This window comes from Syngnathus acus, chromosome 6, assembly GCF_901709675.1.
Source record: "Syngnathus acus chromosome 6, fSynAcu1.2, whole genome shotgun sequence".
In the NCBI taxonomy this organism is placed as follows: domain Eukaryota; kingdom Metazoa; phylum Chordata; class Actinopteri; order Syngnathiformes; family Syngnathidae; genus Syngnathus; species Syngnathus acus.
The window spans coordinates 16,596,095-16,740,273 of NC_051092.1; the positions used below are offsets into that span (position 1 = coordinate 16,596,095).

At 43.9% G+C, this 144,179-nt stretch overlaps 2 protein-coding genes and 1 long non-coding RNA gene across 11 annotated transcripts in view; 1 reads left to right on the forward strand and 2 right to left on the reverse strand.

The window, feature by feature from the left end:
- The window catches only part of cdk10 (cyclin-dependent kinase 10), a 79,267-nt gene extending 46,773 nt beyond the window's left edge, over positions 1 to 32,494 (reverse strand). Inside the window, exons 1-6 of one of the 8 annotated variants that reach the window (XM_037253684.1) lie at positions 32,368 to 32,494; positions 22,811 to 22,916; positions 22,030 to 22,102; positions 16,513 to 16,584; positions 16,255 to 16,357; positions 10,007 to 10,088 (exon numbers count right to left, since the gene is read on the reverse strand). In XM_037253684.1, coding sequence (XP_037109579.1) covers positions 10,007 to 10,088; positions 16,255 to 16,357; positions 16,513 to 16,584; positions 22,030 to 22,102; positions 22,811 to 22,897 — 417 coding nt within the window. In that variant the 5' untranslated portion in view covers positions 22,898 to 22,916; positions 32,368 to 32,494. Of the gene's footprint in view, positions 1 to 10,006; positions 10,089 to 16,254; positions 16,358 to 16,512; positions 16,585 to 22,029; positions 22,103 to 22,810; positions 22,920 to 32,367 lie in introns of all 8 variants that reach the window. The other 7 variants (XM_037253687.1, XM_037253685.1, XM_037253682.1 and 4 more) reach the window with 7 other exon arrangements.
- Positions 32,495 to 48,605: 16,111 nt separating this feature from the next.
- On the forward strand, positions 48,606 to 107,829 carry chmp1a (charged multivesicular body protein 1A). Of its 2 annotated transcripts, XM_037253765.1 has the most exons (9): positions 48,632 to 48,739; positions 49,807 to 49,843; positions 49,927 to 50,026; positions 50,828 to 50,847; positions 61,310 to 61,387; positions 78,618 to 78,764; positions 91,932 to 92,060; positions 92,220 to 92,413; positions 106,423 to 107,829. In XM_037253765.1, exons 2-9 carry the CDS (start codon positions 49,841 to 49,843, stop codon positions 106,442 to 106,444), a joined length of 693 nt encoding a protein of 230 aa, XP_037109660.1. In that variant the 5' UTR covers positions 48,632 to 48,739; positions 49,807 to 49,840; the 3' UTR covers positions 106,445 to 107,829. The 2 variants fall into 2 exon arrangements, with proteins under 2 accessions (XP_037109661.1, XP_037109660.1); XM_037253766.1 differs by lacking the exons at positions 49,807 to 49,843; positions 49,927 to 50,026 and having other exon boundaries at positions 48,606 to 48,739.
- LOC119124109 lies at positions 81,062 to 95,790 on the reverse strand. The gene is made up of 3 exons (XR_005098173.1): positions 95,777 to 95,790; positions 86,391 to 86,395; positions 81,062 to 81,203 (listed from the first exon to the last, which is right to left on the reverse strand). It is a non-coding gene; the product is annotated as an uncharacterized LOC119124109 (long non-coding RNA).
- Positions 107,830 to 144,179: the final 36,350 nt, after the last annotated feature.

Here is a 144,179-nt window from a genome sequence, read left to right on the forward strand (position 1 = left end):
AAATGAAGGCAAAACCAGAGCCGAAGAAGTACCGACAGTACATGGAAGACTGATGGGATTTACGTCCACAAGTTGTAACCCACCCAAAGCGCTGTGCTTTTTATGCGGGGAGAAATCAGCCAACACTAGCATGAAGCCGGCACATCTCCAGCGGCACCTCACCACAAAACACGGATGCCATGTTGGTAAGCCACCGGAGTTCTTCAGGAGGAAACTTTCTGACTTCAAGTCATCCCAAGACACAATGCAAAAAGCCTCCATCAGCCAAAGCCCTGAAGGCTTCTTATGCAGTTTCTTTGGTCGTAGCTAAAGCCAAAAAAATAGCTGAAGAGCTGCTGCTCCCCGCCGCTGTTGTATTGGCCGAAACTATGCTCGACAAAAAATCTGCGGATACATTAAAAACTGTGCCTTTGTCTAATGACACCGTTTGCCGCAGAATAGACAGAATGGGTGCAGACATTGTCGAACAAATTGTGGGAAAACTTGCCGACTCTTTTTCACTCCAGCTGGATGAAGCCACAGATGTCAGTGGAAATGCACAGCTTGTTGCTTTTGTGAGATACATTGAGACTGACCACATTTGTGAACACATACTTTTCTGCAAAAAGTCTGGAGGGGAGAACAACCGGAGAGGACATTTTTAATGTCGTTAACGCATTTTTCTCTGAAAATGGTATCAGCTGGAAATCCTGCAGCAGCGTCTGTACAGATGCAGCTGCATCAATGACGGGAAGTGCGAAAGGGCTCATTGTGCGGATTAAAAAGGAAAATCCCGACATTAAGTGGACTCACTGTGTGATTCACAGGGAAGCGTTAGCGTCCAAGAAAATGAGCCCCGTGTTGCATGATGTTTTGAACGACAGCATCAAAGTGATCAACTTCATCAAGTCAAGGCCACCTAATGCACGTTTGTTCCGCCGCCTCTGTGAAAACATGGGAGCTGAACACACGCAACTCCTCCTGCATACAGAAGTGCGCTGGCTCTCTCGAGGGAAGATACTCAACAGGCTGTTGGGGTTACGAGCTGAAGTGCACACCTTTCTGACAGAGCACGGATCTCCCCATGCCACCTTGTTTGAGAACAAGGACTGGCTTGCAAAGTTTTGCTATCTGGCAGATATATTCAGCAAACTGAAAGAACTGAATGTGTCTCTGCAAGGCAAGGACACCAGCATCCTGAACCTGTATGACAAGGTGGGTGGTTTCCTGAAGAAAACAGAGCTGTGGAAAAGGGCATGTGGTCAGGAGGACTTCACCTGCTTTCCTCAGGTGGATGTTTTTCTCTCCAATGAAGATGTGGAGAAAGCTCCAGTGAAGTTAGTCATAGTGGGACATTTGGTTAACTTGATAAAGGGCTTTCATTGCTACTTTGCTGACATAGAAGAGAAATCTGCACAGCTGGATTGGGTGAGAAACCCATTTCTCTTGTCTGAAGCAAAGAGAAGCAAGCTTCCTGTCACTCACCAAGAAAAACTGATGGAAGTGGCATCTGACCGTGGCCCGCAGATGAGGTTTGGCGCATCCACTCTCACACAGTTTTGGGTGTGTGTGAGGCAGTAGCACCCTGAGCTGGGACAAAAACCTTTGGAGCAGCTGCTGCCCTTTGCCTCCACATATTTATGTGAGACCTCCTTCTCTGCAATGACTGTGATCAAAACAAAGCAAAGAAACAGACTGAGCCTGGAGAAGAACTTGATCACAGCAGTTGCCTCCCTTCCACCTAGGATGACAAAGTGAGGTACAAGCCCATGTTTCTCACTAAAATGTAGTATGAGTGCAAAAGACTCGTTCAAGATTCAAGACTGTTCAATGCTTGTTCAATGCTTGTCAAATCAAAATCAAATGTTCAATGCAACAATTCAATTTTAAGAGAAAAAAAAGTTTCTTTTTTTGTATCCCAAAAGAGGTAAAGTTAATTACCGTAATTTTCGGACTATAAGTCACAGTTTTTTTCATAGTTTGGGTGGGGGGGGCGACTTATAATGAGGAGCGACTTATATGTGAATTGGGGTGGATGGGGCTCGGTCATGGCTTTTACGCACGCCCGGTCCTATTCTATGGATCTCTCTTCCACCTCCGTGGCTGGAGGTCCACGCCGCCACACGCCTGGAAGTTTGTTTTGTTAAATAAAGAGCCGTTTACCAAACCCACGTCTTTCCTTGTACTTTGTTAACGCTACAATATAGTTATATACTAGATCTGTGGAATAACGACGAGGCTGACGTCAGGGCGCACGCGCGGCGTTGTTGACAAAGGACGAGGAATTTGATCAATGGATTTAATGATTTAGAGTGCACAGATGGTTTGATAATATTATTGCTTGTATAATAGTTATTTGATATCTAATTTATATATCATTATATGGGCCTGTGGAATATTCTGAAGTGCAAGCGCTGTCAGCGGCGCGCACCCATTGTTGACAAAGGACGATCGATGGATTTAATGAATTGGAGTGACACAGATGGTTTTATAAACGTGTTATTTATGTAATAGTTTTTTTTTAATAACTCTGAATGTTACATCAGGCCCGTTCTCAGCTCTTCGTTTGTGTTTATGTCACGTTAGCATACCTATAATTTAGCCTGTTGTTGCTCGTTCATGTCTGTTCTTGGTGTTGGATTTTGTCGAATATATTTCCCCCCAAAATGCGATTTATACTCCAGAGCGATTTATATATGGTTTTTTTCACGTTATTGTGCTTTTTATGGCTATTCTATTATTCTCACTTTACATGCTGCCACTTGGTGACATCATCAGAAAGCACAATGTATATTTCCATAGTTATGTGGATGACACACAATTGTACATATCTGCAGAACCCAATGATGCTACACCTATAAGCTCCATCACCAACTGTCTTCTGGCTATAAATAAATAGATGAGCAACAATTTCTTAAAGATAAACGAGGATAAAACTGAAATCTTGCTAATCGGCCCCAAAACAAAAAAAGAAATGCTGTTTAATAATTTGAGGAAATTAACTCCCTGGATTAAATCCGAGGTTACAAGTCTTGGTGTTATCTTAGATTCAGATCTAAGCTTCAGGTCCCACATTAACAAGGTGACAAAAACATTTTTCCACCTTAGAAATATAGCAAAAGAGCGTTCATAAATCAAAATGATGCTGAGAAACTGATTCATGCCTTTATTTCAAGCCGGCTTGACTACTGCAATGCACTCTTTACTGGTCTCCCAAAAAAAAACACTGATAGACTTCAGCTCATCCAAAACTCTGCAGCTCGGCTATTAACCAGGACCAAGAAGAGAGAGCACATTAGACCAGTTCTAGCTGCTCGGCACTGGCTGTAACATTTAGAATTGATTTTAAAGTCCTTCTCCTTATATACAAAGCCCTCAACGGGCAGGGACCAAGCTACATTGCTAACTCTCTTGTTAGCTACATACCTCCAAGAACCCTGCGATCATCTGCTGCTGATTTATTGGAGGCTCCCAGCAACAGCAGAAAGAAGATCGGTGATGCATCCTTTGTTAATTACGCCCCCAAACTATGGAACACACTGCCCATAGATATCAGGGAAGCCAGCTCGCTAGATATTTTCAAAACAAAACTTAAAACTCATTTCTTTACCCGAGCATTTAATTAATTATGTTTTGTAAATTTCATTTTTGCTCCTCTTATTTATTATGTTATTTGTGTATTTATTATTTATTCATCACTCTTATTTATTCATTGTTTGTGCCTTCTTGTTTTTATTTTTTTTGTGTTGTTTACTTGTATGTATATTGTGTACTATGTCTTGTCACCGTGGGATAGTGGGAACGTAATTTCGATTTCGTTGTGTGTCTTGGCATGTGAAGAAATTGACAATAAAGAGAAGAGTGGTGTGTTGATCGCATGTCCGTCCGCCAGGCAAAAAGTGCCGTATAATTAACACAAAGAAGAGACAGAACGAAATCAAGACGGACATTACTGAAGAAAGGAAGCTTTTATACACAAACCATTATGGGGGACAAAAGAAACGCATATGACGCCGCTTTTAAGTTAAAGGCAGTCGATTTGGCTCTTAAAGGAACTAGAGCTGCTCATGCACTGTAGAGGTTTTCTCTGGTCACTAGAGGGCACTGGGCTATTGTTGATGACATGTTGCGTCACCCTCTTTTTTTTTTTATTTCCCAGTCACGTCTACACTGCAGCTATACGTGTAGCTCGTATCACATTGCCAACTTTACCCCTGTAAGTGGTCCCATTTTATTTATTATTAGTTGTGTGTTGGTAGTGTTCCCTGCACATTAAGTTTATTATGGTCGTCGCTGAGATTCATGTTTGTATGTTTGCAGAGCTCCTTCATCTCTGTCAATAATGGTTATGTTAATAAAAGGTATGAGTCCCCAAAGAACCATCTCTTTCCTGACAATATTATTTGTGTATATTCTCTTGAAAAAAAGGTTATTAAACATTAAAAAACCTACAGCTTATGGTCCGGTGCGGCTTATATATGAACAAAACTAGATTTTCCGCTAAATTTAGCTGAAGCGGCTTATAGTCCGGAAATTACGGTAGTTGTATCAGATCAATTACATCGAAGGTGCTGTATTATTCTTGGGGAACACAATAATATGTTAAATGCATAACTTGACTGCAGTGCTTGTATACAAGACGCGTTCATAAATATTGTGAGGGATTTTTTACGCGTTAGGTATGTTTGTATGGACAAGTCTTCTGCTGTTGACACCCTTTAATCAATCCATCACAAAACTGTGTGCCGCTAGTAAACTGTACCTCTGCTAACAAACTACAAATATGTCCGACCAGAAAGGGAGGTGCACATCTTACGGCCTGGGGGGAACAGTGTGTAAAGTATCTCATTTGCATTTAAAGAGACCGCACCGAAACGGCTTGCTCTGAGCCGCACCTCAGAACAACCTGTGACGCTATCAAAACGAGGAATTCAGACAAAAGCATCACTGTTCCACTTCATAGAGACCACAACTGAATGAGTAAAACATAAAACGGAAGAATTTATAAACGTGATGTGTACAAACCCGATTCGGTTGAAGTTGGGAAATTGTGTAAAATGTAAATAAAAACAAAATACAATGATTTGAAAATCTCTTTCAACCTATATTCAATTGAATTGGGGGGGGGAGAGAAAACAAACTCCAGCCGAATCGGCCACTACAGGTTAATTAAAGGCCATATCATAGAAATGTGTCTTTAAACGTGTCTTAAATGTTTCTACTGAGGTAGCAGTTCTAATATCCATTGGTAGGGCATTCCAAAGCTCTGGAGCCCGAATAATAAATGCTCTAGACCCTGCAGACATTTTCTTGGCCCTCGGTGTCGCTAAAAGACTAGCGTTTTGCGAACGAAGGTTACGAGACGGAACATAAGGAACAACTAGGTCCACGAGATATGAAGGCGCTAAGCCATGCAGTGATTTATAGGTTAATAGAAGAACCTTGAAGTCACATCGTAAATGGACCGGGAGCCAATGTAAGTTGGCTAATATTATGGTAATGTGATCAAATTTTCTTGTCCGTGAGAGCAGCCTTGCAGCAACATTTTGTACTAACTCTAGACTTTTGATGCGGGACTTAGGAAGACCAGAGAATAATACATTACAGTAGTCTAGGCGCGACGTGACGAACGCATGTATAATAGTTTCCGCATCACCGGTCGAGAGGATCGGACGAATCTTTGCAATATTACGAAGGTGAAAAAACGCAATTCTGGTTATATTCTTAATGTGCTTTTGAAAGGAGAGCGTTTGGTCAAATATTACCCCGAGATTAGTTACAGTATCGCTCTGAGTGATAGTACGGTTATCTATAGTTATAATGCAGGGGTCCCCAAACTTTTTCCTGTGAGGGCCACATAACTTTTCCCTTCTCTGATGGGGGGCCGGTGTCAGTTTGTAACAGAAAAAGTGTGACGATCGTAGGGGAGCTTAAAAAATGTATTGTTTTCCAGAAAGCCACACATAACCAAATAACGGTTATTTAATAACCCTTTCCAGGTTCTTTACAGAAAAAAAGTCAGGAAACAAATAATAACACTATTAATGAAATAAATAATAACTAAATAACCCTCTCTGAGTTCTTCACAGAAAAAACAGGAAATAAATAATAACTAAATAACTCTCTCTGGGTTCCTCATAGAAAAAAAAGCCATGGAACATTAACTTTCTGTTGTGCCATGCACAATCTTAACAGATAAAAGTTCAGCTCAGTTGTCAGAGCAGAATCTCTCTGACACATATGAGCAGTCTCTTAAAGTTCTTGTGTTCCTTCCTTATAATCCTTTTGTAGGTTCCAGTAGGCTTGTAGACACCGCTGTGTTTTTTGTTAAAGTTTGCTAGTGCGTCATAGTCTGGAGTAAAATTTGTTGTGGCAATTCTTAGGCGAGATCCGAGGTGTTGGTCCGTTTACCTCGATCTGTGACGGGTTGATGTTGACGTTCATGTGGCTGAACGTCACATCGCGTACGTCGAGCCAAATTGGCCACTCTCTTTTAAACGCTTGGCACTGTGTCCACCTTGCTTTTCCTTGGGCGACTCATTTTAATGGAAGGATTCCAGGGGAAGGTTTGTGGGTGGCTTTAGCGCAAAACTGCATCTGAAAGCTCAGCGCGCGAATTACAAGAATGCTGTCGTCACAGCCTACGCTCTAAATTTGGGACTGATACAAATAGAGCGCGAGTGCGCCATGTCCGTACTACTGAGTACGTACACGCACTTGTGAGTGTGCACCGAGCTTTCTGACACGGCTTCCGGTAGTAAATGTGCAGGCGAGCGCTTCCCCATCTACTGGGGAAACGCAGTCATTGCAGGCAAAATGACCACAAAAAAAAGTTTAATAATACAATTTGTTCAGGGTTGGCGGGCCGGATTAAACGGTCCCGTGGGCCGTATCCGGCCCGCGGGCCGTAGTTTGTTTACCACTGTTATAGTGGTTTCCTTAAATAAGAGTCGATAACGAGTTGGACCAATTATCAACATCTCAGTTTTATCTGGGTTAAGACGAAGGAAGTTGAGAGACATCCATTGCTTGATCTCCGCAAGGCACGCCTCAAGATTACAACAATCCCGCGGATCTGTCATCGATAACGGCATATATAATTGGGTGTCATCCGCGTAGCATTGAAAACTAATATTATATTTACGTATTATTGTACCAAGCGGAATCATATAAATATTAAATATTATTGGTCCGAGTACCGATCCCTGTGGGACACCACACGTAACATTATAGAGCTCAGAGGACGTATTGCCATGGACCACTCGGTGCGTCCTGTCTGATAGATAGGAATGGAACCAGCCTAGTGCTGACCCTGAAATACCAAAACAACTTTTAACACGCCCTAATAAAATATCGAAGTCTACAGTGTCGAAGGCAGCACTAAGATAGAGTAGTAACAATACAGATGAAGTGTTTGAATCCATAGCTATGAGGAGATCGTTAGTCACTTTAGCAAGTGCTGTCTCAGTGGAATGATTAGCTCTAAAACCAGACTGAAAAGAGTCATATCGATTATTGGCGACCATGTAATCAATAAGCTGCTGCGCTACTACTTTTTCAAGGTTTTGCTATGAATGGGAGGTTTGAAACTGGCCTATAATTACTGAGACAGTCCGGATCAAGATTTGGTCGCTTAAGTCACGGTTTAATGATAGCGGTTTTAAAGGCTGTTGGCACTATACTAGAGGAGACAGACAGATTGATTATATTTAAGACGGACGGTCCTAAAATTTGAAATAATTCTTTAAGTAGTTTGGCTGGAAGAGGGTCAAGTAAACATGTTGTTTGTTTAGCCGCACTAACCAATTGTGTAAGCCTTTCAAGGGACACGCTTTTAAAATTTGAGAGGGTTATTACATAATCATCAGCGCTGGTAAACGGCGGTCTCGACTGAGCGATTGGAATGGTGTTCTTGATCTCGTCCCTAATGGATTCAATCTTTTGAGCAAAAAATTTCATGAACTCGTCAGCTGAGTGGAAGGAACTATCGGGGGTCGGCTAGCGTAGTGTCAGCTTTGCCACTGTATCAAATAGGTGTTTTTATTGAGATTAATAACTTGCGAAAAATAACGAGGTTTTGCTAAAATAAACGCATCTTTATATTTCAGGAGGCTGTCCTGCCATGCCTGATGGAAAACCTCAAGTTTGGTTAAACGCCATCTGCGCTCATGCTTTGTACATAATTGCTTAAGCGTACGTGTTTCATCTGTGAACCACGGAGTAGGCAATCTACGGCGAGTTTTCAGACGTAGTGGCGCCACAGAGTCGATGGCATTTAACAATGTCGCATTGAATTCATTTGTAAGATTATCAATAGAGCCGATGTATGCGGCAAATATGGCGGTTGCCGGCGACAGTAACTCAGATAGCGCAGTTGCAGTCATGGAGTTAAAATTACGGCTCCTATAATTCTGATTGCTCTCTTGTCTTTGACAAGGAACTAAAATTTCAAATTTTATTAAGTAATGATCAGACAGAACAGTAGTGTATGGCAGTACTGCTATATTTGAGGTTGCAAGTCCTCGGGATAATACCAGATCTAAAGTATTTCCATTCTTATGCGTTGCTGCCTGTACGGCTTGCGTAAAACCAAACGTATCAGTTAAAGTCTGAAACGCCGAAGTAAGTGGCTCTGACGGTAAATTCATGTGGACTCATCAGACCACAAAACACTTTTCCATTGTGCATCAGTCCATTTTACATGAGCTCGGGCCCAGAGAACCCGGCGGCGTTTCTGGATGTTGTTCATAAACGGCTTTTGCTTTGCATGGTAGAGTTTTAACCCGCACTTACTGATGTAGTGACGAACTGTATTTACTGACAGTGGTTTTCTGAAGTTTTCCTGAGCCAATTTGGTGATATCCTTTACACACTCATGTCGGTTTTGAAGGCAGTGCCGTCTGAGGGATCGAAGGTCACAGTCATTCAGTTTTGGTTTCCGGCCGTGGCGCTTTCGTGCAGAGATTTCACCAGATTCTCTGAACCTAGCCTGATCACATGTGGGATGTTCCAAATAGGTGTTTGATGAGCTTTTCTCAGCTTTCTCTGTATTTTTTGCCACCTTTCCCAACTTCTACTGGACGTGTTGCAGTCATGAAATTCTAAGTTAATTATTATTTGGCAAAAAAAACACTTAAGTTGACCAGTTTGAACATAAAATATCTTGTTTTGTAGTGTATTCAATTGAATATGGGTTGAGAAGGATTTTCAAATCGTTGTGTTTTGTTTTTATTTACATTTTACACAATTTCCCAACTTCAACCAAATCCAGTTTGTAAGCTTTAAGACTTTTTAAATGGACAGCACATATAGAAATTTATCTACACCACATGGTGCCCAAAGCGCTATACAATGCCTCACATTTACCCATTCACACACTCCAACTCACATACACCAATAGGAGGCTGCTGCCATACAAGGAGCTGCCATGTCCACACTAGGAGCAAATTGGGGTTCAGTGTCTTGCTCAAGGACACTTCGCGACATGGTCACCAGGGTTGAAGATCGATCCTACAACCTTCGAGGCAAACACTACCACTGAGCCACACCGCCCACTTCTTAATACCTTAAATTTAGATTTTATTGGGGGGGGAGGATTAAAGACACAGCAGAAACTTGACTCATGTATTGTAAATGGTGTCATAGTAGTAGTGGTTGGATGGAAAAAAAAAAAAAAGAGAAGACAATTGCTTACGTACCTCAATTTTCACATGATGAAAAAAATATACTTTTCAAGCCCAGTAGTACATCAATTTGTCGCAGGGCTCAGTAAAGCTGTCTAAGATGAACCATGAGATGAGCCTGAGCCAAGCCATTAAAACCACTGTGAATTGCATCTTTTTTTTCCCATTCATCTTCCATACCGCTTACTCTCACAAGGGTTGCGGGCATGCTGGAGCCTATCCCGGCAGTCTTTGCGCAGTAGGCGGGGTACACCGAGAACTGGTCACCAGCCAATCGCAGGGCACGTCTAGACAAACAGCTGTTCTTGCTCACAACTTAAGTCTGAAATGAGGTTCTCCCTTACCTGGGCTTCAGAGAACGGAGTCTGAATGTTCTCCAGCAGACTGGCCAAGTCTTGCTCACAGTAGCTCATCACCAGAAACAGACTAAACATAAAAGCCCCAAAAAACAAGACAGAAAAAAAATTACTTGATATCATTTAACTAATGTGTTTTGATGTCATCTTTTTACCATTAAGAACAACAAATGTGTGCCTTTACCCAGTGCACAGATTTGAATGCATTCCAGCCACACTCATAGCTAAGGTTCATTTAATTTATTGCCTGTTATAATCAACATGTCAGTCAGTAATGGTGTTTCATTAACGTCAATACCTGTTTGATTTACGTGCACATTAGAATGCTGTGTAATGCTTATAAATGTATTTTATGACGATAAAATATTGTGGACAGAGGTCTCTAGAGGTCTCGTGCAGTGGTGGGCAAACTTTTTGACTTGGGTTCCAAATTTTGACCGGGGGGCTGAACCAGGAGGAGATGGATGTAGTGTTTGTGTGAAGTAATATAAACAACATCTAAAGGTCATTGCATAAAAGGTTTTGGGCTTTAGTAGGTAGTAAAGCATAGATATTCAAAAAAAGCTTTTTGAAAAAAAATGCATTTATGAACATCCGGCGTCTCAGGAGGGGGAAGCAGTGCAACGTCAACACTGTTTACAGTGGAGATGGCGTGCTGCTGACCTCGACTCGGGACGTCGCGTGTCGGTGGGGAGAATACTTCGAAGACCTCCTCAATTCTACCGACACGCCTTCCATTGTGGAAGCAGGGCCTGGGGACTCTGAGGCGGACTCTCCAATCTCTGGGGTTGAAGTCACTGAGGTAGTTAAAAAACTCCTCGGTGGCAAGGCCCCGGGGGTGGATGAGATCCGCCCGGATTTCTTAAGGGCTCTGGATGTTGTGGGGCTGTCATGGCTGACACGTCTCTACAGCATCGCGTGGACATCGGGGACAGTGCCTCTGGATTGGCAGACTGGGGTGGTGGTTCCCCTCTTTAAGAAGGGGGACCGGAGGGTGTGTTCCAATTACAGGGGAATTACACTCCTCAGCCTCCCTGGTAAGGTCTATTCAGGGGTGCTGGAGAGGAGGGTCCGTCGGGAGGTCGAACCTCGGATTCAGGAGGAACAGTGTGGCTTTCGTCCTGGCCGTGGAACAGTGGACCAGCTCTTCACCCTCAACAGGATCCTCGAGGGTGCATGGGAGTTCGCCCAACCAGTCCACATGTGTTTTGTGGACTTGGAGAAGGCGTTCGACCGTGTCCCTCGGGAGGTTCTGTGGGGGGTGCTTCGGGAGTACGGGGTACCGAGCCAACTGATAAGGGCGGTTCGGTCCCTGTATCACCGATGCCAGAGTTTGGTCCGCATTTCCGGCAGTAAGTCGGATTCGTTCCCAGTGAGGGTTGGACTCCGCCAAGGCTGCCCTTTGTCACCGATTCTGTTCATAATTTTTATGGACAGAATTTCTAGGTGCAGCCGAGGCGTTGAGGGTGTCCGGTTTGGGGACCTCAGCATCGCGTCTCTGCTTTTTGCAGACGACGTTGTGCTGTTGGCTTCTTCAGGCCGTGATCTCCAGCTCTCACTGGAGCGGTTCGCAGCCGAGTGTGAAGCGGTCGGGATGAGGGTCAGCACCTCCAAATCCGAGTCCATGGTCCTCGATCGGAAAAGGGTGGAATGCCCTCTCCGGATCGGGGATGAGATCCTGCCCCAAGTGGAGGAGTTTAAGTATCTTGGGGTCTTGTTCACGAGTGAGGGGAGGATGGAGCGCGAGATCGACAGGCGGATCGGTGCAGCGTCGGCAGTAATGCGGACTCTGTACCGGTCCGTCATGGTAAAGAGACAGCTGAGCCAAAAGGCAAAGCTCTCAATTTACCGGTCGATTTACGCTCCTACCCTCACCTATGGTCACGAGCTATGGGTCGTGACCGAAAGAACGAGATCCCGGATACAAGCGGCCGAAATGAGTTTTCTCCGCAGGATGTCCGGGCTCTCCCTTAGAGATAGGGTGAGAAGTTCGGTCATCCGGGAGAGACTCGGAGTAGAGTTGCTACTCCTCCACGTTGAGAGGAGCCAGATGAGGTGGCTCGGGCATCTCATCAGGATGCCTCCTGGACGCCTCCCTGGGGAGGTGTTCCGGGCATGTCCCACCGGTAGGAGACCCCGGGGACGACCCAGGACGCGCTGGAGAGACTATGTCTCTCGGCTGGCCTGGGAACGCCTTGGGATCCCCCGGGATGAGCTAGATGAAGTGGCTGGGGCGAGGGAAGTCTGGGAGTCCCTCCTGAAGCTGCTGCCCCCGCGACCCGACCCCGGATAAGCGGAAGAAGATGGATGGATGGATGGATGCATTTATGAACAGTATTAAAAAAAAAATTCACCAAAAAACTATTATCAGTGATTCTCATTAAATACGACACTGTTATTATGAACAACCGTTTCCATCACTTCAGCGCCTGCAGGTCAGATTTATGAAAGATGTTTATCTTATGAGGTAAAATCACATCAAAAGGCAAATATTTTGACCAAATACATCATCTTGAAAAATCGGTGAACGGATACATCCAAATAAAGTAATGAAAACGGCAAAATGGTGAGGGGTATCTGAAAATCAGAGCAGGGCTTTAACTCACAAACACCTGGTGATAGAGGTGAGGAAACGGGAAACACTTCCTTAAAGTCGGCCTTAAAAACTTTAAAAGTTAAGATTAGTTGCAAACAGGTGGTGCATCATTCTTGAGCATCCTGCATTGTTTGAAAATGAGAATGGTCGCTAGTTTCAATCCCTTATTATTTATTATTATTTTCAAAATGCTTTTTTTTTTTTTTTACAACAAACTAGAGAAACTCCCCTTCATTTTCAGTGCGAACAGTGTTGTTGATCACCCTTTTTTGCTAGTGCATCATAGTCTGGAGTAAAATTTGTTGTGGCAATTCTTAGGATAGAGCCGAGGTGTTGGCCCGTTAACCTAGATCTGTGACGGGCTTTGTTGATGATCATGTGGCTGAACGTCTGCTCACACACATAGGTCGAGCCAAATTGTCCACTCTTTTTTTTAAACACTCGGCACTCAGTGTCCACCTTTCTTTTCCTTGGGCCATTCATTTTAATGGAAGGTTTCCAGGGGAAGGTTTGTGGGTGGCTTTAGCGTAAAACTGTACCTGAAAGCTCAGCGTGCGAATTATGAGAATGCTGACGTCACAGCCTAGACTCGAAATGCAATCTCGGCAGCGATAGAAATAGAGCGGGTCCATACTACTGAGTACGTACACGCACTTGTGAGCGTGCACTGAGCTTTCTGACACGGCTTCCAGGAGTAAATCCGCGGGCAGGCGTTTCCCCAGTAGATGGTCATTGCAGGGAAAATGACCAAAACAAATGTTTAATAATATGATTTATTCAGGTTTGGCGGGCCGGATTAAATGACCCCGCGGGTCGGATGTGCCCCGTGGGCCGTAGTTTGTCCACGTCTGGTCTAGTCGATACCTGTTTGATTTACGTGCTTATAAATGCGTATGAAATTGAAGTCAGAGGTCTCTATTAAAGTTGTGAATAGAGTTTCACTGCCCCAATGCTCCAGCATTACTCTGCATATTTTGCTTTTTCTTGGGCACACAAAATTTAGCATTTAGTGAGATGATATTCAAGATGGAGTCTCACTGGAATGAAAGTAAGTGGACTCATTCAAAGTAGTGTGCCAAGTGGAACCCCAAACATGTATGTATATCCACACTTATTTGACAGTTACAGCTCGGACTTCTCGATTCTGGATAAAAATCAGAATCACGATTATTTTGATCATTATTGAAATCACAATTATTTACATTAGTGGTCCTTAACTTGGGTTCAAGCGAACCCTAGGGGTTCGGTGAGTCGGTCTCAGGGGTTCGGCAAAGCCTCCACTGCGGAGGTCCGAACACACCTGATTTATCGTGTAAATTTGTGATGACACACATCTGAACTGGTCTCGCAAAGGCAATAGCAGAAGTCAAACTGATTTGCAGGTATGTAATTTGTTGTGAGTTTATGCATTGTGTTGGTTTTGTTCTTTGAACAAGGTGACATTCATGCATGGCTCATTTTGTGCCACAGTAAAATACATCCATGTCTTGAATTTGATTTTTTTTTTCCCCCCACTAAAGAGGGGTTCGGTGAATGCGCATATGAAACTGGTGGGGTTCGGTACCTCCAACAAGATTAAGAACCACCGCTCTGGATGTTGTGGGGCTGTCCTGGTTGACACGTCTCTACAACATTGCATTTCATTTATTCATTTATTTGATTATTTAATTATTTTATTATTCATTTATTGAAATGTATTGCATACATACAAAAAGAAAGTTATGTTAAGCCAGTCCTCAAATAGTGGGGACCGCCCCGTTACCAAGGGGGGAGCGTGCGACACCAGGGAACATGCTTTTCTTTTGGTTGTACTAGATTATAGGGTAATTAGACATGCACTGTAGTAGGTGGGAGTGGCGGTATCACTGTAAGAGTGTGCGCAAGGACTATTCGCTCTACAGTGTAGAGCACAGGGATCATACGCACACACAGCACAGAGCAGGCGATAAAAAGTGCAGTGGGACACCATGGAAAAATATTTAACAGGGTTGAAAAGAACGGCGGAGAGAGACGGAGATAAGAGAATTCAGAGTCACACGAAAGCTAAGACAAAGAAATATGACGAAGCGTTCGTAGCGCTCGGCTTCAGTGCGACTACGATGGGAGACGAGGAAAGACCGGTGTGTTTACTGCGCCTTACAATGTTGGCAGCGGACAGTATGAAGCCAAATAAATGCGTGAATGCTACTTCAGTCAATCAGCAAGCACTGTAAGCATCGTATAAAGCAACGTACCAAATTGCTCAGTGCAAAAAGAAAACACACACCATTGCAGAAGAGCTGATACTACCTGCAGCCGTGGATATGGTCTCCGTCATGCTGCCTCATTTTGATTAAAAAAATAGCACAAATTGTTTTATTTATTTTTGTTTTGTAGGTTAAAATGTTTTACCTATTGTGATCCTGAGTTGCTGATTACTCTGAATTGAATATTATTTATTGCTGTAATTTAATTTAATATTATGTATGTTTATTAATATTTTATTGTATTTTTGTCAGCATAAAATGGCAGTTGGTCAAGAATGTTTATAGTTTAAATAATTATAATTTATTCTTTAATATCAGGCAAAGTGATGCACATTGAATCTGTTTTGTTACAGACTAAAAAACAATGTTATTAATAAAGTTATTCTTTATTGTAAGTTGAGATTTATTTTTTATTTATTTTTTGTTTTGCTTTAATGTTAATAAGGGTACAAGCATGGGGGGCGCGAAATGTTTTCTACTCCCTAGGGGGGGCATAACAGAAAATGATTGAAGCACTGTGTTAAGATAAGAGTTTCCATTGTAGCTCAGATTCTAATAACCGTATTTTCCGCACCATAAGGCGCACTTAAAAGCCTTTAATTTTCTCAGAAAATAAAGGTCCGCCGTGTTTCTTTTGTGTGGACCAAATTCCAAAATCCGTAAAGTTGTTTTGTGTGGCTTCCGTCACATGGAGACGTAATACACGGACGTAATATGTAGACCCGATGAACCAATCAGAGGACATTACGTTTTACGTAGATCGGGGCAGAAAACCAATCGGAGGATGTTACGCAACACGTAGAGTACGCATGTCCACCGCCATTGATAAATAAATACTATCGTTTGTGCAAAGCAAACAGCATTAGGACCCTCTAAAAATGGCATCGACAAAGAGACATGCTTACGAGGCACAACTAAAGCTTTCTGGAAAGCCGGGATCATTGCCAAAAAATAGTGACGACGACGAGACAATGACAAGAGGGATCTTGTCATGTTTAATGGCGAACTTGCCCAACTGTTTAATTTGGATAAAGAAGATGATTGCTAACAATAACAATAATGTGACTACAGTACAGTACATGATTAAATAGTAGAATAAAGTACAACTAAACTCACAGTCTTTCTCCCGTGACGTTTGTTGTTTTTTTTACCGTAAATCATGGCATGCCTGCAACCTATAATGCGGTGCATACTATGTGTGGATTAAGTACAGAAAAGCCCACGGAATTGATTGATTGATTGAATATTTATATATATATATATATATATATATATATTTATATATATAATATATCGAGTCTGCACCTTTAACCCGAAGAGCCTTATGGTGCGAAAAATACGGTATTCACTTGGTTTTGAGGCTCACATCAACCCATGCGTTTTACAATGCTGACCTTTCAAGGTGGCCGCCAACAACAACCTCCTTCAGCTCCACTATGTTGGGATGTCGGAGCCGCAGCAATAGGGTAATCTCTCTGAGGCTGCTGATTGGAATCCCTGACACGCACGCACACACAAATACAGCCACAAACACACACACACAGATCCTTTCAGTTGTAGCACGTACACAAGCGAACACACTGCTAATTAAAACTAATTTGAAAACAGTTTTGTGTTGAGAAATAAACTGACAAACAACGCTGAGGAATTACCATCTTTTTCTTTATCCATTCGAACTTTCTTCAGTGCGACAATTTCATCAGATTTGGTGTCACGAGCACGGTCTGGAGGAAAAATTTTAAATTATTTTACACATGAGCTTTGATTAGGAACTGCATATTATCTCCAAGATACAGCTAAGCCTCAATTTTAAGCGTACATAGGGGTCCTGAATTTGGGAATCGCATTAACCCCGAAAGTGCGTCATTTAGAAAGTCTTGGAAGGGGAAGAAAATTCAGAGCCATGCATACAAGTATATCAGGAACTTGCAGGAGGGAAATATGTAATAAGATACACGTGTTTGCATTTTTGGAGTAACATAGTTCTGGATGAAAATTAATACCATATCATTTTTAAAAATTACAAAAAGTCTTTATCCTGCCTCTGCTTACTTGTGGGTTTGTTCCGTTGTGCTAAAGTACAACCTTTACGTTATGACTGCAGTCCCTTTAAGAGAGATGGGTGTTTTGCAGCGCCATTTTACTGAGGAACGCAGAAGGAGAAAAAGAATAAACACGCCGTCACGGACTTAACAGTGGAAACTCCCTTTTGTTTTTTCACACTCCAATTTCTACAATATCGTCCATTTAAAATAATAAAAATTTAAGGTTCATGACCAAACCACATTAGACAGAAAGTCGCATGGAGTCGAAGCAGGTAAAATTGAGGCTTAGCTGTATATACCGTATTTTTCGGAGTATAATTCGCACCTTTTTTCATAGTTTGGGTGGGGGTGTGACTTATACCCAGGATGGGTGGGGGTGCGACTTATACCCAGGAGCGACTTATATGTGAAATTTTTAACTTCCATCCATCCATCTTCTTCCGCTTATCCGGGGTCGGGTCGCGGGGGCAGCAGCTTTAGGAGGGACTCCCAGACTTCCCTCTCCCCAGCCACTTCATCCAGCTCATCCCGGGGGATCCCAAGGCGTTCCCAGGCCAGCTGAGAGACATAGTCTCTCCAGCGCATCCTGGGTCATACAGGGACCGGGGTTTCCTACCGGCGAGACATGCCCGGAACACATCCCCAGGGACGCGTCCAGGAGGCATCCTGATGAGATGCCCGAGCCACCTCATCTGGCTCCTCTCAACGTGGAGGAGCAGCGGCTCTACTCCGAGTCTCTCCCGGATGACCGAGCTTCTCACCTTATCTCTAAGGGAGAACCCGGACACCCTGCGGAGGAAACTCATTTCGGCCGCTTGTATCCTGGATCTCGTTCTGTCAGTCACGACCCATGACCATAGGTGAGGGTAGGAGCATAGATCGACCGGTAAATCGAGAGCTTTGCATTTTGGCTTAGCTCTCTTTTCACCACGAAAGACCGGTACAGAGTCCGCATTACTGCCGACGATGCACCAATCCGCCTGTCGATCTCGCGCTCTAACCTCCCCTCACTCCTGAACAAGACCCCAAGATACTTGAACTCCTCCACTTGGGGCAGGATCTCATCCCCGATCCGGAGAGGGCATGCCACCCTTTTCCGACCGAGCACCATGGACTCGGATTTGGAGGTGCTGACCCTCATCCCGACCGCTTCACACTCAGCTGCGAACTGTTCCAGTGAAAGCTGGAGATCACGGCTTGAAGAAGCCAACAGCACCACTTCGTCTGCAAAAAGCAGAGACGCGATGCTGAGGTCCCCAAACCGGACACCCTCAACGCCTTGGGTGCGCCTAGAAATTCTATCCATAAAAATTATGAACAGAATCGGTGACAAAGGGCAGCCTTGGCCGAGTCCAACCCTCGCTGGGAACGAATCCGACTTACTGCCGGAAATGCGGACCAAACTCTGGCATCGGCGATACAGGGACCGAACCACCCTTATCAGTTGGCTCGGCACCCCGTACCCCCTCGAGGATCTTGCCGAGGGTGTAGAGCTGGTCCACTGTTCCACGGCCAGGACAAAAGCCACACTGCTCGTCCTGAATCCGAGGTTCGACCTCCCGACCTCTCCAGCACCCCTGAATAGACCTTACCAGGGAGGCTGAGGAGTGTGATTCCCCTGTAATTGGAACACACCCTCCGGTCCCCCTTCTTAAAGAGGGGAACCACCACCCCAGTTTGCCAATCCAGAGGCACCGTCCCCGATGTCCACGCAATGTTGTAGAGGCGTGTCAGCCATGATAGCCCCACAACATCCAGAGCCTTTAAGAACTCCGGGCGGATCTCATCCACCCCCGGGGCCTTGTTTTTTAACTACCTCAGTGACTTCGATCCCAGAGATTGGAGAGTCCGCCTCAGAGTCTCCAGGCCCTGCTTCCACAATGGAAGGCGTGTAGGTGGAATTGAGGAGGTTTTCGAAGTATTCTCCCCACCGACTCACGACGTCCCGAGTCGAGGTCAGCAGCGCGCCATCTCCACTGTAAACAGTGTTGACGGTGCACTGCTTCCTGCTTCTGAGACGCCGGATGGTGGACCAGAATTTCCTCAAAGCCGTCCGGAAGTCATTCCCCATGGCCTCACCAAACTCCTCCCACGCCCGGATTTTTGCCTCAGCAACCGCCAAGGCCGCGTTCCGCTTGGCCATCTGGTACCTGTCAGCTGCCTCCGGAGTCCCGCAGGCCAAAACGGCCTGATAGGACTCCTTCTTCAGCTTGACGTCATCCCTTACCGCCGGTGTCCACCAGTGGGTTAGAGGATTGCCACCACGACAGGCACCAATGACCTTACGGCCACTGCTCCGGTCGACCGCCTCAACAATGGAGGCGCGGAACATGGTCCACTCTGACTCAATGTCCCCCGCCTCCCCAGGGACATGGGAAAAGCTCTGCCGGAGGTGGGAGTTGAAGCTCTTCCTGACAGGGGATTCTGCCAAACGTTCCCAGCAGACCCTCACAGAACCTTTGGGCTTGCCAGGTCGGACCGGCATCTTCCCCAACCATCGGAGCCAACCCACCACCAGGTGATCAGATGACAGCTCTGCCCCTCTCTTCACCCGAGTGTCCAAAACATGCGGCTGCAAATCCGATGACATGACTACAAAGTTGGTCATCGAACTGCGGCCTAGGGTGTCCTGGTGCCAAGTGTACACATGGACAACCTTATGCTTGAACATGGTGTTCATTATAGAAAATCCGTGTCGAGCACAGAAGTCCAAAGATAGAACACCGCTCCGGTTCAGGTCGGGTGGGCCGTTCCTTCCAATCACGCCCTTCCAGGTCTCACTGTCATTGGCCACGTGAGCATTGAAGTCACCCAGTAGAACGATGGAGTCCCCAGAAGGAGCGCTCTCCAGCACTTCCTCCAGGGACTCCAAGAAGGGTGGGTACTCTGAGCTGCCGTTTGGTGCATAGACACAAACAACAGTCAAGACCCGTCCCCCCACCCAAAGGCGGAGGGAGGCTACCCTCTCGTTCACCTGGGTGAACCCCAATGTGCAGGCGCCCAGCCGGGGGGCAATAAGTATGCCCACACCTGCTCGACGCCTCTCACTGTGGGCAACTCCAGAGTGGAAGAGAGTCGAGCCCCTCTCGAGACGGTTTGTACCAGAGTGTGTGTGGAGGCAAGTCAGACTATGTGTAGTCTGAACTTTTCTGCCTCACACATCAGCTCGGGCTCCTTTCCAGCCAGAGAGGTGACATTCCATGTCCCAAGAGCCAGCTTCTGCAGCCGGGGATCGGACCGCCAAGGTCCCCGCATTTGGCCGCCACCCAGCTCACTTTGCACCTGACCCCTTTGGCCCCTCCCACAGGTGGTGTGCCCATGGGAAGGGGGACGGCCACCAGACGCTCGTCTTCGAGCCCCAATACCAGGCCTGGCTCCAGAGAGGGGCCCCGGTGACCCGCGTCCGGGCGAGCGAAAACTAGGTCCATATATTTTACTCGTCATAAGGGGTCTTCTAGGCCGTGCTTTGTCTGGCCCCTCACCAAGACCCTTTTGCCATGGGTGACCCTACCAGGGGCATAAAGCCCCAGACAACATGGCTCCTAGGATCATAGGGGCACGCAAACCCCTCCACCACAATAAGGTGACGACTCACGGAGGGGAATTTTTAAGATAAATTTTTTTTTGTCACTCACACACATTCACACCGTCATTACCGTCATTGTGAAGTAGATTCGCTTCACGTTATTTTCAGACTAAACCGGATGAGGGCGCTCTAGGCCTTCTTTGATAAATTCACCTTGGCTGTAACTCATATCAACTGAGAAAGGGCTTAACAAAAATGGCACCGAAAAGAAAATCATATTCTGCAGATTACAAACTGCAAGTAGTAAAATATGCAGCCGAAAACGGTAATCACGCAGCAGAAAGAAAGTTTGACAAACTTTTTATGTTAGTTATTAGTCATTTTATGTGGCCCGCGAAGACAAATTGTGCATCAAATTCGTGTGTCATTACTAGAATTGCAAATTGTCTTCACTTTTAATGTCTGTTTTTTTAAATATTTGACCAGTTTTTACTCGTCTGATTTGAAAACGAGTTGTCAGTTTGTTTTGTAGCTTTTACTGTATATAATATGAGGTGCTCATACATTTATTTGGGTTGACAGTCATAATGGCCCTCCGAAAGAAGCTATGACTACAATGCGGCCCGCGAAAAAAATTAGTTTGACACCCCTGATTTAATAATTTGGAGTGACACAGATGGTTTGATAAAGTTGTTATTTATGTTATGATGTTTGGATAACTGTTAATGTTACGTCAGGCCCGTTCTCAGCTCTTCGTTTGTGTTTATGTCACGTTAGCATACCGTATAATTTAGCCTGTTGTTGCTCGTTCATGTCTGTTCTTGGTGTTGGGTTTTGTCGAATAAATCTCCCCTAAAATGCGACTTATACTCCGGTGCGACTTATATATGTTTTTTTTTTCACTTTATTGTGCATTTTATGGCTGATGCGACGTATATTCCAGAGCGACTTTTAGTCCGAAAAATACGGTAGTTATATGGGCCTGTGGAATAAGTTGAACTGCAACTGACGCCAGCGGCGCACCGCACACACTTCCAGGGTTAGAAGCGCCGGTGTTTACACAAAGGACGAAGATTCCAATGGATTTAATGATTTGGAGTGACACGGATGGTTCGATAAAATTGTTTATATTATTGTTACTTGATATATATTTTATACCTAGTTATATGGGCCTGTGGAATAATTTAAACTGCAACTGACAACGAGTCCGATGTCAGCGGCGCGACGCGCCGCACACGTGGCGTTGTTTACACAAAGGACGAAGAATTCGATAGATTTAATGATTTGGAGTGTCACAGATGGTTTGACAAACGTGTTCTTTATGTTATAGTTATTTGAATCACTGTTAATGTTACGTCAGGCCTGTTCTCAGCTCCTCGTTTGTGTTTATGTCACGTTAGCATACCGTATCATTTAGCCTGTTGTTGTTGGTTCATGTCTGTTCTTGGTTTTGGATTTTGTCAAATAAATTTCCCCCAAAAGTGTGACTCATACTCCAGTGCGATTTATATAGTTTTTTTTCCCCTTTATTGTGCATATGGCTGGTGCGACTTATACTCCGGTGCGACTTAGTCCGAAAAATACGGTACTTGACTTACAAACGATGCCATAGGTTCCTTCCCCTATTCGGTTGAGCTTTTCAAAGCCCCGGACACTTCTGCACTTTCCAAACTGGGGGTGAGAAGAAAGTTTGTGTACTTAACATAAAACAGAATACAATGTCAATAACTGAAATAAAAACAAAAAAACATTTGAAGCAATGTAAGAGTACCATTGGATGAGTAATAACTAACTTAAAAACTACCCTTGCCAATGGTAAAACCAATATTTTTTTGAATGTTTAGAAAAAAACATGGCAGTGGTTATTTTGGCATAACCACAACTCCTGCTAGTGTTAATTTAAAGAGAACGGCAATGTAAATCAAAAGTACCATTGGATGATTAATAGCTGAAAAACTACCCTTGCCAACGGTAAAATCAATATTTTTTCGACTGTTAAGAATAAAAACGTGGCAGTGGTTGTGAAAGCACTAAAGATGTATCAAATTGTATCGTAAACATCTTTTTTTATATAAAAAACAATCTCTAACAAAACAGTACCAAGATGTATTTAATCCATTATTCGAACAAATAAAGTATCACCTCAGGGTGAATGGCTCTACCGACTACGCCACGAGTGAACCCACTTTACCAGGCACAGGATTTGTACTTGCAGTTTTTGCGTGATTCACGGCAAACCGCAAGGTGGCGTGTTGCTGGTCATGGCAAAATAATTAACCCAGCATGGAGTCACAAAGTTACAGATCAATACGATGTTAGATCTGTGAAATATTACTTTTATTAGAATACTCCTAATGTTTGTAATACCCTCATTCTTACTCTATCAATTTTGGGCACGATGAAAACTTTTTTCTTCATCGATTTGAGTCTTATCAGTTCCAGTTGTTCCTCTCCTGCGACGTCCATTGGTAAATAACAGATAGACCTAAAGAAAGAAAGCAAAAATACTTATATTTCAGCATTTTAACAGCGTCACCACCTTTGCAAGGGATGTGACAACAATGTCACTGGCAAGAGCTGGAATATAAGTACAAAACAGTGTCAGTATGTCAATATGTTAAAGGGATGGTAAAGTGAGGATGGTTCCTTTTTCAGTAACTATCCAAGTTTATGCATTTTTTTAATCAGGAAAATGAAGAAAAGTTAGCATTTTCTATTTTATCCATTCATTTTGAAGAACTAATGAAACAATGAATGCCTTTAAAAAAACACCCACATTTAATGAGGAAAAGGGACATGCACCCTTCTGATTGATTGATTGATTGATTGATTGATTGATTGATTGATTGATTGATTGATGTCTAGGTCGATGTCGGAAGAAAGCTCTCACAATTTCCCCATTGGAAATCATTGTATAGACAATTGCTTCAAATGTCCAAAAACAAGTATCAACTGGCACCAAAATTTACATGGGCATCTCTATTCGTCACGACTTTGACATATCACAAGGATTAGACTCTCCGTAGCTGATTTAAGAGTATTTGTCGCGACTTTGACATATCACAAGAATTAGACTCTCCGTAGCTGATTTAAGAGCAAGAAATGAGGAGCCTCTCTGCAGCTGAAGTGCCCGGTTACGTCGATTTCCTTTCACCAGGCCCCAACATACGCAAACATGACGCGTTCCAAGAGGCTTTACGTTAGCTGAATTATTGACACGTCGTTATATATTCAATTGAAATTGGTAAGGGTTCATTTGACTAACATTTACGCTGAAGTCACTGAACCTAGTTTATAAAGATCGAAACTAACAAACACAAACGTGTCAGCCAGTTCGCGGCTCAGCCAGGAGGCTCGGCCCGGACTGCGTCACAACGCCCCGAGATTGGCTTGTTAGAAAGATTGGGAGGACCGGACTTCCAGCGTTGAAACGTCCTCCTTTTCGGATAGGTTGCAGAGGAAGTACCCCATACATGGAACCCTTGCCAATTGGCTAAATAATGTATGAACAATTCACATAAGCCTCTCAGAACGCGTCATGTGTGTGTATGTTGGTGACTGGTAAAAGGCCTATCTATTCCACTTCGTGCCTTGTGGCACATAAGGCCGTCACAGAGCGCTTCCACTTGTCACGGTCAGCTGCTGCAGTCCTCGCTTCGGACCATGACTTCCATCCTGCTTCTTTCCTTTCTTTCTCGACAGTACGCCTCCAGGCGGTCTTCCTTTCCTTCTTTTTCCTTCTGGTGCCCAGGTCATGGCTGTATTGCAGTTGTTGTGGTCCTGCCGTAGTATGTGTCCAATCATTTTCCATCTACGCATCCTAACTTCTTCACTCAATGGCTCCATTTCAGCTCTTTCTAGTAGGTCTTTAGTGCTGATGTGGTCTTGCCAATGTATGTGGAGTATTCTTCGTAGGCATCGGTTGTGGAATACATCAATTGCCTTGCTGTCCCCTTTATTCATTTTCCACGGTTCACATCCATACATCAGTACTGGCACTACTAGCGTCTTATAAAGCTTTAGCTTGGTTCTTCTTGAGATGTCATTGGAGCTCCAGGTCTTTTTAAGTTTGATAAATACACCTATTGCTTTTGACAGCCTATTCTTCAGATCTTTCATACCGCCTCCCTCTTTACATACTATTGCTCCCAAGTAGGTGAACTGGTCTACATCTTCAATACCTTGCTCATTGATCTTGATTCGTTCTTGGTTTATTGCATTTATCCTCATTGTTTTTGTCTCTTGTGTATTGATCTTGAGTCCTACTCGCTTGGCTTCTGCATCCATTCGGGTTGTTTTATTCTGCATATGATCTTTTGTAGAGGAGAGTAACGCTATACAGGACTCTCAGAAAATTAGAATATTGTGATTACCGTTTTTCCCATGTATAATGCGCAAAATTTAACTAATTTATTGTCCTAAAATCTGGGGTGCGCATTATACATGGGTACAATTTTTTTAAAATTTTTTTTTAATTTCTTTTTTTTTTTTGAAAAAAATCATGGTACAACAATGTTTGAAGAAAATCTTGTCACGGATGGTTCTTTACAACGTCACTTTCCTCTCTTTTCATTTTAACCTAACTGATCGCGGTGGTGCCTTTCTGGGCAGTCGGAGAAATCAATGCCAACAAAAAAAATACATCCAGCCTAGTTAAGAAATCACCAGAAAGATCACCATGACAATTGTGAATAATAATAAATAATTATTATATATATTATATATATTATTATTATAATAATAAATAATTGTGATAAATAACTGGAACATCACTCAAATATTGGTGATCCCGTTGAGAGCAATGTTCCCTCTAAGCTGCGCGTGTGCGCAATCGCGCACTGCCCGCACATTCTCAGCGCACAAGAAAATCTATCCAGCGCATAAACAACATCCCCCCACCGAAGCGAAGCGAACACGCAGCGTTTGACGTCCCATTGAAACCACCCCCCCCCCGGAAGCGAAGCGAACACACAGCGTTTGACGTCCCATTACCCCCCCGAAGCGAAGCGAGCTGCATGAAACCCGGCAAAGAGCAAGCCGCGGGTTGGCCACCTGATGTTGCTCACAGTAGTCCTCAGTTTGCTCAGGGAGCTTGTGTGTATGCCCAGATACATGAAATATTAGAGGGAACATTGGTTGAGAGTCTCACATATTTCTTCGCTATCGAGTTTGCTACTGCATGCGCAGTGATACTGACCGGCAGAATAACATCCGGTTGTTCCCAAAGATGATCTTTTTTCTGAAATAATTTTACGTTTACGGACTTAAGTAACCCGGCCGGGTCATACCAAAGACTTTAAAAATGGGACCCATTGCCTCCCTGCTTGGCACTCAGCATTAAGGGTTGGAATTGGGGGGTTAGATCACCAAATGATTCCCGAGCGCGGCGCCGCTGCTGCTCACTGCTCCCCTCTCCCCCAGGGGATGGATCAAAATCACACGGGGATGGGTCAAATGCAGAGGACAAATTTCACCACACCCAGATGCATGTGTGACGATCATTGGGACTTTAAAAAAAAAAAAAAAAGAAAAATAGTCAAAATTTGGGTGCGTATTATACATGGGTACAGGCTTTTTTCCAGCATTGACATGCCATTTTTAGGGTGCGTATTATACATGGGGGCGCATTATACATGAATAAAAACGGTAAGTTCTTTATTTTCTGTAATGCAATTAAAAAAACAAAAATGTCATATTCTGGATTCATTACAAATCAACTGAAATATTGCAAGCCTTTTAATATTTTAATATTGCTGATTATGGCATACAGCTTAAGAAAACTCAAATAGCATATCTCAAAATATTAGAATATCATGAAAAAGTATACTAGTAGGGTATTCAACTAATCACTTGAATCGTCTAATTAACTCGAAACACCTGCAAGGGTTTCCTGAGCCTTGAAAAACACTCAGCTTGGTTCAGTAAACTAAATCACAAGCATGGGGAAGACTGCTGATCTGACTGCTGTCCAGAGGACCATCATTGACACCCTCCATCAGGAGGGTAAGACACAAAAAGAAATTTCTCAAAGAGCAAGCTGTTCACAGAGTGCAGTTTCAAAGCACATCCACAAAAAGTCTGTTGGAAGGGGGAAATGTGGCAGGAAACACTGCACAACCAAGAGAGATGAGCGCACCCTTAACAGCATTGTGAAGAAGAGTCGCTTCCAGAATTTGGGGGAGCTTCAAAGACAGTGGACTGAAGCTGGAGTCCAGGTATCAAAAGCCACTGTTCACAGATGTGTGCGGGAAATGGGCTACAATAGCCGTATTCCCATGGTCAAGCCACTTCTGAACTCCAGACAACGGAAGAAGCGTCTGACTTGGGCTATGGAAAAGAAGCACTTTTTTTTAGACGAAAGCAAGTTTTGTATTTCATTTGGAAGTCAAGGTGCCAGAGTCTGGAGAAAGGCTGGAGAGGAGCAAAATCCAAGTTGCTTGAAATCCAGTGTGAAGTTCCCACACTCAGCGATGGTTTGGGGAGCCATGTCAGCTGCTGGTGTTGGTCCACTGTGTTTCATCAAGTCCAGAGTAAATGCAGATTTTAGAGCACTACATGCTTCCGTCTGCTGAAGAGCTCTATGGAGATGATGATTTTCATTTTCCAGCATGATCTGGCACCTGCCCACAGTGCCAAAACCACCAGTAAATGGTGTACTGATCATGGCATTACTGTCCTCGATTGGCCTGCCCATTCTCCTGACCTGAACCACATAGAGAATTTGTGGGGTATTGTGAAGAAGAAGCTGAAAGACACCAGACCCAACAATGCAAATGAGCTAAAGGCTGCTATTGAAGCATCCTGGGCATCCATAACACCTCAGCAATGCCACAGGCTGATTAACTCCATGCCACGCCGCAATGATGCAGTAATCCGTACAAAAGGATTCCCAACCAAGCACTGAGTGCATTAATGGACATGTTCAAATGTTTGATTTTGTTTTGCTGTTATAAATCTTTTTTTTTACTTGGTCTGAGGAAATATTCTAATATTTTGGGATTGGATTTTTGAATTTTCTTAAGATTGTCAAACCTGCACTTCCCATTAAAGGGTTCGATAAGCCGGGGTGAAGAGACTCGTCCGTCTCTGACCACCTGAGTTAAATTAATTCTAAAAGAATCAATATAATCTCTTTATGACGCCATTCCCTCTGAAGTCAAACGACGCTCGTGCTGAGTAACTTAAATTTGAGACACGTCAGAATAACCGCGCCATAATGATGGCTCCCTTCGGTGATTTGAGGCTTTTGTTATGTTACGGATATTTTTTCGTTGATTTACTAGAGCGCACTCGCCCTAGCTGAGCTCAAGATAACTACTTCGAACCAGATCTGACAATTCCTGATGTTAAGGATTAAAGCTGTCTTCACTTTAAAAAGAATTGAACGGATTTAAAGAATGATTATGATAGGGAAATAAAGAGATTTTAAAGTTCTAATTGCTCCATATAAAACCATGCTAAACATAGTTAATACGAAAAAATCGATAACCAAATTAAGGATTAAGAAGAGATTTAATGAATAAGCAAGAAAAAGAATTACAAGTCGAAACAAACAACACTCACCCACTCAAAACAAAAGAGGAGACTAAAGGTCTAAAATCCTATTTGGTTGAACAAGTCGAGTGATCGGCTCTCCTTTGTTCCAAAATCCGAATTCTGTTTAAAAAAGAGGAAAGGTCTGGCCGTGAGGAGCTTAGCCAAAGCCGTAATTGGCGTCTTCCCCTTTCTGCCCGAAGCGGCTGTCTCCTCTGCCTTCCTCGAAGCTTAAAATTTGACAAAGTCCAATTCGAAGCTTAAAATTTGACAAAGTCCAATTCGAAGACTCTGGAAATTCATCTTAGTAGATTTTGGTTCAATATCAAAAAGAATGAAAAATCCATCTTCGTCTAAACGGCGTTCTTTACTCCGGGCAGCGTCACGGCCATCACCCTGATTAGGAAGAAGCGCCTCGCTCTGTGTCAGTACAACATATTTATAGGCTTCTGGCATTAGCTCATCGGAATATGTAGGTGAAAGGTCAGAATCCCTGCACCAGGTCAAAAGAATATCTCGATGAAAGGTCAGAATCCCAGCACCAGGTCATAGGAATATCTAGGTGAAAGGTCAGAATCCCTGCACCATGTCATAAAAATATCTAGGTGAATATTTGGTCGATTCCAATAGTATAACAAACAACACCTTTTGTCTCCACACAACTTAATACATTCATGTATCGATGGAACAACAATGTTAAATACAGGTTGGATAAAACATTGCAACATTAAAATCATATATCTTGTCTAGTAAAGATCAATCTTCACACATAATCCTACTTAGCCATAATAATGGGTTCTTCTAACTTTAACATTTATATTGATATTGCTCAAGCTGTTACATCTTAAAATTATGGCATAGCAAACTCATATTTCACAATTGTGCGTTGCTACGTGTTTGAACAGGTCGTGTCGTCCCAATTGCTAACAATTTATTAGATTTGTTAGTTTCCATCAGGTCACCCCTATGACAAGCTTTAACACCAACTCCTGGTGAAATTTTGGAACTACTACATGTTTTGGGATATCCAATGTGCCTGGGCCAAATTCGATACCCAATTTTACACCATCTTGTACCACCATGCCACTTGACAGCGGTAAAACATAATCAGCAATATTAAAATAATAAAAGGCTTGAAATATTTCAGTTGACTTGTAATGAATCCAGAATGTATGACATTTTTGTTTTTTTAATTGCATTACAGAAAATAAAGAACTTTATCACAATATTCTAATTTTCTGAGACAGTCCTGTATATATCATCTGCAAAGTCCAAATAATCAAGTTTTGATGTCAGCTTCCATCTAATTCCATTTCCTCCCTCTTGAACTGCTCTTCTTCTTTTGCCAAATAATAATTAACTTAGAATTTCATGGCTGCAACACGTCCAGTAGAAGTTGGGAAAGGTGGCAAAAAATACTAAGAAAGCTGAGAAAAGCTCATCAAACACCTATTTGGAACATCCCACATGTGATCAGGCTAATTGGGAACAGGTGGGTACCATGATTGGGTATAAAAGGAGCCTCCCCAAACATGCTCAGTCATTCACAAGCAAGGATGGGGCAAGGTTCACCACTTTGTCCAAACTGCGTTAGAAAATAGTTGAACAGTTTAAGAACATTTCTCAAAGCAAAATTGTAAGGAATTTAGGGATTTCAACATCTACGATCCATAATATCATCAAAAGGTTCCGAGAATCTGGTGAAATCACTGCACGTAAGCGCCACGGCCGGAAACCATACAACATACAACATACAGATGCTGTCATCCAAACAACGTCTTTTTCATGGACGCCGCTGCTTATTTCAGCAAGATAATGCCAAGCCAGATTCTGCACCTGTTACAACAGCGTGGCTTAGAAGTAAAAGAGTCCAGGTTCTCCCCTGGCCCGCTTGCAGTCCAGACCTGTCTCCCATTGAAAATATGTGGCGCATTATGAAGCGTAAAATACGACAGGGAAGACCCCGGACTGTTGAACAACTGAAGCGGTTCATCAAGCAAGAATGGGAAAGAATTCCTCATGAGAAGCTAAGAGAATTAGTCTCCTCTATTCCAAAACATTTATTGAGTGTTATTAAAAGGAAAGGTGATATAACGAAGTGGTAAACATGCCCTTTCCCAACTTCTACTGCAAGTGTGGCAGCCATGAAATTCTAAGTTAATTATTATTAGAAAATTAAATAAAGTTTATGAGTTTGAGCATTAAATATGTTGTCTTTGTAGTGTATTCAATTGAATATAGGCTGAAAAGGATTTTCAAATCATTGTATTTTGTTTTTATTTACATTTTACACAATTTCCCAACTTCAATCGAATCCAGTTTGTACTTCTCTTCACCTCTTTGTTCTTCTCTGCATACTTCTCTTTTAGCTACTTCTTGATTCTTTCGGAATGTGTTCCCAGGATCTTCTTATTTATTTCTTCTCTTTGCTCTACGAGGCTCCATGATTCCTCACTGATCCATGGCTTCTTCTTTTTCCGTGGTGTACCCAATACTGCCTCCGCTCCTTCTATGTATGCCCTCTCCATTACTTGGAAGTCACCCTCTACCTCTTCATCTCCTGCTCCTCCTCGCTCTTCCTCTTCCATACTTGGTACCTGTTTGTTAGACGGATAGTGAAGGTCTTTAACATGTTTTCGTTCTTCAGTTTTGCAATGTCATACTTGATTCTGGTGTTTTTCCTTTCTTTTAGTTGTCTCTTCAATCTTAGCTTGAATCGTTGTACATACAAGATAGTGGTCACTTCCAATGTCTGCAGACCTGTGTACTCTTGTATCATTCACTGAATTCCTAAATCGTTTATTGATGAGTGTGTGATCAATCTGATTCCTGGTCTTCCCATCTGAAAATGTTCAGTACTTGATTGTATCTTGTGTTTTGATTAATGCTAGACGCCAGCTTTGGATTACTACTGAACGTTCTGGACAGAGGGAAATGTTTTGCCTAACAATGAAACGATATGTGTCAAAAGATAGTGTCAAAAGAACAAACAAATGCATGGTAAGTGGTGAGTCAGAACTTTGCATAGTCAGGGAACATTAACAAATTGATGATGTCACAGCCAAAAGTTCACATAATTCCGTACAAATTGACAAAATTGAAAGAATGATGAATGGGCGGTGTGCAACAGTGGGCGAAGTGGACGTATGTGCAAGAATGGTTTACAGGAAGGACACTTGGAGATAAAACCGGTAGAGGTGCCAGAGGAAGAGCGGCAGGAAGAAAACAACCAAGAACCCGGCCAAAGGCGATCGCCAAGGCCGAAAGACGGGATGGAAAACAACAGCCCCCACACACACCAAATCGCCCATAATCAGCACCCACCCCCACGGAACCAGCTCTCACCGAACCAGCACCCACTCCCATGGAATCAAACTCTCCTGCGAACTTGCCACACCACCTGACTCATCACCCATTGAATTCGGCCCACACTGGCATGTGCAACTGAATATAAGCCGACCAAAGAACCTTGAACGTTGCCTTTTCTGAATGGAGACTTTCTGCTCTTGAGCATGGTCGCACGAAAGGCCCAGCGCTGTATTGTACTATCCTGAAAACAGAGCTTTCTTAACAAGAATTGTGATTGACCTCAACCAACCTAGTAAGTCTAAATTTTGTTTCGCTGTATTAGCCTTTTCCTAAAACTTAAGAAATAAAACGAGCACGCAGTGAGTAAATTGGATAACAGGTGATTGGCTATGGCTTTTGCCGTGAGGCGCGGATAGCGCGCTTCCCAAATTGTGGACCAAATCCAACAATATAGTGAAGTTAACTTATAATGTTCTTTTTTTTTTTTTTAAGCATGAATATTGTGACTGAGATTTGGCCCAATAAATAAAGAATGCCTGACTGCACAACATAAATAAAATACAAGGAGTTGGCGACTGAGTTAGGAGATAAAGGTGAACTATCGTGTCTTGACAGGCTCCACTGCGTCTATCCCAATTCAAGGTTTTGCGATCCACAGTGAACAAATGTTCTTCCGCAATAAACTAATTTTTTGAAACTTCCATGTCCCCAAATACCTCAAAATTATCAAGTGTGGTCGATAAACATGTTGCAACTAACTTTCAACACTTTTTGGCCAGTCAAGAATAGGTTATCCCGTCCTGCGTGCGATAAACAGTGAAATACTGCATAAGAAATATCAAATAAAAAACGAGGCGACAAAGGAGATTCCGCTGGATATCAAGTTTAAGGATATGGTGAGGGAGAACATGCAGGTGGTTGGTGTGGGAGAGGAAAATACAGAGAACAGAGTGAGGTGGAAACTATTGATCTACTGTGGCGACCTCTAACGGGAGCAGCCCAAAGAAGAAGGCGATCAGTTCTAAGAGATAGAGTCGCAAACAACATATTTAGCAAGCCAGAGGTAATAATTCTGAATGGAATGCAACCCAAACCTGCGCGATGTTACAGGGAATCACCTCACATTAATGGCAGAAACGAGTCCTTTATCAGGTCTTTGAAGACACGATCCGTGACCCACGCGCGATCTGAACGCGCATGTGCAGAAGGTCGGCCATTTTGGATCGCTAACTATGGCAAATACACTAAGTCAAATCACGTTCGCACACGTAACGTGCATAGGCGGTGTTCAGGCAAACACGCAAAATGATTGGTGGTGCCGCCACAATTCACAATTACTTCCTAATCCAAATGTTAAAATCTTCACTGTATTCTTTTTATGGAATTGGGTATTTTGTCTTAAATCCACCTCTAATACTTTCGTGTACTGTTCATTTTTTAAAAATGATTAAAATACATTTATTGAACAGTATTTATTGAACTTTTTTTTTTTTCAATATCTTCTGTTTAATATGGCCTGAATCTCCACTCTCCACAAACGCGGGCGTGTAGCGGTTGAGTTGAGCATGCGCGTCTCAGAACAGAAACACCAAAAGATAATTTTTCGTCGCTTATATGAATTTTGAGATCACCTGGAGCCAAAATCATAATCATGATTAAAATTTGATTAATTGAGCAGCCCTTGTGGTAAAATAAGGGTTGTGTATGGGCTAAGTGGGCATGGGTTACAACTGGGCAACACATCTTATTCCCAATCTGCAGCTATTGAAGGGCAGTTTCAGCTATGTGCTGGTGAAGAATGTTTGCATCGCTTATTTCCATGTGCCTTGTCGTTTTCAAGCTCAGTTCTTTCATGTACTAAATGATGACTGTAGTATGTTCCATGTGCTTATGGATATTGTTTTTTCTTCTTGCCACTGTAAGTCCACGTGACTCGTTTGAATGGTTTGTCTTGAGGTAACTCCTTACAGTAGGGCTGCTCAATTGTGGATAAAAATCATAATCACGATTATTTTGTTCAATCTTGAAGTCCCGATTTACACGTTTACGTTTTTGAAATTGGAACAGCATTTATTGAACATGTTTTGGATGCTATTTATTGAACATGTTTAAAAAACACTCTCCTGTTAACAGTGTTGGGAAAGGTAATTTTCTCCACAATTTAGTTCAAAGTTCAGTTCAAAAATTTTAAAATGAACTTGTTCAGTTTATAGTTCATAAATGATATTTTATGAACTAGGTTTATGGTTCCAAAAACGAAAAGTTTATAGTTTTTTTCTTCCCCAATCAAAAAAAGTTGCTTCGAGCTGTTACCCGCCGGCATTTTATCAGGTGCTATCACCGTACAATCTTAAATACAAGAGTAAATTGCTTGAATAGTCTTTTTCTTTAATTAATTGAAACAAAAATATAACTGTGGTCCAGAATGTGCAAACACAATCTGCTGTGGGTGCCAGACCAAGGTTGCAAATGAAACGTATACAAATGAAGTTTTCAATGTTCAAAACAAAAATTATATTTGCTTTAACTAACGTTTTTTTTTTTTTTTTTGTGAATGTAATATTTCTTGTTTGCCCAAAGAACTAGACAACGTTTAGAATTCGGGACATGAGAGTGTAAAGGTAGAGGTGCAAAGCCCAAATAAATTACTAAAACAGAAACAATCTCATTAAGAGTAATTTTTAGTTGAAATTCCTGAACACTCTCACAGGATGATCCTTATCGTTGCCGTTTGACACGAAAGGGCGAGTGGGGCTGCTCGTCGCGCAACATGAGTTTACATCAGGGGTCTCAAACTCCAGTCCTCGGGGGCCGCATTCCTACATGTTTTCCAAGTTTCCCTCGTTAAACACACCTTGAGATTCTTCATGCACCCTTGTTTAATAAAAGTATTTTCCAAATTGGATCAAGTCGTCTGTCTCCTGCATTGCCGTTGTCTTAACACATGTGACTACACCTAAGCCACAAAAATCACAAGATCCCCAGTTCAAGCCCAAATAGTCAAATACACGTGAGTGCATGGATGGTTCAGACATAAAATTGCCCATTTGGAACCCACATAAGACCCAGTCGGAAACCCATGTAAGCTCATGGGGGCTAAACACAGGTGTGCCCCTGGTGGAACCCAGGCACAAAACCAGACCTAGAAGCAAAATGCAACTGCTTTAAACAAATTCAGGGATGGTATTTTATTTCTCCATTTACATTTATGTATGTGAAATTTACCCATAATTATTACTATATTTCACAGTGTCCTCATTTGGATTGGTGTTTTATCCATATCATATAGAATTTGGTTCAAATTTAGTTGAGGTACTATATCCATTTTAATACGCGTCCAGATTATTTCATCCAGTGTTGAGAAAGTTAATTTTCTACACGTCCTAGTTCAAAGTTTAGTTCACAACTTGAGAAAGATTTTGGGGGATGTGAAAACATAAAGAATCAGATTTTTTGAAAAACAAAAAGAAAAAAAAGCATTCATCCAATTATTTCTATATACTCCAGTCATAGATTCAAAGTGTATAGTTTTTCATTTTGTCATGTGCAGAATGGAGCAGGGTACCATATGCAGCTTGGACCAGGGTCTATTGATGGGAAAATGGTGGTGGAGGACAGGATGAGGGGAACAAACAGGCAGAGGAACATAACAATGGACTGGTAGCAGAAACGGACAGGAACCAGACGTGGGGAAACCACAGACAAAGTGAGCAGGGTAAACAGGATGAACAGGACGATCCGACAGGCAGTGACACGCGAACAGGGCTTAAGCCAGCTCAGTGGCCGACCAGCTCAGTGGCCTAGTGGTAGAGTGTCCGCCCTGAGACTGGAAGGTTGTGGGTTCAAACCCCGGCCGGGTCATACCAAAGACTATAAAAATGGGACCCATTGCCTTCCTGCTTGGCACTCAGCATTAAGGGTTGGAATTGGGGGGTTAGATCACCAAATGATTCCCGAGCGCGGCACCGCTGCTGCTCACTGCTCCCCTCTCCCCCAGGGGATGGATCAAAATCACATGGGGATGGGTTAAATGCAGAGGACAAATTTCACCACACCCAGATGTGTGTGTGACGATCATTGGGACTTTAACTTAACTTTAACTTTAAATACAAGACAGGTAACAAGGGGCAGGTGATGGTGATTGCAATGATTACGGGTAGGACACAGGCGGGGAGTGCCGAGACGCGGGACAGAGACGCGAACGGACACCATGACAACGAAACACGCAATGTGTCAAACGGGGCTAGCAGGAGAAAGGCATGGAGAGGCTTGACTCCGCAGGGCAATCGGCGCAACCGAGAAGCGGAGGCGTGAAAAATGGTGATCAGCGCACCCAAGGAGCGGAGATGTGTTACATTTAGGGTTTTTTGAAGTGTAATTTGTCTTAAAGAGATGAAAAGATTACAGTTTCATCAACAAACTGACTAATTTTAAACACTTGGTTTAACACTTTAATGCCCTCTAAGACATTCTTTACTTTAAGATAGGCTAGTAATTGTGTCGCATAGAATGAATAGTTTCGGCAAAATTGAACACCCTTGTCTACCACAAGCAACATTAATTCTTGCAGTGACACCTTGGTGCAGTATAACATCAATCCATCCATTTTCTGTACTGCTTTGTCCCCACAGGGGTCGCGGGTGTGCTGGAGCCTATCCCAGCCGTCATCAGGCAGTTGGAAGGGGACACCCTGAACTGGTTGCCAGCCAATTGCACAGAGACGAACAACCATCCGCACTCGCACTCACACCAAGGGGCAATTTGGAGTGCTCAAACGGCCTACCAAGCATGTTTTTAGGATGTGGGAGGAAACCGGAGTACCCAGAGAACACCCACGCGGACACGGGGAGAACATGCTAACTCCACACAGGGAGGGCCGGAGGTGGAATCAAATCCACACCCTCCTAACTGTGAGGCCGACGTGCTAACCAGTGCACCACCGAGCCGCGCAGTATAACATAACTGTAAATTTCCGTGTTTGACTCTGTTGGAAAATTTTATCGTATGGAGGCGAGGGCACCTCAATTGCCTGTGTCTAACTTCTCCAACGCGTGTTTGTTTTCTCACTAGGTTACTTAAATTTCAGCCGATTATATTAAGTCTGCGTTCAGGTAAGAGCTTTACAAGTCAGCGCTGGGCTTTTCTATCCGACAGTGCCCCAATGCAATATCAGGATAAAAAGCAGTAAAGAAGTTCTTCAGAATGGTTACATTAGGTCGAGTTGAGTCGCCCATGAATTTGGGGGCCAGTTTGTCTTCCAAAACCGTTCTTTGGCGTCTTGTTTCGTCCTTGGCAGCCTTTGTGGTTGTACTTTCGCCTCGTTATTCTCCCCGCTCCTTGGTTTGTTTGGTCTCCAGATGACGCTGGTCCCTGCAGATTTTATTTCTGTGGCTCATTCCAGTGCCAGCAGGCCACATATTATTGATCTTATGACACAATGCTTCGGGCTGGTCTACATTTACACACGGACCGGATTTGACCCGCGACCCGGACTTTGGGCTTGTCTGCTTTGGCCAATTGGTGGCACAACCACAAAAATGAAAAATAAGTTTGTGGATGTCTTCAGGCCAAGACTCTCATCAAATGTATGAAAGTTTGACAAGCTGTGATTAAAGTAAATTCAAATGGTTGACTTTCTGTTAGGTTTAATATTGGGCTCCAAAAGACTTTTTTGTTACAAATACCACCAGATTTTCATAGCTCGAGGTGAAATGCTCAACCAGGGCTGCTTTGATGTAATTTTGTAGAGGGCACTACTGTTCAAGATAGGGTCATGTGGGTCAAGTTACAGCAGTTTTCCTTATCACCGTAAGGAATTATTGGCACCGCCCTTGGCTGAAAAATCACAAAATTTGACGGAGGATGATTATCTTGAGGCCGTTCTGAGAACTTTTCAGTTGGATTTGTTCAACAAGCTCGGTGCAGTTCATTAAAGTCAAAACAATGAGATATTATGTCACCAGTTGTCACTATAGGTAGCTTCTTCCCCCAGGCTGTCACTTTGATGAACTCTCACCCTCATAGAGACTCAGTCATCACTGTGCAATAACATCCTGTTCTAGTCACTTAAATGTTGTTAGTTACCTGAATGTTGTCAGTTACTTAAATGTTCTACAGAGGCTGAGATCAACCGGAGTCAAATTCCCTGTTTGGCATGCACAAAGTTGGTCAATAAAGCTGATTCTGATTCTATAGTTCTAAAGAATATTATCATAAAGAGGGCTTCAGGTCATGATTATTTAGCTACATGTGAAGTTTTAGAATTTTTGTGGCAAGTGCAGTAGGAAATTTGAAACGCAAAATTTGATGCCCCACCTCATCCATCCATCCATCCATCCATCCATCCATCCATCCATCCATCCATCCATCCATCCATCCATCCATCCATCCATCCATCCATCCATCCATTTTCTGCACAGAGCCAAACCCAGTTGACCTTGGGCAAGTGGTGAACTAACCTGTGGACTAATCTTCAGTCAATTACCTGGCACATAGAGACACAAGGAGTGAAATGGACCTACGCTTTTTAGACAGAAGTCAAGAGAATGGCTCCCAACACCATCGGTGACCCCAATGCTAGGTCTTTTGATCACTTTCGCTTCATGAATTTCTTGCCAACAATGGGTGCTGAAGAGGGCCTTCGTTCTTTGACAGCATCAACTATTGTGAAGTTAGATGAGGAGGCATAGATATCGTCGTGTGATGGAGCAGTGATGAGAATGGCAGGAGGCTGTGAGTCAGAATCTGAAGACTCAGTTTGGGTCTTCGATGAAGATAAAGGCATCTCTGAAAACCAAGAGACATAAAGTAAATACCCCTTCACACCAAAGTAAAATGTAGCATAATAAGGTTATTCATCTATAATTTTATTACTATTATGGCTGAGGCATTCACATGCTGCACCATTAACTTCCATAAACTTGCACTATCCATCCAGCCTCCCTCATCAGCACCACCGCCGCCGCGATCCATTTGTCCGTCTGTCCATTCATCCATCCATGCAACCATGAAGGCAATGAGTCCTCTCAGACTCAATGTCCCCCGCCTCCCCGGAACGTGGGCAATGCTCTGCTGAACATGGAATTAGAAACCCTTTCTGAGACGGAAACCTGCCAGACGTTTCCAGCAAACCCTTACAATACGTTTGGGTCTGCCAGGTCAGACCGGTATCTTTCCTGACCATCAGGGCCAGCACTCTACCAGGTGGTTATCAGTTGATAGCTCTGCCCCTCTCTTCACACAAGAGTTCAAAACATGCGGCCGCAGATCCAATGGCACGACTAAAAAGTCGAACTACGGCCTAGGGCGTCCCTGTACCAAGTGGACATATGGACCCTTATGATTGATCATGGTGTTCATTATGGACTATCCATGTCAAGCACATAAGTCCAAAAATAGAACACCACAATCACTGCCAGATCTCACTGGCATTGCCCATGTGAGCGCTGAAGTCACCCAGCAGAACAATGTCCCCAGACGGAGTACCGCATTCCTTCTCAGGACTCAAAAAAGGGTGGGTGCTCTGAACCAGTGGCGTGCGGTGAGGTTCATGACTGGGGAGGCACTGACGTCACCCATCCCACCCATTATTTAATTTGAACTATTTTAATTAAAATCTCATATCAGCAGTCTTCACACATAAAAACACTCAATAAAGCACATGGAATCAAAAACTTGTTTTCGATCGTGCGTACCAATCCGTTCCGAAGTCCCGTTGTCCGAATCAAACCTTTTAACTCCAGAGTTGCTCTTCTTTTACTGATGACCTCTGCTTCGATCGAAAATCCATAGTTGAAAATCGTTTGGATATGTAATCCTCCATTGTAAAACGAAATGTAAAAACGGGGGGAAAAAAACAAAAAAAATACGAATGTAAAACGAAATAAATGGACGACTGCTCCTCAGTTGTTCACTGTAAATTTGAACCGGAGATCTCTTATTCTACAGGTCGGCGCATGAAGCATCCCGAGATCACTAGCACCCCCTGCCATAAGGCTGGAGAACCTTTTTTCGTAGTCTCCGTAAGGTATCTTTTCAAAGCCGTTTTGTTCATCTAAAGCAGGGGTCTCAAGCTCCAGTCCTCGGGGGCCACATTCCTACATGTTTTCCAAGTTTCCCTCGTTAAACACACCTGATTCAAATGATCAGTTCATCCTCACGTTCTGCAGGAGCCTGATAATTGAATCAGGTGTGTTTACCGAGGGAAACTTGGAAAACATTTAGGAATGCGGCCCCCGAGGACTGGAGTTTGAGACCCCTGATCTAAAGAAACACGACGTTACAGACAGATGACAAAAAACACAAGATATTATATACGTCAGCTTAACAACGGAAATGAGTTAATATAGCCACAGTGTTTGAACACTTAAACAGGGACATAAAGACAGAGAGCAGTTCTGTCTAACCGCCTGTCAACATAGGCAGCCGTGTGATTATGCAATCCTCAGAGGAGGCTAGACAGGAAGTTGGCTCCTCCGAGCGAATCGTCTTCGGTTTTAAAATTACTATAAAATTCAGCGATTTTGGTTCAAAATGATACAAAACTACTGAAATTAAAAGAAAAATGACTTTATGATAAAAACAACTGAATTTGTTTTTCCCCTTTTCATGATGGCAGGGGAGGCGTATCCTCCCTTGCCTCCTCTGACCGCACGTCCCTGCTCTGAACTACTGTTTGGTACATAGGCACAAAAACCAGTCAACACCTGAAGGCGGAGGGAGGTTACCCTTTTGTTCACTGGGGTGAACCCCAATGTACGGGGGTTAGGAGGAGGGGTGGGGTGGTTGGGGCTTACGTATACACTCTCACTGTGGGCAACTCCAGAATGGAAGAGAGTCCAACCCCTCTTGAGAGGATTAGTACCAGAGGCTAAACTGTGTACGGAGGCAAGTCTATTTCTAGCCTGAACTTTTCTGCCTCGCACATCAACTCAGGCTCCTTTCCTGCTAGAGAGGTGACATTCCACACCCCTTTAGCCAGCTTTTGAAGCACGAGATCGGACCACCAAGGTCCCAGCCCAGCTCACCCGACCCCTTTGGCCCCTCCCACATGTTATATCATATTTCAATATTTTGGAAAAATAAGAAAAAAAATGTTTTTCCTTCTGCCTACTCATTCACTAATCTGGTTAAATTTTATGTCACAATATCAAAGTAGCAATGTGTGTTCTGATTTTTTTAATTTACTTGTTTTCTGAAATCATTGAAGTACGGCTTGGGCAATTATACTACGTGGCCAGTGATATGAACGTGAAAATGATCCTTGTCCTTGAGTGACTGCACAAAGTAGAGGAGAACTGACAGGGGGAGGGGGTGCCCGCCGGTTGGGGGTCCATACAATTTTCAACTAAACCTCCAGTCAAAAAGGTGATTACCTCAACATAAATTTGAGAAGGAGGGTGGGGCTTTCAGCTGAAGCACAACGTTCCAGGCATTGCAGTAATAATGCACTGCTTATAAGCCACCCTGTATTTCTTTTATGTGTAGATTGGCTACTCAAATATGCTAAATCAACTTTTAGGAATTTTTAGCCATGTTAATGTCAGGTGCCTGTGGCACCTGCCACTCAACCACACCCTCCTAATCAAGAAATCACCCACACCTGTCACTGGCTTGTTAGTCTCCCTATTTAAACCGCTATCCAGTCACTCACGCTCTTGTCAGTCTGTCCCGTGATGCCACTCAATCGCTCACTGCTGTCATTCTGTCTGACTCCCGTTACTGGCCCGGCCCGTGTACTGACCCGTCACGCCTTGCTTGCTGCCCGTCCTGACCACCTGCCCGTTACTAACCACGTCTTGCTTGCCGCCCGTCGTGACCACCTCCCCGTTACTGACCACATCTTGCTCGCCACCTGTCCTGACCGCCCGCTCGTCCCCGACCATGCTTCTCCGCTATGCTCTGCCCTGCTGCGCTCTTGCTCTGCTGCATTTCCCACCAGGTGGTGTCCAGCCCTCCGCCAGCCAGCTCCGGTGAAGGAAGTACTCGAACGCTACAGTAATCCCTTGTTTTTCGCGGATAATTGGTTCCAAGACCACCCGCGATAGGTGAAAATCTGTGATGTATAGAAAACATATTGTTACAATATCCATAAAATACTTTTATGAACCTTCATTGTATTTTATTGTATTTTTAAACACTGTATATTGTACTTTTAAATGCTTTTTGTATTTTTAAACACTTTAGTAAACATTTCAAAGTCAAACTGATTTTCATAAACATTATTTAAATTACCGTTTTTTTCCCATGTATAATGCGCAAAATTTAACTAATTTATTGTCCTAAAATCTGGGGTGCGCATTATACATGGGTACAATTTTTTTTAATTTTTTTATTTTTTTTTTTATTTTTTTTTTTTTTGTGAAGAAAATCATGGTACAACAATTTTTGAAGAAAATCTTGTCACGGATGGTTCTTTACAACGTCACTTTCCTCTCTTTTCATTTTAACCTAACTGATCGCGGTGGTGCCTTTCTGGGCAGTCGGAGAAATCAACGGCAACAAAAAAAATACATCCAGCCTAGTTAAGAAATCACCAGAAAGATCACCATGACAATTGTGAATAATAAATAAATAATTATATATATTATATATATTATTATTATAATAATAAATAATTGTGATAAATAACTGGAACATCACTCAAATATTGGTGATCCCGTTGAGAGTCTCACATATTTCTTCGCTATCGAGTTTGCTACTGCATGCGCAGTGATACTGACCAGCAGAATAACATCCGGTTGTTCCCAAAGATGATCTTTTTTCTGAAATAATTTTATGTTTACGGACTTAAGTAACCCGGCCGGGTCGTACCAAAGACTATAAAAATGGGACCCATTGCCTCCCTGCTTGGCACTCAGCATTAAGGGTTGGAATTGGGGGGTTAGATCACCAAATGATTCCCGAGCGCGGCGCCGCTGCTGCTCACTGCTCCCCTCTCCCCCAGGGGATGGATCAAAATCACACGGGGATGGGTCAAATGCACAGGACAAATTTCACCACACCCAGACGCGTGTGTGACGATCATTGGGACTTTAAAAACAAAACAAAAAAAACAAAAATTAAAAAAAAAAAAAAGTCAAACTTTGGGTGCGTATTATACATGGGTACAGGCTTTTTTCCAGCATCGACATGCCATTTTTAGGGTGCGTATTATACATGGGGGCGCATTATACATGGAAAAAAACGGTAATAGGAATTAGAGTAAAACTGCTGGGATAGGCTCCAGCACGCCCGCAACTCCGGTGGGGATAAGCGGTACAGAAGATGGATGGATGGAAATTAGAATAAATATATTGTTACAATATCCGCACAAGACTTTTATGAACCTTTATTGTAGTTTTATACACAAGTCAAACTGATTTTCATAAAAATTCTTTATTCAAATAGGAAAATAAAGAAAATAAATTAGAGTAAATATATTGTTACAATATCCGCACAAGACTTTTATGATCCTTTATTGCAGTTTTATATACTTTATTGTTTTTTTACACACTTTTTTTGTATTTTTAAACACTTTCGTGAAATGTTTCAAGTCAAAGTGACTTGCAGAAACATTCTTATTTATTTAAATAAATAAGTAAATAAATATGAGTAAATATATTGTTACAATATCCACACAAAACTTTTATGAACCTTTTTTGAAATGTTAACGTGTCTGGCTCCTCTCTGCTCTTGCGTGCTGGCCGACTGACGTGCCCCCGCTGCCCAGCGCGAGCGCATCCGCACAAGACTTATCATTTTAAACACTTTATTGTATTTTTAAACATTTAAATTCTTTTAAAGTGTAACTGTGTCACGGCTTGGCTCTGCTCTTGCGGTGCTGACCGGCTGACGCAACCCGGCAGCCCAGCGCGAGGGCAACTGCACATTGCTCAGAGCCACGCCCTGCGCTTTGTGCCCATTGCTCACCGCTGTGCTAAATCCTGGACGGCAGTGCTATTTTCCTACTTGCGCGGTTGCGCTCACTGCCCGTTGTCCAGAATGTTTCTGCACGGCGGTGCATTTTTGTCACGACTCGTCCCCGATCATGTCCATAGTTTCTGTCCGTGTGTCTGTGTGCTCGCCCTTCCCCTCCTGTGTGCCCATGATTAGTGTGATCATTTTCACCTGCCTCTTGTTACCTGTCTTGTATTTAAGACCTGTCTGTGTATCACTCCCGGTCGGATCATTGTTAATGTCATGATGTCTTTTTGATTCCTGTTGCTGTCATTGGTAATGTCACCCTGTCTTTTTGTTTCACGTCTTTTTCGGTCAGTCTTGTTGTTAGGTTTTGTTAGTGAGTTATGTCAGTTTACCGAGTCTGTATTTTGACCCTGGTCCAAGCTGCACTTGGTCGCCCTGCTCCATTTCCACTCCGATTCCTGACAATTTTTCCTTCGTGCGCAGCCCTCCGCGCTTGACCTCTGAGGCGCGCGTCGCCAATACAGAACTTCTAATCGTCAATCCTCACAGTTTTGTCTGTTTTGACATGCATGCCTGCCACCTGATTCTTGTTTGCCTGACCCACTGTGTTACGAGGTGCCCGCACGCAACGGCTCCGCTCTGCTCTTGCCGTGCTGACAGGCAGATGCGCCCCCGCTGCCCGAGGGAATCCGCACAAGACTTAATATAATATAATTTCGTTATAAACTTTATTATACCTTTAAACACTTTGTTGTATCTTTAAATACTTTTTAAATGGCTTTAAGAAGCTTACTATGCTCTTCTGCTTTGACGACGCACGACGCAAGGTCGCTGACCGGCTAGTCAGCTTGCCTCGTAGTCCTGCTCTGCTGGCATTCCAGACCTCCTTGTTTCCTTCAAAATTTCCCCAAATAAAGAGCCCATGTTGCATTTGGTTGTCCTGCCTCGTTTGTGACAACAAAATGAAGCGCAAATCAGAGATTCTACTGATTCTGCTGAAACAAACGAAGTGGAGGAGTGGATACGTTGCAGGAAATTGAGATAAAGCCTGATTAGAGCTGCTCTTACAGCACTAAGCCAATCATTGACAAGGATACAGATCAACATATTCCCATTGGTCCCCTACCAGCCAATAGTGTGCTGTAAAGTCATATAGGTAGACAAAACCCTGCGCTCCAAGTGACGCCGCAAAAAGAAGCGATGCACCGAATGTATCCGCAATATTTGTTTTCTGAAAAATCCGCGATGCACCGAGGCAGCAATAGGTGAACCGCGAGGTAGCGAGTATTACTGTACACTGCCAGTCATGTCCACCAGCCGCATCCCAGCGACACCAGCGCTCCAGCCCCATCACCACTCCAGCGCTCCATCTTCCCCTTTAAAAATAGTCTGTGTCGCTCTGCAATTGGTTGTACTGTCTGATCCGTCACAGTTAAAATGCTAATTTCTTACCAAAACACCCCTAAAGTGGTGCTTTCTGCCATTCACCCATCTTGTAGCAGTCCTGCCCATTCATACTCTCTAAGCAGCAGCCCCACCCCATCCAAGAAAATGACTGGGTCCTCACTTTTTGACATCATGAAATCATCTCTGCAACTTGTGTTGATATGCAGCTATTCTGTTTTTTGTGCGTTAAATAAATCAAAATGTTTTCCCGTATCCCCTGCGAAATGCACAAGTCATTGCTGTTTGGTGCATTGAAAGATTTTTTTCCCAATTATTTGAGGTCCGACTTTGTGAGTGGTCACTGAACGCACCCCAAAATTACAAAGCATCGTGTATACGGCGGAGGCGGGTTTTGGTGAATCAAGCGTCTTATTTCCAGGTAAGAAAAATACCCACTAAAATATTTGATAAGAAATTAGATCGCTATTTTGCCAAAAGCATATCGGCACATAGTTAACTGTGGATAGTTTAAAATATCATGATACAGCAGATCCTCTCACTATGGAGCATATTAGACTAGATTGACTGGCAGGTCAGATGACGTTCACTTACTAATAGTGCGTGTGCGTACGTGTGCGTGTACGTGTGTGCGTGTGTGTGTGCGTATGTGTGTGTCTGTGCACGCGCGCGCGTGTGTGTTTGTGTACGTGTGCGCGTGTGCAGCGTGTGTTGCTATTCATATCACATAAAGCGCGCAGCTACTTTCAAATAGGATTGTGCTAATTTCTTAAGCATGTTAGCTGTGCCACGTTACACAGTAATGTACAAATTTATTATACTGATTAAAACGAAGAAAGAAATTCACTTTATACTACGACTTATAACATCATACATTACATAGACCCGTCATCACACACACTTAGGCATGTAAAGAATGTGTCAGAATGAAAGAGGCAGTGCTGTAAAACTGCACAGTTCAGCTATACTTGTTTGTAAAATGTAGGTTGTGTAATAAATGAAATTTGATTTTTAATTTTGAGTATTACAGAATTTATTACTGCAAATATTGACACCGTGACAAAACTGTATTGCAAAGCCAATACATTCCCCAAGTACAAGGTCAAACTAAAACAAACGAAACACATTTATCTTTAACGTAACAGTAAATTAATCATAAATGAGAAATTATTTGTTCTTACCTGACTGTTGCTTCTGGCTTGATCCAGACCCCATTAGGCTTCAGTGGGCTAGTGCGTCGTCCATACATGTATGCAGGCTTCTGAGGAAGGCTACAGAAAGTGGCTGAAACATGTTAAGCAGGTAAACAAGCACGCCTTTGTCTTACTTAGAAAATCCTTAAATAATGTATGCACTCATTTCCATACCAACCTATAACCAAATCACATTTAGAGTTGAGTAAAAGCAGCATTAAAAAGCAAATTATTTCAATTTTTCATACTCTGCCTCGTCTTCATGTCAGTCACTGCTTGTCTTGCAAACACTAATCCCGTGTTCTGCAAATTAGTCAGAGTGACTAGACACATTGTAATAGCTGTTAAAACTGACCTATGAACGGCATTCATGATCAGGGGTGTGCTGAGACCTTTGGAGGGGCAAGTAATTAAAGTTGAAAAAGGGGGCCCATGTAAATTTTTCAATGTTTTATAGAAACAATATAATGTGCAGAGAATGCTTATTTGTGGCTATTCAATTAAAATGTATATCTCTATATAGAGCAATTGAGTAAGCAAAATGAGAGCTCGTTTTATAGAAAGGTATAGGCGCTAAAGATAATGAATGAGAATATCGTAGTCGGATTAAATTTTCTTTCAGGTTTAGAATAAGACACTAAGACATTCTCAAAAATCAAAGTCAAAGTCAAAGTCCGCTTTATTGTCAATTTCTTCACATGCCAAGACACAAAGAAATCGAAATTACGTTCCCACTATCCCACGGTGACAAGACATAGTACACAATATACATACAAGTAGACAACACAAAAAAAAATAAAAACAAGAAGGCACAAACAAAAACACAGTATATTGCAGGAAATTGATGACAGTCGAATGTCATTAAATTAACACAAAAGCGATGGTAGTCCATTTTTCATTACAGTTGTTATTGATTTGTTGTTGACAGATCTAACCCCCCAATTCCAACCCTAATATATATGTAACTATTGCTGCCACAATTTCCAAAGCACACAAAACATTGTATTTGAGTGCTTTATTTCTTCAGTTCTATATTTGTTGCCTACTGGCAGTTGTGTTTACGTGTTCTGAGTACCTAAATAAATATTTTAAAAAGTAATAATAAGAAACAAGTCCGTCTCCATAGAAACGATGGCCTGTTTCATTCGTGTGTCACGTGACGTGCTTTTGGGTCGCTCCGGAAACGACGTCATGTAGCCTAAAAGCTAGTGATGTGCATTCCAGTTCTTTCAGGTGAACTGAACCATTAGAATCAGTTCACTCAAAAGAGTCGTTCAAACGAACACACACACACACGGATCCAGCTTTTTATTTTTTTACAACATCCAGTGGAAACAACCCATACACATCAAACAATACAACTACACAACCCCCCCACCCAAATTATTATATATAATAATAATTGGCTCGGGTAATTAACACGTTTCTTTCTATAATACAATACCTACACACTGATCCGTTCGCAACAGTCTCTCACCCGGTCGTGAACGGGATTCGGGTCACTGACTCGTTCGTGAACGGAAAATTACGTCACTGACTCGTAAAGTCCCCTCCTCCATCTAACGCTCGCTGGCGCTGCTGATTGGTCGTTCGCGAAGATTCACGAGTGAGTGACAGACAGCATTGCCGCTATGCCATTGCCAGCCGACACACTTTATGCCGACATTGATGTTTTAATTTTGTATTTGTTGGCTTGTAGTTGATGGTGTTATTTTATCCAATGTGTTTGTGTTTGAATAAAATGTTGAAAAAAAACCCCCGTTATGCCGACATTTGTTAATTATGGGGACACCAACTCATATAACAACGTAAAACACATATACATATTGTCATATAAAGCAGTTAGCCAAATGTCTGATTTTTATGTTTTGATTGGCGAATATAAAAACAAGGAATAAAACACCAGACAAGTTATAACATAAATGTTTATTAAAATAATAATAATAATAGTACATCTCAAACCAGCAATCTAATGTGAAACTGCAGTCAATATATTGGATAACAATATTTAGGCATATATATGCATACATGTTATTTAAAACCTACTGTAAGTAAATCGTAAATCTACATTCTGGTTTACATAGTTCACGCCAGGAGACGCAACATATTCACTGACTGATCCGTTGATGCACAGGAAGGCAGTTCACTCATTGACTCGTTCGCGAACGGGAAAGCCAGGTGTTGGGTTATTTGTGCTCTCATAGTATTATTATATATGTCAATGTGCTATTTGTTCGGCGTCTTATGCCGTATTTTGTGTGGACTGCAGTGACGTGACGTTTTTCTCTTTTATGTACTGTGGACACTTTACGTTGGCTTTTACCTTGTTTTCGGTAACGGGAAGTAGGAAGTGAATAGAAGGAAACGCGCCAAGAAGCACAGGTGTTGAGATGAGAGTGAGCGAGGAACGATAAAGAAGTAAATACCAAACGCCACCATCGTGTCGTGTTGTGTCGGAGAGAAAATGGACTACGAAGCTGCAAACCCAACACCAGGATTCGTTCCCTCACTGATCCGTTCTCGCGGTGAACTGGAAATACGAATGACTCAGTGAGTGATTCACTCAGTGAGTGATTCACTCAGTGAGTGATTCGTTCACTCAAAGATTCGTTCGTTGGTGAACGGGAAATGCAATTCACGACTCGTTCGTGAACGGGAAGTTACGTCATTTTCTTCTTCGTTTTGTTTTACGGCGAGGTGGCACCAGCTTCAATGGACATTATCGACACCTACTGGTTGAAGTTATATGAACGGAAAAAAGAACGAATCACTTTAGGAAGTGATTCGTTCACTCTCGTTCACTGAAAGGAGTCGTTCATTATGAACGAAGCGTTCACTCACGAGCCAACACTCCTAAAAACGGGTAAAAAAAAACAAAAACGGCTTTCGGAGGACGCAGCCTGTGAATTTGGACTCAGTCTGTCAAGCAAAACAAAGGCGGAAATTGTACATCTCGACATGGACGGTACGTTATTTAACAGATGTCCTAACCTCACCAGCAACACAAATGTTTTGTTGCACATAATATATTACTTTCTTTAGCTTGCTAGCTCGGACAGACGGTTAGCAAATACGTCGTGTTAGCATTAATTTCCCGAGTGTCTTGTTTCCAATAATGACAGTGAGGCAAATGCTGCACCCAGGCTTTTTGACCCAAGATATGCTTTATAAGTAGCCAAGGTCCCGAGATCTACTCAGACAAGTGATTTCCAACCTGCGGTTACTAACCTCATAACACTTTATCTTGTTGTTAAATAAACCAGTAGATATTAGATCCCTCTCCTTTCTCGTCTCACATATGCACACACAATTGAATTGGTAATCTGCATGACGGTCAATAACTATAACTGACCTTAACTTGAACAACAACAGAAAAATAACTGTTGAAGAAAAGAGACAGTAGACAAATACCTCTCTGATTTTTTTTATTTTCAATAAATACATCATTCCCTACCTTAGTGCTCGACCTGACACTGGGAGGAGGCAGTTTGCTTCAGGTAATCTGGAGTGTAGGAGCTGCTTGCAAGGTGCAGGCAAGCAACAAGGTGGTCATTAGTTATTCTTGATTTGTACTTTGACTTAATGATTTTCATGTGTGAGAAAGCAAATTCGCACAGATAAGTTGATCCAAAAAGACTTCAAGTTCATGTCAGGTTCAAGGCACATCTGAGATTGGGATACTGTTCCACCAGCATTTTCCAGAACATCGCCTGCGCTCCAGGTTGAGCATATTGGGATTTGGCTTTTATCATTTTGCAAGGTCTGAGTCTCACACTCATTTGCACCAAATGTGAACCACAAATACCTGGTTACAGGCTCAGTGGATGCAAAGTCAGTAAAATATCTCTCAAACTCTTACAAGATGCTCTGAACAGGCTCCTGATAAACATGCACTGTCAAATTGTGTCACACCCTTAACTTGACACAGTAGTTCTGCTTTCATGTGAGGTAATTTTGCAGCTGCTGTAGTTTAATTTTAAACATGTTCACTGAACTCCCCATGTTTACTACATCTTTATCATTACCCTGCAGCTCTATATTCAAGTGGTTGAGCTCGCCCGTCAGAATGGTGAGGAAAGAAAATCTAAAAGGCATTGTTGGTCCTCTGATAATCTGAATGCTTTGAAAGGGTCAGCAACCCCATAATTTCAGGCAACAACTCTGAAAACCTGTCCAAAAATCTGCCTCTACTTAGCCGCCGAACATTTGTGTGGAGCAGCAGGTCTGTGTGCTCAGCATCCTTTTTCTCAAAGTAAGCATGGAAAAGTCTTCTGTGCAGGCTTTTTGCCCGAACTGAACACACGATCTTCATTGCAATACAGTAATCCCTCGTTTATCGCGGATAATTGGTTCCAAGACCACCCGCGATAGGTAGAAATCTACGATGTAAAAAAAAAAATATTGTTACAATATCCATAAAAGACTTTTATGAACCTTTATTGTATTTTTAAACACTGTATTGTACTTTTAAATGTTTTTTTTGTATTCAAACACTTTTGCAAACATTTTAAAGTCAAACTGATTTTCATAAAAATAAATTATTTAAACAAATAAGAAATTTAAAGTTAAAAAGTTAAAGTCCCAATGATCGTCACACACACATCTGGGTGTGGTGAAATTTGTCCTCTGCATTTAACCCATCCCTGTGTGATTTTGATCCATCCATCCCCTGGGGGAGAGGGGAGCAGTGAGCAGCAGCGGTGCCACGCTCGGGAATCATTTGGTGATCTAACCCCCAATTCCAACCCTTAATGCTGAGTGCCAAGCAGGGAGGCAATGGGTCTCATTTTTATAGTCTTTGGTATGACCCGGCCGGGGTTTGAACCCACAGCCTTCCAGTCTCAGGGTGGACACTCTACCACTAGGCCACTGAGCGGAAAATAACAAAAATAAATGAAATTTATTCTTACGATATCCGCACAAGACTTTTATGAACGATTATTAACGAGGGATCACTGAATGTTTCATGTATCAAATGAGTTAATGCCATACTGTCCTGTTTCTATGTCACGTATATTAATAATCCAATTGATTCCCATTTGTCTTTCTGCAGATACACTCTTCCAATTAAAGGTATGTATATAATATTTAGAATAAGTGTTAGTGTGTGTACATATATAGTATATTATATATTAGTGCTGTCAAGAGATTAAAGTATTTAAAAGTAATGAATCGCATTTTATATTGCATAGTTAGTCCACATTTTATTTACCGTATTGGCCTAAATATAAGACGACCCTGATTATAAGACGACCCCCTCTTTTTCAAAACTCAAGTTTGAAAAAATACTTTTTGAACACCGAATTTAATTTTTATACAGAAAATGATTACATCTGAAACAAATGATTATAACAATATATTTGAGAGAAAAAGCATGTTATTTTGCCTCATTCAAATCAAGCAAAAACTGTCCATCACATCTTAATATCTGAACATTTAAGTGCAATCACATTTGTAAATGAATGGCTTCTGGTTTTTGAAATGTAAATAAACCAATCTACTGTGATAAAACAACAAAATTGCAATAACTGCATTAACCATCAAAGTGAAGTCTAACTGTAGCTGTAGTCTTGAAACAAATTTGAATAAGGAAAAACATTGCAATAAAATAATGCAAACTGCTACCGCTATTGTTGGGGAGCCTGTATAGGGTGTTGGCTCGGATGGTTATGCTCTTTTCGCCCCGGGTGTCGGTCAGAACATAGGAGGTTCAGTTTTGGAGCGCGCCGGAGTTGTCAATTAAACGGCGCGCACACGAAGCAAACCGCGATCGGACAAACGGCACAACAGTGGACAGTAGTAACAATGAAATGTATATACCGTAATTTTCGGACTATAAGTCGCGGTTTTTTTCATAGTTTGGGTGGGGGGGCGACTTATACTCAGGAGCGACTTATATACATATATATGTTTTTTTTCACTTTTTTGGGCATTTTATGGCTGGTGCGACTTATACTCCGGTGCGACTTATAGTCCGAAAATTACGGTACTCACTTTGTGTCAAAGACGCACACGATCACAGCAACATACTCAGTCGATACCAGCAACCTTTAACTTACCGCTGCGCACAAGTGAATGGGTATAATGTCTAGACCCCGAATGTAAGACGACCCCCACTTTTTCAGTCTTATTTCAATGCAAAGAACATCGTCTTATATTCGGGCCAATACTGTGTGTGTGTGTGTGTGTGTGTGTGTGTGTGTGTGTGTGTGTGTGTGTGTGTGTGTGTGTGTGTGTGTGTGTGTGTGTGTGTGTGTGTGTGTGTGTGTGTGTGTGTGTGTGTGTGTGTGTGTGTGTGGTGTGTGTGTGTGTGCGTGTGTGCGTGTGTGCGTGTGTGCGTGTGTGCGTGTGTGCGTGTGTGCGTGTGTGCGTGTGTGCGTGTGTGCGCGTGTGCGTGTGTGCGCGTGTGCGCGTGTGCGCGTGTGCGCGTGTGCGCGTGTGCGCGTGTGCGCGTGTGCGCGTGTGCGCGTGTGCGCGTGTGCGCGCGTGCGCGCGTGCGCGCGTGCGCGCGTGCGCGCGTGCGCGCGTGCGCGCGTGTGCGAAAGTATTCGGCCCCCTTGAACCTTTCAACATTTCGCGACATTTCAGGCTTCAAACATAAAGATAAATAAGTTTAATTTTTTGTCAAGAATCAACAACAAGTGGGACACAATCGTGAAGTGGAACAACATTTATTGGATAATTTAAACTTTTTTAACAAATAAAAAACTGAAAAGTGGGGCGTGCAATATTATTCGGCCCCCTTGCGCTAATACTTTGTAGCGCCACCTTTTGCTGCAATTACAGCTGCAAGTCGCTTGGGGTATGTCTCTATCAGTTTTGCACATCGAGAGACTGGAATTCTTGCCCATTCTTCCTTGCAAAACAGCTCGAGCTCAGTGAGGTTGGATGGGAGAGCGTTTGTGAACAGCAGTCTTCAGCTCTTTCCACAGATTCTCGATTGGATTCAGGTCTGGACTTTGACTTGGCCATTCTAACACCTGGATACGTCTATTTGTGAACCATTCCATTGTAGATTTGGCTTTATGTTTTGGATCATTGTCCTGTTGGAAGATAAATCTCCGTCCCAGTCTCAGGTCTTTTGCAGACTCCAATAGGTTTTCTTCCAGAATGGTCCTGTATTTGGCTCCATCCATCTTCCCATCAATTTTAGCCATCTTCCCTGTCCCTGCTGAAGAAAAGCAGGCCCAAACCATGATGCTGCCACCAGAGCAGCAAAGATATACAGGATGTGGGCGCGTGCACACGCAGCGACCTCTCTCTGTCCCGCCCGTACGGTGTTTTGTTCGTTTAATGAGTGGCTGGCGGCCAACCCGGCTCGCCCGGCCGTGCCTTCCATTCTTCTGGCGAATGTTCGATCGCTGGACAACAAAATGGATTATATTCGCTTGCTGAGATCTACAAACCGGACGGTGCGTGACTGCTGTGTGCTCGTGTTCACTGAGACTTGGTTGACCGTCAACATTCCGGACTCGGCTGTACGTCTGGAGCGGCTAGCGTGCTATCGGGCGGATCGGACCATTGTACGTGGGGGGAAATCTCGTGGAGGTGGAATATGCGTCTACATCCGTGACGAGTGGTGCCGGGACTCTGTGGTGGTATGCAGGCACTGCTCGTCACTGGCGGAGTTTGTGATCATTAAGTGCCGTCCTTTTTACCTGCCGAGGGAATTTACCGCGATTCTGCTGGTCGCGGTTTACATCCCGCCTTCCAACATCGGAGGCGACAGGGTCGCGGCTCTTGGTGAACTGTACCAGGCTGTCAGTGACCAACAGACAGCGCACCCTGACGGTTTCACCATCTTCGCTGGGGATTTTAATCATGCTAATCTGAAGTCTGTTTTTCCGAGGCTTCACCAGCATGTTGATTTTCCTACGCGTGGCGACAGCTTCCTGGACCTGGTCTACTCTTCGCATAAAGGGGCTTTCAAAGCCGCCCCCCTCCCCATCTTGGACTTTCGGACCATATCACTGTTATGCTTTTGCCCGCATACAGACAAAAGGTGAGAACATCCAGACCAGTTCGCAAGCGGGTGCGGGTGTGGCCTGAGGGTGCCTCTGATGCGCTTCGTGACTGCTTTGGCTCTACCGACTGGGACGTGTTTAGGAGGGCGGCCACTTGCGACGGTCGGGCGGACATTGGGGAGTATACTGACTCTGTTTCCTCCTACATCGGGAAGTGCATTGATGATGTGACACACTCAATATCCGTCGTCACTCGGGCTAACCGGAAGCCATGGCTGACGGGGGCTGTCTTCAGGCTGCTGAGGGCCAGGGACAAAGCCTTCCGGGCGGGGGATGAGGCTGGCTTGAGGACTGCGAGGGCCGACCTGTCCCGGGGCATCAAAGAAGCGAAGAGGGCGTTCTCGGGCAAAATTACCGCCCACTTCAAGGACAGCAGGGACGCACGGCGCCTTTGGCAGGGCATTCAGACCATCACGGACTACAAGCCCGCGCCGCAGAGCTGTGATGGCGACGTCCGTCTGCTGAATGACCTCAACCGCTTCTTTGCTCGCTTCGACGCTCAGAACAGCACTTGCCCGCTGAAGGCCACTCCCCCTTCCCACGAGCTGCCCCTGTGCCTCTCCGCCGACAGCGTGAGGAGGACGCTTGCCGCTATCGACATCCGTAAGGCGGCGGGCCCGGACAACATCCCGGGTCGAGCGCTGAAGGACTTCGCTGGTGAGCTGACGGGTGTCTTCACGGACATCTTTAGCACTTCCCTGCAGCAGGCCATCGTCCCGTCGTGTTTCAAAGCTGCCACCATCGTACCTGTGCCGAAGAAGCCTGCTCCGTCCTGCTTCAATGACTACCGCCCCGTGGCACTTACGCCCATCATCATGAAGTGCTTTGAGCGGCTTGTCTTGGAGCACATCCGGTCGGTTCTCCCCCGCACCATTGACCCCTTCCAGTTTGCGTACCGGGCCAAACGGTCCTCTGAGGATGCCATCTGCTCTGCCCTCCACTCGGCCCTCACCCACCTGGAGGGGAAGGACTCGTATGTGAGGTTGCTGTTTGTGGACTTCAGTTCTGCCTTCAACACCATTGTGCCGCAGCGTCTCATCGGCAAACTTGACAAGCTGGGCCTCAGTACCCGCCTCTGCAACTGGCTACTGGACTTCCTCTGTCAGAGGCCACAGGTGGTACGTGTTGGCGACAAGATCTCCGCCAGCATCACGCTGAGCACAGGGGCCCCCCAAGGCTGCGTGCTCAGTCCGCTGCTCTTCACCCTCCTGACGCATGACTGCGCTGCCACCTGCAGCGGCAACCGCATAGTGAAGTTTGCGGACGACACGACTCTGGTGGGTCTCATCACCAAGGGAGACGAGTCTCAATACAGGCTGGAGGTTGACCTTCTGACCGCGTGGTGCAGGGACAACAACCTCCTGCTGAACGTCGACAAGACCAAGGAGATTGTTGTTGACTTCCGGAAGGGTCACGCCCAACACCTGCCGCTGACCATCGACGGTGCTGTGGTGGAGAGAGTGAGCAGCGCCAGGTTCCTGGGGGTGCACATCAGTGAGGATCTCTCCTGGTCCACCAACACCGCGTCGCTGGCGAAGAAGGCCCAGCGCCGCCTGTACTTCCTTCGGAAACTCAGGCGAGCGGGGGCGCCTCCGGCCGTCATGACTACTTTTTACCGCGGCACCATTGAGAGCGTCCTCTCCAGCTGTATTGCTGTCTGGGGTGGCAGCTGCACTGACCATGACTTGAAGGCCCTGCAGCGCATAGTGAAAACGGCTAGTAAGACTATTGGTGCTTCTCTCCCCTCCTTGAAGGACATTTACACCTCCCATCTCACCCGCAAGGCGACCAAGATTGTGAGTGATGTGAGTCACCCCGCTCACTCTTTGTTTGTACTTCTGCCCTCTGGGAGGCGGTACAGGAGCCTGCGCTCCCGCACCACCAGACTTTCCAACAGCTTCGTACTCCAGGCTGTTAGGATCCTGAACTCGCTCCCCCTTTCAGCGGAGCGTCCTGTTCTTGCTGTATGCGCACTGGCTCGGTTTTGCCCCTCTTATTTAATGGGTTATTGGTCTGTTATTTATTCATCGCTCGTTTTACTTTGTTTATTATTTATTATTTATGGTTTGTGCCTTCTTGTTTTTGTTTGTGTCGCCTACTTGTATGTCTCGTCACCGTGGGATGGAGAAAACGGAATTTCGGTTTCTTTGTGTGTCTTGACATATGAAGGGATTGACAATAAAGCTGACTTTGACTTTGACTTTTTTGTTTGTCCGAGAGTTTTGTGTGTTCGTCTCGTCGTACTGAGTCGTGCTACAAGTACAGCAGGCAGGTTCTGCTCGACATCGGCGAAAGCGAGTTTTGTGGCGTTCTGGACTTTGAAGCGGGGACATTAAAGGAGCTAGGACTGCTCCGTCCTGAAACGTCGCCGGACTCGCCTGCTATTCCTCCCCCGGTTAGGGAGCGTCGGAAGCGGTGTGCGAGGAGGCTGAAGAGGGGCAAGCGCGGAGGCGTCCGGGCCAGGCTGGCGGCCAACCCAGCTCGCCCGGCCGTGCCTTCCATTCTTCTGGCGAATGTTCGATCGCTGGACAACAAAACGGATTACGTTCGCCTGCTGAGATCTACGAACCGGCCATTCTACCCCCCACCATTTGTTCGATCTTCTGCCCTCTGGGAAGAGGTACAGGAGCCTGCGCTCCCGCACCACCAGACTCACCAACAGCTTCGTACTCCAGGCTGTTAGGATCCTGAACTCTCTCCCCCTTTCTGCGTAGCGTCCTGTACTTTTGCGCTATATTCCGCTGTCTGCTGTATGCACACTTGCTCCGTTTTGCTCCTCTTATTTATTTATTTATTGTGTTATTTGTTTATTTATTATTTATTCATCACTCTTATTATTCATTGTTTGTGCCTTCTTGGTTTTATTTTGTGTTGTTGGCTTGTATGTATGTCGTGTACTGTCTTGTCACCGTGGGATAGTGGAAACGTAATTTTGGTTTCTTTGTGTGTCTTGGCATGTGAAGAGGTTGACAATAAAGCGGACTTTGACTTTGACTTTTTGACCATGTTTGACAGTGGGGATGGTGTGTTCAGGGTGATGAGCTGTGTTGCTTTTACGCCAAACATATCGTTTTGCATTGTGGCCAAAAAGTTCGATTTTGGTTTCATCTGACCAGAGCACCTTCTTCCACATGTTTGGTGTGTCTCCCAGGTGGCTTGTGGCAAACTTTAAACGAGACTTTTTATGGATATCTTTGAGAAATGGCTTTCTTCTTGCCACTCTTCCATAAAGGCCAGATTTGTGCAGTGCACGACTGATTGTTGTCCTATGGACAGACTCTCCCACCTCAGCTGTAGTTATCTGCAGTTCATCCAGAGTGATCATGGGCCACTTGGCTGCATCTCTGATCAGTCTTCTCCTTGTTTGAGATGAAAGTTTGGAGGGACGGCCAGGTCTTGGTAGATTTGCAGTGGTCTGATACTCCTTCCATTTCAATATAATTGCCTGCACAGTGCTCCTTGAGATGTTTAAAGCTTGGGAAATCTTTTTGTATCCAAATCTGGCTTTAAACTTCTCCACAACAGTATCTCGGACCTGCCTGGTGTGTTCCTTTGTCTTCATGGTTCTCTCTGCGCTTTAAACAGAACCCTGAGACTATCAAAGAGCAGGTGCATTTATACGGAGACTTGATTACACACAGGTGCATTCTATTTATCATCATCAGTCATTTAGGACAACATTGGATCATTCAAAGATCCTCACTGAACTTCTGGAGTGAGTTTGCTGCACTGAAAGTAAAGGGGCCGAATAATATTGCACGCCCCACTTTTCAGTTTTTTATTTGTTAAAAAAGTTTAAATTATCTAATAAATTTCGTTCCACTTCACGATTGTGTCCCACTTGTTGATTCTTGACAAAAAATTAAAATTTTATATCTTTATGTTTGAAGCCTGAAATGTGGCGAAATGTTGAAAGGTTCAAGGGGGCCGAATACTTTCGCAAGGCACTGTCGGCCCCCTTGCGCTAATACTTTGTAGCGCCACCTTTTGCTGCAATTACAGCTGCAAGTCGCTTGGGGTATGTCTCTATCAGTTTTGCACATCGAGAGACTGGAATTCTTGCCCATTCTTCCTTGCAAAACAGCTCGAGCTCAGTGAGGTTGGATGGAGAGCGTTTGTGAACAGCAGTCTTCAGCTTTTTCCACAGATTCTCGATTGGATTCAGGTCTAGACTTTGACTTGGCCATTCTAACACCTGGATACGTCTATTTGTGAACCATTCCATTGTAGATTTGGCTTTATGTTTTGGATCATTGTCCTGTTGGAAGATAAATCTCCGTCCCAGTCTCAGGTCTTTTGCAGACTCCAACAGGTTTTCTTCCAGAATGGTCCTGTATTTCCTGTATCCAGGTGCATTTATACGGAGACTTGATTACACACAGGTGCATTGTATTTATCATCATCAGTCATTTAGGACAACATTGGATCATTCAAAGATCCTCACTGAACTTCTGGAGTGAGTTTGCTGCACTGAAAGTAAAGGGGCCGAATAATATTGCACGCCCCACTTTTCAGTTTTATATTTGTTAAAAAAGTTTAAATTATCCAATAAATTTCGTTCCACTTCACGATTGTGTCCCACTTGTTGTTGATTCTTGACAAAAAATTTAAATTTTATATCTTTGTTTGAAGCCTGAAATGTGGCGAAATGTTGAAAGGTTCAAGGGGGCCGAATACTTTCGCAAGGCACTCTATCTATCTATCTATCTATCTATCTATCTATCTATCTATCTATCTATCTATCTATCTATCTATCTATCTATCTGGGACGTGCGGTCAGAGGAGGCAAGGGAGGCCACGCCTCCCCTGCCATCATGAAAAGGGGAAAAACAAATTCAATTGTTTTTATTATAGTCATTTTCCTTTTAATTGAAATAGTTTTGTATCATTTTGAACCGAAATGTATATCCGTCCTGCTGATGGAATGAGGACCGTCTATGGCCCTGTCCAGCTCTCCTAGAGTAACTGCCTGTCTCCTGGAATCTCCTCCATGCTCTGGAGATTGTCCTGGGAGACACATCAAATCTTCTTGCAATAGCACGCATGGATGTGCCATCCTGGAGGCGTTGGACAATCTGCGCAACTTCAGGAGGGTTAAGAAATCGCCTCATGCTCCCAGTCGTGATAATGACTCTAGCTAAAGCCAACACTTGTGGAAAAACTGTTAAAAAAGATCAAGAGGAGGAACTTGAAATGGCCTCCACCTACAAAAGCAGTCCTGTTTTGGGGACCATCTCGTTGTTGTCCCTCTAGTGCACGCCTCCCCTGCCATCATGAAAAGGGGAAAAACAAATTCAATTGTTTTTATTATAAAGTCATTTTCGTTTTAATTTCAATAGTTTTGTATCATTTTGAACCAGAATCGCTGAATTTTTATAGTAATTTTAAAACCGAAGACGATTCACTCGGAGGAGCCAACTTCCTGTCTAGCCTCCTCTGAGGATTGCCTAATCACACCTATGTTGACAGGCTATGCAGTGAGACTGAACTGCTCTCTGTCTTTATGTCGCTGTTGAAGTGTTCAAACACTGTGGCTATGTTAACTAATTTCGGTATTTAAGCTGATGTATATAATATCTAGTGTTTTTTGTCATCTGTCTGTATCGTCATGTTTCTTTAGATCAGTGGTTCCCAAACTTTTGCAGGCTGGCGCCCCCTTTGGCTCCCCAGTGAATTCCTAGCGCCCCCCCCCCCCAGGCATTTATATAAATAAATAATACATTTATATAAATAAATAAATAATACATTTATAATATCATTACCAATACGTTGAATTAGTGGGAGCACTGAGTTTGTTTCTCAGAAACGAGCCGGTCCCATCTAGACGTAATCGGAGACAATGACACCCGAAGTGATTTAAGGTTTGTCTTTTATTGCAGGATGCTTGGTCTCCATGTGTTGAAGCAGTTTTGAATGCTTCACTGCCTGGTTAGTTAGCCTGTCGCCACATATTAGCTTTGCGGGCTCGACTGGGGAAACATGTCACGTGACCGGGACGAGTGTCTTGACCTGAATTAATTGATCGTCGATAAAAAAAATAATTCTGTGCGGCTTGGCGGCCCGGTACCAAGTGACCCACGGACCGGTACCGGTCCGCGGCCCGGTGGTTGGGGACCACTGCCCTAACCAGCTCAACACAACACGGCGCGTTCTGGCGAGTCCCCAATTTCATGTTGACTTGAACTCAAGATGATGTTGACCGCCAGAATGCGGTTTTTATTATAAGATAAAATTCTGAACATTACAAGCTTGAAATTACAAACCTGAGCTTTTGCTTTTGTAGTCTATGCTGTCGGATCTGACTGGGCCAGAGCGGCGTGTTGTGTACAAATCGACTGCCGCCCCCCTACCGCCCCCCTACCGCCCCTTTCTTCCTCACCGCCCCCCCAGATCTTTCCACCGCCCCCAGGGGGGCGGTACCGCCCACTTTGGGAACCACTGCTTTAGATGAACAAAATGGCTTTAAAAAGAGACCTTACGGAGGCAACGAAAAAAAGGTTCTCCAGCCTTATGGCAGGGGGTGCTAGTGATCCCGGGATGCTTCATGTGCCTACCTGTAGAATAAGAGATCTCCAGTTCAAATTTACAGTGAACAACTGAGGAGCTGTCATCCATTTATTTCGTTTTACATTCTTTTTTTTTTTCCCGTTTTTACATTTCGTTTTACAGTGGAGGAGTACATATCCAAACGATTTTCAACTATGGATTTTCGATAGAAGCAGGAGGTCATCAGTAAAGGAAGACCAACTCCGGAGTTAAAAGGTTTGATTCGGACAACGGGACTTCGGAGCATGTCTTTTCAAACGGAGTGGTACGCACGATCGAAAACAAGTTTTTGATTCCATGTGCTTTATTGAGTGTTTTTATGTGTGAAGACTGCTATGAGATTTTAATTAAAATAGTTAAAATTAAATAATGAATAAGCACTCTAGAGCAGCGTTCCCTAACCTTTTTTGTGACACGGTTAGGTGCCGGACAAATCTTACCGGGGGGGGTGGGGGTGTCAGTGCCTCCCCAGTCATGAGCCTCACCGCACGTCACTGATGTGTATGTATGTGTATATATAATGTTTATAAATATATATGACAAATGTTTGCAGCACAGTAAATTGATGAGTGATGATTGATCAATTTAAGGAGATGAAAAATGTGATTTCATATTCATGTTAAGGTGTACTTTATGGTGTGTTTGCAATGTGTTTGCAGCACAGTAAATTTATAATTGATGATTGATCAATTTAAGTGGACAAAAAATGCGATTTCATATTTATGTAAATAATGTGTACTTTATGGTGTCAGTGTGTTTCGGGTGGCCCAACACACACCAGGCCATTGTCGAACCTTGTATATAAATAGTTGTCCTAAGTTCATTTTGTTTTTCCTTTTTAATCACTTCACTGGTTCTTTTATCTCAAACAAATTATTTTAGGTGCATTACCTGACATGTTTCGGCTTGTACTTCCACCTTCATCAGAGTGTATATAAATTTCCTATGTTTTCTTTGGTTGCCAGTTCACCTCCAAACAGCTAGAGAGACTTGCCAAAAAGGCAGAAAAGGATTCCGAAAAGGAGCAGGCTAAGGTCAAAAAGGTGAGCAAAATCTCACATTGCTGTTTTAGAATCCCTAAATGTGTGATGTTTAAAACATATTTCTAGTGGACTGAGTAGATTTGATATCTATGCTATTAGTGGTTTGACAAGAAATGGACGATTCAGGCTGTTTGGTTTAATTCACACTGACTTCTTTGTACCAAGGGCTGCACTGTAAAAAAGATGTCGGGTTAAGCAACTATTGTACCACCGATGTGATATTGTCTTGCAAAGTGGGTAGAAAAATGTTGCATATGCATATGTTGTATTTGGTTAATTTTTATCACTTGTGATGTTGTGATAAACAACCTGTTCCAATCATCTATAATAATTAATAATAATTCATTAAATTTGTATAGCGCTTTTCAAAAACCCAAAGACGCTTACAGGGAACAAGGCAAAGACATACATGAGGGGAGGGGGACGGGGACGGGGAAGAAACAATCGGATAAAATTAAGAAGAGGAAACCAGTTCTGGGTAGGGGAGGCTCAGGGGCTTGAGAGAAGAGGTACCGTAATTTTCGGACTATAAGTCGCGTTTTTTTTCATAGTTTGGGTGGGGGGGCGACTTATACTCAGGAGCGACTTATATATGTTTTCTTTCACAACTTTTTACTTGATCATTAACACATCACTTACTTACAAATATAGTTGACCACTTCACATGTTATTTTTAGTATAGTTGATCACTTCACATGCTTTGATATCTTTATCTCAAGATATACATATTCAAAACATGAAAAATAGAGAGAAAAAATCAAATAAGTAATTAACACTTTAAAGCGCCATATCCAAGTCCACTGTATGCACACTTGCTCCATTTTTGCTCCTCTTATATTTATTATGTTATTTGTTTATTTATTATTTATTCATCACTCTTATTTATTCATTGTTTGTGCCTTCTTGTTTTTATTTTTTGTGTTGTTTACTTGTATGCATATTGTGTACTATGTCTTGTCACCGTGGGATAGTGGGAACGTAATTTTGATCTCTTTGTGTGTCTTGGCATATGAAGAAATTGACAATAAAACAGACTTTGATGAAACAACCAAATGAACAAAACAAAAAACTACAGCTAAAAAAAAAAAAAACGTATTTTCAGACGAAACTGGATGAGGGCGCTCTAAATTTCACCGTTGGCCGTGACTCATCAACTGGTAAGGGCTTAACAAAAATGGCACCAAAAAGAAACTCATATTCTGCAAGTTACAAACTTCAAGTTGTAAAATATGCAGCCGAAAACAGTAATCGAGCAGCAGAAAGAAAGTTTGGAGTTAGTGAGAAACTTGTAAGGGATTGGCGAAAAGCTGACGAGGAGTCTGACGTCAGCGACGGAGATGACGAAGGGCCCTGCGTACTACCGGCATCAGTCGCGGCTTTGTTTGAAAGTGACACGGAGGACGAAGAGTTTGAAGGATTTAATGAATAGGAGTGACGCAGAAGGTTTGGAAAATTTTTTTATTTTTGTTATAGTTATTTGATATATATTTTATTTCGTGTAGCAACTTCTATATGTTTTTATCATTACAGTTCATAGTTGTTGGCTCGTTGAACTCTTGTTTTGTTAAATAAAGGGCCGTTTACCAAACCCACATCTTCCCTTGTACTTTGTTAACGCTACAATATATTTATATACTACATCTGTGGAATAAAAGGAGTCGCAACTGACTCACGAGGCTGACGTCAGCTGCTCACGCGCGGCGTTGTTGACATAAAGGACGAGAAATTTGATCGATGGATTTAATGATTTGGAGTGACACAAATGGTTTGATAATATTGTTTTTTATGTGATAGTTATTTAAAATATAGTTTATGTATCGTTGTATGGGCCTGTGGAATAATTTGAACTTCGGCGCGGCACACGGCATTGACAAAGGACAATCGATAAAAGACGAGAAATTTGATCGATGGATTTAATGATTTGGAGTGACACAAATGGTTTAATAATATTGTTGTTTATGTGATAGTTGTTTAAAATATAGTTTATATATCGTTGTATGGGCCTGTGGAATAATTGAACTGCGGCGCGGCACACGGCATTGTTGACAAAGGAGATGATAAAAGACGAGAAATTGATCGATGGAATTTAATGATTTGGAGTGACACAAATGGTTTAATAATATTGTTGTTTAAGTGATAGTTGTTTAAAATATTTTTATATATCGTTGTATGGGCCTGGTGATAATTTGAACTGCGGCGCGGCACACGGCATTGTTGACAAAGGAGATGATAAAGACGAGAAATTGATCGATGGATTTAATGATTTGGAGTGACACAAATGGTTTGATAATATTGTTGTTTATGTGATAGTTATTTAAAATATAGTTTATATATCGTTGTATGGGCCTGTGGAATAATTTGAACTGCGGCGCGGCACACGGCATTGTTGACAAAGGAGATGATAAAAGACGAGAAATTTGATAGATGGATTTAATGATTTGGAGTGACACAAATGGTTTGATAATATTGTTGTTTATGTGATAGTTTATTTAAAATATAGTTTATATATCGTGTATGGGCCTGTGGAATAATTTGAACTACGGCGCGGCACACGGCATTGTTGACAAAGGACGATCAGATGGATTTAATGAATTGGAGTGACACAGATGGTTTTATAAACGTGTTATTTATGTAATAGTTTTTTTAAATAACTGAATGTTATGTCAGGCCCGTTCTCAGCTCTTCGTTTGTGTTTATGTCACGTTAGCATACCTATCGTTTAGCCTGTTGTTGCTCGTTCATGACTGTTCTTGGTGTTGGATTTTGTCGAATAAATTGCCCCCCCAAATGCGACTTATACTCCGGAGCGACTTATATATGTTTTTTTTCACATTTTTGGGCATTTTATGGCTGGTGCGACTTATACTCCGGTGCGACTTATAGTCCGAAAATTACGGTAAGTTTTTAGACGGGACTTAAATATGGGGAGTGTGGGTGAGTCACAGACAGACTGAGGGAGAGAGTTCCAGAGTCTGGGTGATGTGCAGGAGAAGGCTCTGTCACCGAAGGATTTGAGTTTAGACTTTGGGACTGTTAGACGTGACGTATTGGAGGATCGGAGTGGACGGTTGGGGCAGTAGGGGACAAGGAGGTCAGATAGGTAAGTGGGAGCCAGGTGGTGAAGGGCTTTGAAGGTGAGGAGGAGTATCTTGAAGATGATACGCTCCTTAATGGGGAGCCAGTGAAGGGAGTGGAGAACAGGAGTGATGTGTTCACGGGACCGGGTGTGGGTAAGGAGGCGGGCACCAGAGTTTTGGACTAGTTGAAGTCTATGGAGTGAGTGAGCAGTGATTCCAGTGAGAAGGGAGTTGCCGGGATGAGATGAAGGCGTGGATGAGGGATTCAGCGGCAGGGAGAGAGAGGCAGTGCCGGATTTTGGCGACGCGTCGGAGGTGGAAGTAGGAGGTCTTAACAACTGAGCTAACATGAGGGTGGAAGGACAGTGTGGGGTCAAAAATAACACCAAGGTTGCGTGCCAGAGGGGAGGGAGTAATGTTTGAGGAGTCAATGGTGAGTGTGATGGATCCAGTTTTATTAAGGGAGGATTTAGTGCCTATGAGGAGGAGCTCTGTTTTGTCCACTGTTGAGTTTGAGAAAGTTGCGGGTCAGCCATGTTTTTATTGTAGAGATGCAGGTTTCAAAGTGGGTGAGGGAAGGGTTACGGGTCGGTGTGGTACGTATATAGATCTGGGTGTCATCAGCGTAGCAGTGGAAGTCCAGATTGAGTTTGCGGATGACATTACCAAGGGGAAAGAGGTAACAGATGAATAGGAGGGGGCCAAGAACTGAGCCTTGGGGGACCCCTTGTGTAACTGGGGAGAGGATGGATGTGTGACCGGAGAGAGAGATGAACTGGTTTCTGTTGGCGAGATAGGAGGTGAGCCAGTCGAGTGCAGTGCCCTCAACACCTAGGTTGGCGCAGCCTTGGAGGACGATGGAATGGTTCACAGTGTCAAAGGCTGCGCTAAGGACAAGTAGTTGTAGGATGTTGAGGGCACCAGAGTCTGCAGAATGAGGAGATTGTTGGTGACTTTAACAAGAGCTGTTTCGGTGGTGTGAAGTGGGCGGAATCCGGACTGGAAGGGTTCATAGAGGTTGTTGGACTGGAGATGGGTGTGGAGTTGGGCGGAGACAATGCGTTCAAGTGTTTTGGAAAGGAATGAAAGGTTGGAGATGGGACAGTAGTTGGAGAGGTTGAGTGGGTCCAAGGTGATGGCTGCAAATTTATAGACAGTGGGAAAGTGGCCAAGGGATAGAGACTGATTAAAAAGGGTGGTGAGGTGAGGTGAGGGAGGAGGACAGGGAGGCAGGCCTTAGTTAAGGTCGTTGGAAGAGAGTCGAGAGAGCAGGTGGTTGTCTTGGATGCGGTGATGATGTCTAGGATGGTGGAGGAGTCGACAAGGGAGAAGGCAGTGAGAGAGGGGAAGGGCGGGAGGTCAGGAAGGGGGGACAGGCGAGCAGGGGAGGTGGGGGAGGAGGAGTTATTGATGGTATTGGTCAGAGAACTGTTGATTTGGGCGATTTTGTTGTTAAAGTTGACAAGGAAGGAGTTACAGAGGGCGGGTGAGGAGGGTGGCTTGGTGGCCGGTGGCTGGAGCAATTTGTTGACGGTGGAGAACAGTATGCGGGGGTTCCGGTTGGTGTTATTAATGAGAGATGAGAAGTAAGCAGATTTGGCAGCAAGAAGAGCATCACGATAGGAGGAGATGTGTTGTTTGAAGGTTTCGGCATGGACGGTGAGGCGGGTTCTTTTGTAGAGGCGTTCGAGTTGACGGCCAGTTTGTTTCATGGAGCGGAGTTCCGGGGTGTACCAAGGGGCTGAGTTAGTGAATGGAACAGAGGACGTTTTCCAGGGGGCTAGGGAATCAAGGGAGTCAGAAAGGATGTTGTTGAGCATGGTGGCAAGGTCATCAGGGGAGGAAGAAGTGGGGTCGGAGGGAAGGGCAGAGGATAAGAGCTGGCAGAGCGTGATTGGGTTTACAGTCTTGATGTTGCGGTAGGAGATGGTGCGTTTTGTGGAATTATGAGGCGAGGGTAGAGGGGCGGAGAAGAGGATGCAGCGATGATCTGACAGTGGAAAGGTGAGAGGACGGGGGTTGGATGTGAGTGGAAAGGAGGAGCATACTATATCCAGGGTGTGGCCTTTGGTGTGGGTGGGGAAGTTGATGTGCTCGGTGAGATGAAAGCAGTCCAGAAGGGAGATGAAGTCAGACGTCAGTGGAGCAGTTGGCTGGTCGATGTGGATGTTGAAGTCACCGATGAGTAGGAGGCGATAGGAGACTGAGGATACGATGGTGAGGAGTTCAGAGAGTTCAGAAAGAAAAGACGGATGTGACTTTGGGGGGCAGTAGATAAGAACAGCAGTAGTAGAGTTGGGGAGGGAAAAAGCGAGATATTCAAAGGATGAAATAGATGGGAGGTTGAGGTCCAATTCAGTGATGGGTAGGGACTGCTTATGGAGGACAGCAATACCACCTCCTCGCCCAGAGAGGCGGGTTTTGGCGATGTAGCTGTAGTTGGACGGAGTGGCTTGGTTGAGAGTAAAAAGGTCCAGGGCTGTTGCCATGTTTTACAGAGAAGGATCAGATCCAAGTTATTGTCCAATAGTAGTTCGAAAATAACTAGTGATTTGTTGGAGAGGGAGCGACAGTTCAGCAGCGCGAGGGAGATGGATGAAGGAGCGGGGGTGGGGGAGCGGAGATTGTTGAGGTGTACGGGAGGTGGGGGTGACGGGGGGGCGAGAGGTAGTCCAGAAAGAGGGGGATGGGTGAGCCATCAGGGAAATGTCGGTTAAAAGATAGTCCGGAGCTACGGTGGATGTAGCGGCGACGGTGGAGGATCCCAGCCTTGCTGGCAGCTGAGGCAGCAGCAGCAGGGAGACGTTGATTATTGTTGAGATGATGAAGATCAGCAGCAGTGTAGACAAATGGACGAGAAGTTGGTGGAATAGAAGCCCGGAGTAGCAGAAGTGATAATTCATGGAGGAGATGAGATGTGACAGCAGCTGGGAATAATCCAGATAAAATGGTAGAAGTGGCTAATAGCTGGTTAGCTAGAAGTTGGTAGGCAGTGAAATGCATGGAAGCAGCAGTGGATCGAGTCGTGGAGTGGGTGGTGGTGTTGGTCAATCCCGACTGTACCCGTGCAAACGGCGCGCCCCAGTGTGTCATGGCGGCACACCGCCGAGCCACGACCGGCGAGCTCGCGGCGAGCGGGTGCTCCCCCCGAGGACGCCGGCCAAGTGGCCAGAAAGTTGTGTTGAAGCCGTTTGCCGAGCCAAGAGCGAGCTCAGAGCCGGGAGGTAGGAGGGTCCGGTGGTGGGTTGGCTAGCTGGCTAGCGTAGCTCGTAGTCAGATGGAGCGGGAACAGAGAGGTGTGAGCAGAGCTCCAGAGATACGCGGTGGGCAGGTGAAAAGGCGAGAAAAAAAACAAAAAAAAAACGGGGACACTTAAAACGGGAAACACAAAACAGACAGGGGACAAACAAATAGCGAATACGGTTTGGGGTAGAAGCGGCAGTCAACAATCCAGACGCCAGCGTTGCTCTAACTCGGAAGACAAAAATCTATGCACAATTACTGCTGGTGTAAGTTCAACAACATCCAATGAAACAGCTGCAAGATGTAAACAGTAAACATTAATAATAGTAAAAATATTATTAATACTACTACTACTAATAAATTATATTTGTAATGCACTTTACATTCGGAGGAATCTCAAAGTGCTACATGGCAAGTAAAAACAAGAAAGCAAAGACAAGTATAAAACAACTGGACGACAACCAGGATGCGAAAAACAGAACTATTAATACTATTAATACTAATAGGAATCATAATTATAATGATGGGGGGGCGAATTTAGAGAATGAGATTTCAACCAGTGATATGCAGGATTGAAACACTTCTTTTGCGGCGACTAGTGGTCCACGGTACACGGCAAAATGTCTAACCGTTCGATTTCGCTACGCATAGGACAATAAGTCCTTATGAACTGCGGGATTTTGGTACTTCATTTTACAGAGATACACTCACACTCTTGTGCTATTGTAACTGTAGGTGGGTCCGTGCAACCATGGTTGCCAGGTCAGTGTATCATTGGTTACTTCGGGCTTCTGGTTTAAAAACAAAATGCTTGTAGATGTTGGCAGTCAAAGTTAAGGTTTTCATTTCCTTGTTCCAAACGTGCAGCAGCTATTTTGGACTTTTTCTTCTCAGGAACTCAAGAGAGCAGGAGCTTGCTCTTTTGTCTCTCACTTATTTTAATGTACACACCTGGCAACACAGAGTACCTCTCACATTTTCAGAATCGGGAGTAACAAAGTTAACACATCGAGAAGTCATTTCTGTTGTTGTTGTTTCTGAGCCCAACGACAGTCATGGTTTCATGAAATAAAATGCAAAACAATCGAAATCGGAGTGGAATTGGACAAACTAACATCCATCCAGTCCCTCCATTATCCGTACTGTTTGTCCCCGCGGGGGTCTTGGGCGTGCTGGAGCCTATCTCAGCAGCCATTGGGCAGCAAGCAGAAGACACCCTGAAGTGGTTGCCAGTCAATACCAGGGCAAACACGACAAACAACTTCAACATATCACAAGGATTAGCCTCTCTGTGGCTGATTTAAGATCAAGAAATGAGGAGCTTCGCTCCGACTCAAGTGTCATGTTACTTCTGTTTTCTTTCACCAGTCACCAACATGTCCCTCGAGCTAGCTTCGTAGCCGGGGATTGGCCACCACCCAGCCCTCTACGCACACGACCCCTTTGGCCCCTCCCACAGGTGGGAATGGGGATCCACGTTGCCTTTTCAGGCTGTGCCCGGCCGGGCCCCATGGGTGAAGGCCCAGTGGTAGTGGTCACAGATCATGGTGGCATCATGGATGATGTTTCTGGCTTGAGAGACACAGCGGTTCAATACAATCGTCTTAATTTGGGGGAAGAGAAGTCGCAATGACCTTCTCAGCCGTCCTCATCCTCCTTCTCGTACACTTCCAGTCAGCGGCGCGACAACCTCCACCCCACTTATAGCAGTCCATGATGTGCACCCCCAGGAACTTGCTGGTGCTGTTGACCTCTACAGACTTGTTGTTTATGAGGCTATAATAAGTGGCTGAGTTGGTTTAACTTGCATCTGGCGAGTTATTTGGGTTTGTCAACATTCAGGATCAGGTTGTTCTATCCACACCACACCACCAACTGCTCCAGCTCTTCTTTGTAGGATGCATCAGCATCATCCATGACGAAGCCCATCACTGTTGTCATTCACAAATTTCATGAGTTTTGTGGCAGCTCTAGGTTTGCCAGTCATGAGTCATCAAAGTGAATGGCTGGTGTCTGAGACCACATCCCTGAGGAGATGAGCGTGATGAGGAGGAGGAGTTACCTCCAACTTTTTCTGACTTGGGTCTGTCAATGAGTCCAGCAACAAGCTGCACAAGGGGGTGCTAAAACCTAGTGGTTCGAGTTTTCCATCAGCCAATAAGTAATGATTGTGTTGATTGCTGAACTAAAGTACAGAAACAGCATTTGCACATGAGGTTTTCTGATTCAGATGGGCGGGGCTCGGGTAAAGTGCAGAAGAGATGGAGTCCTCAGAACAGCGGTTGGGCCGGAAAGCAAACTGTGAAGGGTCGAGTGTGGATGGAGCACAGAGGTTATGCGATGTTTCACCAGTCTCTCGAAGCACTTCATGACAATGGGTGTGAGGAGCCGGAAGTAATTTAGGATGTAGGCAGTCTTGAAGCAGGCTGGGACTTTAGGCTTAGTTTAGTGAGATGTTAAAAATGTCCAATTGAAAACAAGCAAACTGGTCAATACACTCTTTGAGCACCCGATCCGGAATATTGTCTGGACCAAGGGCTTGAGTGGTGTTGATTTCCTTCAGCGACCTCGTCACATCAGCAATGCTAAGACAGAGTGCCTTGTCATCCTGACATAGAGCAACTTTCACAGCAGGAGTGTTGTTTAGTGCCTCGAACATCCTTAAAAAGTTGTTCAGATCGTTTAGAAAGTTGCCATCACTGCTGCACGCTTGAGGTGGTAATTGTCCAAACGCCTGCCACATGTTCATGTTACTGTTTTGAAGTACAGTAATCCCTCGCTACTTTGCGGTTCACCTATCGCGGCCTCGGTGCATTACAGATTTTTATGAGAACAAATATTGCAGATATACTCAGTGTATCGCGGCTTTTTGCGGCGTCACTTGGAGCGCGGGGCTTTGTCTGCCCATATGACTTTACAGCACAATATTGGCCGGTAGGAGACCAATGCGAGCATGTTGATCTGTATCCTTGCCGATGATTGCAGCTCTAAGCAGGCTTTATCGCAATCTCTTGCTACGTATTCACTCCACTTCGTTTGTGTGAGCAGAATCAGCATCATCTCTGATTCGGGCTTTGTTTTGTTGTCACAAACGAGGCAGGACAACCAAATGCAACACGGGCTCTTTATTAGGGGAAAGTTTAAAGAAAACAAAGAGGGCTGGAATGCCGGTAGATCAGGACTACGAGGCAAGCTGACGAGCCGGTCAGTGAGCTTGCGTCGTGCGTCATCAAAGCAGAAGAGCATAGCAAGCTTTTTAAAGCTATTCGAAAAGTATTTAAAGATACAATACAGTGTTTAAAAGTATAATAGTGTTTAAAAATATAATTACAAAAGTCTTGTGTGGATTCCCTCGCGCTGGGCTGTGGGGGCGCATCAGCCGTTCAGCACGGCAAGAGCAGAGCAGAGCCATGACACTTTTACACTTTAAAATGACTAGCTGGTCAACGAGCTCGCGTCATGCGGGCATCTCGTTACATAGCAGGTCAGTCAAATGAGAATCAGGTGGCGGGCGTGCGTGTCAAAGCAGACAAAATGGTGAGAACTGACGGTTAGCAGTTCCATATTGGTGCCTCAGTGGTCTAGCACGGAGGACGCGTGAGCCGTACAGCAGGGCAAAAGGGGAGATGTGACACAGCCGCGCATGAAGGAAAAATGCACTGCTGTGCAGAAACAGTAGGCACAACGGCAATGAGTGCTGATAGTGTGGGGCGCGCACTGAGATCAAGCGGCGGGCGCGCGACTGGCTCCCGCGCACCTAGGAAAAAAAGCACTGCCGTCCAGGATTTGGGCCAGTGGCCAGCAATGAGCACTAATAGGGCGGGGCGTGCCTCTGAGCAATGTGCGGATGCCCTCGCGCTGGGCTGCGGGGGCGCATCAGCCGGTCAGCACGGCAAGAGCGGAGCAGAGCCGTGACACGTTTACACTTTAAAATGTTTAAATGTTTAAAAATACAATAAATGTTTAAAAATAAAATTATAAATGTCTTGTGCGAATGCCCTCACGGGCTGCTGGGGCGCGTCAGCCGGTCAGCACGGCAAGAGCAGAGCAGAGCTGTGACACCTTTACACTTTGAAATGTTTAAAAAAAAAAAAGTGTTTGAAATACAATAACCTATTTAAAAGTACAATAGTATGTAAAACTGAAATTATAAAAGTCTTCTGCGGATGCCCTCACGCTGGGCACGCAAAAGGAGAGAGGAGCCTGACACGTTTACTCTTCAAAAAAGGTTAATAAAGTCAAAGTCTGCTTTATTGTCAATTTCTTCACGTCAAGACACACAGAGATCGAAATTACGTTCCCACTATCCCACGGTGACAAGACATAGTACACAATATACATACAAGTAAATAACACAAAAACTAAAAACAAGAAGGCACAAACAATGAATAAACAAGAGTGATGCATAAATAATAAATAAACAAATAACATAATAAACTAGAATGTGCAATTTCTGGAGAAATTGCGTGTGAAGGCGAAATGTATGAATAACTTCTTCGGGGAATGCTGCGGAATGACGTTGAAACGTGTTGAATTACTTGAGAAATGTAGAAATTTTGGAGAATTTGGTTGAATTTCAAATTTGGAATTTTTGGTAAGTGGGAAGTTGTGGAATAGGTAGGCAAAAGGTTGAAAGTTGGAATGGGTTGAATCGGTTGAAAAATGTAGAAATGAGAAGGGAAAAAGGAATTGGGTGTGAATTTCAAAATAAAAGATGTGAAGTTTTTGGGAAGTTGTGGAATAGGTAGAAAAATGATGAACAGTTGAAAGTTGGAATGGGTTGAATCGGTTGAAAAATGTAGAAATGAGAAGGGAAAAAGGAATTGGGTGTGAATTTCAAAATAAAAGATGTGAAGTTTTTGGTAAGTGGGAAGTTGTGGAATAGGTAGAAAAATGATGAACAGTTGAAAGTTGGAATGGGTTGAATCGGTAGAAAAATGTAGAAATGAGATGGGGAAAAGGAATTGGGTGTGAATTTCAAATAAAAGATGTGAAGTTTTGGGAAGTTGTGGAATAGGTAGAAAAATGATGAACAGTTGAAAGTTGGAATGGGTTGAATCGGTTGAAAAATGTAGAAATGAGAAGGGAAAAAGGAATTGGGTGTGAATTTCAAAATAAAAGATGTGAAGTTTTTGGGAAGTTGTGGAATAGGTAGAAAAATGATGAACAGTTGAAAGTTGGAATGGGTTGAATCGGTTGAAAAATGTAGAAATGAGAAGGGAAAAAGGAAATATTGGAGAATTGGGTGTGAATTTCAAAATAAAAGATGTGAAGTTTTTGGTAAGTTGTGGAATAGGTAGAAAATGATGAACAGTTGAAAGTTGGAATGGGTTGAATCGGTTGAAAAATGTAGAAATGAGAAAGGAAAAAGGAATTGGGTGTGAATTTCAAAATAAAAGATGTGAAGTTTTTGGTAAGTTGTGGAATAGGTAGAAAAATGATGAACAGTTGAAAGTTGGAATGGGTTGAATCGGTTGAAAAATGTAGAAATGAGAAGGGAAAAAGGAATTGGGTGTGAATTTCAAAATAAAAGATGTGAAGTTTTTGGTAAGTGGGAAGTTGTGGAATAGGTAGGCAAAAGATGAACAGTTGAAAGTTGGAATGGGTTGAATCGATTGAAAAATGTAGAAATTAGAGGTGAAAAACGAAATTTTGTGAATTTTTGTCGAAATTTTTAACGTGAAAACGTGAAATTTTTGAATTTGGGAATTTTGGGAATGTCGAGAATCTTTCCGAATGTGATTAGAATGTGCTGAATGATGTGAATTTCCAATTGGAATGACGTAAATGTGAAATGTCGAATGTGCCATTAAGAATGAATGGGGAAAAAGTTGTCGGAATTTTGCGAATTTTGCGAAAACGGAAAGTTTTCGGAACGAGAAAAATGGAAGCACCCATCTCGTGAATATTTGGAATACGTCAAAAGTGGAATGGAGTGAATCGGATGAATTTTGTGGAAGAAGAAGCGGGACAAAAAAGTGGCGGGAATAAAATATAATAATAAAGTGAATGGAGTAGAATAACATCGCCTTCACACAATAAGAGGAGCAAAAATGGAGCAAGTGTGCATACAGCAGACAGTCAGAACATAGCGCAAAAGCACAGGACGCTACGCAGAAGGGGGGAGAGAGTTCAGGATCCTAACAGCCTGGAGTATGAAGCTGTTGGTGAGTCTGGTGGTGCGGGAGCGCAGGCTCCTGTACCTCTTCCCAGAGGGCAGAAGATCAAACAAAGAGTGAGCGGGGTGACTCACATCACTCACAATCGTGGTCGCCTTGCGGGTGAGATGGGAGGTGTAAATGTCCTTCAAGGAGGGGAGTGAAGCACCAATAATCTTACCAGCCGTGTTCACTATGCGCTGCAGGGCCCTCATGTTGTAGTCAGTGCAGCTACCACCCCAAACAGCGATACAACTGGAGAGGACGCTCTCAATGATGCCACGGTAGAATGTAGTCATGATGGCCGGAGGAGCACTTGCTCGCCTGAGTTTCCCCAGGAAGTACAGGTGGCGCTGAGCTTTCTTCGCCAGTGATGCGGTGTTGGTGGACCAGGAGAGGTCCTCACTGATGTGCACCCCCAGGAATCTGGTGCTGCTCACTCTCTCCACCACAACACCGTCGATGGTCAGTGGCAGGTGTTGGGTGTGACACTTCCGGAAGTCAACAACAATCTCCTTGGTCTTGTTGACGTTCAGCAGGAGGTTGTTGTCCCTGCACCATGTGGCCAGAAGGTCGACCTCCGACCTGTATTGAGTCTCGTCGCCCCCGGTGATGAGACCCACCAGAGTCGTGTCGTCGGCATATTTCAGCACGCGGTTGCTACTGTAAGTTGCAGTGCAGTCATGCGTCAGCAGGGTGAAGAGCAGCGGACTGAGCACGCAGCCTTGGGGGGCCCCCGTGCTCACATTCAAGATTCAAGAGTTTTTTATTCGCCATGTTTGAGCGTGCCAAACAAGGAATTTGACTTCGGTAAATCACAGCCTCTGTTCAACATTTAGGTGACTAACAACATCCCCTGATCTTAAACTCCCAAGAGGGCAAGGAAGAACTCAAAACTCCAGCTAGGGGAACTGAGAAACCTTGAGAAGAGACCACAGGGAAGGTCCCTTATCCAGGATGACCAGGCTGCAATGGATGCAGAGAGGAAACAAAGTACAAACAGTGTAGACAAATTCAAAAAAGGTGTGGAGAGCAGGATGTTATTACACGGTAATGACTCTGAGACTCTAAGAGTGGTGTGAGTTCATCAGAGCAACAGCCTGGGGGAAGAAGCTGTCTCTGTGTCTGCTGGTTTTGGCGTACCGAGCTCTATAACGCCGTCCGGAGGGGAGTAGTTCAAACAGACTGCAACCTGGGTGAGAAGGGTCTGTAGAGATGTTCCTTGCACGTTTCCTGGTCCTGGAGAGGTACAAGTCTTGGATAGATGGGAGGTTGATTCCAATTATCTTTTCTGCAGTCCTGATTGTCCGTTGCAGTCCTGATTGTCTTGTTTGGAGGCCGATCCAAACCAGACAGTGATGGCGGTGCAGAGGACAGACTGGATGATGGCAGTGTAGAAGGTCTTCAGCAGCTCCCGCGGCCGGTTGAACTTCCTGAGCTCTCTCAGGAAGTACAGCCTCTGCTGGGCCTTCTTCCGGACAGAGTCTATGTGGCCGGTCCATTTCAGGTCCCGAGAGATTGTGGTTCCCAGGAACTTGAAGGTGTCTGTGGAGAGAATAGTATTACTGCGGATAGTGAGGGGTAAAGGTGGTGAAGGGTCTCGCCTGAAGTCCACTGTCATCTCCACGGTCTTGAGCGGGTTCAGCTCCAGGTGGTTTTGGCTGCACCAGTGGACCAGCCGCTCCACCTCCTGTCTGTACGCAGTCTCATCACCGTCCTGGATCAGTCCGATGAGAGTGGTGTCGTCAGAATACTTCAGGAGCTTCACAGGAGAGTCACCTGAGGAGAAATCGTTGGTGTAGAGAGAGAAGAGCAGTGGGGAGAGAACGCACCCCTGAGGGGCTCCAGTATTGGTGGTCCGGGTGTCAGATGTGATGCCCCCCAGCCTCACACGCTGTCTCCTGTTGGTCAGGAAGCTGGTGAGCCACTGACAGGTGGAGGCAGGCACCGCAAGCTGGATGAGCTTCTGTTGGAGGATGTCAGGAGCGATGGTGTTGAACGCCGAGCTGAAGTCCACGAACAGGATCCTGGCGTACGTTCCTGGGGAGTCCAGGTGGTGCAGGATGTAGTGCAGTCCCATGTTGACCGCATCATCCACCGACCTGTTTGCCCGGTAGGGAAACTGGAGGGGGTCAAGCAGGGGGCCCGTGACATCCTTCAGGTGGTTCAGTACTAACCTCTCGAAAGATTTCATGACCACAGATGTCAGTGCGACAGGTCTATAGTCATTCAAACCTGTGATGGTGGGCTTCTTGGCCACTGGAACGATGGTGGAGCTCTTGAAGCACGAGGGCACCTCACACAGCTCCAGAGAACGGTTGAAGATCCGTGCAAAGGTGGGCGCCAGCTGCTCAGCGCAGACTTTCAAGCAGGAACGTGACACGCCGTCTGGGCCCGGTGCCTTCCTGGTCTTTTGTCTCCGGAACATCTGGCGCACTTCCTCCTCACGGATCTGGAGTGCGGGCGCGGCCTCTGCAAGAGAGAGAGTGGGTGACAACGTTGATAGAGGTGTGGACAGAGCAGTTGTGGGGAGCGTGATGCCTGCGGAGATTTTGTCGCCAACACGTACCACCTGAGGCCTCTGACAGAGGAAGTCCAGTAGCCAGTTGCAGAGGTAGGTACTGAGGCCCAGCTTGTCGAGTTTGCAGATGAGTCGTTGTGGTACAATGGTGTTGAATGCAGAACTGAAGTCCACAAACATCAATCTCACATAGGAGTCCCTTCTCTCCAGGTGGGTGAGGGCTGTGTGGATATTGTAACAATATATTTACTCTTATTTATTTTCTAATTTATTTAAATAAATAATAATGTTTCATAAATTCATAAAGGTCTTGTGCAGATATTGTAACAATATATTTATTCTTATTCATTTTCTTTATTATTTATTTAAATAATTTTAATGAAAATCCGTTTGACATGAATGTTTACAAAAGTGTTTAAAAATGCAAAAAAGCATTTAAAAGTACAATACAGTATTTAAAAATACAATAAAGGTTCATAAGTCTTTCATGGATACTGTAACAAAATATTTTCTCTACATCGCGGATTTTCACCTATCGAGGGTGGTCTTGGAACCAATTATCCGCGATAAACAAAGTTGTTGATTTTAGCAGTGATTGCGTCCCAAGGACAGAACGGTCTGACTGTCCGTCCGGAGGGATGGCAATTCTGTGGCCGGAGGACGGAGAACTTTTTTTTTTTTTTTTTAAAGATGGAAGCAAGGACAGAAGTGGGTTTTTGTCTGTCCCTGTAATCATCCCAACCGGGTCAACAGCCGATTGATAGAAACTTGCCCAGCCTGTCTTGCACAATGCTTGTCTTGTGCATGTTCATGGTATTAGTATGTAGAGCAGTGGTTCTTAACCTTTTTCCTTGTTCGCACCCCATTCAATTCACCAACCAGTTCTCGCACCCCTAACCCTAACCCGAAATAATAATTATAATAATAATTGGTTTACTTTACAGCTATAAGGCTTAATTAGCATGATCCCTAATGCCAATTAACACAATGACTTCTTGATTTCCAGAATTTTTCACTTTTTTCGGTTACCCGACCATTATCCCCGAAAAATTGTAAATTTCCCCCAGGGTATCCTCGCACCCCCTAGGAAGCATTCTCGCACCCCGGGGGTGCGAGAATCCCCGGTTAAGAACCACTGAGGGAACGACTTTCCTTTCCTTCAAGCTGACAAGCTAAATGCCACGGGAATAAAACAGGGTCTTCTTGCCCAAAAAAAATTCTCTTTCCATAAGTCTGCTTTTCTGATGCGTCTCTTGAGCGTTACCTCTGATTTGTATCTCCATTCTCCAATGAATTATTGTCCTAAAAGTTTTTAACTGTCTTGTGGTGTTTAATTATTATTTTGTAAACTTATTGGACTGCATCTGCTTAGTGCATACGTATGATGGGGAGTCTACCACCCAAGGTGTCCTGTGTCTGTGTGTGTTATGTGCGTGTGTGTGTATATATACGCACGCCTGCCGAGAGAGACAGAGAGAGACAGAGACAGAAAAGACTGTCCGAATTGCCCGCCTCATGATGGGGGTTTTGAAATATTATGGAAAATGTTGATTTTAGCAGTGTTAAGCTTTATTATTGTTTATTATGAGACCTGGGCGGCTCGGTGTAGCACTGGTTAGCAGGTCCGCCTCACTATTAGGAGGGTGCCGGGCACTACGATTCCACCTACGGCCACCCTGTGTGGAGTTTGCATGTTCTCCCCGTGCCCGCGTGGGTTTTCTCCGGTTTCCTCCCACATCCCAAAAACATGCTTGGTAGGCCGATTGAGCACTGCAAATTGCCCCTAGGTGTGAGTGCGAGTGCGGATGGTTGTTCATCTATGTGTGCCCTGCGATTGGCTGCAACCGGTCCAGGGTGTCCCCCGCCTACTGCCCGATGACTGCTGGGATAGGCTCCAGCACGCCCGCGACCCCCATGGGGACAAGCAGTATAGTGGATGGATGGATGGATGGATGGATGGATGGATGGATGGATGGATGGATGGATGGATGGATGGATTATGAAACCTCTGTTGGAATGACTTTATTTTTCCTTGGACTGACATGGACAGACTGGGTAAAAAGCCCTTTTCAAGGATGAGGACAGACGGGAACGAGGGATAATTACGTAATGAATAAGGATGACGAGACGAGGACGGAAGGGGCTGAATTTGTTAAAGTCCCCATTTCTGCATTTTAGTTTTAGTAGAACATTTATATTATTTAACTGTCTGTGTCATGTTCTTATCACAGGCTCTACAACAGAAAAATGTGGAATGCGCTAGAGTTTATGCTGAGAATGCCATCCGCAAAAAAAATGAAGGTCTGAACTGGCTGCGCATGGCATCTCGAGTCGACGCTGTGGCCTCTAAAGTCCAGACTGCTGTCACAATGAAATCAGTAAGTTAAAGAAAGTACATTGGTAATTTGGAATATATGTACAATGCTGCATACATTACCATATTCTACACTTAGCCAAATGATAAGCTAAAAATAAATTATAGCTGTTAGCACTGCGGAAACGTCTTGCATTCTTCAGAGCTTAACAGATGTGCCATTTGATATTTTTAACTTCAATGACAGAAATGAATAAAGAGCGTTCATTTTCAATATAAATGCATACCGTTTTTTTCCATGTATAATGCGCCCCCATGTATAATACGCACCCTAAAAAATGGCATGTCGATGCTGGAAAAAAGCCTGTACCCATGTATAATACGCACCCAAATTTTGACTTTTTTCTTTTTTTTTTTTTTTTTTTTTTTTTAAGCTCCCAATGATCATCACACACGCATCTGGGTGTGGTGAAATTTGTCCTCTGCATTTGACCCATCCCCGTGTGATTTTGATGCATCCCTTGGGGGAGAGGGGAGCAGTGAGCAGCAGCGGCGCCGCGCTCGGGAATCATTTGGTGATCTAACCCCCCAATTCCAACCCTTAATGCTGAGTGCCAAGCATTGGCAGGCAATGGGTCCCATTTTTATAGTCTTTGGTATGACCCGGCCGGATTACTTAAGTCCGTAAACGTAAAATTATTTCAGAAAAAAGATCATCTTTGGGAACAACCGGATGTTATTCTGCCGGTCAGTATCACTGCGCATGCAGTAGCAAACTCGATAGCGAAGAAATATGTGAGACTCTCAACGGGATCACCAATATTTGAGTGATGTTCTAGTTATTTATCACAATTAGTTTACCAAGTCTGTGTTTTGAGTTCCTCCAATAAACCCTGGTCCAAGCTGCACTTGGTCGCCCCGCTCCTTTCCACACTCCATCCGTGACAAGATTTTCTTCAAAAATTGTTGTATCATGATTTTCTTCAAAAAAAAAAAATTGTACCCATGTATAATGCGCACCCCAGATTTTAGGACAATAAATTAGTTAAGTTTTGCGCATTATACATGGAAAAAACGGTAGATTACACATTGATGACACACATGGCTTTGCTTCTCGACGCTCCTTCTAGAATGAATTAGCGTAGAGATCCGGGGTTGTTCTGTATTTATGCCAGTTTGTTCACAAAGAAGACAAGAGTTCTTGAGTACTGATGTTTACTGTGAGCTTAGCTTTCTTTTACATCACAGCCACACCGTAGAACTGGTGAGACAAACGAACATATAAACTTAGGTTTACAAAACATGCACATTAAATACAAAAGTAAAACATAAATACTACAAACCGGATTCGGTTGAAGTTGGGAAATTGTGTAAAATGTAAATAAAAACAAAATACAATGATTTGAAAATCCTTTTCAACCTATATTCAATTGAATTCACAACAAAGACAACATACTGTTTTTTTCCATGTATAATGTGCCCCCATGTATAATACGCACCCTAAAAATGGCATGTTGATGCTGGAAAAAAGCCTGTACCCATGTATAATACGCACCCAAATTTTGACTCCTACTTAAGTTTGTAAACGTAAAATTATTTCAGAAAAAAGATCATCTTTGGGAACAACCGGATGTTATTCTGCCGGTCAGTATCACTGCACATGCGCTAGCAAACTCAATAGCGAAGAAATGTTTCGGATTTGTGTAGGGTACATTGTGACAGCAAACGAGCAGGTGATCGAGCAAGCGTCTGATACGAGAGCATTGTGTTCGTATGGAGCGCGTTTGAAGTGAACAGCAGAGAAGAAAGTGCATCTGTAATGGCGGCCTCCGTATGATATCTGGATTAAAAAAAAAATAATAAAAAATAAAAATTGTACCCATGTATAATGCGCACCCCAGATTTTAGGACAATAAATTAGTTAAATTTTGCGCATTATACATGGAAAAAAACGGTATTTAATTCTCAAACTCATAAACTTTATTTTATTTTTCAAATAATTAACTTAGAATTTCATGGCTGCAACACGTGCAGTAGAAGTTGGGAAAGGGCATGTTTACCACGTCGTTACATCACCTTTCCTTTTAATAGCACTCAATAAACGTTTTGGAAGAGAGGAGACTAATTCTCTTAGCTTCTCATGTGGAACTCTTTCCCATTCTTGCTTGATGAACCGCTTCAAGCGGGCCAGGGGAGAACCTGGACTCCTTTACTTCGAAGCCACGCTGTTGTAACACGTGCAGAATGTGGCTTGGCATTATCTTGCTGAAATAAGCAGCGCCGTCCATGAAAAACACGTCGCTTGGACGGCAGCATATGTTGCTCCAAAATCTGTATGTACTTTTCAGCATTTATGTTGCCTTCACAGAAATGTAAGTCACCTATGCCATGGGAACTAATGCACCCCCATACCATCACAGATGCTGGCTTTTGAACTTTGCGTTGATAACAGTCCGGATGGTCCGCTTCCTCTTTGGTCCGGAGGACACGACGTCCAGTGTTTCTGGATGTGTTTCATAAACGGCTTTTGCTTTGCATGGTAGAGTTTTAACCCGCACTTACTGATGTAGTGACGAACTGTACTTACTGACAGTGGTTTTCTGAAGTTTTCCTGAGCCCATTTGGTGACATCTTTTACACCAGGGGTCACCAACTCCGGTCCTCAAGGGCGCCTATCCAGCCTGTTTTAGGTGCAGCCCTGCAACAACACACCTGATTCAAATGATCAGCTCATCAGGAAGCTCTATTAAGGCTGATAGCGATCCTGATTATTTGAATCGGGTGTGTTGCAGGGGGGATACATCTAAAACAGGCTGGATTGGCGCCCTTGAGGACCGGAGTTGGTGACCCCTGCTTTACACACTCATGTCGGTTTTGAAGGCAGTGCCGTCTGAGGGATCGAAGGTCAGGGTCATTCAGTCTTGGTTTCCGGCCGTGGCGCTTACATGCAGTGATTTCACCAGATGCTCTGAACCTTTTGATGATATTATGGACCGTAGATGTTGAAATCCCTAAATTCCTTGCAGTTTTGCTTTGAGAAATGTTCTTAAACTGTTCAACTATTTTCTCACGTAGTTGTGGACAAAGTGGTGAACCTCGCCCCATCCTTGCTTGTGAATGACTGAGCATGTTTGGGTAGGCTCTTTTTATACCCAATTATGGTACCCACCTGTTCCCAATTAGCCTGATCACATGTGGGATGTTCCAAATAGGTGTTTGAGCTTTTCTCAGCTTTCTCAGTATTTTTTGCCACTTTTCCCAACTTCTACTGGATGTGTTGCAGTTTTCTACGTTCTACGTAATTCTACGTTAATTATTTGGCAAAAAACAATTACCGTGTTTTTCGCACCAAAAGGCGCACTGGATTATAAGGTTCACCCTCATTAAATTTCTTATTTTAGAAATTATTTCATATATAGGGCGCACCGGATTAAAAGGCGCATAAAATAGAAGCTATACTGCAACAAACTGAGGTTGACTTGGGTTGCGGTATGCATCCACTAGCCAATAACCAATGAGCCCTCTGTAAACAATCGCGTTTCTCAAACTATTTCCTATAAATTGATCGGAACTGACTAAAGTTCGATCTAACACATTGGTACTGCTTACTTATGTTTCCCTTCCATATCGATCCGTAAATTTACTCGAAACATTAACGGAGCAGCCTATTTTGAGTTGAAATAGCCTCGTGCGTATAGCTGCTATCATTATAGCATTAGCCACCCGCAAACTCCCATGAGCCTCAGCTCGCAGACTCCCATGAGCCTCAGCAAAGTGTTGTGGCAGCCCCCTGTAAACAATCACGTTTCTCAAACTATCTCCTATAAAATGATCGGAACTGACTAAAGTTCGATCTAACACATTGGTACTGCTTACTTTTGTTTCCCTTCTATATCGATTCGTAAATTTACTCGAAACATTAACGGAGCAGCCTATTTTGAGATGAAATAGCCTCGTGCGTATAAAGTTAAAAAAGCAGCTATCATTATAGCATTAGCCACCCGCAAACTCCCATGAGCCTCAGCTCCGAACATAAACAACAATTTTATCGAACCATCTGTGTCACTCCAAATAATTAAATCGTTTGGAATCTTCGTCCTTTGTGTAAACACCGGCGCTTCTAATCCCGTAAGTGTGTGCGGTGTGCCGCTGATGTCAGTTGCAATTCAACTTGTTCCACAGGCCCATATAACTATATATAAACTATATATCAAACTATAATATAAACAACAATTTTATCGAACCATCCGTGTCACTCCAAATCATTAAATCCATCGAAATCTTCGTCCTGTCACTTAAAAAAAGAAAGAAAAAAAAAGCTGTTGACTCCGGAACTCCATGCGCCGCTGACGTCAGACTCGTCGTCAGTTGCAGCTCCATTTATTCCACAGATCTAAGTATATAACTATATTGTAGCATTACCAAAGTACCAGGCAAGACGTGGGTTTGGTAACCGGGTCTCTATTTCACAAAACAAGAGCTCAACATATGAGCCACACAGTGCTATAAGCAAGCGCCCTGGATCGCTCTTCCCGTCCCCATGCTTCCTTCACGGCCGTGCTAGACAATCGGAAACTACTGAAGTCTAACAACATAGACATTGCTACTCTAAATAAACTATATATCAACTAACTATAACATAAATAACAAGTTTATTGAACCATCTGTGTCACTCCAAATCATTACATCTCCTGACTCCGGAAGTCAGTGACTGGAACTCATTGTCAGCGAGGCTCCAATTATTCCACAGCCATAGTGCGCCCTCATGCGTTTTAAAGTGAAAATAAAATGTGAATTGATCAACTACACTTGAAGGTAATGTGTTAATGATCAAGTAAAAATTTGTGAATAATTACACATATAAGTCGCTCCTGAGTATAAGCCGCCCCCCCACCAAAACTATGAAAAAGAAACGCGACTTCTAGTCCGCAAAATACGGTATGTTTTGATAGATCTGATGCCACTGAACTCGTTGAGTGGTTGTAAGCTAAAAAATACTCACAAATGACTGAGTTATCACATCTCAAAAGCAGTGACATTTTTGGGACAAAATTAACGAAAGTCTATTAAAAAAAGAAGAAGAAAAAACAGGGTTAAAATCACCGGCTACAATGTGTACACCATTGGGGTGAGATTGTTGTAATGCATTTATGGTGTCAGACAATAGAGAGCTATGCTAGTGTTAGCATCGGGTGGAATGTAAGCAGCAGTGTTATCTCCCTGGGCAGGTACAATGGCCGTGATTTAACACAAATGTACTCTGTCCAATGACCAATGTGTGCGTGTGTAATTACTTATGTGTAACCGGTTCTTGTGCACGTACACACACAGACTGTTAGAGTGGTGCTCACTCTAACTTATTTTGCAAGAACCACATGGGAGACAATTAAGTCTTTTTGGGCACCTGCAGGCGGAGAGTCAATTCGTCGCTGTGCATACAGCGATGATCGAATGACGTCTGACTCTCTCCTCCTGCATGAGCATTTTTATTAAGAGAAACAGGGTGGGGGTGACAGTGGACTGGATAGGGAAGAGAAAACCCTTGACCTCTAGTCAAAGCATAGCAGGGGATGTTTTACGACATTGTGTAGGATGGGACAAGCTAGGTAATTTATTACTGGTTACACACCAACGTAAGCATAAAACTAATCTAGCTAGGTTATTTATTACTGGTTACATACATTCCAACATAATCATACGATCAAGATAGTTTGGAAAACCCTGACATATCCCTCCTGTTTTATCATATGATTATGTCAACCCGATCCACAAACATAAGCAAGAAAATATAAAGAAGAGCAGTAAAAATAATAAAAACACTAATAAAAAAGATCGACAAAAAAACAGAGATGACAGCGGACGGGTCGGGGATCGTGTATGGTGAAACATGACAAAAACAACAAACAATGATAGCAATAACTTCCAGTGAAGATGAGGTTTTTCCTCAATACTCCAGTTCAAACTTAGTGTGTGATCTAAAAACCTGCTGGCCGATGTTAAATCGCAGGAAAAGTCTCACACGGTCCCTCTGCCTTAGGCGACCAGAATGCTATCAATAAAAAACAAAAAAACAAAGCCACGATCCGTTCTGAATGAATTAGGTCCCGTCCAATGGTGCAGCCATGTTGGCAGGAGAGCCCTTACGCCTTGAACTGGCTCTCCCATCCTGGCACACAGCGGTGATGTCCAAAGCTCCCATCCAGTTTCCTCCTGGAGAGCAGTTGTCGTTGATGCATTCGTGGGTCTTGTTTTCTTGGATGAAACACGTGTAGTCCATTCCAGGTAGCCTTTTTGTTTAGGCCACTTGTGGCATCTGTCGTCCTCCAACAGTTACATTGGGATCAATCCAAAAGAGTTCAATCACAGATTCATTTCTGCGAGTCCAGGGCGGTAGGGGTAGCGTCGCTGACGGTGACAGCACGGTGTTGATAACTCCTCCCATGGATGCCATACATTTCGCTTCAGTGACATTCATTGCCTTGGCCTCCAAGTGAACTTGCGTGGAGGAAGGGGGGAGTTTTGAACACACATAACACCCCTCCTGTGTGTGGGCTCTCACAGTGAACTTGACGTACCGGTACCACGTGTTGGTTTCGTATGGGTTTCTGGGGACTCATGACCGGTCCTCAAAGTTCTCATCGTGTGACCATCGTTTTCCACGGTCAACATTATCACTTGGTCTGTTCAGATGAGTCCATAGACCATAGCATGCTCCAACCACAACGCAGCAGAGGATCCACCTGGCATCTGGAGCCCCGTTGCTACTAAGATGACAGGAACACCGAGACATACCCCCGCCTAGCGGAGTTGGGATCGTTGTTCGCAGACTTCGCCACCACCCCGAAATGAGGGGCCCAGCACTCCCTGTAGCTTGCAGTGGCTGAGGTGAATCCAGCTAGGTTGTTCAGCGATCTTCACTAAGGTGGGGGTAGTCAGCAAGACTTGGAATGGTCCCTCCCACCGTGGGCTGACCCAGTTCTTTCTTTTAATGACCTTGATGTAGACCCAGTCTCCTGGATTGATGGGGTTGTCGACCTGTGAGGAGGAAAGATCAGGCGGCAGTAAATTTGCATTGGACATATCTTTCAGTTTGAGGGTCCTGATCATATAAACTGCCATGGACTGTTCTTCATCTGCCCTTTGCAACTCTTGTAGTCAATTGTAATGCCCTTTTCAACGAGGCAGATAGGAGTGTTTGCGGGAAGAGTTTGAGCACTCCCTACTGATTCCTCCTAACCAAACACCGATCATGACAGGGGCTTTCCCATTTATTGCCTCCTGTCTTAAAGGAGATTCCCTTATCCATGCCGTCTTCTTCCTAACACATTCGCACCCACATAGGTTGTGCACATAAACGCACACACCCCGAGCGCGCACCCAAGGCTCAGACAAACGACTACAGCCTGACACAACTTTACAGAGATTACGCACGAACACAGAACACAGACAAAGGGATTCTATACATCTCTCATGTAGCTTCTTTTGATAGAACCTCCTATTGGTAACTGCGTAGCGGACTGTTTAGCATATAATCCCTTACTCAACTCCCTTGCTTCTACTTTTCCATGTCGGTGCAGTTGTAAGTGACCCCTATTGCAGTCAGACCCCTATTGTTAACTGCCGCCTTGTGCGACTCCTATGCATGATTGTGTGAAAGTCAAAAATTGAACGTATCCAACTTTCTGACCACCCAAACTCCACTGTGGGGCAACAAACTTACTATTTTATTGAGTAGGTACATTGAGGAACCTAGCTTCCTCTTGACTGAATTCACTTTAGTCCAAATGTCCTATTCTAAAATGTATATAACTCAACCTCTCCTTCTTGAGCCTGACGAGCCAAAATATCAGATGTTTCCTACCGTTTTAGCCTATTTGTTCTATCCAAATCTGTTCAGTCTCCGATTATAATGCTTTTCTCTGTAGCTCTACGCATTATTTAAATTTTTAACAAATCTCCTCAGTTCTGTCAAACCCAGTGCACAATGAAGCTCCCTTCCACTTTGAGCCAAGCTCCACCAAGTTTGGTAACGCCACAGCAAGGAGTGCGATTTGGTCGTCGGACACTTCAAGTCCATATCTTTTGCAGCACCTCACACTCTCAAGTTGGTGTTCTTTTGTTGTTGCTTCAGAGCCAACCCATCCATCACTCTCGAATGAGTCCATTGTTCAAATGAGTCCATTTTCATCATTGTGAGTTCCTCTGCTTCTCACTGTCTTTTCTCGTCCCCAAGGATGTCGTCTTTTCTCTGGAGTGTACTTGCCCCCCTCCAAGCACAACAACAGTCTTTCCTTGTCCTTGCCAAAGGTCAAAGATGCCTCAAAGCCAGGCACCGTTTTGTAGACGTCCACGGCTGCAGGCAGAGTCTCGGGATCGAGTTTCAGGGATCCTGGCACTGAGAGCGACAGACTGGGACATCAAACTTGTAACCAAATGTAGCTGCTGCTAGTAACGTTTGTTTACCAAACTTCAAATTCTCCTAGTAACAGTGATCTCGTCTTTATGTTGTAAGTCCTGCAACTCATCCTATTTTCGAGCTACGTTCTGTCTCTAGTTCCAATTTAATGGGACAGCACATTGTTTTTTCAGTATCATTATTCAAAATTAACGCATCGAGGTCTGCGTTCGACATCTAGCCCTGATCTATGTCTTGATCTCTCAAACGTTATTACTTGTGTCATGCTTGCTCAAAATGTGACTTAGAATATGGTGTTGTGAATTTCCAATCTCCCTGATCAAATTGGATCCCGCTTCTTAGCTCTTCTTTCTCATGCTCCTGTTAGCCTGCAATTGTCCAAATCAGTAATGTTGTTTTCTTTTAACGGTCTTTCTTTTGAACCTCTAAATCTCTCGTGTTGCTAACCTATCTACACCAGGAAGGGTCTTAAAGAAAGGACCAACAGATTACTCCCAATATCTCCTCATTATTTATGAGTTAGCCTCCCTTTCCTCACTCGGGTGCATATCTTGTCAGTTGTTAATGGAAACCAGATGTCTCGTGCCAATGAGATCATGGACCAAGGCCCAAACAATCCCGCACAAACCTGACCTGAAACATGACCCGGTCACACTTAGGCTTACTTGTGAGATATACATTGCATGATACCAGAATAGAAATTTACCACAGTATGACACTAAATGTATTAGAAAATCCATATGTCGTAAAGTGTTGTATTATTACTATCTTCCACTATCTGTCCTATTCACTCCCTCCTTCTGAGGCTTGGCAACGCCCATGCCTCACACCTTGACAAACATTCTGGGAGAATGTGTTCTTTACTACATATGATTCCATCATCAATTAATTTGATTTTCTTTCCAAAACGCTTCTCAATTTCCCAGTTCACACATCTTCTGGATGTGTTACTGGTTCTCCAGTTTTTTCTCTTGTTAATTATCAATCCAAAAGCTAAGTTTTTCTTTTTAGCATTTAACTTACTCAAAATCACTCTTTCATCAAAGTCGCTCTACTAATTTTCCATAGTAGTCGCCAACAACTTCAACCATTCAACCTGTATTTTCCTTTCATTCAGGGAATCATTCATCAATGCTCATTTGCATCTCACACACAGTCTCCAAAAAGGAGTCTTTGGTCTCAATTCATCCAAGCTCACCACACAACATTCATATACCATCTTCAACTCAAGGTTCCTGATAGAACAATCCATCAATCCAAAAAAACTCAACTCATAAAAACTACTGGCAAATTAATCTGAATTTTTTCTTTGTTTTTAAATTTAAAGAACTCAATCTCTCAGATTTAGCTTGCATATAGAAGTTTGTATAACTTTATAACATCATCAATCAATTATTCCTATTAAATGTAGCATTGCAATGTCGTAAATTCACAATTTTGCTTCTTCCAATTCCTGAAAGCATGTTCCGTCGTTTCTTTTTCAAATTTCTCATGAGGGCTCGACACTTAACATGCACTAGTGTGGATCAATTTCTGCTCGCAAACACATTTCTCTCTTTTCCTCTCATTTTTATCTTTCCAAATCGTTTCTGTTCTGCGGTGCAAATTGGATAGACCACAGTCTAGCAAATTTCTTTACACTAAATGTTTAGCCAATTTTCATCATTTTAACACACATGCACAGCTCTCGTGCGCGAAAGGTAGATCCCAGCACCAATGATTCGTCACAGGCTGGCCATTTCCTGTGGTCGATCATGAGCTGGTCCCTCCCACGCACACGAGGACAGCACATTCTAACTTTTTATTTATCTTCTAGAAGCAAGTTGCATTTATTTACCACTTGATTTGCAAATTTTAACTTTTCTGTACACACACAATTTGATCTCTGGTCATTGGGCATACAAACAGCATTGTCATACTTCTTGTATGGACAGGAGCTCTAATAATCCAAAAAATGTTCTAATAATCTGACAATGACATGTTTTGCTGTCATATGGGCATCTATTCTTTCTTTCTCTGTATTAGCATGAGGGGTCAAAGTAGAGGAAGCTTGTCATGCTGTAAATGTGACTTTTCCTCTGCCTCTTCCACCGCCCTTTGATTGGCACCGCTTTTTTTTTCTTTTTCTTTCTAAAACACTCTCTTGACCAGTGTCCACGTTTCCCACAGTTCCAACAGTTGTCAGAATCTGATGGGGGTTTTGAATTATACGGCGGCCTGCGGCCTTGTTGGTCTCTAACTCTTCCTCTGCCACTTTGGGAACTTTGGAAGAAGATTGTTGTATCTTCATCTAGATCATTACCATCATCATCTAGATGAAATACATCAGAACTTTTGCCTTTTTTTTAAGCAGCCTCATCACTTTTCACCTTTCTATTTATTTATTTTTTTCACATTTCAACTTTCCTTGTACTTAATACTTTTTCTTCCACTTCGGCATGTATTGCATACAATTAAGAAATCTACTCGCCATGAACTTCTCATCTCCTTCTAGAGCTAGAGATTTATCGTTCCTTTTTCCCATCTTAATTTTTAGTTTTTCCAGTTTTTCTTTCCAATCTTTTTTTCTTTTCTTTGAGGATCCTCAATGCAGGTTTAAATTGACCTTTCAACAAATTCTCTTTCTAGTCAATTTATCCTACCAGACACACTCTCAACCACACAAACACCAGCGCTTTGTATTTTTAGGCCTATCCAGGATGGGTGTAAAACCCTCCAACACCGCTTGGAGGAACGGACAGAAAAAAAGAATCTACGCCCTTCTTCAATTAGGAAAAAGAAACTCTGTTCTTTCTTAGCCCGCTCCTTCCACTGGGACTTGAACCCAAGCTGTTCTTTGGCCGGAGAAACGTACAAAGAAATATCTACACCCTTCTTTGATTAACAAAAAAGAAGCTCCGTGTTTCTTAGCACGTTCCTTCCACTGGGACTCTAACCCAAGCCAGATCCCTCAGCTTGGAAGAACAGACAAAGAAGAATCTACGCACTTCTTCGATGAACGAAAAAGAAGCTCTGCTTTTCTTAGTCTGTTACTTCCCCTGGGACTCGAACCCAAGCTATATTCCGTGCACCTCTACCTTTTACGCGTTTCACAACACAATCACACAACTTTAGGGCGTTAACTTACTTGTCCCCTGGTTCGTTGCACTGCCGGGTCCCGTCAATCCACCTCTGTCAGACGAAGGCAGACCTAAGATGCTGGCCCAGTGAAGAATTTCCTTCCCAGGTCTTTCTTTACCAGGTCCTCCTAATGGACGCTGGCCCGTCGACGGTGTGCAGCGTGTCGTCCTCCGTCAGCCAGATGGCGGGTATGAGAGGTCCCGGGTTTCGGCACCAAAATGTTAGAGTGGTGCTCACTCTAACTTATTTTGCAAGAACCACATGGGAGACAATTAAGTCTTTTTGGGCACCTGCAGGCGGAGAGTCAATTCGTCGCTGTGCATACAGCGATGATCGAATGACGTCTGACTCTCTCCTCCTGCATGAGCATTTTTATTAAGAGAAACAGGGTGGGGGTGACAGTGGACTGGATAGGGAAGAGAAAACCCTTGACCTCTAGTCAAAGCATAGCAGGGGATGTTTTACGACATTGTGTAGGATGGGACAAGCTAGGTAATTTATTACTGGTTACACACCAACGTAAGCATAAAACTAATCTAGCTAGGTTATTTATTACTGGTTACATACATTCCAACATAATCATACGATCAAGATAGTTTGGAAAACCCTGACACAGACCACCCCTTCTGCTCTTACCGGAGTCTCTGTTGCGTTCCCATCGATATAGTGAGCAGCCTGCTAGCTGTACAGTCTGGTCCGGGACCCGTGAGTTTAGCCACGTTTCCGATATGACAGACACACAACAGTCTCGGGCGTGGCGAGTTCCCTCCATGAGCAGATGCATCTCATCCATTTTGTTGATTAGGGACCGGGCATTTGTGACAAACATACTGGTTTATGTGGATTCCTCCTTAGCCCACCGGAGTGGCAGCCCCGCTTTTGTTGCCTTCTCTGCCTCCGGCATCTTCTAGCTCCAATAACAGTCCACAAAGGGCCCGGTGTTCTGGCTATCTCGTTCGGGATGTTGTACATGTGGTGGAAATCCTCAGAAAGGTTAGGGAACTTGGATGTTATCTGGTCCAAGACATTCAGTAAGTCCTGGCAATTGGAGTTGAGCGAGTTGACGTACACGAAACAAAAGATTAACAAAACAAACATGGAGCTGCGAGCCACTGCGTCTGTGCACACTGCCATCATAACATAAAGCCAGGGTGGTAGTAGAAAATGCCTTTGGCTGTCTTAAAGGAATATGGCAACAGTTGAAATGTAATGATTGTGACGCTTGCTAAATTAATGATTGACTTGCTGTGCCCTTCACAATGTTTGTTTGTCATCTTTTAATGAAGGTTACAGTCATCAGGTTGTTGAAGATTGTGGTTTGTAGGTACAATTTGCTCTGGTGCAAATTCTGAATTCAACACATAATTAGGGGTACGACGAATAGTGAAAATAAAAGGATGTCACTAAATGTCTTTAAGTCTGCATTAATTTTTCCAACACTATTTCTTCATTATTAACCCATCCACAGAATTACTTATATCAAGATGACATCCTATTGACTGGTTGATGTACTTGAGTAATGTGGGTTCCTACAGGTTTCTTCTTGTTATCCATAACAGTCCCAAGATATTAATAATTTTCCACTTTATAGCTGCTTACAGCGCTTTTTAGAGTCTCTTATTCCGCTGGTCCATCATCACTTCAGGGATGTTTTGTATGATAAGTAGAAATGTGATCTTATGCTTTCTCTCACAGGTGACTAGAAACATGAGCCAGGTGACCAAGGCGCTTGACAAAGCTCTGAACTCAATGGATCTTCAAAAGGTCTCTGCTGTCATGGATAAGTTTGAAAGCCAAGTTCAGAATCTTGATGTCCACACCTCAGTAAGTGACTGCAGCCTCTGTACATCCGCTTGCATCTTGTTCTGTGTCGTCAAGTATTTGGTGTGCTTTGAACTGTCTTTGTAGACATTCTACTGAAGGCATATGAGGACATAGTATAGTCATGTGTAGTTCAATTTGTGTTTGTTTTACCAACACAAGGTAATGGAGGATTCCATGAGCTCTGCAATGACACTGACAACACCACAAGAACAGGTGGATGACTTGATCCACCAAATAGCAGAGGAAAGTGGCCTGGAGGTGATGGACCAGCTCAGCAAATTGCCCGCAGGAGCCACCTCAGTGGGTGCAGAGACTTCACGCAGCCAAGAGAAGGAAGACCAGCTTTCTAGACGGTAAGGGCTACACACCATTAGGTAACTAAACGAAGCATGGTTGTATATTCATTACTTCTATCCAGGGCTGTGGACTCGGTTCGGACTCGGGGACTCTGACTCGGTCGGACTCGGTCATTTTTGCCGGACTCGGAATCGGACTCGGTGCTGATTTTGACCGAGTCCACCGAGTCCGACAATAAAAAAAAAGAGGCAAGACGCAGCCAGAGAGTGTCAGGTTACAGTCAGCGCGGTAGGAGTTGGAAGAAGCAGTAAAAACTCCACCAAACTCGTCGTAATGACCCGTGATATATGTTATATCCTTACTATTTTCCAGGTTCTTAGATAGCAAGAATAGGTCGGACAACGACGTGAATGATAACTGCTTTATTCCTTACTCACAGTGCGTTCACAGGGCGTACCAGAACAACACAGAATGCCCATCCCACTTCCGGGGTTTTTCTACTACGGAATTTGAGTTAGCCCAAAATACACAACATCTCTTCCCCTCTTACAATGAACGTGCTATATGCATGAACAACATAGTCTTATGCACCTATAACTTGACATCTTCAAGATCTATCAATAACTACCATTAAACAATTATCATATATGGTCCAGACAATTATGACAATAATATTCCCATGAAACCTTAACTTTTGGTGAGGGTGGACTACCTCGAATTATACCGAATTATAGCGAAAAACCGATGTCGTACGGCGTCAACACTATGTTGTTTTCAATAAAAACATGAAGAACTCACGTTTGCGTCAGTCAATTTTAATTTTTATAAAGGATTATTCTCATTTGATGTCTTTAAATTCATCCGCGTTCTGCCATTGAAGCGGGGTGCATTCAAAGACCAGTCGTACAGACGGAAACGTTTTGTGATCAAATCTTTCATAACGAGAATGATTTGAGTGAATTGATTTGAATGAAATTGAGAAGAAATTTCAGTTCTGAAGGCTCCTTTTGTCCCAAGCAAAGTGACAGATGGTGGGGAGGGGGGATAAAAATTGTAAAATCAATTCACTCAAATCATTCTCATTATGAAAGATTTGATCACAAAACGTGTGTGGCTTTTTCTTAAATGAACACGTTTGACATTGCTATCGTGTCAGCTTTTAATTATATTGCGCTGTCATGTTAAAGCAAATTAATAAATGCAACAATATTAATTTGCTTTGAAAATACCTGAGTAATAAAATAAAATGGATGGATGGATGAATGATGATCACAATTAAGTATAAAGTCTCCTTTGTAATATATACTCCTTGTAGCCTGTACGCAAAAAGAGGAGTTTCTTTGCATCGAGGTTTATGCAAAGAGCTCACGTAATTATATTGTTGCGTTTTGGTGAAGTGAATGAGTGTTCCGTCTGTACGACTGGTCTTTGAATGCACCCCGCTTCAATGGCAGAACGCGGATGAATTTAAAGACATCAAATGAGAATAATCCTTTATAAAAATTAAAATTGACTGACGCAAACGTGAGTTCTTCATGTTTTTATTGAAAACAACAGTGCTGACGCCGTACGACATGGGTTTTTTGCTTTCCAAATAAGGGGTCGTCACTAATTATTTGTGTTTAGATAAATGTCTGAGCTATAATGGTGTAATTAATGATTAAAACTTGAAAGTATCTGTTTATTGTATTCGTTTATATGTTTAATAAAGACAAAGCCATCACAAAACTGTTGTAATTATTTAGATTTTGATCTAAATTAGCCTTGAATAAAGACTAAGCAGTCACATGAATTAACTGAAAAAATGGACAGCCGGACTCGGACTCGGACTCATGGTCAAGAGGCCGGACTCAGACTCGGACTCGGTGCAAAAATCCGACCGCGTCCACAGCCCTACTTCTATCTGCCTGTCATGTTACACATGTATCAGTAGGTACATGTAACAATAGCCCTCTGTGTGACGTGACCTTACCATGATAGAGGGACTTGTGTCCCAATGATTCCGGGAGTTAAAGTGTCTGGGGCTTTATGCCCCTAGCAGCGTCACCCAAGGCAAACAGATCCTAGGTGAGGGACCAGACAAAGCACAGTTCAAATGACCCCTAAATGAACCTAGTTTTCCCATCCCGGGCGTGGGTCACTGGGGCCTCCACAGGCCTGGAGATGGGACTCGGTGGCGAGCGCTAAGGGCACAGCCCAAAAAAAGCAACGTGGGTCCCATGGACTCACCACCTAGGGGAGGGCCAAAAGGGTTGGGTGCCTTGTGACCTGGGCGCCAGCCAAAGGCGGGGACCTTGGTAGTCCAATACCTGGCTACGAAGCTACAGTGCTGGCCAAAGGTATTGGCACTGCCGCTATTCTGTCAGATAATGCTCAATTTCTTCCAGAAAATGATTGCAATTAAAAATGATTTGGTATTATTATCTTCATATGTTTTGCTTGCAATGAAAAGACACAAAAGAGAATGGGAATAGAGTCAAATCAATTCTCATTTTACACAAAATTCCAAAAATGGGCCAGACAAAAGTATTGGCACCCTTAGCCTAATACTTGGTAGCTCAACCTTTAGACAAAATAACTGAGAACAATCGCTTCCGGTAACCACCACTGAGTTTCTTACAATACTCTGCTGGAATTTTAGACCATTCTTCTTTGGCAATCTGCTCCAGGTCCCTGAGATTTGAAGGGTGCCTTCTCCAAACTGCCATTTTGAGATCTCTCCACATGTTCTATGGGATTCAGGTCTGGACTCATTGGTGGCCACTTTAGAAGGCTCCGGTGCGTTCTCTCAAACCATTTTCTAGTGCTTTTTGAATGTGTCTGGGGTCATTGTCTTGCTGAAAGACCCATGACCTCTTAGGGAGACCCAGTTTCTCACACTGGGTCCTACATTACGCTGCAAAATTTGCTGGTAGTTTTCAGACTTCATAATGCCATGCACACAGTCAAGCAGTAGCAAAGCCACCCCAAAACATCAGGGAACCTCCGCCATGTTTGACTTTTGGGACCAAGTTATTTTCTTTGAAGGCCTCGTTTTTCCTGTAAACTCTGTGTTGATACCTTTTCCCAAATAGCTCTATTTTTATCTCATCTGACCAGAGAACCTTCTTCCAAAACGTTTTTGCCTTTCTCAGGTAAGTTTTGGAAAATTCCAGCCTGGGTTTTTTATGTCTCTAGGTCAGAAGTGGGGTCTTCCTGGGTATCCTACGATTGACACTGTTTTCAACGCCGATGGATACTATGGTTCCAAACCCTCGGACTGCAGGACAGCTTGAACTTGTTTGGATGTTAGTCGAGGTTCTTTATCCACTATCCGCACAATCTTTCGATGAAATCTCGTCAATTTTTTCTTTTCTGTGTACAAACTGGATTCGGTTGAAGTTGGGAAATTGTGTAAAATGTAAATAAAATCAAAATACAACAATTTGAAAATCCTTGTCAACCCCTATTCAATTGAATACACTACAAAGAGACCATATTTAATGTTCAAACTGATAAACTTAATTGGTTTTTGCCAAATAATAATTAACTTCGAATTTCATGGCTGCAACACTTCCAGTAGAAGTTGGGAAAGGTGGCAAAAAATACTGAGAAAGCTGAGAAAAGCTAATCAAACACCTATTTGGAACATCCCACATGTGATCAGGCTAATTGGGTACCATGATTGGGTATAAAAGGAGCCTCCCCAAACATGCTCAGTCATTCACAAGCAAGGATGGGGCGAGGTTCACCCCTTTTGTCCACAACTGCGTGAGAAAATAGTTGAACAGTTTAAGAACAACATTTCTCAAAGCAAAATTGCAAGGAATTTAGGGTTTTCAACATCTACGGTCCATAATATCATCAAAAGGTTCAGAGCATCTGGTGAAATCACTGCACGTAAGCGCCACGGCCGGAAACCAAGACTGAATGACTGTGACCTTCGATCCCTCAGACGGCACTGCCTTAAAAACCGACATGAGTGTGTAAAGCAGGGGTGTCCAAACTACGGCCCGCGGGCCAGTTTTTATTGGCCCGCAGCAAAGAAGAAGTACTGGGCAGGCTAACGAGTTAGCGGAAATATGCTAATTCGCGATCGTGCTAACACGCGCAAACGGACCTCTAAAGGAAATTAAACGAACATTTGGAGCAATACTACATTGTTGTAAAGGTTCGACACGTGATCATTCATTTCTCTTGTTAGGAGACACACTTACATCGCCAATGACTCCTGTACCACTGTAACCGACATATGTACAAGAACCTAAAAAAGGAAGTGGTATCGCCTGAAAACGGCCTTCAAAATAAATCACCCTACCTCAAATCAAAGCATGGCTGAATAACATAAATAACATGGAGAATTCTTAACACAAACTGTAAATATGTTTTTAGAACAACTTTTTTTATTATACATTTTTTTATAACAAGGTAGAAGTGTACATACTGTAAATATGTTCTTAGAACTCTTTTATTATTATAACAATTTTCTATAACAAGGTACAACACTGTAAATATGTTTTTAGAACTCTTATTATAATCTGAGACTCTATCAGACTAAACATGCGAACACAAACGACCAGCTAACAGGGAGTGACCGCGCTGATAAAGTGAAGCCGCTCCAAGCTGAACTGGCATCACAACAGCGATTCTTCACACGGGACTGAGTCAAAAATAAATATTACTAAAGCAAGCTACGAAGTGGCCATGTTAAGACTGTTGATGTTATGGACCTGTAGACCTGACACAAACTATTATTTTCTGAAAGATAATGTACCGTAATTTTCGGACTATAAGTCGCGGTTTTTTTCATAGTTTGGGTGGGGGGGCGACTTATACTCAGGAGCGACTTATATATGTTTTTTTTCCCCAAAATTTTCAAAAAAAATAAATAAAGTGAAACCGCGATAAACGAACCGCAATGTAGCAAGGGATTACTGTAATTTGAATTTCAAGTGACGACAGCAGCGCGACGTCGCGTCAGCAGCAGCTCCGTCGAGTCAATCCTTGTCCTTTATGTAAACAACCGCCGCGCTGCTGACGCGGCGTCGTGCTGCCTCGTCGTTATTCCACAGATCTACTATATATGGTCAGCAGCGCGACCGCGCGTCAGCAGCGCGGCGGTTGTTTACATAAAGGACAAAGATTGACTCGACGGAGCTCTCTTTCACTTCCGTGGATTGAAGTCGGGGGCCGGCGCTCGGCCGGGTGGCTGTCCAGGGACGGTGGATGGGGCTCGGACAATGCTTTTACGCACGCCCGGTCCTACTCTACCGAGCTGTCTTTCACCTCCGTGGTTGGAAGTCGAGGGCCGGCGCTCGGCCGGGGACGGTGGATGGGGCTCGGTCATGGCTTTTACGCACGCCCGGTACTATTCTATGGAGCTCTCTTCCATTTCCGTGGCTGGAAGTCCACGCCGCCACACGCCTGTAAGTTTGTTTTGTTAAATAAAGAGCCGTTTACCAAACCCACGTCTTTCCTTGAACTTTGTTAACGCTACAATATAGTTATATAGTAGATCTGTGGAATAACGACGAGGCTGACGTCGGGGCGCACGCGCGGCGATGTTGACAAAGGACGAGGAATTTGATCGATGGATTTAATGATTTAGAGTGCACAGATGGTTTGATAACATTATTGCTTATATAATAGTTATTTGATATATAATTTATATATCGTTATATGGGCCTGTGGAATATTTTGAAATGCAACCGCCATCAGCTGCGCGCACCCGGCCGGCATTGTTGACATAAAGGACGATCGATTGATTTAATGAATTGGAGTGACACAGATGGTTTTATAAACGTGTTATTTATGTAATAGTTTTTTGAATAACTCTGAATTTTACGTGAGGGCCGTTCTCAGCTCTTAGTTTGTGTTTGTCACGTTAGCATACCTATCGTTTAGCCTGTTGTTGCTCGTTCATGACTTTCTTGGTGTTGGATTTTGTCGAATAAATTGCCCCCCAAAATGCGACTTATACTCCGGAGCGACTTATATGTTTTTTTTCACTTTTTTGGGCATTTTATGGCTGGTGCGACTTATACTCCGGTGCGACTTATAGTCCGAAAATTACGGTAAATGACAAGAGCAAAATTCACTAGTTTTAAGTTTTAATAATAACAGACAACTTTGCATTACTTATAACTCCCGTTTAAAATGTTCGTGAGGCAAAAGTAATTTTAAACTCATGTAAATTTAAGGTATTTCATACAGTTTGTTCAATGTTATCTGACTCTTCAGATATGAATGAAAGGCAGAATTTGTGTTTTTAGAGTTGTTCACATCTGCCTGAGTGACTCATATTTGGTTATTTTGTCATTTGAAAAATAAAGACAATTGTGACAATGAAATTTGTTTTATAACAGTGTGTATTTGCATGACATTTTTGTAGTTAAAAAATGTCCGAAAAAACTATTGGCCCCCGGGCCCCTTCACTTTATCAAATCTGGCCCTCCTTGCAAAAAGTTTGGACAGCCCTGGTGTAAAGGATATCACCAAATGGGCTCAGGAAAACTTCAGAAAACCACTGTCAGTAAGTGCAGTTCGTCACTACATCAGTAAGGGTTAAAACTCTACCATGCAAAACAAAAGCCGTTTATGAACAACACCCGGAAACGCCGCCGGGTTCTCTGGGCCCGAGCTCATGTAAAATGGACTGATGCACAATGAAAAAGTATCTGATGAGTCCACTTTTCAAATTGTTTTTGGAAACACTGGAAGTTGTGTCCTCCGGACCAAAGAGTAAGCGGATCATCCGGACTGTTATCAACGCAAAGTTCAAAAGCCAACTTCTGTGATGGTATGGGGGTGCATTAGTTCCCATGGCATAGGTGACTTACATTTCTGTGAAGGCAACATAAATGCTGAAAAGTACCGTATTGGCCCGAATATAGACGATGTTTTTTGCATTGAAATAAGACAAAGAAAAAGTGCGGGTCGTCTTACATTCGGGGTCTAGACAATATAACCATTCACAACACTAGATGGCAACAGATACCTTTAAAGCGAAGTTCACCCCGCCTTACGTCTCGCGTGAGTTACCTCAGCTTATCGCGATTGTTGGAGCTTGTGCGTGTAAGTTAAAGGTTGCAGGTATCGACTACCGTTTTTTTCCATGTGTAATGCGCCCCCATGTATAATACGCACCCTAAAAATGGCATGCCGATGCTGGAAAAAAGCCTGTACCCGTGTATAATACGCACCCAAATCTTGACTCCTACTTAAGTCCGTAAACGTAAAATTATTTCAGAAAAAAGATCATCTTTGGGAACAACCGGATGTTATTCTGCCGGTCAGTATCACTGCGCATGCGCTAGCAAACTCGATAGCGAAGAAATGTTTCGGATTTGTGTAGGGTACATTGTGGCAGCAAACGAGCAGGTGATCGAGCAAGCGTCTGATACGAGAGCATTGTGTTCGTATGGAGCGTGTTTGAAGTGAACAGCAGAGAAGAAAGGAACAAGGCAAAGTGTTGTGAAATAAAATATTACCTGTAATACGCATTTAGGTAGAGAACTGAACTCTCGCTCTTTATATAGCTGACGTGTCTTGCGCAACCGTTCTGCGCATCTGTAATGGCGGCCTCCGTATGATATCCGGTTTGCGATGGAGATTAAAAAACAAACAATATTTGACAATAACACACCATCAAGGATTGCATCATCGCATCAAACGATGTGTCGTCAATTATGAATTTTACTGACTAAGTGTGTTGGGCAGGATGGCTGAATGTGATGCGCGATTGACAACAAACAAGAAGAAAGGTGATTTCAAGTTTTATTTCGAGGGAGATTTTCTTCTTCAAAATAATAACAGCAATAAATAATATTCAATTCAAAGTAATCAGCAACATGAACTCAGGAGCACAATATATAAAAGGTTTTAACCGACAAAACAAAAATGAAAAAAACAATTTGTGCTCAAAATGAGCCAGCATGACTGAGCCTATATCCACGGCTGCAGGTAGTATCAGTTCTTCTGCAACGGCGTGTTTTTTTCTTGCACTGAGCAATTTGGTGCTGCTTTATATGATGCTTACAGTGCTTGTTGATTGACTGAAGTAGCATTCACAAAGTGAAATGATTGTTGGCAATATTCAGACCGTTTTCGCTGAAAAACCTCAAGCATCTTATCAGCGTGATTGGGGTGCAATGACTTTATAAGTGCCGCCTTAATTTATTTGGCTTCATACTGTCTGCTGCCAACATGGTCAGTAAGGCACAGTAAACACACCGGTCTTTCCTCGTCTCCCATCGTAGTCACACTGAAGCCGAGCGCTTCGGCGCGTCGTCATATTTCCTTGTCTTAGCTTTCGTGTGACTCTCAATTCTCTTATCTCCGTCTCTCTCCGCCGTTCTTTTCAATATTTTTCCATGGTGTCCCACTGCACTTTTTATCGCCTGCTCTGTGCTGTGTGTTCGTATGTTCCGTGCGCTCTACACTGTAGACTCTACAGTGTAGACTCTACAGCAGGGGTCACCAACACGGTGCCCGCGGGCACCAGGTCGCCTGTGAGGACCGCATGAGTCGCCCACAGGACTGTTCTAAAATTCGCTCAAATAGCAACACTTGTCAGTGAGCTGCATCTATTTACAGTCGAACCTCGGTTTTCGAACGTCCCGGTTCTCGAACAAATCGGAATTCTAACAAAAAATTCGAGATTTTTTTGCTTCGGTTGTCGAGCAAAATTCGGAGGTCGAACCTCGCGAGATGAGCCGGGAGGACCCGAGAAAACCCGACCGCGCGGCCCGGATGCCAACTGACTCCGTTGGTAATAATAACACATAGTGAAAGCCAAATTGAGCAAATTGGCTATTTCAGAAGTGTGTGTCAAACTGGTAGCCCTTTGCCTTAATCAGTACCCAGGAAGTAGCTCTCGGTTTAAGAAAGGTTGGTGACCCCTGCTCTACAGTGTAGAGCGACTATTCCTTGCGCACACTCTTCCAGTGATACCGCCACTCCCACCTACTGCAGTGGATGTCTCATCACACTTTAATCTAGTACAGCCAAAAGAAAAGCATGTTCCCTGGTGTCACACCCGCCCCCCTTGGTATCGCACCGGGCGCGCCCCACTATTTGAGAAGCACTGGAACCGTTACGCGCAGTTAGTTATGTAATGTGTGCCGTCTACGAGTGTTGTGTGACGTAAGAAGTTGAGCGTTGACTTGCTGTATTTCTGTCTGTTGCAGAACCACACACACACACACCCCACAAACCACACACACCGTTCACACAATACATTTTTGCCCGTTTGCCTGAATGCCCCTATGAGCCACAGTGCCTGTTACTTTTTTGCCAATAATTCAGTAAAGCAATCAAAACTGAACCACGTCTTCCCTCCTGTGTTCTGACCGACACCCGGGGGCGAAAAGAGCATAACCATCCGAGCCAACCCCCTATACAGTTCTCAGGCTCCCCAACAATAGCGGTAGTAGTTTGCATTATTTTATTGCAATAGTTTTCCTTATTCAGATTTGTTTCAAGACTACAGTTAGTTAGACTTCACTTTGGTGGTTAATGCAGTTGTTGCAATTTTGTTGTTTTATCACGGTAGATTGGTTTATTTACATTTCAAAAACCAGAAGCCATTCATTTACAAATGTGATTGCACTTTAGCTTACATATTTAAATGTTCAGATATTAAGATGTGATAGACAGTTTTTGCTTGATTTGAATGAGGCAAAATAACATACTTTTTCTCTCGAATATATTGTTATAATCATTTGTTTCACATGTACTCATTATTTTCTGTATAAAAATTAAATTTGGTGTTCGAAAAGTATTTTCTTCAAACTTGAGTCAAAAAGTCTTCTTTCAAACTTGAGTCTTGAAAAAGAGGGGGTCGTCTTATAATCAGGGTCGTATTATATTCGGGACAATACGGTACATACAGATTTTGGAGCAACATGTGCTGCCGTCCAAGCGACGTCTTTTTCATGGACGCCGCTGCTTATTTCAGCAAGATAATGCTAAGCCACATTCTGCATGTGTTACCGTGGCTTCGAAGTAAAAGAGTCCAGGTTCTCCCCTGGCCCGCTTGCAGTCCAGACCCGTCTCCCATTGAAAATGTGTGGCGCATTATGAAGCGTAAAATACGACAGGGAAGACCCCGGACTGTTGAACAACTGAAGCGGTTCGTCAAGCAAGAATGGGAAAAAATTCCACATGAGAAGCTAAGAGAATTAGTCTCCTCTCTTCCAAAACGTTTATTGAGTGTTATTAAAAGGAAAGGTGATGTAACGAAGTGGTAAACATGCCCTTTCCCAACTTCTACTGCACGTGTTGCAGCCATGTAATTCTAAGTTAATTATTATTTGAAAAATAAAATAAAGTTTGAGTTTGAGCATTAAATATGTTGTCTTTGTAGTGTATTCAGTTGATTATAGGTTGAAAAGGATTTTCAATTTTATTTTTATTTACATTTTGTAAATTGCCAATGAAGGTGGCGGTAGATGTTGCTGTTGCCTACATGCTGCAGCACTATCTCTCTCCCCTGGATGAGGGAAAAGGGGCTATGAGGATTACTTTATTGGATTTCTCTAGCGCCTTTAACACCATTCAGCCATGGTCCTGAGAGACAAAATGTTGGTGATGGGCGTGAGCTCACACCTGAGGGCACGGATCATAGACGGGCAGACCTCAGTATGTGCGCATTTAGGTCAGGCACGGTGAGGAGCAGCGTGGGAGGACCTCGGGGAACGGTACTCTCCCTTCCTAGTCACCCTTTACACCTCTGACCTCCAGTACAACTCTGAGTACTGCCACTTGCAGAAGTTTGCGGATGAAACTGCAATTGTTGGCTGTATTAGAGATGGCCAGGAGAAGGAGTACAGGAGCCTGGTCCGGTGCTTCGCCAGTTGGTGTGGCTCCAACCACCTGCACCTAAACCGTCTACGCATTGTACAGCACCGTCACCTAGTAGTAGCTTCAGTGACAGGCTGTTGTCACTATCTTGCTCCACGGAAAGCTGAGGGGATCATTTCTCCACCATGCCGTGAGCCTTTTTAACTCGACACAGGGGATAGGGGCGCCTTCACGGTCATGATCTTGGGTTGGCAAATTATGTTGTTTATTCATATGGTGACATTTTCATCTGCTGCTTATTCATTTATTTAGTTGCGGGTATCTATTGCATCTTCTGCACATCTATTCTCTCTAATTTTGTTTGTCGTGACCGATGTTTATATTGTCTTTTTATTTCTCTATTTAATGTTAATTATTAATTCATAATATTTTGCATGTTTTACAATTTATGTAACTACTGCATATCTGTTCTTTAACCTCTCTTGTGTGCCCACTTGGATGTGGATACTGCTGGTGACTGAATTTCCCGCCGGGGATCAATAAAGCATCTGTCTATCTATCAATCGATCGCTCTCGAGCTATTGAGCTTCTAGCATGTAGCGATAGTTGCCACTTGTTATATAATTGTGTGTGAACTTGAGTTTGTGCTAATTGACGTGTTTTATAGTACTGGTTGGGCAACTTTGGTTTAAGTTGGATGATGAGTTTTGTAAAACCAGACAGAATTATGAGTTAATTTGGGATCTGGATGCAAACTAGAAACATAAAAAACTAAAACAATTCACATAGATAAAACAAACTAAAATAATGGGCCACACGTAATTCAAAGCAACTTTAACCTACATTTTCAAACATGAAACGTGTATGACGATGAAAACGATAAATATCTGCTGACAAATAAATCTAAAAGGGGAAAAGGAGATTTTAGTCTAAGAGTAAACTAAAATGACAGTTTTTGTTGACTAAATCCATATGAATAAAATTAGTTTTTGTTTGATACAATAAAGACTAAAGTTCTTGACTCAATTAAGACATGACATAAATGGGATTAGATTCATAAAATGTGATAAAAATTAACAAGTGTGATTCAAACCGGACTAAAACTGAGACAAAATAGAAAAATCGCTGATGAAAGTAACACTAACCGAAAGGCAGCTATGACAGCGGGTCATATAGAATTTCCCCCCCAGCCAGCTGGCCTCGCACCGGCGTTCGGCTCATTCCAGGCCACAGTTCTCACTCAAGCCGCGAGCAAGCGCACCAGCACTGGCCACTCCCCCAACCGGTGTACTCACTCGACAGTGAGACCAAGAGGCCCCCTCATCCACTTTGCCACACACCCCACCGCCATGTTACAACTGCCATCCCCTCCTGTCCACCCACTGCGACGAAAGCTTAGTGGCTGACCCACAAGCCTACAGGGCGGGCCTTACGGTTAAGTGGCTCTTGTCTCAAATAAAGTCTTGCAAGTTTAAGTACACTAGAATTTGTAACCTAAACTTTGTACGATAGCAAGGACTCACTATTGAGATTTTCCTTACCTGCGGTCGCCATAGTAGTTGTGAAAAGCGCTCATGGCATGTCAAAGTCAGCTTTGTCATCAATTTCTTCATATGTCCCAGACATACAAAGGAATTTAAATTACGTTCCTCATTATCCCACGGTGATAACGAGACATAGACACCAAGTAACAATAAAGCAGAGCTAACCTAATGCTAATGCCAACCGAGTACTGTAGTGACATTAATCAGGTAAAAGTTCCGTTAAAGAGAGTTTAGCAACAAGCACTAAAATAACTCAAAGTGCATAACATTCAGTAATGTAGCAGCAAGAGAGTGTATGACATTCAGTGATAAATATAATAATAAAAAACACAATAGTAAAATAAAGGAGTGAAGACTTCATGACGGCGTTCCCACGGTAGTTTACATTTTCCTACCTTTTGCTGTCGAGTATTTTTATATATATTTAAATTTTCATCTTTTTAATTTGATTTGCTTTGTTTACTTCATATGTTCATGAACTGTTGAAGTAATTTTTCAGCGCAGATACTTTAAAACAGTGGTTCCCAAACTTTTGCAGACTGGCGCCCCCTTTGGCTCCCCAGTGAATTCCTAGCGCCCCCCCCCAAGGCATTTATATAAATAAATAATACATTTATATAAATAAATAAATAATACATTTATAATATCATTACCATTACGTTGAATTAGTGGGAGCACTGAGTTTGTTTCTCCGAAACGAGCCGGTCCCATCTAGACGTAATCGGAGACAATGACACCCGAAGTGATTTAAGGTTTGTCTTTTATTGCAGGATGCTTGGTCTCCATGTGTTGAAGCAGTTTTGAATGCTTCACTGCCTGGTTAGTTAGCCTGTCGCCACATATTAGCTTTGCGGGCTCGACTGGGGAAACATGTCACGTGACCGGGACGAGTGTCTTGACCTGAATTAATTGATCGTCGATAAAAAAAAAAAATTCTGTGCGGCTTGGCGGCCCGGTACCAAGTGACCCACGGACCGGTACCGGTCCGCGGCCCGGTGGTTGGGGACCACTGCCCTAACCAGCTCAACACAACACAACACAGCGCGTTCTGGAGAGTCCCCAATTTCATGTTGACTTGAACTCAAGATGATGTTGACCGCCAGAATGCGGTTTTTATTATAAGATAAAATTCTGAACATTACAAGCTTGAAATTACAAACCTGAGCTTTTGCTTTTGTAGTCTATGCTGTCGGATCTGACTGGGCCAGAGCGGCGTGTTGTGTACAAATCGACTGCCGCCCCCCTACCGCCCCCCTACCGCCCCTTTCTTCCTCACCGCCCCCCCAGATATTTCCACCGCCCCCAGGGGGGCGGTACCGCCCACTTTGGGAACCACTGCTTTAAAACAAGCAATTTGAAACCATCATCATGTTGATAATTGAGATCAAATGATATGGAAAAAAATAAATTGTGATCATATTTTTTGCTATATCATCCAGCCATACCACTTATGGAACTGACCCAGATCATATTGAGCCATTCTGTCATTCAAACAATATTAGATACAGGTCCATAAAGGCAAAGAAAATATCATCTGGGTCACATTTGCCTTTCGAGTGACCTAAGCGTTGTGTAATGTCATGCATGCTTCATGCTCACAATCGTTCTGATAATTTTGCTCAAATTCTGAACTGTATGATCCTGATGGCTTTTGAATGAAGAAATATTAAATCACATTTCAAAATGTATTTTTTTCCCCTAAGTTTTCTTAAGTTTGAGCTTTATCATTTATGTTGCAGGCTCGCTGCTCTGCGGAACTGAAAGGGGACTCGACTCACAGCTATGTGGAAAAAGACAAGTTTGGTGGTGGTGGTATTTGTGTTCCATCAAGGAAGAAGCATCACATTCCCACTGCCTCATTTTGGCCTTAAGATTGTGTGCCCCCCTCCCTTGCATGCCGTTTGCAAAATGGTTCCGGTTTTCCTTAACTGTATAATGACAACAATAATGTAAATTTTAAATTTGTAAAACCAAGCCAAGTTATTATATGTTAGTTATTTTATGAGAGTGGGACATTTTTTGTTCTTTAGTACCTGGTCTGGGTCAGACTTTGGTGGCCTGCATACTGTATGGAAAAGCATTTGACTGCCTGGTCTCATCACATTCTTCGAAGTCCCAAATATTTTTACCATTGAATACACCAGTGGGCAATCCCTGCATTGGACTTCAGTGAGTCATGTTTGAATTTATTTGTTGTTAAACATGCATGACACAATCGACACCATCCGTGTGAAATACTGTATTCTGGATTGAAGTGCTGTCTAAAGTGCCTGATGGACTGTACAAACTAGTGCAAGGCGAGCTGAGCACTGCACAGTTTTTGTCAAAGTTAGGAAGATGTTTTTGCCAACAGCACCTTAGCAAAAGAACTGATGACAGCTTCCTCTGGGTGTCATAGATGAACATACGTCATCATTTTATTGTTGCAGTGTAAAGTTGTCCAATTGTGTCTTTTTCTGTGAATATCCCCATACTATATATTTTGTATTCGTAGGCAAGACACCCAAGAGTGGGCAGGTTAATGTATCATCTAAACAAATCAGACAGAAGTCGTAACGGACAGTGAAATTAAAGGTGATTAGATTATTTTTAAAGTCATCTGAATGTTTTATTATAAATGTAAATTTGCTTTTATTATGTTTTTCATTATTATTTTCGGTGAGAAGATTATTTTTAAAAGGCATCTGAATGTTTTATTAAAAATAGGCCTTTGATTTTTTTGTTTTGTTTTTTAATCGTGGCTGTTTATTTTAATGGACTACAAAATTTCACGAGAGACGCATGGATAAAAGCTGTCTTGTCCTCTTACTGAGCAGTTTTAGTGTTGCCCTCTGTTTCATTCCTTTTGCAAATTTTTACAATGGTGTGATATTTATGAGATTTAATCTTTGCAGCACTTTTATCTTACAAAAATATAAAACTTTCCTCCAGCGCCCACTTTAATTTGAATTCAGTTTTTGGTGTGTTGATTGCAGACATCAATCGTTTTGTTGATCCATACTAGTTGTACACAGCGCTCTGCCTAAATGTTTCAGTCCGTTTCAGTGCGACTAGGAAATTACAAGGTCGCATCGCTTTCAGCATTATGGCAACCGTGGTCAGGGGCATCACTGAAGTAAGCTACTACTGGTCGATCACATGACATTAAAAAAAAAAACATTCTTTTCTATAGGCTAGAATGCATCCCATCGCTTGATTGACATACAGGTAAGCCTGTCGGGAGGCAATCACAGTGAAAAGCACATGCGCAATAGACAGTGACCACACCCCCTCACCGCAGCTGTTTGGCTGCGCATACACAAGCCCAGCACCAAAGCTAACAAGCTAATCAACGCATTACGCATCAACGCACACACTCGTTTTTTTCTTAAACTAAAGAAAGTTCATGATCAGCATAAATGTGTGGGGTTGCTGGACCAAGTAAGAAGCCAAACCGTATCACTTTCATCCCATTCATTGATTGACATACAGGTAAGCCTATCGGGAGGCAATCACAGTGAACCGCCTCCCCTGTCCCCCCCACCGCAGCCAGTTTGGCTGCGCATACACAAGAAAGTTTATGACCATAAAAAATGAGTGGGGTTGCTGGACCAAGTAAGAAGCCAAACGGTATCTTTTATCCCACCACTTGATTGACATACTACAGCTCAGCCTATCGGGAGGCAAAGTGAACCACATCCCCTCAACTCAGCATTTTGGCTGCGCATACACTAGCCCAGGGGTGGGCAAACCTTTTGACTTGCGGGCCGAATTGGGTTCTAAATTTTGACCGGGGGGCCGAACCAGGAGCAGATGGATGTAGTGTTTGTGTGAAGTAATATAAATGACATGTAAAGGTCATTGCATAAAAGGTTTTTACTTTTAGTAGATACTAAAGCATGGATATTAAAAAAAAAGCTTCTTGAAAACAAATGCATTTATTAACAGCATTAAAAAAATATATATATATCAGTGATTCTTATTAAATACGACACTGTTATGATGAATAACATTTTCCATCACTTCAGCGCCTGCAGGTCAGATTTATGAAATATGTTTATCTAATGAGGCGAAATCACATCCAACGGCAAACATTCTGACCAAATACATCATCTTGAAGAATCAGTGAAAGAATACATCTAAATAAAGTAATAAAGAAATCAATAGTATTGTTGGTTCCCCTTTTTTGCTAGTGCATCATAGTCTGGAGTAAAATTTGTTGTGGTAATTCAAGATTCAAGAGATTCAAGATTCAAGAGTTTTTTATTCGCCATGTTTGAGCGTGCCAAACAAGGAATTTGACTTCGGTAAAAACACCCTCTGTTCAACATTTAGGTGACTAACAACACTCAGGACATGTGAAAAATGGCAAAAACAGTGTAGACAAATTCAAAAAAGGTGTGAAGAGCAGGATGTTATTGCACAGTAATGACTCTGAGACTAAGAGTGGTGTGAGTTCATCAGAGCAACAGCCTGGGGGAAGAAGCTGTCTCTGTCTGCTGGTTTTGGCGTACCGAGCTCTATAACGCCGTCCGGAGGGGAGTAGTTCAAACAGACTGCAACCTGGGTGAGAAGGGTCTGTAGAGATGTTCGTTGCACGTTTCCTGGTCCTGGACAGGTACAAGTCTTGGATAGATGGGAGGTTGATTCCAATGATCTTTTCTGCAGTCCTGATTGTCCGTTGCAGTCTGTGCTTGTCTTGTTTGGAGGCTGATCCAAACCAGACAGTGATGGAGGTGCAGAGGACAGACTGGATGATGGCAGTGTAGAAGGTCTTCAGAAGCTCTCGCGGCAGGTTGAACTTCTTGAGCTGTCTCAGGAAGTACAGCCTCTGCTGGGCCTTCTTCCGGACAGAGTCTATGTGGCCGGTCCATTTCAGGTCCCGAGAGATTGTGGTTCCCAGGAACTTGAAGGTGTCTGTGGAGAGAATAGTATTACTGCGGATAGTGAGGGGTAAAAGTGGTGAAGGGTCTCGCCTGAAGTCCACTGTCATCTCCACGGTCTTGAGCGGGTTCAGCTCCAGGTGGTTTTGGCTGCACCAGTGGACCAGCCGCTCCACCTCTTGTCTGTACGCAGTCTCATCACCGTCCTGGATCAGTCCGATGAGAGTGGTGTCGTCTGCATACTGTCACGGACGGAGTGTAGAAATGGAGCAGGACGACCAAATGCAGCTTGGACCAGGGTTTATTGCAGCAAACTCAAAAGACAAACCCGGCAAACTGACGTGACTTAAACACAAAACCAAGAGGACTGACCGCCAAAGACGTGAAACAAAAGACAGGAACCAAACAACCTCGTGGCAGTGACACATGCATTGTCCACACATCTCATGCATCGAGTGGCACACAAACAGAACTTAAATACAACACAGTTAACAAGAGGCAGGTGTGTATGATCACACTGATCATGGACACACAGGAGGGGAGGGGCGAGCACACAGACACAGAAACGACGACAACCTATACACAGCAAAACTGGGGACGAGGCATGACACATACTTCAGGAGCTTCACAGGAGAGTCACCTGAGGAGAAATCATTGGTGTAGAGAGAGAAGAGCAGTGGGGAGAGGACGCACCCCTGAGGGGCTCCAGTATTGGTGGTCCGGGTGTCAGATGTGATGCCCCCCAGCCTCACACGCTGTCTCCTGTTGGTCAGGAAGCTGGTGATCCACTGACAGGTGGAGGCAGGCACCGCAAGCTGGATGAGCTTCTGTTGGAGGATGTCAGGAGCGATGGTGTTGAACGCCGAGCTGAAGTCCACGAACAGGATCCTGGCGTACGTTCCTGGTGTGTCCAGGTGGTGCAGGATGTAGTGCAGTCCCATGTTGACCGCATCATCCACTGACCTGTTTGTCCGGTAGGCAAACTGGAGGGGGTCAAGCAGGGGGCCCGTGACATCCTTCAGGTGGTTCAGCACTAACCTCTCGAAAGATTTCATGACCACAGATGTCAGTGCGACAGGTCTGTAGTCATTCAAACCTGTGATGGCGGGCTTCTTGGCCACTGGAACGATGGTGGAGCTCTTGAAGCACGAGGGCACCTCACACAGCTCCAGAGAACGGTTGAAGATCCGTGCAAAGGTGAGCGCCAGCTGCTCAGCGCAGACTTTCAAGCAGGAAGGTGACGCGCCGTCTGGGCCCGGTGCCTTCCTGGTCTTTTGTCTCCGGAACATCTGGCGCACTTCCTCCTCGCGGATCTGGAGTGCGGGCGCGGCCTCTGCAAGAGAGAGAGTGGGTGACAACGATGATAGAGGTGTGGACAGAGTAGTTGTGGGGAGAGGTGAGTATGTAGATTGTGCTGCAGGAAGTCCCGTTGTGTGGGAGGACCGATCAAACCTACAGTAGAACCTGTTTAGCTGGTTAGCAAGCCTTGGGCTCTCCACAGGACGGGGGGTTCGTTTCTTGTACCCCGTGATGCTCTGCAGACCTTTCCACACTGTTGAGGGATCAGGATTGGCAGAGAGGTGTCTCTTCAGGTTCTCCCCGTAACACCTCCTGGCTTTCCTGACCTCTCGGTTCAGTGTGTTTCTGGTCTGCTTGAACAGGTCGCGGTCGCCGCTCCTGTAGGCCTCCTCCTTGACTTTGCGCAGCCTCCTGAGGTTCGGTGTAAACCAAGGTTTGTCGTTGTTGTACGTGCAGAAGGTCTTAGTCTGCACACACAGATCCTCACAAAAACTGATGTATGATGTGACAGTGTCAGTGAGTTCATGCAAGTCTGAAGTTGCAGCCTCGAAAACTCCCCAATCGGTGCAGGCTTGGAGGTCCTGCCTTGACTCCACTGTCCACTTCCTCACAGTCCTCACCACAGGCTTAGAAGTTTTTAGTTTCTGCCTGTAGGCCGGGATCAGATGAACTAGACAGTGGTCCGAGAGTCCTAAAGCTGCACGAGCCGCAGAGTGGTATGCATCCTTGATCACGGTGTAGCAGTGGTCCAGAGTCTGTGCCCCTCTGGTGGGACACGTTACGTGCTGTCTGTATCTGGGGAGTTCGTGTGCGAGGTTCGCCCTGTTAAGATCACCCAGAACAATGATTAGTGAATTTGGTAGAAGTTTCTCCATGTCTGGTACCTGGTCAGCCAGCATCTGCGTGGCTTCACTCGCACGGGTGTGTGGTGGAATGTAAACAGCCGCCATGACGATTGAGGAGAACTCCCGTGGTGAATAGAACGGCCGGCAGTTTATGAAAAGTGTTTCTAGGAGAGGGCTGCAAAACTCTTTCAACACCGTGACATCAGTACACCAACGTTCATTAATGTAGAAACAGAGACCACCTCCCTTCGATTTTCCGGAGAGCTCCGCGCTGCGATCTGCACGAGTTAGCCTATACCCCGCTAATTTCACGGCGTGGTGGGGGGTTCGTTCGCTGAGCCACGTTTCCACAAAGCACAGCGCGGCGGATCTGCTGAAGTCCGTGTTCCTTGAAGTGAGGAGCAGCAGTTCGTCCATCTTGTTCGCCAGGGAGCGGACATTCGCCAGATGAATTGACGGTAGGGCAGAACGGAACCCTCTCTCCCTCTGCTTTACGAGTGCTCCGGCACGTTTTCCGCGCCGCCGTCGCGCTAGCTTGTATAGCACCGCCGCTCCGGCTCGAATCTCCGACAAACAGTCTGAATCAGAGAGAACAGGAGAGAAAATACCAGAAGAAGACTGTCCGATGTTTAACAGCGCTTCTCTGGTAAAAGTGATCCGGGATGGACAGCAGAGGACACAGAAAACACACAAAATAAGACAAAGAAACAGAGAGCGACTCACCGTGGCTGCCATCCGCGGCGCCATCATATGACGATTCTTAGGATAGAGCCGATGTGTCGGTCCGTTAACCTAGATCTGTGACGGGCTTTGTTGACGTTCATGTGGCTGAACGTCTTCTCACACACGTAGGTCGAGCCAAATTGTCCACTCTTTTTTAACTTTCGGCACTCAGTGTCCACCTTTCTTTTCTTCAGGCCACTCATTTTAATGGAAGGATTCCAGGGGAAGGTTTGTGGGTGGCATTAGCGTAAAACTGTATCTGAAAACTCAGCGCGCGAATTACGAGAATATTGACGTCACAGCCTACACTCGAAATTCGGCACTGATAGATGAAATTACTACGTACTACTGAGTACGCACACGCACTTGTGAGTGTGCACCGAGCTTTCTGACACGGCTCCCGGGAGTAAATGCGCGGGCGGGCGCTTCCCCATCTACTGGGGAAACATAGTAATTGCAGGGAAAATGACCCCAAAAGAAATTAATAATACAATTTATTTAGGTTTGGCGGGCCGGATTAAACGGCCCCGTGGGCCGGATGTGGCCCGCGGGCCGTAGTTTGCCCATATCTGCACGAGCCCGACACCAAAGCTAACAAGGTAATCAATGCATTACGCATTGTTGGATTTTGTCCACAATTTAGCGCGCTATCTGCGCCTCACAGCAAAAGCCATTGCCAATCACCTGTTATCCAATTTACCGTAAATTTCGGACTATAAGCCGCGACTTTTTTCTCAAATTTTGAACCCTGCGGTTTATAGTCCGGTGCGGTTTATATATGATTTTTTCCGTGATTTTTGTGATGACTTGATCACTTTTATACACTCGTAAAAAGGCTGTGGACCGCTGTTGTGCGGCACCGCTTTGCTGGGCGGAGGGATGTATGACACGGTCACTGGGGAGAAAAGTGGTGTGTTGATCGCATGTCCATCCGCCAGGCAAATAGTGCCGTAAAATTTACACAAAGATGAGACAGAACGAGATCAAGACGGACAATACTGAAAGGAAGCTTTTATACACAAACCGTCATTATGGGGGGCTTATATATGATTTTTTCCGTGATTTTTGTGACGACTTGATCACTTTTATACACTCGTAAAAAGGCTGTGGACTGCTGTTGTGCAGCACCGCTTTGCTGGGCGGAGGGATATGACATGGTCACTGGGGAGAAAAGTGGTGTGTTGATCGCATGTCCATCCGCCAGGCAAATAGTGCCGTAAAATTTACACAAAGATGAGACAGAACGAGATCAAGACGGACATTACTGAAAGGAAGCTTTTATACACAAACCATCATTATGGGGGGCTTATATATGATTATTTCCGTGATTTTTGTGATGACTTGATCACTTTTATACACTCGTAAAAAGGCTGTGGACCGCTGTTGTGCGGCACCGCTTTGCTGGGCGGAGGGATATATGACATGGTCACTGGGGAGAAAAGTGGTGTGTTGATCGCATGTCCATCCGCCAGGCAAATAGTGCCGTAGAGTTTACACAAAGATGAGACAGAACGAGATCAAGACGGACAATACTGAAAGGAAGCTTTTATACACAAACCGTCATTATGGGGGGCTTATATATGATTTTTTCCGTGATTTTTGGGATGACTTGATCACTTTTATACACTCGTAAAAAGGCTGTGGACTGCTGTTGTGCAGCACCGCTTTGCTGGGCGGAGGGATATGACATGGTCACTGGGGAGAAAAGTGGTGTGTTGATCGCATGTCCATCCGCCAGGCAAATAGTGCCGTAAAATTTACACAAAGATGAGACAGAACGAGATCAAGACGGACATTACTGAAAGGAAGCTTTTATACACAAACCATCATTATGGGGGGCTTATATATGATTATTTCCGTGATTTTTGTGATGACTTGATCACTTTTATACACTCGTAAAAAGGCTGTGGACCGCTGTTGTGCGGCACCGCTTTGCTGGGCGGAGGGATATATGACATGGTCACTGGGGAGAAAAGTGGTGTGTTGATCGCATGTCCATCCGCCAGGCAAATAGTGCCGTAAAATTTACACAAAGATGAGACAGAACGAGATCAAGACGGACAATACTGAAAGGAAGCTTTTATACACAAACCGTCATTATGGGGGACAAAAGAAATGCATATGATGCCGCTTTTAAGCTAAAGGCAGTCGATGTTGATGACAGTGTTTCATCACCCTTTTCTTTATTTCGTGGTCCCGTCTACTCTGGAGCTATACGTGTCGCTCGCTAGTTTAATGTAATTTAGCGCTTCGTGCATGAATAAAATTAGCATGAACAGACCCTCATCATGGAAAATGCTAGAAGAAATGCATAAAACCGACGACGAAAGAGATACTGAGAAAGTGTGTGGCAAAGGATAACTAACGCTATTCCAATCGTGAGACTTCGATGGTTTCAATGCACAGGAGGAAGATGAAGACGATGAAGCTCTTTTTTTTTTACTTTTACTTGTATGCTTTTTTAATCAGCCTTGTTAGTGCTGTGCTACCGTGTTGCTGCTGTGTTACCGCCGCGTCTCAGTGACTTTTACCGGTATGTTTTATTTAATCAAACCCTATTAGTGCTGTGTTACTTCCATGTTGCTGCGGTATTACTGCCGCGTCACAGGCAGTGTTTGGAAAGAAATGTTAAGGTATATTAAAACTTTAAAAAAGCTTTCTGTGTCCAGTCTTTCTTTGTTAATAACTCGCGTGCACACTTCCGTGTTGCTGCGGTACTACTGCTGCGTCACAGGCAATGTTTAGAAAGACATGTTAAAGTATGTTATTAAAACTTTAAAAAGGCTTTCTGTGTACTGTCTTTCTTTGTAAAAAAACTCGTGTGCACGTGCGGCTTATAGTCCGGTGCGGCTTATATAAGGAAAAAACTAAAATATCCCCGGATTTTAGCTGGTGCGGCTTATCGTCCGGTGCGGCTTATAGTCCGGAAATTACGGTCCTCGTTTGATTTCTTCAGATTTAGGAAAATGCTAAGACACTGAAGCAGAAATTAGACTTACACAGGTTGGTTGAGTTCAATCACAATTCTTGTTAAGAAAGCCCTGTTTTCAGGAAAGTACAATACAGCGCTGGGCCTTTCGTGCGACCATGCTCAAGAGCAGAAAGTCTCCATTCAGAAAAGGCAACGTTCAAGGTTCTTTGGTTAGCTTATATTCAGTTGCACATGCCAGTGTGGGCCGAGTTTGATGGGTGATGAGTCTTTGGGGTGGGGCAAGTTCGCAGGAGACTTTGATTCCATGGGAGTGGGTGCTGGTTCGGTGAGAGCTGGTTCTGTGGGGTTGGGTCCTGATTATGGGCGATTCAATGTGTGTGAGGGCTGTTGTTTTCCTTTCCGTCTTTCAGCCTTGACGATCATCTTTGGCCGGGTTCTGGAACCTGCTGGTTTTATCTCCAAGTGACCTTCCTGTAAACTTTCTCCTCCATTCTTGCACATACACTGTCGCACCTCATCCATTCATCATTCTTTCAATTTTGTCATTTTGTACGGAATTATGTGAGCTTTTGGCTGTGACATCATCAATTTATTTATAAGTTTGTACTCACCACTTACCATGGTTTTGTTTGTTTATTTGTTCTTTTGATATTCCATGTACTTGCTTACGTCATCATATTCTTAGTTTAATCATGCTTCCAACCATATCTTTTCTTTGCGAGGCAAATATTTCCCTCTGTCCAGAACGTTCAGTAGTAATCGAAAACTGGCGTCTAGCAGTTTGATGACTTTGGCAGTGTCCGTGATTTAGAAAATCATCAGGCATGCATTAAACAGTTCCTTAAGGGTCATTAAGCTATTCAGGCAATATATCAAAAAACATTTGTTATTTCAAAGTGCTCAGAAATACATATCAGATCATAAAGTTATAAAAACCTTTGTCATTACCCCCTATCAAAAATGTCTAGTTATGTCTTTATTGATTTGATGTGTAGGTATAATTATATGCTTAAAATGTTTCTTTTATTGATTTAATATGTGAATATACTTGTCTGCTTAAGTACTTTATTCAATGACGTTTGAGCATATGTTTTTGTAGCTAGGCAGGACTTTTTGTATTTCGAACCCATTCCTTCAGCATCAACGCACGTACTCGCTTTTTTTCTTTTGAACTAAAGAAAGTTAATGACCATGAAAAATAAGTTGTTGGACCAAGTAAGAAGCCAAACCGTATTACTTTCGTACGGGAGTTGGACTTTTTTTTTTTTTTTTACCTCATTGACTGGGTTGACATTCCCTTTAGCACAGCACCATGTGAATGATGCATAACGCAACCCTAGTCAACCCCAGTTTGATACAGTAGCTTCTATGCGCCTTTTAATCCGGTGCGCCCTATATATGAAATAATTTCTAAAATAAAAAATTCAATGAAGGTGCGCCTTATAATCCAGTGCGCCTTATAATGCAGAAAGTACTGTAATCACTATAATATTATTGTTGCAACCTAAAATTTACCAGTGTTTCTACATAATTATGGGCACAAAAATGTCGTTTGTCGTTTTTTGTTTAAAAAAACAAAAAAATATGAATATCTAATAAAATAGTATAGATTGTTTTTTCAAGCCTACAAAAAGCCTTGGCATGGACGAGACACAGATAGATCTATGTTGTGCTTCTCGAGCTGTGTAAGCATTTAGGTGGAAGGTCTGCCTCATTTGCAATCATCCAATGACAAATGATGACATGATAGCCTAAGAGAGAGCTGAAAAATCATTACATTTATAACAGAAATACGATCGACAATATGTGTGATATTTATGAAATTCTAGCCTCTTTAATCAAGCAACAAATAGAAAATGTCAGTGTAATTCCATAATAAAAGCCGTCTGCACGTCGACATGAGGTGGAAGTTTCACCTACGTCCAATACTTCCCCCGAACACAGATACCAAAGACATTCTTTGTGAGCTGCGGCCGATAGCTATGAAATAAAAGTGCATTCTTTTAATACGCTTGGGAATGAACAACTGAAGAGCTTCAGCAGCTTAGTCATCTTTTAACTATAAACAAGGGAAGTATCAAACATTATGCTATCTAATAGATCATCAGAATACCATGTTTGTTCTGTCACTATAAGTCATTTGAAGCAACTAAGTTAACGTCTCTGGCGAATGAGGAAGAAGGTGGTGTTGGCGCGCTCGCCTTTTAACCCCTCTTCCACTATGGCGGCTCATTAGTTTCACTTTGTGATTAGAAGGAATTCGGAAATGACGCATATACAGCCTTAGGCAATCAATCTGGCATATCATTCATAGCAAGTGGTGCATGCAAGGGATGGGCCAGTCAATGACGTGATGTCACATCTGTTACCAACATGACATTGTGCATTAAAATAAACTAAGGGGATTCATTTGGCTAAAACAAACAAACATGTGAACACCAGATAATTTTCAAACTTTACAATATTGATTTCTTTACCCATTAAGACCTCAGTGAGGAAGCTCTGGAGGTACACTTATCAATGTTAAAAGTGAAAATAGATTTGCTGGAGTGCTGACGAGAGTTTGGATTTCCTTAAAAAGTTAAGGGATTGGAATGACTCTTCATAGTCAAGCCTTTACGTGTTGCAAGGGAAACAAAATTGTTTTAGTAAAACCTTCTATTTTGACTGCAAAATGTATAAATGTATAATTACAGATAACTGACCAATCCAGGGGTGTGCCCTGCCTCTCACCGAAAGTCAGCTAGAATACCAGTTACACTGCAACGCTAAAGTCTCAGTCTACACGTTACACACAAAACTTGTTTTTTGGAATATGAGAGAACGTAGAAGTACCCTGAGGAGACCCCCATACCGAGATCACACAAGAATACCAGAGCCTAGATTCTAACCCCCGTTTTCTGTCAGGAATGTGACGTGGGTGTATTAACCATTCATCCTCTGTGACAATAGTCTTCTGTTACATACAAGGGAAAAGCAAGTGTCCACTAAAAATAGCTTGGGGTGGTGAATGACTGCCCATCCATCCATCCATCCATCCCTCCATCCATCCCTCCCTAAAATCACTAAATTTACTGACCAAGAACTAAGGTCCAGAATAGAACACCTCGTAATTTATTCCTGAAGGAGACAAGGGGCCCTCAATGGTCAAATTTGTGAAAAATAATGCTTGTGATACTTTGGAGATAACCAGACAACAGCGCTGAACATTGAGAGAGAGCACCCCTCATGAGCCCCTTACTTCCAAAATGTAATTAGTTACAGTTACTAGATACCTTTCTAAAAAATAATTGAATCAACTACAAAAGCTCAGTAGGACAAATCACGCGCTTACAAAAGAAGGCCATTAGAATTATAAACAAATCTGATTACCTTGAACATACTAACAGGCTATTTCTTAAATCACCCGCAAACGCACCACGGCCATCAGAGCGTCACTGTTATCAAAAGCACACAGCAGCAAACTGAATATGTGCTGATGCACCACAATCAGACCGTCACAACATGAAATCGCAATTAAACAATTATCCACGCATGCGCGATTAGCAAGTGGCTGACCAGGCCTTGTGCAAACTGACCAGTGGTTTGGCGATACTATTTACAATGCGCTCCGTAATTAATATTGGACAATTTCTCACGCACATCGGCCAGTCTTCTCCTGGTACTTTCTCTCCGGTTTTCACTGACCCAGGCTGTTTGACGGCGATTTTAGCCGGAGCCCTCGTGAAGTTGAGGCAGAGAGGGTTCCGTGCTCCCCTACCATCAATTCATCAGGCGAATGTCCACTCCCTGGCGAACAAGATGGACGAACTGCTGCTTCTCATGCCAAGGAACCGGACGTTAGCAGATCCACCGCCCGGTGCTTCACTGAAACGTGGCTCACCAAACACATCCTCCACCACGCCGTAGAGCTAACTGGGTTTCAGCTACTACGCACAGATCACAGCACGGAGCTCACGGGAAAAACAAAGGGAGGTGGTCTATGTTTCTACATTAATGAAGGTTGGTGTACTGATGTCACAGTGTTGTAAAGAGTCTTGCAGCCCTCTCCTAGAGACACTTCATAAACTGCCGGCCGTTTTATTCACCACGTGAGTTCTCCTCGATCATAATGGCGGCTGTTTACATTCCACCACACGCACGTCCGATCTAAGCCATGCAGCTGCTGGCTGATCAGGTAACAGACATGGAGAAAATACTACCAAACTCACTAATCATTGTTTTGGGTGATTTTAACAGGGCGAACCTCGCAAACGAACTCCCCAAATACAGACAGCACATAACATGTCCCACCAGAGGGACACAGACAATGGACCACTGCTACACTGTAATAAAGGACGCATAACGCTCTGTACCCCGTGCAGCTTTAGGACTCTAGGACCACTGTCTAGTTCATCTGATCCCAACCTACAGGCAGAAATTAAAAACTTCTAAGCCTGTGGTGAGGACTGTGAGGAAATGGACAGTGGAGTCAAAGCAGGACCGCCAAGCCTGCATTGACTGCACCAATTGGGGTGTTTTTGAAGCTGCAACTTCAGACCTGCATGAACTCACCGATACTGTGACATCATACATCAGCTTTTGTGAGGACGTGTGTGCAGACTAAGACCTTCTGCGCGTACAACAACAACAAACCGTGGTTTACACCAAACCTCAGTATGCTGCGCAAAGCCAAGGAGGAGGCCTAGAGGAGTGGGGACCGTGACCTGTTCAGGAAGGCCAGGAACACACTGACCTGAGAGATCAGGAAAGCTAAGAGGAGCTATGGGCAGAGTTTGGAGAGACACCTCTCTGCCAATCCTTAGACTTAGACTTAGACTTAGACAGAACTTTATTGTCATTTTGTCAACACCAGGTGTGTACAAAACGAAATTTCGTTGCATACGGCTTTCAGCAATGTAGAGGTATTTCGGCTGGTTAAAAAGAAAAGTGACCTTCTATATAAAAATATGAAATAAGATAATTATAAAGTACAAAGTGCAGCAGTGATAAAGTATGTGAACAGTGCAGGAGACAAAAGCAGTATTTACAAGTGCGCAGAGGAATGCTACGTTTGAATGTTCAACAGTCTGACGACAGCAGGGAAAAAACTATTGCAGAACCTGGTGGACCTGCAGCGGATGCTGCGAAACCTCTTCCCAGAGGGCAGCAGGGAGAACAGTCCATGGTGGGGGTGTGATGGGTCACTGATAATATTTCGGGCTCGGGACACGCAGCGCTGGGATGACAAGTCCTGAATGGAGGGAAGAGGAGCACCGATGATCCTCTCTGCTGTCCTCACCACTCTCCTCAGGTTCTTCCAATCGGAGGCGCTGCAACCTCCACACCACACCGAGAGACAGCTTGTCAGAATGCTCTCTATGGTGCTTCGGTAGAACGTCCTCATGATGGGTGGGGGCAGGTGGGCTCTCCTCATCCTCCGCAGGAAGTACAAGCGCTTCTGTGCCCTCTTGACCAGTGTTGTGGTGTTCACAGTCCAGGTGAGGTCGTCTGTGATGTGGACTCCCAGGAATTTAGTGCTGCTGACCACCTCCACAGCTGAGCTGTTGATGATCAGTGGAGCGTGGTGAGGCTGGTTCTTCCTGAAGTCGACGATGATCTCCTTCGTCTTCTCCACATTCAGGATCAGGCTATTTTCTCTGCACCAGCCCACCAACTGCTCCACCTCCTCTCTGTAGTCCAGGTCGTTGTTGTCCCTGATGAGGCCCACCACCGTTGTGTCGTCTGAAGCCCAGGTGTTCCAGTTTTTCCACCAGATGTTGTGGAATGATGGTGTTAAACGCTGAGCTGAAGTCCAGGAACAGCAACCGCACGTGGGTGTTCCTCTCCTCCAGGTGAGCCAGGCTCAGGTGAAGAACGGAGGAGATGGCATCCTCAGTGGAGCGGTTCTGCCGGTAGGCAAACTGGAACGGATCGAATGTTGGGGGGAGTCTGATCCCTTATCCGTGTGGAAAGGCCTGAAGAGCATCACGGGCTTCAAGAGACCAACCCCCCAGTGGGGAACCCAAGGCTTGCAAACCAGCTAAATAGGTTTTACTGCAGGTTTGAACGGTCCAGCCACACAACAGCCTGCATCACAATCAACTTCCACACCTCCCCCCACAACCCCCCTGTTCACACCTCCATCGCCGTTATCACCTAATCCCTCTCTTTCAGAAGCCGCGCCCGCACTTCAGATCCGTGAGGAGGAGGTGTGTCAGATGTTCCGGAGACAGAAGGTCAGGTAGGCACCAGGCTCAGACGCAGGGATGAGAATCTTCCGCGGATTTCCGTGTTTTTTTTCCGTCGGGAGTATCATTTTCGTGAATCGTGTAGATCCGTTGAGAACATTTTTTATATGGGGGGGGAGCGGCTGGCAGCAGTATTGCGACAACAGCCGCCTTATTTTCTGCAGCATTTTGGCGCTACTTTCGTCACATCATTTGCCTACTCATTTGCCTAATTAGCAAAAGTTTTAGCCAGCATGGCGAATGTTTTAGAGCTAAAAAGACGAGGATCGTGCCAGGAAAATAGACAAGTCGAACGGGATCAGGAACTGCTTCAGATGGGCATGGCTCGAGAGCAGCGTCATCTTACAACTCGGAACACAGTCCGTAACCACCTGCCTGACGGAACATATCCGTAAATTAGATGTCCCGGGGAAGGTTTTGTGCATTCTTTGTCAAGATGTGATAAGCTATGGAGGTCGCGGCGCTTCGAACATTAAGGGGCACATCAAAACAAAAAAACACAAAGGTACGTTTTTACGTGGGAGGTAGGAGACCCCGGGGACGACCCAGGACGCGCTGGAGAGACTATGTCTCTCAGCTGGCCTGGGAACGCCTTGGGATCCCCCGGGATGAGCTGGATGAAGTGGCTGGGGAGAGGGAAGTCTGGAAGTCCCTCCTAAAGCTGCTGCCCCCGCGACCCGACCCCGGATAAGCGGAAGAAGATGGATGGATGGATGGATGGATGGATGGATGGATGGATGGATGGATGGATGGTACGTTTTTACTTTTACAAGCATGTGGGTAACATGATGTTACATGTAAGCTAATGTTAGGCTATTGTCATGATATCGTTAAAGAATAAATCTTCAAAGACAGACAGACAGACAGACAGACAGACAGACGTTCTACTACTTTGTTAAAACAGGACACGTTTAGTTAATTATTACAGATTACATTCCAACATAAGCATAGGATGAAACTAATCTATCAACTCTAACATATCCCTCCTGTTTATCATATGATTATGTCACCCCGATTAACAAACATAAGCAAGAAAATATAATGAAGATAGAAAAATAAAAATAAAAACACAGAAACATCATTGTATTCATCACTTGTGAGGCATTTTCGAAGGTCAAATCGTCAAGTTTCTGTGAAAAACGTTCAGCTAATCAGCATTATCGCAATCTTTTGTCCGCAGCGCATTAAAATCATCACATTCAACATGCTTGAGATGTTGTATTCACACTTCAGCTACGGTAGAAGACACAGATCTTGATACAGCTGAATCCAAACATGAGATAACACAGGTCGTAAATGAGCACAACAATCATAGGAGTCACAAGTTTCAACAGCAGTTGCCACCAAGCGCCAGAGAACAGCCATGAAAAGAAATCCCATTGATGTGGGATCTTGTCCTCCAACATGGCCTGCTGTAAACTCTTCAGCGAGTTCACGGCATCGTTGATGTGAGTGTCATTAACTCCTGGAATGTATGTGCAACAGGAAGTCCCAATGATGTGGCACACGCCAACTTGCTCTGCAGTCATCAAGTCCAGAACCATCCTGTTTTGCAAGACCATTAGTCCAATAGCCTGAATCTCTCTGTTTTGTTCATCATTGACTTGCAGCAAAAGATTCACAAAGGATTGAAAACGATAGTTCAGTGTCTCGATGAAGAGTGATTGTTTCCCAACTCCGATTCAAGGAAAAAGCGCATGAACGACTTTGTCTCCGACGGACCACACTTTGTGGCTGTCAGGGACATTCGCACCCCAGACGGGGTAATGTGGTTCAAAGGCTGCAACAGCCCTACGTTGACGTCCAGAAGAGTTGTGTGCTGTCGTCAGCTGAGGATGTTGAATCCTGTAGGTGTGGTCGGTCACCCACACTGGTGCACACACTCGTGTCCAGTTGGCAGGAAGCATCGGACAACTCTTGTGGCCACAAAGCCACGAGCCATTCTGAATGAAGTAGGTCACGTCCGATAGTGCAGCCATGTTGGCAGGAGAGCCCTTACGCCTTGAAATGGCTCTCCCATCCTGGCACTCAGCGGTGATGTCCAAAGCTCCCATCCAGTTTCCTCCTGGAGAGCAGTCGTTAATGCATTCATGGGTTTCATTTTCTTGGATGAAACACGTGTAGTCCATTTCAGATAGCCTTTTTGTTTAGGCCACTTGTGGCATCTATCGTCCTTCAACAGTCACATTGGGATTAATTCAAAATAGTTCGATCACAGGTTCCTTTCTGTGAGTCCAGGGCGGTAGGGGTAGCATCACTGACTGTGACAGCACGGTGTTTAAATCCAACTCCTCCCACAGAGGTCATGCATTTCGTTTCAGTGACAGTCATTGTTCTGGCCTCAGGTGAACTTGCGTGGAGGAAGTGGGGGGTGTTTGGAACACACATAGCAACCCTCCTGTGTGTGGGATCGCACAGTGAACGTCACACCCCGGTACCAAGTGTTGGTTTCGTGTGGGTTTCTGGGGTCCCATGACCAGTCCTCAAAGTTCTCATCATGTGACCATCTTTTTCCTTGGTCGACATTGTCAATTGGTCTATTCAGATGAGCCCATAGACCATAGCACGCTTCAACCACAATGCAGCAGAGGATCCACCTGGCATGTGGAGCCCCCTTGCTACTAGGATGGCAGAGACACCGATATTTCCCATTGCCTAGTCGGTGTGGGGATCTTATGGATTCTTCACCAACATTGAGACGCCCCACCCTAAACGATGAGGCCCCTTTGTCGTCAGACTTCCCCCAATCCGAAAATGGGGTCAAGCAATCTCTGTAACGTCCAGTGGCTGAGGTGAATCCAGCTGGGCCTTCCAGCAATGTTCAGTGCAGTGGGGGTAGTCAGCAAGACTTGGAATGGTCCCTCCCACCATTGCTGGCCCAGTTTGTCCTTTTTGACGACCTTTATGTCGTCCCAGTCTCCTGGCTTGGAGCGGTTGTTGACCTGTGAGGAAGAAAGATCAGGCGGCAGTAAATTTGCATTTGACACATCTTTCACTTTGGGTGCTCTGATCATGCTATCTGCCAAGGACTGTTCTTCGTCTGCTTTTTGCAAATGTTGTATATTAGTATATTAGTGTTAGTTAGTTAGTTAGTTAGTTAGTTAGTTAGTTAGTTAGTTAGTTAGTTAGTTAGTTAGTTAGTTAGTTAGTTAGTTAGTTAGGCCTTTTCATTCCTTTCGGAACATAGGCCATCGATGAAGAGTTTCCACCCTCGTCTGTCTTGTGCCATTTTCTCTAGCTGTTTCCACGACTGTCCCATCTTCTTGACATCCAGCTCTGTGCTCCTTCTCCAGTTGTTTTTGGGTCTCCCTCTGCTTCTTTTGCCTCGTGGGTTCCATGTTAACGCCTGTTTGGTTATAGCCGTGTTGTTGTTTCTCAGGGTATGTCCTATCCAGCTCCACTTCCTCCTCAAAACCTGTATCTCTGTTGTTTCTTGTTTGGTGCGGTCCCATAGGCTGGTGTTGCCAGAAGATCCTGAGGATGCGTCTTAGGCAGTGGTTTGTGAAGGTTTGCAGTTTAGCGGTGATGTGTTTGGTGGTCCTTCATGTTTCTGATCCATATAGCAGCACTGTTTTGACGTTGGAGTTGAAGATTTTGAGTTTAGTATTGAGTGAAATGTTTTTGGTTTTCCAGATCTTATCTAATATGTTGAATGCTGTTCTTGCTTTCCCTATTCTTGATTTCACATCTTCCTCCGTTCCACCGTCCACTGCAATTACACTTCCTAAGTATGTGAATTTGTCTACTTCTTCCAGTGGGCAGCCCCTGAGGTTAACGGGGTTTGTGTTTTTGTTGTTTACTCGCATTACTTTGGTTTTTGCTCCGTTTATTTTTAGTCCCAGTCCTGCAGCTGTTTTTTCGAGTAGTTGAGTTTTCTCCTGTATCTGTTGGTGGCTGTGTGAGAGTAGAGCAATATCGTCAGCAAAGTCCAGGTCTTCTAGTTGTTCTGTCAAAGTCAATTGGATGCCTGTCTTTTTATTGTGGGTAGTTTGTTTCATGATCCAGTCAATGCATAGGAGGAATAGAAAGGGGGAAAGTAGACATCCCTGTTTCACTCCAGTGAGCATGTTGAATGTTTTCTGTGTTGGTCCCTGGTGCAGCACTTGGCACTGCATGTCCTGATATGAGCTTTTGATGATGTTGATGAACTTATGGGGTATTCCGTAATGTGCCATTAAGCTCCATAATAGCTTCCGGTCTATGCTGTCAAACGCCTTTTCGAAGTCTATGAAATTTACGTAAGGGGTGTTCCATTCTCTCGATTGTTCTATAATGATCCTAAGGGTAGCAATTTGGTCGTTACATGACTTCTGAAACCAGCTTGATTTTCTCTGAGCTCCTCGTCAACCCCTTTCCGTAGTCTTTCTAAGATGATGCGGCTTAGCACTTTGCTTGGTGTTAATAGCATCATGATGCCTCTGTAGTTGTTGCAGTCTCTAAGGCAGGGGTCGGGAACCTTTTTGAGTAAGAGAGCCATGAAAGCAAAAAATTTGGAAATTTATTTCAGTGAGAGCCATATAATATATTTTAAAAGTGAATTCAACTAAATGTCAGTATAATAAGCCTCTGAATTTATTCTTTTAAATAATGTTGTTATAACACTCACCATTAATGCGACTTCTGGTGCTGCATGGATTTGCTGATGTCTTTGTAGTCGGGTTGGTACTTGGTGAGGTTAAGCTTCATGCAAGCGTTGAGGCTTTCATCCGTTAAACGTGATCGTAGGTTGGACTTGATGTTTTTAAGATGTGAGAATGACTGCTCACATGCATACGTAGATCCAAACATGGTCAATACAGCAATACTCACACGCTGCAGTGTGTGGTATGTGACAGGAAGCGCGTTCCAAGTTTTGAGAATCAGCTGGTCTTCGGGTTGGAGTTTTTTCATTTCTGTCCACATGTGCTTGCTCGCCAACTCCGCTTTCTGTCGTGTGATTCTTTCCAAATCTTCATTCAGTGACTTGAACTTATTCACCCACATGTCTGAGGCCTTCAAGTCAGCCACTTCTGCTTCAAAATCTCTGACGGAGACACCAGGGATGTAATTCAGGTCGGCTGTGTTCAGTGAACACTCGTTTGGATGGGTGATGAACTTAAAAAGACGAGTGTGCTCACGAAATTCTCCAAAGCGTGCTTTGAAGGACTGTAGGAGACTGGATGTGCAGCCAGCTAGCTGGTGGAGATCAAGGTTTTGAATGGGCCCACTTGCTGTGCATGCATCTTTAAATTGGCTCAGTTTTTCAAAATGTAGTAAACGACCTGTTTCAAGATCCGTGATGAAAAGCTCCAGCTTGTTTTCAAAAGCAAATACAGCTTGTTGAAGGGATAACACTGTATTTCCAATGCCTTGCATTTTCACGTTGAGCTGGTTCAGATGTTCAGTCAGATCTACGAGATAGTAAAACTTGAGGAGCCACTCGGTGTCGGCTAGCTCAGGATGCCCGACGCCTTTCATTTCAAGGAAAGTCCGGATTTTGTTCAGGCAAGCCGCAAAACGGCTAAGCACCTTCCCTCTTGACAACCAACGCACATTGCTGTGCAAAAGCAGACCAGGATAGTTATTTACAACTTCATCCAGCAGTGTTTTAAACTGGCAATCATTTAAGGCTCGGGCAACAATAAAGTTGACCAGCGACATCACTTCGCCAAACTGCCTGTCACACATCTGAGCACAAAGTGCCTCCTGGTGTATAATGCAATGGAAACTTAGGATGGGTCTATTTTCATGTTCACGGAGAAGCGCCACAAATCCTTTGTTTTTCCCCACCATACACGGAGCACCATCAGTACACACTGAGAGAAGTTTATCCATAGGTAGACTTTTTTCTTGAGCAAACTCCATGAAAGACTTGAATAAATCCTCACCTCTTGTGGACCCTTTTAATGGCAGAACAGCAAGACTTTCTTCGCGCAGTGTGTCACCAACAGCATATCTTGCAATCACGCTGAACTGCGACAAATGGCTCACGTCTGTTGACTCATCCAAAGCCAGAGAAAAGAACGGCGCTGCATTTATGTCCTTCACTTGCGTTTCCTCCACTTTGTTTGCCATCACGATGGTACGATCATGAACAGTTCTTGCCGACAGAGGCATGTCTTGTATCCGTTTGATTATCTTGTCTTTGTTCGGAAGATCACCAAAAAGTTCATTGGCTACATCCAGCATGAACGTTTTAGCATACTCGCCATCTGTGAATGGTTTTCCGTTCCTCACTATTGCTAAAGTACCAGCAAAGCTAGCCGAATTATAGTCACCTTACCAGGTCCATACGCGGAGTTGCTGCTGGCTAGCTTGCACCCTGCTCAGAAGCTCTTGGCACGCTTTCTTTCTGCTGTCTCCCGCAGGGTATTTTAATGCAAAGGTAGCGTGGTGCGTGTCGAAGTGCCGCTTTACATTCGACCGTTTCAACGATGTAATTTTGTCATTGCAAATTAGACACACCGCAGAACCCGCTCTCTCCACAAAGGCGAATTCTTCGGTCCATTCGTCCTGAAATGTACGATACTCGTCGTCTTTTTTTCTTTTCGCCATCTTCTTTGTCGAAGGGTTAGCTTTGAGCTAATGACCGAGCAGACCCAGTCTCAGACTGATTCAAAAGGGGGCGTTTACCTGTTTTACCCAGCAACGGCAAACGTAGGCCAGTATCATCCAATTAAAATAATGGACAATTGCTCCTGCAGCCCTGAACAGGACATGCGCAGTGAAAAATCGATGGATGGATTAAAACAAGTGAGAATATTTTGTTTTATCTGCGAGCCATATGCAATCATCAAAAGAGCCACATCTGGCTCGCGAGCCATAGGTTCCCGACCCCTGCTCTAAGGTCTCCTTTTTTGGGGATGACAGCAATAAGCCCATCTTTCCAGTCTGCTGGTATGTTTTCTTCCTCCTCCCATATTTTCCTGATGAGCGTGTGGAGCATGGTGGTTGTAGTTTCAACATCCGCCTGTAGGGCCTCTGCTGGGATTTCATCTGGCCCTGCGGCTTTGCCACGTCGGAGCATCATGATAGCCCTCTTTACCTCAGATCTTGTTGGGGGGCGCAATTGATTTTGAGTTGGTGTGCTGCTGGTGGGATCTCTATTGCTTGGTCGGGCGGTGGTTTATTCAACAGCTCGCTGAAATGCTCTGTCCACCTTTGGTGTTGTTCCTCCTTGGTGGTGAGTAGTCGTCCCTCTTCATTCCGGATGTGTGTTGTTCTGTCTGAACTTCCCAGCTAGTTTCCTGGTGGTCATGTAGAGTTCCTTGAGGTTATTTTGTGCTGCTGCTTCCTGTGCTTCTTTCGCCAGTGCCTCAATGTCGTTTTTCTTGTCCCGTTTGGCACTTTTCCTTACTTCCTTGTTTGCTTCCTCGTAGTCCTTGTGGGCTGCGGCCTTTCTCGCTCGTGTCTTGTCGTGTCTTTAGTGTGTCCTTTTTGGCCCTCCTTACTTCTATTTTTTTTCCAGTTTTCTGTTGACAGCCAAGGTTTATGGTTTGTTGTCCTTTTCCCCAAAACTTCCAGACAGGTCTCTTTCCATACACTTTTCAGGCTGTTCCAATACTCCTTCACTGGTTGTTCTTGCAGGGCTTGAAACCTGTTCTGGAGGGTGGTTTTATACAGCTCAGTTGTTCCAATGTCCTGGAAGAGCTGGATGTTGTACTTTGTTCTGTTCCCAGAAGGGGTATTGTGGCGCTTTAGCTTGAGTTGGAGTTTTGCAGCCAGTAGGTGTTGGTCTGATCCAGCGTCTGCCCCCCTCTTTACTCTCACATCCAGGAGAGACCGTCTGAACTTCCGGTTGATGCATATGTGGTCAATCTGGTTTTCGGTAGTGTGGTCGGGAGATATCCAGGTGGCTTTATGAATGTGTTTATGGGGGAATATAGTGCCTCCTATGACCAGGTTGGTGTCAGCACACATGTCTGCAAATCTTTCCCTATTTTCGTTCATGGTACCAAGTCCATGTCTTCCCATGGCCAGTTCATATCCATTGTTGTTGTTTCCCACCTTGGCATTCAGGTCGCCCATGAGTAAGGTTAGGTCTTTTTCCTTCCTGGACTGAAGTAGATGTTGTAGTTGGTTATAGAAATTATCCTTCATTTCCTCCTCTGCATTGTATATTAGTGTACACTAGTCAATTTTACTGCCCTTTTGAACTGGGCAAATAGGAGTGTTTGCGAGACGAGTTTGAGCACTTCCTAATGATTCCTCCTAACCAAAGACCATTTATGACAGGGGCTATCCCATTTATTGCCTCCTGTTTTAAAGGATATTGCTTAACTCTTGGATGCCACTCTGATCTTGGTTTGATCTGTACTGGGGGAATGGACATTAAAGGTCCTACATCAGATGGGCACTTTGTCCACAGTTTTTCAGGAAGCACAGCCAATCCCCCCTCCTCCTTTTCATTCGAACAAGTTTTGATTAGCCAGGGAAGCGCATAAGCGCATGCCCTTCCAACAGCTACACCACTTCCTCATAGCTTATTTACCGTAATTTTCGGACTATAAGTCGCGGTTTTTTTTCATAGTTTGGGTGGGGGGGCGACTTATACTCAGGAGCGATTTATATACATATATATGGTTTTTTTTCACTTTTTTGGGCATTTTATGGCTGGTGCGACTTATACTCCGGTGCGACTTATAGTCCGAAAATTACGGTAGTCACTTTTCAATCATCTTCCGATTGCTTCAAGCAAAAGTTTGAAAAGCTTGAGAAAATTTTAACCTAATGGTATGACGCCAAATGTATTAGAGAATCCATGTGACGTAAAGTGTTGTATTATTACTATCTTTCACTATCTGTCCAACTCCCTCCCTCCTTCTGAGGCTTGGCAATGCCCATGCCTCACACCTTGACAAACTTTTTGGGAGGATGTGTTCTTTACTACATATGATTCTATCATCATTTAATTTGACTTTCTTTCCACAACGCTTCTCAATTTCCCGGTTCACACATCTTCTGCATGTGTTACTGGTTCTTCAGTTTTTTGTCTCTAGTTAATTATCAATCCAAAAGCAACTTTTTTTTTTTCTTAGCATTTAACTTTCTCAAAATCATTCTTTCTTCAAAGTTGCTCAACTAATTTTCCATACTATTCTTCAACAACTTCAACCATTCAACCTGTATTTTCCTTTCATTCAGGCAATCATTCATCAATGCTCATTTGAATCTCACACAGTCTCCAAAAATGAGTCTTTCTATCAGATTGGTCTTAATTTATCCAAGCTCGCCACACAACATACATACCGTATTTTTCGGACTATAAGTCGCGTTTTTTTTCGTAGTTTGGGTGGGGGGGCAACTTATACTGAGGAGCAACTTTTATGTGAATTTTTTTCATAAATTTTCAAAATTAAAAAAAAAAAAGTGAAACCACGATAAACGAACCGCAATGTAGCAAGGGATTACTGTAATTTGAATTTCAAGTGACGTCAGCAGCGCAGCGCGGCGGTTGTTTACATAAAGGACAAAGATTCGATCACGGGATGACGAAGATGACGAAGGACCCCACGTACTACCGGCATCATTAGCGGCTTTGTTTGTAAGTGACACGGAGGACGAAGACTTTGAAGGATTTAATGATTTGGAGTGACACAGAAGGTTTGAAAAACTATTATGGCTTTTACGCACGCCCGGTCCTACTCTACGTAGCTCTCTTTCACCTCCGTGGATGGAAGATGGGGGCCGGCGCTTGGCCGGGTGGCTGTCCGGGGACGGTGGATGGGGCTCGGACATGGCTTTTACGCACGCCCGGTCCTACTCTACGGAGCTCTCTTTCACCTCCGTGGATGGAAGTCGGGGGCCGGTGCTCGGCCGGGTGGCTGTCCGGGGACAGTGGATGGGGCTCGGACATGGCTTTTATGCACGCCCGGTCCTATTCTATGGAGCTCTTGTCCACCTCCGTGGCTGGAAGTGCCACCTCCGGGGATGGAAGTCCACGCCGCCACACGCCTGGAAGTCCACGCCGGTGCTTGGGGCTGTGTGGCGGTGAACTATTTATGTTATAGTTATTGGATATATTTTATTTCGTGGAGCAACTTGTATATGTTTTTATCGTTACAGTTCAGTAGTTGTTGGCTCGTTGAACTCTTGTTTTGTTAAATAAAGAGCCGTTTACCAAACCCACGTCTTTCCTTGTACTTTGTTAACGCTACAATATAGTTATATACTAGATCTGTGGAATAACGATGAGGCCGACGTCAGGGCACACGCGCGGCGTTGTTGACAAAGGACGAGGAATTTGATCGATGGATTTAATGATTTGGAGTGACACAGATGGTTTGATAATATTATTGCTTATATAATAGTTATTTGATATCTAATTTATATATCGTTATATGGGCCTGTGGAATATTTTGAAGTGTAAGCGCCGTCAGCGGCGGGCACCCATTGTTGACATAAAGGACGATCGATGGATTTAATGAATTGGAGTGACATAGATGGTTTCATAAACGTGTTATTTATGTAATAGTTTTTTGAATAACTGAATGTTACGTCAGGCCCGTTCTCAGCTCTTCGTTTGTGTTTATGTCACGTTAGCATACCTATCGTTTAGCCTGTTGTTGCTTGTTCATGTCTGTTCTTGGTGTTGGATTTTGTCAAATAAATCTCCCCCAAAATGCAACATTTACTCCGGAGCGACTTATATATGTTTTTTTTCACGTTATTGTGCATTTTATGGCTAATGCGACCTATATTCCGGAGCGATTTTTAGTCCGACAAATACGGTACATCATTTTCAACTCAATCTGGAGAGAAGGGACTCGTATGTGAGATTGCTGTTTGTGGACTTCAGTTCTGCATTCAACACCATTGTACCACAGCGACTCATCTGCAAACTCGACAAGCTGGGCCTCAGTACCTACCTCTGCAACTCGCTACTGGACTTCCTCTGTCAGAGGCCTCAGGTGGTACGTGTTGGCGACAAAATCTCCGCCAGCATCACGCTGAGCACGGGGGCCCCCCAAGGCTGCGTGCTCATTCCGCTGCTCTTCACCCTGTTGACGCATGACTGCACTGCAACTTACAGTAGCAACCACGTGCTGTAATATGCCGACGACACGACTCTGGTGGGTCTCATCACCGGGGGCGACGAGACTCAATACAGGTCGGAGGTCGACCTTCTCGCCACGTGGTGCAGGGACAACAACCTCCTGCTGAACGTCAACAAGACCAAGGAGATTGTTGTTGACTTCCGGAAGGGTCACACCCAACACCTGCCACTGACCATCGACGGTGCTGTGGTGGAGAGAGTGAGCAGCACCAGATTCCTGGGGGTGCACATCAGTGAGGACCTCTCCTGGTCCACCAACACCGCATCACTGACGAAGAAAGCTCAGTGCCGCCTGTACTTCCTGCGGAAACTCAGGCGAGCAAGTGCTCCTCCGGCCGTCATGACTACATTCTACCGTGGCACCATTGAGAGCGTCCTCTCCAGTTGTATCGCTGTTTGGGGTGGTAGCTGCACTGAATACAACATGAAGGCCCTGCAGCGCATAGTGAACACAGCTGGTAAGATTATTGGTGCTTCACTCCCCTCCCTGAAGGACATTTACACCTCCCATCTCACCCGCAAGGCGACCACGATTGTGAGTGATGTGAGTCACCCCGCTCACTCTTTTATTTATTATTTATTCATTGTTTGTGCCTTCCTGTTTACTTGTATGTATATTGTGTACTATGTCTTGTCACCGTGGGATAGTGGGAACGTAATTTCGATCTCTTTGTGTGTCTTCACGTGAAGAAATTGACAATAAAGCAGACTTTGACTTTGATTTGACTCACACATAGAAGCTTGTATAATCTTATAACACAACCAATCAATTATTCCTATTAAATCGAGCATTGCAATCTCTCAAATTCACAATTTTGCCTCATCCAATTCCTGAAAGCATGTTCTGTCGTTTTTTTGGTTTTTATTTCTTCGACTTTCCCATGAGGGCTCGACACTAATATGCACTAGTGTGGATCAGTTTCTGCCCGCAAACAGATTTCTCTCTTTTCCTCTCATTTTTATTTTTCAAAATTGTTTCTGTTTCTGCAAATTGGATAGACCAGTGGTCCCCAACCTTTTTTGCGCCACGGACCGGTTACATGTCAGAAATATTTTCGCAGACCGGCCTTTGTATAAATAAATAGTACATTTATATAAAGAATTAATACATTTCTAATAAATATATAAATACGATGAAATAAAATGGCATAAAAAGTATAAACCACATAAAAGTAAAACTCACCATTACGTTGAATTAGTGGGAGCACTGAGCTTGTTTCTCAGAAACGAGCTGGTCCCATCTAGGCGTAATCAGAGACAATGACACCCGAAGTGGTTAAGGTTTGTCTTTTAATACAGGATGCTTGGTCTCCATGTGCCGAAGCAGTTTTGAATGCTTCATTGCCTCGTTAGCTAGCCTGTCGCCACATATTATACAGAGTGCGCTTAGCGCGTCAGAGTCACCTGTGGCCATGAATCCATATTTTAACTAGGACTCCAGAAAATGCAGCTTTCCTTTTCTTAGAAGTCGGAGCTTCTTCTTCTTCCGTCTCCTGATTGGGCTTTTTTCCCTTTCCGAAGAAGCTTTCCAAACATCTCAGTTTCTTGCTAATTTTTGCTTGCTTCGCGGGCTTGACTGGCGTGACGTCACGTGACCGGGACGAGTGTCTTGACTCGAATGAACACAGATAAACCGACGGATGCCAATTTTTTTTATATTTTTCAAAATAAATTTTTACTCATTTTTGCTAGCTTTGCGGGCTCGACTGAGGAAACATCTCATGTGACCGGGACGAGCATCTTGACCTGAATTAATTGATCGTCGATAAAAAAAACAATTCTGTGCGGTTTGGCGGCCTGGTACCAAGTGACCCACGGACCGGGTTGGGGACCGGGTCAGACCACAGTCGAGCAAATTTCTTTGCCCTAAAAGTTTAGCCAATTTCATCATTTTAACATACGCAGACACAGCTCTCACGCGCGAGGGGTGGGGCCCGGCATCAATGATTCGTCACAGGCTGGCCATTTCTTGCAGTCGATCAGGAGCTGGTTCCCGCCCACACACACGAGGACAGCACATTCAAATTTTTTATTTATCCTTTAGTAGCAATTTACATTTCTTTACCACTTGATTTGCAAATTTTAACTTTAGTGTGCACACAATTTGCTCCCTGGTCATTTGTCATTCTATAATCTGACAATGAATCTAAACCAAAAGTAACATGTTTTTTTTTTTCTTTTAATGCACTCAGAATGTCTCATGCTGTATGGACATCTATTATTTCTTTCTCTGTAGGAGCATGAGCGGTCAAAGGGGAGGAAGCTAGTCATGCTGAAAATTTGACTTTTTCTCTGCCTCTTCCTCCACCCTTTGATTGGTTTTGTTATACATGACGACACACTTTTGCCAAGTGTCCCCGTTTCCCACAGTTCCAACAGTCCAAATTTGATGTGGATTTTGAATTGAATGGCGGCCTCATCACTTTTAATTTTTCTATTTTTTGTCTTTTGAATTTGTTCTCTTCTCTCTTGTGAAGCTTTCAACCACACTCTAGCACATTGCAATTTTCTCTCTTTTCTTTCCTTTCTCAATCCCTTTGGCTTCGTAGCCACACTCCTTCAAAATGTCTACCACTACGTTCCACATTTCGACTTTCCTTGTAGTTCATACTTTTTCTTCCACTTCGGCATGTATTGCATACAATTAAGAAATCTACTCGCCATGTACTCCTCATCTCCTTCAAGAGCCCCTTTATTTGGAGATTTGCAGTTTACATTTCCCATTTTAATTTGGTATTTTTAGTTCTTCCAATTTTTTTTCTTTGAGGATCCTCAATGCAAGTTTAAATTGACCTTTCAACAAATTTCTTGCCTGTGTTATTTGCTAGTACTGCTCTTTAGTTAATTTATCCTACCAGTCACACTCAACCACACAACTTTCAGGCAAACAGCTTAGAAAAACGGACAAAAAAAATCTACGCCCTTCTTCAATTAAGAAAAAGAAGCTCTGTTTTATCTCGCCCGTTCCTTCCACTGGGACTCGAACCCAAGCTGTTCATTGGCTCGGAAAAACGGACAAAGAAATCTCTACGCTCTTCTTTGATTAACAAAAAAGAAGCTCTGTGTTTCTTAGCACGTTCCTTCCACTGGGACTCTAACCCAAGCCAGATCCCATAGCTTGGAAAAACAAAGAAAAATCTACGCACTTCTTCGATGAACGAAAACGAAGCTCTGCTTTTCTTAGCCTGTTCCTTCCACTGGGACTTGAACCCAAACTATATCTCGTGCACTTTTCACTTTTACGCGTTTCATCACAACTTTAGGGCTTTTACTTACTTGTCCCCTGGTTCGTTGCACTTCCGGATCCCGTCAATCCACTGTTGTCAGACGAAGGCAGACCTAAGATGCTGGCGCAGCGAAGAATTTTCTTCCCAGGTCTTTCTTTTCCAGGTCCTCCTAATGGACGCTGGCTTGTTGACAATGCAGCACGTCGTCCTCCGTCGATCAGCAGTGGGTATGTGAGGGATCCGGGAGTGGTGCTCACTCTAACTTATTTTGCAAGAACCACACGGGAGACAGTATGCCTTTTGAACACTTGCAAGTGGAGAGCTCGTTCATCACTGTGCATACAGCGATGATCGAACGAAGTCTGACTTTGGATTCTTGCAAGAGAGTTTTTATTGAGAGAAAGCAGGGTGGGGATGAGAGTGGACAGGATTGGGGTAAACCCCTGGCCACTGGTCAAAGCATAGCAGGGGGTGTTTTACGACGTTGGGGAAGCAGAACAACTTAGATTGCTTCCTCTGCAGCTGGTCAATCAGTTCAAAGGATCTTAGCACTTTGTTCTACTACTTTGTAGTACAGGACACGTTTAGTTAATTATTACAGGTTACATTCCAACATAAGCATAGGATGAAACTAATCTATCAACCCTAACAAGAGCCGTCGCTGAAATTTAGAAAATATTTTTAAAGTCCTGATGTACTTTCCAAATTTTAAGTGGACCTAAGTGCGCAGGGAGCTTAATTTTGTCCGATCGCGCAACTGCAGCGCACCGCCGAACGCGCAACCGTAGCGCGTCGACGACCGCGCAACTGCACCGCGCTGGTCGCATTATTGTGACAGAGCTGTCGCTGAAATTTAGAAATTATTTTTAAAGTCCTGATGTACTTTCCAAAATTTAAGGGGACCTCAGTGCGCAGGGAGCTTAATTTGGTCCGATCGCGCAACCGCAGCGCGCCGGGCGCTCACTGTCGCATTGCTTTAAGAGCGTCTTTGTGTTTTAGGATGGCTTTACTGCTCCCACTTGCTCTCTTTGGAGGCATGATTAGGGGTTAATACAATCCTCAAAGTAATGAAAATACAATAACAACAGAGTCAGTCAGCATCGGTCGGGTTTTCTCAAGTCCTCCCGGCTCATCTCGCGAGGTTCGACCTCCGAATTTTGTTCGATAACCGAAGCAAAAAAATCTCAAATTTTTTGTTCGAATTCCGATTTGTCTATCTATATATACTGTATATATATATATTATTGGTTTTTTGGTCCACAATTTGGGAAGCGCGCTATCCGCGCCTCACGGCAAAAGCCATAGCCAATCACCTGTTATCCAATTTACCCTCCGCGTGCTCGTTTTATTTCTTCAGTTTTAGGAAAAGACTAAGACACTGAAACAAAATTTAGACTTACACAGGTTGGTTGAGTTCAATCACAATTCTTGTTAAGAAAGCTCTGTTTTCAGGAAAGTACAATACAGATCTGGGTCTTTCGTGCGACCATGCTCAAGAGCAGAAAGTCTCCATTCAGAAAAGGCAACGTTCAAGGTTCTTTGGTCAGCTTATATTCAGTTGCACATGCCAGTGTGGGCCGAGTTTGATGGGTGATGAGTCAGGGGGTGTGGCAAGTTCGCAGGAGAGTTTGATTCCATGGGAGTGGGTGCTGGTTCGGTGAGAGCTGGTTCCGTGGGGGTGGGTGCTGATTATGGGTGATTCGGTGTGTGTGGGGGCTGTTGTCTTCCATCCCGTCTTTCGGCCTTGGCGATCACCTTTGGCCGGGTTCTTGGTTGTTTTCCTCCTGCCGCTCTTCTTCTGGCACCTCTACCGGTTTTATCTCCAAGTGTCCTTCCTGTAAACCATTCTTGCACATACATCCACTTCGCCCACTGTCGCACACTACCCATTCATCATTCTTTCAATTTTGTCATTTTGTACGGAATTATGTGAGCTTTTGGCAGTGACATCAATTTATTAATGTTCCCTGACTATGCAAAGTTTGTACTCACCACTTACCATGTTTTTGTTTGTTTGTTCTTTTGATACTCCATGTACTTGCTTACGTCATCATATTCTTAGTTTAATCATGCTTCCAACCATATCTTTTCTTTGTTAGGCAAAATATTTCCCTCTGTCCAGAACGTTCAGTAGTAATCGAAAACTGGCGTCTAGCATTAGTCAAAACATAAGATATAATCAAGTACTGAACATTTTTAGACGACTTTGGCAGTGTCCGTGATTTAGAAAATCATTAGGCATGCATTAAACAGTTCCTTAAGGGTCATTAAGCTATTCAGGCAATATATCAAAAAACATTTGTTATTTCAAAGTGCTCAGAAATACATATCAGATCATAAAGTTATGAAAACCTTTGTCATTACCCCATATCAAAAATGTCTAGTTATGCATTCTTTATTGATTTGGTGTGTAGGTATAATTATATGCTTAAAATGTTTCTTTTACTGATTTAATATGTGAATATACTTGTCTGCTTATGTACTTAATTCAATGAGGTTTGAGCATGTCTGTTTTTGTAGCTAGGCAGGACTTTTTGTATTTCGACCCCATTTCTTATATATATATACGTATATATATATATATATCAGGGAGGGGAGTGAAGCACCAATAATCTTACCAGCTGTGTTCACTATGCGCTGCAGGGCCTTCATGTTGTATTCAGTGCAGCTATCACCCCAAACAGCGATACAACAGGAGAGAACGCTCTCAATGGTGCCACGGTAGAATGTAGTCATGACGGCCGGAGGAGCACTTGCTCGCCTGAGTTTCCGCAGGAAGTACAGGAGGCGCTGAGCTTTCTTCGCCAGTGATGCGGTGTTGGTGGACCAGGAGAGGTCCTCACTGATGTGCACCCCCAGGAATCTGGTGCTGCTCACTTTCTCCACCACAGCACCATCGATGGTCAGTGGCAGGTGTTGGGTGTGACCCTTCCGGAGGTCAACAACAATCTCCTTGGTCTTGTTGACGTTCAGCAGGAGGTTGTTGTCCCTGCACCACGTGGCCAGAAGGTCGACCTCCGACCTGTATTGAGTCTCGTCGCCTCCGGTGATGAGACCCACCAGAGTCGTGTCGTCGGCATATTTCAGCACGCGGTTGTTACTGTAAGTTGCAGTGCAGTTATGCGTCAGCAGGGTGAAGAGCAGCAGACTGAGCACGCAGCATTGGGGGGCCCCCGTGCTCAGCGTAATGCTGGCGGAGATTTTGTTGCTAACACGTACCACCTGAGGCCTCTGACAGAGGAAGTCCAGTAGCCAGTTGCAGAGGTAGGTACTGACGCCCAGCTTGTCAAGTTTTCAGATGAGTCGCTGTGGTACAATGGTGTTGAATGCAGAACTGAAGTCCACAAACAGCAATCTCACATACGAGTCCCTTCTCTCCAGGTGGGTGAGGGCTGAGTGGAGGGCAGAGCAGATGGCATCCTCAGAGGACCGTTTGGCTCGGTACGCAAACTGGAAGGGGTCTATGGTGGGGGGGGAGAATGGATCTGATGTGCTCCATGACAAGCCGCTCAAAGCACTTCATGATGATGGGCGTCAGTGCCACAGGGCGGTAGTCATTGAAGCAGGACGGAGCAGGGTTCTTCGGCACAGGTACGATGGTGGCAGCCTTGAAACATGATGGGATGATGGCCTGCTGCAGGGAAATGTTAAAGATGTCCGTGAAGACACCCATCGGCTCCCCAGCGCAGTCCTTCAGCGCTTGACCTGGGATGTTGTCAGGGCCCGCCGCCTTACGGGTGTTGATAGCGGCAAGCGTCCTCCTCACGCTATCGGCAGAGAGGCACAGGGGCTGCTCGTGTGGAGGGGGAGGGGTCTTCAGCGGGCAAGTGCTGTTCTGAGCATCGAAGCGAGCAAAGAAGCAGTTCAGATCGTTGAGCAGACGGATGTTACCCTCACAGCTCTGCGGCGCGGGCCTGTAGTCCGTGATGGTCTGAATGCCCTGCCATAGGCTCCGTGCGTCCCTGCTGTCCTTGAAGTGGGCGGTAACCTTGCAAGAGAATGCCTTTTTCGCTTCCTTGATGCCCCGGGACAGGTCGGCCCTCGCTGTTCTCAAGCCAGCCTCATCCCCCGCTCTGAAGGCTTTGTCCCTGGCCCTCAGCAGCCTGAGAACAGCCCCTGTCAGCCATTGCTTCCAGTTAGCCCGAGTGACGATGAATTTTGTGTGGGTCACATCATCAATGCACTTCGTGATGTAAGAGGAAACAGAGTCAGTATACTCCTCTATGTCCGTCCGATTGTTGCAAGTGGCCACCTGCTTAAACATTTCCCAGTCAGTAGTGCCAAAGCAGTCTCGAAGCGCATCAGAGGCACCCTCAGGCCACACCTACCCGCTTGCGAACCGGCCTGGATGCTTTCGCCCTTTGTCTGTATGCGGACATAAGCATAACAGTGATATGGTCAGAAAGTCCAATACGGGGGAGGGGGGCGGCTTTGAGAACTCCTTCATGTGTAGAGTAGACCAGGTCTAGGAAGCTGTCACCACGTGTCGGAAAATTAACATGCTGGTGAAGCCTCGGAAAAACAGACTTTAGGTTAGCATGATTAAAATCCCCAGCGAAGATGGTGAAACCGTCAGGGTGCGCCGTCTGTTGTTCACTGACAGCCTGGTACAGTTCACTAAGAGCCGCGATCCTGTCGCCTTCAATGTTGGAAGGCGGGAATGTATACCGCGACGAGCAGAATCGCAGTAAATTCCCTTGGCAGGTAAAAAGGACGGCACTTAATGATCACAAACTCCGCCAGTGGCGAGCAGTGCTTGCATACAACTACAGAGTCCCGGCACCATTCGTCACGGATGTAGACACATATTCCTCCTCCTCGCGATTTTCCCCCATTTACACTCCATGTACTTGTTTGCATTGTCACATTCTTAGTTTAATTATGCTCCCGACCGTATTTTTCATTATTTGTCAAAACATTTTATTTCTGTCCAGAACATTCAATAGTAATCCAAGGCTGGCGTCTAGCATTAGGCAAAATACGATGTCACATCAAGCATTAATCAAAACATAAGATATAATCAAGTACAAAACATTCTTAGACACCTTGGGCCGTGTCCGTGAATTAGAATAACAGCAGGCATGCATTAAACAGTTCCTTAAGGGTCGTTATGCTATTCAGGCAATATATCAACAAACATTTGTTATTTCAAAGTGCACAGAAATACATATCAGATCATGAAGTTATAAAAACCCATGTCATTACCATATATAAAAATTTCTAGTTATGTCTCCTTTATTGGTTTGGTGTGCAGGTATAATTATATGTTTAAAATGTTTCTTTTATTGATTTAATATGTGAATATACTTGTCTGCTTAGTACTTTATTCAATGAGGTTTGAGCATATCTGGTTTTGTAGCTAGGCAGGACTTTTTGTATTTCGACCCCATTCCTTCACAAGCTAACGGCTAATGTGCAAGCGTATGAAGAGACTGCCGGCCGGCAGACCTCCCCTCATTCAACTTTATTGCGCCGGTCTGCAACAGTGGGGAGATTATGCTTCTCTTTGGAAAATCTTTATTTTATAATGCAGGGTCCGGCAAAATGATCTGACACATTTGTAGGTTTAATAAAATGCAAATCAATTAAAGAAACAAAAAAGTTGTTTCATTTCGAAAAGTACATATAATGCCATTTTGTTTTGTTTCGTTTCATTTTCGAATAATGTTATTTTGGTCTTACCGCTGCCACATTTTCCGGAGTTCTGGCGCTGCGAGGTCGGCCGGTTGATTTTTGTTTCAATGCTGATCCACTGGCTCTGAAGTTAGTAACCCATAACAAGATTGTGTTTCGAGCAGGTACGGGATCATGTCTACCAAGTCTGAAGCGCATACGGAACGCTCGTTGTGTTGCAGTTACAGATCCGTTCTTGATAAACGTTTCCACAATGAAAGCGCGATGCTCACCAGTCCAATTCATGTTAGCAACTGAAACGAAACAAAATAACATTATTCGAAAACGAAACGAAAATTAAATGAAACTGTTGGATTGCCATTGCCAATCACCTGTTATCCAATTTACTCACTGCGTGCTCGTTTGATTTCTTCAGATTTAGGAAAATGCTAAGACACTGAAGCAGAAATTAGACTTACACAGGTTGGTTGAGTTCAATCACAACTCTTGTTAAGAAAGCTCTGTTTTCAGGAAAGTACAATACAGCGCTGGGCCTTTCGTGCGACTATGCCCAAGAGCAGAAAGTCTCCATTCAGAAAAGGCAACGTTCAAGGTTCTTTGCTCAGCTTAATTTCAGTTGCACATGCCGGTGTGGGCCGAGTTTGATGGGTGGTGAGTCTTTGGGGTGGGGCAAGTTCACAGTAGAGTTTGATTCCATGAGAGTGGGTGCTGGTTCGGTGAGAGCTGGTTCCGTGGGGTTGGGTGCTGATTATGGGCGATTCGACGTGTGTGGGGGCTGTTGTTTTCCTTTCCGTCTTTCAGCCAATCATCAATCATCTTTGGCCGGGTTCTTGGCTGTCTACCTCTGGCACCTGCTGGTTTTATCTCCAAGGGACCTTCCTGTAAACATTCTCCTCCATTCTTGCACATACACTGTCGCACCTCATCCATTCATCATTCTTTCAATTTTGTCATTTTGTACGGAATTATGTGAGCTTTTGGCTGTGACATCATCACTTTATTAATGATCCCTGACAACGCAAAGTTTGTAGTCACCACTTACCATGTTTTTGTTTGTTTGTTCTTTTGATACTCTCATGTACTTGCTTACGTCATCATATTCTTAGTTTAATCATGCTTCCAATCATATCTTTTCTTTGTTAGGCAAAATATTTCCCTCTGTCCAGAACCTTCAGTAGTAATCGAAAACTGGCGTCTAGCATTAGTCAAAACATAAGATATAATCAAGTACTGAACATTTTTAGACGACTTTGGCAGTGTCCGTGATTTAGAAAATCATCAGGCATGCACTGCTTTACACGCTCTACACACATGCATGCACCCCCGCCCACCGCAGCAACACCATCGTGAAATTTGCGGATGACACAACCGTGGTGGGGCTCATCTCAAAGGGGGATGAGTCTGCCTACAGGGACGAAGTGGTCCAGCTATCGGAGTGGTGCGGAGAGAACAATCTGCTCCTAAACACGGCTAAAACCCAAGAACTGGTCATTGATTTTAGGAGGAAAAATAAAACTGACATTCCACCACTTATCATCGACGGGGTCTGTGTGAAGAGGGTGTCCTCCTTCCGCTACCTGGGAGTCCACATCGAGGAGGACTTCACCTGGGTCGTGAACACCTCTGAGCTGCTTAAAAAGGCCCAGCAGAGACTCTACTTTTAAAGGGTGCTGAGGAGGCACAGCATTACACAGAGACTGCTGGTGTCCTTCTATCGCTGCTCCATAGAAAGCACTTTAACGTACTGTATATGTGTTTGGTATTGGATATATATTGTTATACTGCCGGGAGCAGTGCGCGGCGTGTTGTGTTGTGAGCAGAGCAGGCACGTGAAAGGGGAGCCGACAACTACGCGGCTCCTGGGCTGGTGCTATGGCTAGTGTCCAAGAAGACGAGGAAATTCGCTCCACTTTGGGCTTCATTCATTATAAAGAACTTATTTTTGTTTTGTAATTAAATAGTTCAGTAATGCACTTTAAAGTTAATGGTATTACAAAAAAGAAAGAATATTCATTTTTCTTCACTTACTTATATGAGAAAAAATATAGGAATTTGATCAAGTTCAGTGTTAAAATAAGAACTTTGTATACTACAATACTCTTGTAATTTCCTAAATAAAGAGTTTGCAGTACCTTGTTGATTTTGCGTATGAATTGTTATAAATCAGGATATTGTTCTATATCGATCGTAGAGCACTATATCGTGATGTATCGTGAATGAATCACAGCAGGCTTTAAGATATCGGCAAATATCGTATCGTGTTTCTTTGTATCGATATGATATCGTATCGTGACAAAACCCGCGATTTACACCCCTATTATATACGAGATCTGTGGAATAACGACGAGGCTGACGTCAGGGCGCACGCGCGGCATTGACAAAGGACGAGGAATTTGATCGATGGATTTAATGATTTAGAGCAGGGGTGGCCAACCAGTCAGAGACTAAGAGCCACATTTATTACTGTGTCATCGCAAAGAGCCACATCATACACATGAGCACACATGAACACCCCCCCCCACACACGCGCGCGCACACACACACACACACACACACACACACACACACACACACACACACACACACACACACACACACACACACACACACACACACACACACACACACACACACACACACACACACACACACACACACACACACACACCCCTCTGCTCAGCCAAATTTATTGTGTGACATTATTATGTC

What these genes read in the sequence shown, in the direction of transcription:
- chmp1a (XM_037253765.1), top strand. An exon ending in ATACACTCTTCCAATTAAAG is followed by an intron (nt 50,848 to 61,309) that starts GTATGTATATAA and finishes TTTGGTTGCCAG; the next exon opens with TTCACCTCCAAACAGCTAGA. An exon ending in ATCTTGATGTCCACACCTCA is followed by an intron (nt 92,061 to 92,219) that starts GTAAGTGACTGC and finishes TACCAACACAAG; the next exon opens with GTAATGGAGGATTCCATGAG.